This window comes from Patagioenas fasciata, chromosome 1 (assembly GCF_037038585.1).
Source record: "Patagioenas fasciata isolate bPatFas1 chromosome 1, bPatFas1.hap1, whole genome shotgun sequence".
Classification (NCBI taxonomy): Eukaryota; Metazoa; Chordata; class Aves; order Columbiformes; family Columbidae; genus Patagioenas; species Patagioenas fasciata.
In genome coordinates, this window is record NC_092520.1 from 181878999 (window position 1) to 182023177 (window position 144179).

The 144179-nt window shown below is 38.7% G+C and overlaps 1 protein-coding gene and 1 long non-coding RNA gene across 5 annotated transcripts; one reads left to right on the forward strand and one right to left on the reverse strand.

Moving 5' to 3' along the window:
• Positions 1-31919: 31919 nt before the first annotated feature.
• Positions 31920-74043, reverse strand: LOC139827083 (uncharacterized). Of its 3 annotated transcripts, none has more exons than XR_011737274.1 (4): positions 73915-74043; positions 40828-40918; positions 36534-36613; positions 31920-34282 (listed from the first exon to the last, which is right to left on the reverse strand). It is a non-coding gene; the product is annotated as an uncharacterized lncRNA (long non-coding RNA). The 3 variants fall into 3 exon arrangements; XR_011737275.1 differs by lacking the exon at positions 31920-34282 and adding an exon at positions 35919-36098; XR_011737273.1 differs by lacking the exon at positions 40828-40918.
• Positions 74044-93564: 19521 nt separating this feature from the next.
• AMIGO2 (adhesion molecule with Ig like domain 2) lies at positions 93565-102352 on the forward strand. 2 transcript variants are annotated; one of them, XM_065850652.2, is made up of 2 exons: positions 93565-93836; positions 100607-102352. In XM_065850652.2, exon 2 carries the CDS (start codon positions 100680-100682, stop codon positions 102243-102245), a length of 1566 nt encoding a protein of 521 aa, XP_065706724.1. In that variant the 5' UTR covers positions 93565-93836; positions 100607-100679; the 3' UTR covers positions 102246-102352. The 2 variants fall into 2 exon arrangements, with proteins under 2 accessions (XP_065706724.1, XP_071658897.1); XM_071802796.1 differs by lacking the exon at positions 93565-93836 and adding an exon at positions 94042-94145.
• The last annotated feature ends 41827 nt before the right edge of the window (positions 102353-144179 follow it).

A 144179-nucleotide genomic window follows, 5' to 3' on the forward strand; every position in this document is an offset into this window, starting at 1 on the left:
GATTAATTGCAGAAAGGAGAAGACTCTGGAGAACAACACGTTTCTTAAGGAAAATTTTAACATTTTTAGGGCTCCATCTTGGAGACAGAAATAAGAAATAAAAGACAGAATGTAACTTTTCTCTTTTGGTCTTGCTGCAGGAGAGACCTGGCTATGATACTAGGCAGCAGATCAGTACAATAATCTGTAAAGATTGCCACCAGGGGTACCTCGTTTGTGAATTCATTTACTAAATAGCTCTTCCTACTCAGCCATATGGATATCCTACTGTGTTTATGTAATTTAGGCACAAATACACAATCTTAGTGTGAGTCACCACAATCTCCCCCGTGTGTTATGAAATTAATTCGACTCTAGTCCCCAGCTTTAAAAAACAAACAAACAAACAAACAAGAAAAAAACACTAATGCTTTGCTCTTAGATACTCACTTCACTGTCCTTGATTTCCACACGAGCTCACTATGAGGTATATTGGAGCTTTCAGCATGGCCCCTCCAGCACAGGGACTTCAGATATCATTTAGCTTGAAACACTCCCAAAACGTTATTCCCCTTCCCAAGAGAATGTAGTTTGTGGTGGGCTGTGTAGGATGCAATGGCAAAGCATCAGCTTAAATTAGCAAAACCCTTGTCCTTTGCAACAGGATTGTAATTGTTTTCCTCTTCCCTCTTTGCAGTTTCCCAGAGCAGTGAACTGAAGCACTACCACTCTAAAATGCAGTTGCTGATCAGATAGTCTTCACAATAACCTGATACTCACAGCTAGGTCTCAATAACCTCTGCAGAGTTTATTGTAAGCAGGCAGGGATTCTGCCTTGGGGCTCTGAGTGCCCTCAGTTTTTTGCATAATTTTCTGGAGGGCAAAAAATTGCTGCTGAATTTCCTGAGCCAAATTTGGACTAAGAGTATTTTAACTGCTTTGGGGTTAGCACAAAAACCTAAGTAAATCATATTGGAAAAAGTAGCATATAGTGTCACCACCAGTGACACTGCATCCCAACTCTCATACCACAAAAATTAGGGACGATGTTGTAGTCAGGTATCTTCAGACAACCAGCCTGTGTCTCCACACCACACTCAGTACATGTTGCAAACAGTTTTCCTCATCCTAGCTGACACCCTAGCTGTCAGCGTTGACTGTGCTCATACTCCGAAGGTTAAGATAACCCTTTTTGTTAACTTCATACACTTTTACATAAATTAGAAGGAGATCTTTCATCTTTGATAATGATGTGCAGCTGAGACTAATGACCTGATTTTCAAAAGTACTTGTCAGTAACTGAGTTTTCTGTATTTACAACAATGCGCAAGCTTCCTGAACACACAGAGAGGCTGGCTGGGAGAAAATGCCTCTTAAAAGCACTGATTATCCTCAGTTTCCCCTCTGATCAGTATTCACTCAATATGGGCATATGTTCATGCACCGAATGAGTCATCGGTGTTGCTGTTTTATTTATGCCTTTTCTAAAACGTAATTATATATGCAAAATATGACAATTTCTTCTTCTCAATAGCTTGGGCACTAAATGAGTGGTTTAATCATTCATTTTTATTGTTACTGCTTTGGTACATTCTTCAAGTTTCTTCTTATAGGAAAAATGTTTTGTAGAGAAGTCTGATGTTTTTAACCATAAATGCTATCTGTTTTGTTGGTTGTTTTTTTTCTTTGTTTGATTGTTTTTGTTATTAATTTGTTCTGTGGGTTATTTTGTTTTGTTTTGTTGTTGGTTGGTTGGTTTATGGGTTTGTTTGTTTGTTTGTTTGTTTTTAAAAGCGAAGGTTAGTTTCGCTCTGCTACAGAATCCAGTGAGGGTAGCAGTGATACTTGGAGGGTTATTTCAATATGATTATAAAGATGAAGACTACATTTCTTTGTTCTTAACGTCTCTTTTCAGATCCATTTTGAATATTCCTGAAAAAATGAAAAGTACTGTGGTGTCACAAAAATTGACATTATTAAATATCAGTTTGCTACCTGCCGCTGCTCCCATGTTGCTACAGTAATTACCTTAGTGACATTGCAAGTGCCAGTTCAGGATTGGAGCACAACAAAAAATGAAGACTTGAAAAATAAAGATTTAGGATCCAACACTGATACCTTTTCTATTTCTTGACTAAATATATTTCCTTTACACAATTTGATATAGATCATCATTATACTTAGAGGAAATTGTTGAATATCTTCTACAGATGAGTTCTGAGCCATCATATGGATAAGAAAGCATTACTGAAGCTCCAAGACAAGTACCCAGGACTCTATGACAGTCCAATCAGCAAATAAAATCTGTGACATTTCTCCTGCTACTTAATTTACAAGTAAATTAATTGTATAACATTTTCTGGTTGGCTTAGGCTTTTTTTAAGGGAATGCACTGCACTCTCTATTGTTGAAAGTGGGTAACTGAAGTGTGCATGTTGTCAAGGAGTATATAAAGTAGGGTATATATTTTTGTGATCCCAAAGAAGCCATGTGGAAACTTCAAGAGCAACAAATGATTGAACAAATGTGTTGCCAGAAAGTTCATGACAGAAAGATGCCAGAATGATCATGAAGTGATCAACAATTAACATTTTAACAGACCTCAAAGTGCTGAAGGTACTTGGTTATGTGATATCCCGCTGATGTAAAGACAGCAGTTTAATTTCCTAAGGATGACTGTTTCAAAATGATAGCAGCACTGCAGTGTTATGGTAATGCTGTAGAACCCTGAAGGACTAGCAGCATAATTATTTTAAATATAGTAATTAAATTTAGAAAGCTACTTAATGATACCAGGTCAATTTTTTGGCAAAGTCTGCTAAGGGAGCAGGGACTTCTCTCTCAGTCAGCGTATCACAATATCACAGTATGTTTGGGATTGGAAGGGACCTCAGAAGATCATCTAGTCCAATCCCCCTGTTGGAGCAGGAACGCCTAGATGAGGTCACACAGGAACACGTTCAGGCGGGTTTGAATGTCTCCAGGGAAGGAGACTCCACAACCTCCCTGGGCAGCCTGTTCCAGTGCTCTGTCACCCTCACTGAGAAGAAGTTTCTTCACAAATTTAAGTGGAACCTCTTGTGTTCCAGCTTGATCCCTTTACCCCTTGTCCTATCATTGTTTGCCACCGAGAAGAGCCTGGCTCCATCCTCGTGGCACTCACCCTTTATATATTTATAAACATTAATAAGGTCCCCCCTTAGTCTCCTCTTCTCCAAAATAAAGAGACGCAGCTCCCTCAGCCTTTCTTCATAACAGAGATGCTCCACTCCCTTAATCATCTTTGTTGCCCTACGCTGGACTCTCTCCAGCAGTTCCCTGTCCTTCTTGAACTGAGAGGCCCAGAACTGGACACAATACTCCAGATGTGGTCTCGCCAGGGTGGAGTAGAGGGGAAGGAGAACCTCTCTCAATCTACTAACCACCGCCATTCTAATACACCCCAGGATGCCATTGGCCTTCCTGGCCACAAGGGCACAATGCTGGCTCATGGTCATCCTGTTGTCCACCAGGACCCCCAGGTCCCTTTCCCTTATGCTGCTTTCTAATAGGTCATTCCCCAGCCTATACTGGAACCTGGGGTTGTTCCTGCCCAGATGCATGACTCTACACTTTCTCTTGTTAAATTTCATCAGGTTATTCCCCACCCAACTCTCCAGCCTGTCCAGATCCCGCTGGATGGCAGTCCTTACCCAGATACTGGTTTTTCAACTAAACTTAAAGGATCTTCAATGTCCTAATCCTTTTTTCAAGCCAGACTGCAAACATTTCATTCAGAAACTATTAGGGGAAGGATTGGCAGACAATGGATGACTAGACACACAAATAGACCCTACTTTAGTCTAATTTTCTTAGGAAACCAGGCTACAGATACAATCCAGTTACACACAAACCTTTGAGTTCTTTTCATGTCAATATTTGTTCAATGGGTGCAACAGCTGTCTGCAACCAGGGTGAAGCTTAGTTATTCATTTACCTACCCAAGTGCTCATCTAGTCACTTCTACCACATAAAACTTTAGTAGTTTTTATAAAATCCCAAAATTTTAGTGATAAGACAGATAAAAAATAGACATACCATTTTTAGATTATTCCTCTCTGACCTTTTTGAGCAGAAGTCAAGAACTTCCACCAAATCACTCAGCACCACTTTCATTCATCTCTTTGACATCATTTTACAGCTCTATGGAGTACATGGAGCAGTTGGCAGGAGCATTTTGCACAGCATCTGCCGTTGTCTATACAGCAGGTCATTTGGGAAGGCTCTGAGAACACTGTATTGTAATAATGAAAGAGAGATGTCATAAAACTGTGAAAGCAGATCCTTTCCTGGCTGCTAACCCATGTAAATACAAATATAAGCTCATCTTTTTAGTAGAAAAAAATGGTCTTGTAAAATCAGGGCTTGAAAATGTACTATAACAAAGCAAAAGAAGAAAGAATCGGAAGTTGAATGTCTGGCTGTTAGCATCAGAAAAACATAGTAAAATGTAGTTTGTGATAGAAGGAGAAAGGTCCTTTAAGGACTGCAGGCAGTGGTGGTGGTCGGGGTCTCAGCACAGGATACATGGCACAGGGGCGAGCAGGATTTCATTGTTTTCACAGCTGATAAACAGCCAGTGTGTTCGAGTTGTGAGTAAATTCTCTAGTAATGATCGATAAACTGGAGAATGGGAAATCCAAGTAATGGCCAAGCACAAAGCCTTTAGGCACTCCATCTGGTAGGCAAAGTAGAGATTGATGAGCTTCATTAAATGACCAATTTTAGCTTAGTCTGAAGGGAAAAGGTACACTGTAGCAAGGGCCTGCAGAGAGATGCACAAGCAGGGGTGCAAAGGTGAGGAGCCAAATTAAAACAGTTCTGAGATGAACAGTAACAAAAAAAATTCCCTGGAGAAGTCTGGCTGTTAATCAGATGTGTTTCTCACAATGGGGCATAACTGGGCAGAATGCCATTTCATTTCCTGGGTACTTTCTACATCAGAACAAAATTCAGATATTTTCCAGTGCTTTCATGAAATGTCCATCTTTGGATTGAGAAGGTGATGTCTTATTATTATTCTCCTTCTCTCTCCCAGCCTCTGCCTCTCTCTCCCACTCTCAAATAAAAATTGATAACAGAATACTGCTCTGATAATCTTCACACACGCAAAAAAAGCTGAATTTATTGTGTTGTGATGAAAAGCTTTAGCCAAGCAGCGTGTTCCAGCAAAAATACTTTTCTCTACAAATGTTCCAATCAGCTCGATTTTTCTTCATCTGGTCCAAACACAAGAAAAGAGCTGCTTTGGCTGCTGATTCTACTCCTAGAAGGCAGCAGCAAAGGAGGAGTTTCTTTGCGAAGCCACCTTGATGCTGAGGGGAGGCAGGACTCATCCAGCCAGAAGTGGCAGTGTGAAAGTTTAGGACCTTCTCTGAGATAAGAGATCTGAAAGTCTCCACAGAAGTCTGAGTGAAGACCCAGCTCCAAGATAGGTTAGAGAAAACTGTCTACTTATTAGCATAGTTATGTCTTTAAATATTGTGGTACAAGCTAAAAATAAAAGCAAGGCAAAGAAGCTGGAACTGTCACTATTACATGTATTTGTGTCACACTGTGTTTTCGCATATGCGTGATTCTAACTCAGCTAAGGCACGTGTTTGACTGTGAGGATTTTTTCAGGAAAGTCATGAGGGATTAAATTTTTGAATGATAGTTCACACTCGTTTTTTTCAATGGCCAAAACAAGAATGTATTTTTAGAAGACTACACTAGGGGCCTGATGCTGCAATAACTTTAGTTATTTTAATTATAGACTTCGATTTTAATGAAAGTTGAAATTATCCTTGAGTGAATGATTAAAATTAAATGGTAAGCTAACAGTAGTTACAGACTGTATTATCACTGAAGCCGTAGGAACATGAATTCACAAGATTTGATGGCTGCAGACCCATCATTCAAAAATCACAAAAAAAAAGCAAAAAAGCATCATTAAGATTTCTGGATGAAAGAATTCTGGTGTATTTGCAGAATGAAAAAGAATAATTTTTCATGATTGTCCTACACAGACAAAACTATTCAATCATTTAAGCTGGTAAGACTACAGCCACTTCAGCAGTACATTTGCCAAACTGACTTTTTTTCTTGCAATTACCTCTCAGAATGCAGTCCTTGGAAGAGATTTTGTGGGAGGCATTTCCAGACTTTCCTGTGTTCCTATGCGATGTTCATTCCACATCATCTGGTGTTGTTCTTGTTTTACAATTAAAAAACAAAACAAAACAAAGCAAAAACCACAACCAAACAAACAAAAAACCTAACGGGGAAAAAAAAAAAAAAAAAAAAAAAACCAAAACCAACCAAAAAAACTAAAAAAAATCTTCCCAGAGCTCAAGTAGATTCTCACCTTCCACTTTTAGAAGAAAGGCTAAAAGCAATCCCTTTGTACTACTGGTGCTGGCAAACCTGGGACAAAGCTACATTTTTGTGCCTGAGAGGATGGGGTTGAGGCAATAAGGTGAAACAGAGAAGACTGTGATCTCAACAGATATGTTCTGACATCCCTAGAAATGGTGTTTCTTGAAGGTACAATCTTTTGTGCTTAAGATGACATGGTTATATCAGCTGCATGTACTTGTTCCCTTTCAGTGGGCTCCAGGATGCTGTGAACATCCTCATTCTCCACTGAGGGCTTGGCACAAGTATGAAAACACTGAGGTACAAAAACACTGCTGTGGGTTTAAGTCCGTGGGAGAAGAGGATGACAAGGCATAGAACACATGCCTCCTCACGTGCATGAAGGTACACATTCAGGCCATAAGATGTTACTTTCATAGATTTTAGAAGTCTAAGGCCAGAATACAGCAGTAGTACAGGCAATATGAAGGCAAAGTAATTCCTTAGATCCCAGAAGATACATAGAAAAATCCTGATAGCATTAACAGAGTGAATATTTTGCCCTTGCGTTCTTCATTCCAAATGTCTTCCTATTGCAAACCAGGTTGCCACTCACATAGCCATAGGTGGTATAGGCAGTTAGAAATTATCCAGCTTGGGGATGGGCAAGAGCATTCTGGCTTTCCTGAGGGCACAACAAGGCCAGTGGAGCTGGGGCTTCAATGTAGATGTCTAGGGAGCTAAAGCTTCGGTGCTATTGTACCCAAATTGTTCCAGACATCTTCAGTGGTTGCAGCTGAGTCTGGATAGATGTGGAGATGCCTGCTGAAATGAGAATCTCGTAGAAGTGGAGTAGAGTTAAATTACTTTTTACATCATTTTATCCAAGAAAAAGAAATACATTTTTAAAATAAATAAAGCAAACTTTCACAGCTTGAGATTTATGTTTTTATCTTTCAGTGTCCTCTAATGTTGGAGGAAAAAAGCTTTTAAGTGGATGTCAAGAAGGGCCAAACCTGGCACAATGAAGGACCTGGTTCTCAAGGAGCAGCACAGCTGCTGTGAAAGTGGTGACTGATCCCTCCACACTGACATAAGAGTGGCTTGAAGTTCCTAGGAATTTATGTTGTATGTTCAGAAATTCTCAGTACTGAGTTGTTGATGTCAGGTACCTGCACAGGAGTAGCTACGTGTAGTCTGACGACACTTAAGATGTCTAACTAGGTTGATTATCTGGAACCTCACCAAATTCTCACAAGAAGAAGTTTCTTGAAAGCTTTTAAGGCTCACAGGAAGACCTGGACTTTGGGGAACTGTCCATTTGTCCCAAAATTCCCAGAAGGACATTTAACTGCTCTTTCTCCTGAGGTTTTACTTCTTCCGATAGCCAGTAATTCATATTTAAAGACATTGCCCATTATCCTTCAGCTGAGTGCAAATATAATTTCCTAATAATTACTTTTCTTTTACTCTTTTCCTAAAAGCTGATAATGTCCAACACTGTATCAAGTGCAATTCAGTTTTGAACTATAGCTGAATTTCCTAGGTATTACTGCAGTAAAAAATGGTATGCTTAATAACAGATCACAGAATCACAGAATCACAGAATTGGCTAGGTTGGAAAAGACCTCAGAGATCATCAAGTCCAACCCTTGGTCCAACTTCCAACTTCAGCCCATTTACTAGATCATGGCACTAAGAGCCATGTCCAATCTCAGTTTAAAAACCTCCAGGGACGGTGAGTCCACCACCTCCCTAGGCAGGCCATTCCAATGCCTGATCACTCTTTCCGTAAAGAACTTCTTCCTAATATCCAGCCTAAACTTCCCCTGGCAGAGTTTAAGCCCATGTCCCCTTGTCCTATTGCTAACTGCCTGGGAGAAGAGACCAGTTCCCACCTGACTATAACTTCCCTTCAGGTAGTTATAGAGAGTGATGAGGTCACCTCTAAGCCTCCTCTTCTCCAGGCTGAACAACCCCAGCTCCCTCAGCCTCTCACCATAGGTCATGTGCTCCTTCTGTCCTATGAAACTATCTTTGTCTCAGTCTACTGAGTTTTACTTTTCTTTTTTTTTTTTCCCCCATTCTCTCGCCATCCCACATGGGGGTGGAGAGTAAGGAAATGGCTGTGTGGTGTTTAGCTGCCTGCTTGGTTAAACCACAGCATTCAGGTAAAGTAAGAATCCCAAAACAAACAATACTGAATTGGTCCACTGGTCTTTAATTTTCAACACAGAATTTCTGAGTGAACCCTGATTTTTATAAGCATTTCAGGAGAGTTTCAGAGGTATAATCAATAAAATATGGGGTCTAAAATGTTTGTATTTACACATTTAATGTAATCAATCTTGTTTGTCATAAAAATTTTGAGTTTTAGAGAGTCAAGCACACATGTCTAGTGAGAGGCTGGTAGAATCAGTATGAATCTGAATTTACTTTGCTAAGTAATATATGTTCACAAAAATGAAGTTTTAAATCATAATTTAATTTGTATTACAGTGAGTGTAGGCAAATTGTGGTGCATGGTAGTCAGCCAAAATGACCGCCATTTGGTACAATCAAGGTTTTCTTGATTTATTACAAATTGAGACCATCTATGAATAATGCCATACTTCATTGTGCTTGCTTTCAAGACAAAAAGCAATTTTTCTTTGGTAACATTAATTCTGGGCCCCAGTGGCAGAGGACGTAGCAATGCTGTTGGCTGGTGAATGGGTTAGAACATACCCTTTATGAAGGAGTGATTCAAAATGTCCACATGGTTTCCAAATAAATCAGTTCTTTGGTTATATCTGGGGCACAAATTGTCAGTCTTTACAAAAATGGATGTCTTTTCTGGATGTGACTGTGTGCTCCATTTTTCTGCATCAGCCTCCAGGTTAGAGTACTTCTGAAAAAGCTCCTTTCTCCACTGAGAGAACTCAAACGCCTCTCTCATCTCTCTGGAGAGTGATCTACCCTGACTGGAGACATCCTTATTCCTCTTGGAGTTGGGTCACAGTGCAGAAAACAAGTGTAGATGGTGGGTTAAGTCAGGGTGTCTTCTGAGGCATCTGGAGTTTAGGAAGAAAAAAATATTTTGTCAGAACATTATTCCCAGTGAGTTCACATTTCAGATCGTTCAAATAAAATCAACACCCTTTTGCCACCTATTTTGTGTAATGTCTTAGAAAGGAGTTCACACTGGTACAGAAGGTTTGCCTGAGGAAAAGGCTGGTAAATAATCCATAAGTGGATGAACAAGGCTCTCAGATAGCGTGATCCAAGGTCTCTGAATCCAAGCCAGACATGGATCTGGTATGGGTTGCTCAGTATAATTCCTTATTGAAAGACAACTTTGTTATGGTGCAGTCTGAGTCTCTTTACATATTTTCTTCAATGGAACAAACAGAAAAGGCCTGGGTTGCCTGTTTTACACTGCAGACATCATGCACTGTAAGAGCAGCGGGTGTGAGTGGAGTCTGTGTATGTTTGCAAGTGGAGATGTCTGTGACAGCTCTGCCAAAATGCAGCTTCCTTTGAAGGTGAGATCTCATGAAGTGTTTCCCAATGTGCCCAAACAGAAGGAATGGTTGTGATCAGCTGCTGATGAGGGTGGATTATAAGACATTCGAGCCTGTGGATCCCCATGTCTGTCACCATTGCGCAGTGTACCCTGCGGCACCATGTGCACCCTTGGCCTGGGAGTGTCAGCTGGCAGCTCCTATGCGAGCCACCACGCTCAGACTATTATCAAAGCAGAGGCCCAGGGGGGAAACAGATGGCAGTTCAAATCAATGTAACACCTGATCATGCACACAGGGGTATGCTCATCTGTTAGCATTCGCAAGCCCTGCCTTTCTATTTTCATTCCTCTTCCTGCTTTCCCAACAATACCATACATTTATTCCCCCTTTTGTCAGTATGTCTCCTGTAAACTTGGTAAGTACCTCTGATCATCACCTGGATGGATCACAGCCAGGTATCTGCTCCTCCTGTAGCAAGAAACATAGAGTGAAGATACCCTTTGTTCACAGCCCAGTGACACAAGCACTTTCAAGTAACAAAGGAAATCAAGGACAAGGTTCGGCATCTGCAGTGGCAGGAGACAGGCTGGAAGAGTGAACTCCACAGCTATATTTGATGGTAGTCCTGTTGTGAGCTTCAAAGTTTGAGACTGAGGAAGCTCTTTTCCTTTCCCTGTACTACTGAATACAAGGTGCAGGTATCTTCCACTGTTGGATCTTTTTTTCAATGAAATTCCTAGTTGAAACTGTTGATGAAACACTTGTTTTGACCCTTGTTTGTCAGAGCACTTTTACACCATTTTACAAGAAAATGCACAGTCTCCACAAGAAGTGAGATGTCTGTTGTCACACATAGGTTATCAGGACACCCAGTATCCTTCCTAACTCACAGCATTGCTCCAGCTCATTCCCTGATTTCTTTTCTATGCCATTTCCTACTCTTCCACTGTTCCTTTCTTCCAGTTTTCTTGACTCCTCCCATAGTCTTCCAATTGCTTAAAATACACTTTCAAGATAAATGCCAGTTGCTTTCTCTCCATTCAGTTCCTATCAACCAGACAGTTTTAATACACTTACAATAGAAATACTGCACAACTTGAATTTCAAAGAAAGGCAAAAGCCATTACTCCTTGGTTCAGCTCTCATCCAGGTGGAGAGCTGCCTGTTGCTCTTAGTCCTGCCCATTGCTGAAAACAGTGGGAAGGAGCCTGCCCTTCTTGTTCATGATGTCAGCACAAAATAACATCTGGTAACACTGCAGATTTTATTTTAGTTTATTTTACTACAGGAGAAAGCACAGTTTGTTACATATTTGTTTTGCAAATTCCATTCCCATTTTAATTAGAAGGCAAGTTCCTGCAATTTCCATCATAATTACCATAATCTACTTACAGTCAGAATGATGAGTACAGCCAGGAGAAGCAACTGGGCTACGTTTGGTTTATCCTGGCTGAAAATCTTTAAAGAGATAAGTATTGGAAATAGTTCTACAATCACTCTTTTTGAGATAATATGCATGTGCTGGAGTTACTTGATGGATTGTGTATGGTAGGATCCATGTAGCAGGGAAGAAACAATTTAAAATATGTCTCTGGCTGCATAACAGTGGTCATAAGCAGAACTCATTTTTCTGATTTTGTTGTTTATGGAGGAGATCATACTGAGGATAAGTACATTTTCCTGGGAAATTACTTATATGGGTAGGCACATATTATGGATTTATTCAGTATTGAATTTTATGCCTCTGTAACTCAATTGAGTCCAAAGTTAGAGCAATACAGCAGTAAATCAAACTCTATTATTCTTAGTTATTTATATGGAGTCCCAAGATAAATTCACTGTGATATAACCAGGAATATGTGTGTGGGAGGGTACTTTCAAGGGGCTCTCCAGTAAGAGGCACCAATCTTTCTGATTGCACTCACCTCTGCTCCACAGCACACTCTGCGATGAAAGCTTCAGCGAGTGCCATTTAGGACATCTTCATCTCCTCACTGAAGAGAAACTGCTGGAGAAAAAGTGGGATCATTCAGTGCTCTCTCTTGCCTTGTGCTGGCTTCACTCTTCATCAACATCGTACAGCTTAGCTGATCTGGAGGAATTTTGTGTAACAAAGCTCAAGGACAAGGCTGGGGAAGTGACAGGTGATTTTACTTCATAAAATCTCTAGGTAGGTTAATTTTACCCACTCAAGCTCATTTTCTCACAGCCTCTCCTCACTCATGCCCTCATGTCCATGCACTTACAAGCTCCCAAACGTGTGAGCCCAAGTGGTCTGACCACTATCGGTTGTGTGCAACAGAGAGGACAAAAGGCTCTGTCATTTCAGTTCCCCTTGACTGGTGGTGACAAACCAGTTTTCTTTTACACTCTTTAGGAGTTACAGCTGTTACAGGGTGGCCCTTTTCTTCAGAATCACACGTACGTCAGACTCCACAAATCTTAGGCAGGGCTGCTGCTTGTTGTCTGCCTGACATTGTTTGAAATGTGTTTTTGAAATATACACATCTTTATGGTTATTCTCTGTTTTCTCACTGGGCTGACACAGAAAGGAGAGGCATATGTGATGTACTGTAACCTTGCTGCCCCCATCATCCAGTCAGAAAGAAGGATCTTCCCCTAACAAGGCATCTGCTGAGCTCTCGGCAGAGTGCAAGACTTCAGGGAGGGTATAAATACCACGTTCCTCAACTTGATTGATGGGGAACAGTTACTACCAACACAGATCAGTCTTTAATGCTTAGTATTTTTTAAAGTCTCTTCAAGTATAACTTCCTTTAAAAAAAAAACCCAACAAACAAAATAACAACAACAACAAAATAACACAAAACCACTACCAGACTGAAGGGAAATCTTCCCAATAATTCTCAATAGTGAATAGGTTTGGGTTCTTGATTGATAGTGGACTTGATATTTTTTTAATTGATTTTTCACTAATGCTCCAAATGTATACAACCAGAAGCAAAAAGCATGTCAGATGATTTATTATTATTATTGATAGATTTTAACAAGACTTGAGCTAAAATTTAATACTGAAGGCAAACTAAATCTGAAGTGCTACTTTTGCCTCTTTAATACATGTTCCAATAGTCACTTCCACTGCCTGTATTTCTGTCCCTGTATTACTCCATTAATGTCTTCTAGTTCTTTGATGTTGTGTCATGTTAAGTACTAAAAAAGCTAATATTTAGGAATTTGTTTATTAATTAAATGACATTATGATTGTCACAACCTCTTATTTAAAGATTAAGAAAATATGTTAAATTGATTATCATTTACGTAAGGTTTTCACTGCACTCATGGTTTGCAGAATCATGATTTGTTGGAAACCTCTTTGTGTGGATGTATCGAAGCAGCTAATCTGAAGTTAACCACATAGAAATTTATTGTTTAATTGAATAAAACATGCAAGATTTCAATCAGGATCTATCACTGGAGAAACATGAAATGTCCTAAGCATTGTTGATCAGTGAACTGGCTAAATTAAAACAACCAGGTTTACTTACTACTTAAACTGAAGCCACGGTCTCACAGTCATTGATACGGGATTTATCTGCTACCAATACACGTAGAAAGACAAATGTGATTTGGGTTATATGGTGGCAAAGAACCACATTTTTCTTAGTTAGAAACCATGTACATACTATTTCAAGCTGAATATTGTCTTCTGTCCCATAGCTCTCATAAAGGCATAAAGCTGGTATTAACTGCTGGAGCCAAACTAACAAGTTCCACGTCCGTGAGAAACATCCTCAGCCACACCGGAAAGACAGTTTTGATCATTTAATGTCATAAATCTGATTCTGTCCCTGCATTTCAAGAGTATATGTAGGTATTATGTGTCCTAAGCCCAGCAATAAATTAAATGGATGATGAGATCTATCTTGTGCACTACCTATGACTTTGTGGTGGATAGGGAGTGAGATAGGCTCTACCATCAGGAAAACTAAGATATGAAGAATATTGTCACATGAATGTTCCTATATATGGGGGAGGAAATAAACATAATATATGTTCCTTTAAGAAATGCAGAGAAATAAAAAACCACGGATACTCTGCAAATATTTGTCTGCTGCCATAACACAGTGGAACATCCAAAATAAGCATCACTCTGCTTCTGGCTGCATCCAGAGAAGAGGTCAAGCATGTTCTTGGGTATGTGCCTCAGCTAAGAAGCACTCTTGGCTCCTGAGCTTCTGCAGCTCTAAGAACAGAAAGGCTTGACTTTGCCCCAAGCTATGATATTCTTGAAAAACAATGTGGGTGCATTCCATAAAAAAGAGACAAAGGAATACCTTCCAAGTATTCAGTGTGCTGCTCCCTCCACATGATTTATGATTTATTCTCCTTACAGCTCAAACTTCAGGCAGTTTGCTACTAAGTCCCTGACTTGGCTAGAAACTGGAAAACACTAGCTGTACCATCTGGGTCTGACATAAACAAAGCAAAAGGCAGCATTTTCAAAATGCCAGAGTCCCAGACTTCCAAGTATTCAATCACTTGTACCTTTTCCAGTCTCACTTTGCTGGATTAGACTTTTTTTCACCCATAAAACAACCTATTTTCCACAGATTGATGATATTCCACCACTGAATGCTTTTCTCACATGCATGCAACCTGGGGTATCATGTGAATCTCAGGCAAAGGTGGATAATAAGCACAAGCCTGTGGGACCCCACAGATCTGGTGGAGAGTTTCCTGGCTACTTCTGAGGTGCATCAAAAAGCCTAATTTGTTGAAAACAATGTTTCTCAAAAACTGTCACTGAACTACACACAGAGTTTGGCTAGAAATGTGTCACTGCTGCTGCCAGCACGTTATCCAACAGATGCTGACTGGCCTGGCTTTGCCTGATTCCAGGGCAGTCTCACCATGTGCCATGTCCTCATGTTGGAAATCACAAACTTTCACTGTTTTCATGCCAAAACCTCATCTGCCACAGGGCTTTGAAGCCCTGATACTAGAAGAGCTGTGTAGCAAGGTGTCAGGTAAACCCACAAACCACAGACAAAGGTGACTTCCCCTCCAATCTGGAGGAAGTAGCAGAGGGCTGGACACCTTCGGGATTAAGCTGATGGGCTGCAAAGTTCCTCAGTCATTTGTTGCTGTTACGGCTTCAGGACTCCCAGCAGCATGGTTAAGGTGCACTAAGTGGTCTTGAAACTCTACACAGCGAGCTCAAAGATATCATTTCATATTTAGAGATTTGAATATTACCATTAATCAAAAAACAAACAAACAAACAAAAAAAAACAACAAAACCCAAAAATCAAAATATACTTTTTTCAAAAAAATGTAGGAAATATTAAAAACTGTAGAATTTCCTCAAGAACATGATTTTCTGATTTCTGAATAATGCTGAACCAAATGAATGACAGCTCATCACTATTCATTCTACCAGCAACATGTAGAGAAGTGTTGGGAACACCGTCCCTCCCAGAGACCGGGGTTAAGCAAACAGATATCCTGGCCCTTCAATAGCCTCCATCATAAAAACACATTAAAGGGAAAGAGAAGAAGAAAGAGAACAATCCTCATGGGTAAAAAAGTTTTTTACTTGAGTAGAAGGGTCAGTGTCTGAAACTTGAGTGAAGCTCATTGCCTTTCAGTAAGAAAACCCTAAACATTTCCAAAGTCAAACTTACTTTTTTCTTTTTTAAACAAGTATGAATGTCATGGATGTCATGATGCAAAGTTCTGCTGTGCTCTAAATAAGCTCTTGTGGCACAGCCTTGTTGGTTTTTTTTCACTAAAGGTTGAATCTCTGGCAAGTGTTTTCTTTCACTCTTCCTAAGGCCATATTTGCAGCAAGATGAGAATTAACTTGCAAGGTGGCAGCTGACAAACTTTGCAGATAGTGATCTTTAAATAGGTTTCTGATGAATTCACAGAGGATTGGAATGAAACACCTCCAAATATTTACCTTGAAAAGCTCCAGTTTCTTAAATCGGTTTCCCCAGAGTACCGCTACAGTAACTGTCACCAAAAATAGTTCATTGCTGATGAGCCTCAGATGAGTACTTCAAGTCCATGAGACAGAAGGTGTATAAGCAATCACATTAATGCTATCTCTTCAAGCTAAATAGCATAAGACAATTTTAATTTGTATGCTAACAAGAGATGAATTGCAGGGTTCACCTGTAGCAAAGATAAATCAGATGGTGATCATTGCTTTTGCTTTTCTTAAATTAGCATCTGCCGAGTACACCACAAAAAATTCTGGTCACCTGAACAAAAACATATACCGAAGATAAATGTCATCATTAGCCCAAATTACTGTGACTTATGATACAGAAAGCAATATTTGGTAGCCTCTAGCAAAACAGTGGTCTTTTCACAGTCTCTGCAAGAAATAGAAATAGTGTTGATAGAATATGATATATTTTTGTAATGTCACAGGCTTTCAAATACTTGATACTTGATAACAGATGGAATGTTTTTTGACGTTAAAATATGCATTTTTTTACACGTGGCAGTGAATGAGAAAAGTGTTAGTTTAATAAATAGTGGTGAGTACCATGTAGTTTCAGTTTGCTTCTTTTCTGTCCAATATTCTGGATCTTATTTTTTTACCCTGAAATTTCAGCTTTGCATAGAGAGGCTGCATCTCCAGCCTCACTCCAGTTAGCAAATCATCAGAGAAAATACTGTTAAAGCTCTACTAGCTGCTACTGATTTCCATATAGCCTTTTTCCTTTTACACTTTTTGACTTGTTCTTAGTTTAATCTCAATATCATCCCCTTTGTATTCCTTGGCTGAGCCTTACAAATACCCCGAAACCTCATTTTTCGTTGATGCTGGTGCTGCAGCCACAGTCTTTTCAGGCAATATTGGACTACAGAGTGTCTAGAGAGAAAAATCAGGTATTATATAAGAACATTTTCAATGTCATTTTCCCAATTTGTATAAACTCTTTTCTGGACCCATTAAAGGCAAGCATTAGTGTGAGTTAATTAAAATAATTCCATGCATTTGAAGCAATTGTGCTATTACATGATTTCATGTTGCATAATCAAAGAGCTTTTGTACTGAAATCACCCACTTGATTTTAGTGTGATGAGCCCCATGGCAAAACAGAAACTGAAATGCAACCTCCCACTTCCCTTCGCCTTCCAAAAGAAAATTAAAGAGAATTAGAAGTCTCTAACCAATAATTCTGATCTAGAAAGCAGAGAGAGACTGTATCTCAATTTACAATTCAATCCTTTTTATTGCACAATGGTTAATCTGACAGTTAATTTGCAAACTGATATTGGGTGTTGTGCATTGCAGAATTTGGGTGCAGCAGAGAGAGAAAACCTACCATGACAAACCTTACATTGATGTAATCTTGAAATGATATAGAGGAAACAGAGGCATTCAGAAAAACAACAACAATAACAACAACAACAAACACCACCACAAGGCTAATCTGGTATTTCGGCATTTCATAAAGTTTATATAGGTGCAAGACAGGAGAGAATCAAGATGGTAAGCACTGAGTGTTCTAGCTAGAACTGTAACATTTGTCCTAAAATTGTTAGTTCATGGAATGTACTTGTTGGAATTAATTCCAATTTACCCTAAATCTGCACATATGTATCCCTAACCCGCCCTTCAGCTCTTTCAAATACATATAGACACTGTAAATGCCTAACCTGGGTAAGTTGTTCTAGGAATCTGAATCCAAATGAATACTAACAGAGGCAGGAAAGATTCAGTCTGTCTCTGGAAGGATTATAAGCGCTGCTCAAGATGCCCAATAAAGAAGTATATTCAAATTTTTCTATGGCAGACTCGCAATATGTGAGCAGATACTAAGCAGATACTAGGTTAATGAAGGTTCATGGAGTAAAATAAAATGTATGCATTGAGAACTTGCTTTAATCAGATATTAGAAGTTATGGTTTCATTTATTTTCCCTTTCTGCAGCAGTGAGACAGAAAGAGCAAGCAATTATTACCATACCCTTTTCTAACTGTTTCATATAGCCACAGCTGAGCCCTCACATTAAGCCCCTTTAGAAAACAACAGCAACAAAAAAAAAAGACTAATTAAGGAAAGTAAGTGCTTACCAGGAAAAAAAAAGTTGCTTCTGTGTAAAGATAGCTCTTGTAACTACCACAAAATGCCATTCCATTGCAGAAAGTTATATACAATAATGAATTGAAATATGAACTGATGAATGTTATCTCTTTCCAAGCAGATCAGGCAGGTTAATCCATTGTGGGTTTTAACTCTTACTTTAAATAAGGTTATTAGCAACAAAAATGGTATGAAACTGCTGGATAATCTCAGCTAAATGACGGAAAAATAAAGAAAATAAAAACATTAACTGAGATTAAAAGAAATTGTTACAGATCTATTTTACTCCACACCTGGATATTATAAGGTTCAAATTCTAAAATTTTGAGACACTCAAGAGAATAAAAAGAGACACATATTTTTCTGCATACCAGTTGCATACCACTTATGGTATAAATCAGATCTCAGAAATATTCAGTCAACTGCTAGAATTTTCACTTATAATGAGATCTGTTAACTAATCAGGACTCTGGAGGTTTTGTGACTTCTCTCAGGTAACACTGAGTCAGTCCTACCCTGTCATTGTGTATTAATATATATGATTTTACATTCATACATATGAATATACATATAACTGCTAGACATATATAAATATATTAACAGATGTATATAATATGAAAAGACAGTATATAAATAAGTGAATACATATTCATATATATATATATCCATTGATAGGGTAAGATCTGCAGGTATAAACCCATTTAAATTTATTTCAGAGCCTATCTAAATCGGTTATCCCCATATCTACCATGTTGTCTCTGTGATAAAAGCTATACTCAAAGGCAAATGGGAGAGAGTAATTTTTGCCCGTTCATCAAGTAACCCTCATAGAATTAAGCTTCTGGAAATGTAAGGATAGCACCACTACCATGGTGTCTTGTAAATCAACCGTACGTGCACTGCAATTTATCACTGTCATTCAATGCATGACAATCCCTTCTTTCACAGTGAGAAATCTGAACATCAAATCTGGGATCCAGCTGCAGCGTGTGTTTACCAGAGATCATTCACCTCTAATCAGTCTGCTATCTGTCTTTAAAGAGACAGCTGAATACCTATACAAGTGAAAGATGGAAAATTGCACCCAATTGGCTTTTGATCAGGTGTAATATAGAATTTTGTGTAAGGAATTATTACTTATCCTAGAGAAGATGAGGAAAAATGTGAGGTCAGTAAAGAACTGGATCAAAATTAGATTAAAAGAGGTAGTGATGATGGGCAGCTCTTAGGCCGATTGAAATATTTAGCTGAGTTTCTAAAAAAAAAAATGTTGTGCGCATCAGGACTCTCTGGACAGCACTCTGTGTCACACTGGTAGAGCCAAAATCAGAGTCATTTTCATCCTGATTTCAGAAACACAGAATATTTGACAGAAATAACTGTTTAAGTCCAATGTTTAGGATAGTATTAAGTACATATTTGTGCAGATCTGCAAAACTTTAGCTAAAGTTTCATCCATTCTGCTGGAAATTACAGAAGATTGAGACCTAAATGTAGGAGCTGGTTGTGAAATAACACTGAACCACCCACATCATGAGGCAATTCAATCCTACTGTACATCCAGTTTGGTATTTCTACCAGAGACAAACAGCTGCTATTAATGTTATGCAAAAAATTAGATACAGAAAACTGCATATGTTTCTTATTGCCGATTGTCAAAATTAAAAAAAAAAAAAAAAAAAGCCTAGAGCAAAAGCAGAGCCGGATTACGAGACTATGAGAATACCAAAAGAGTTTGGCTTGTTTTGTTTCACAGAAAAAAAAAAAAAATCAGAATAAAATATGATGGTTGCTTATAAATACACTAAGACATAAAACAGGAGAAAAGAGCTATATGATTTAAAGGTCAGGATGGTTTTAAAAAGTATTAAAATAAAGATTATAAATCCTCAGTGTCTGTCTTTAAAATAGTTTCTAACCATCTGAGCAGTGAGTTCAAGATTTACAACTTTCCAGCTGGAGCACTTGGAACAAACAGATTCACAATAATTTTAGGAATTATGTTGTCTAAGGTATCCATCCATTTGCATGATAAAAAAAAGAGGTCTACACAGGGCTACTCTGTAGCAAAAATGAGATTAATGGCCATCTACATACAGCCACTTGGATTTTATTAAGTGTTCATCTGTCCAGCCTGTTGGATGAAGGAGATATGCTCAAGTGATCAGCTTAACCAAGTGCCAGGAACACAAAAGGATCAGTTCTGGCCCCCACCCACCTTCTTTTTTGGGCTCAAAAGCTGAGGCTGCTCAGGTTTGAAATTAAATATTTCCTTTCTTAGAATGTATCACTGAAACTACATTGCAAACTTTGCCTATCCTTTCTTGCAGTTAATGCTCTGTCTCTTAGACAGAACTGGGTCATACTCTGTATTTCATAGGACTGATTTCAGTATTTCCAATATCCTGAATATAAGATGCTGGCACCTGTCTGGAAGTGGAGCGTCCCAATTTCCTCACATTCCAATATGAGGATGTTCCATGGAAACAGTGTACAGAAATTTAAAGTCAGTTAGAGGAAAGGAGATCAGTGATCTCAATGTAAGTATCTAAAAGCTGCTTAGAGTATTCTGATGTGATATATTCTAGACATTAGATGAGTAAGATGAGACACAAAATGGATGTCAGTTTTGGACCATGACCAGAAAAAAAATAGAGAAAAAAAACTATTCCAAGTGTGAATCCTGAACGAAAAGAATCCGACCAGTAGAGCTGCTAAAATCAAACAGACAAAATCTACCAAAGCATTCAAAAACAATCACAAGTACCCAATGACAGGTAAATGTGGTCAACAAGACAATACTGGAAGAAGCCTTGCTGACAAAATAAGTATAGAGACAGAAGCTTATTGTTTGTAATGAGTAAAATCATGATAGAAATAATAACCATCAGAATAAAGGCAGTTTTAAAGGAAACAGTAGTGAAGGAAAATGTGCCCCCAGAACATACCTAAGTTACCCAATCTAAAGTTTGCAAGCTGACAGCTGATAGGGTAAAAACAAGAATAGAAACAAACAATATCTTGGTTTTCATTGATTTTTTGAAGCCAATTGGTTCAAGTAGTCCTATGGAAAACTGAAGAATTATATGGAGTTTAGAACAAGTTAATTGCAAAAGTAAACACACTACAAATTCCCTGCAGTGTTTTAAGAATTAATGGAAAAACAAGTACATGGCTCAAACCAAGGACAAACTGTCACCTTTCATCCTATTCTTAAAGCAGACATGATGAATGTTGTGTGCAATGAAGACCATGACAATGATGATCTCAATGTAAGTGGCTCAGTCTAGGCAGATGACAGTACATGACCAGCATGAATTCATATGGATTCATATTATCAATTCATAATCCTTTGCTATCTTGATATTTGCAGTTGATTTAGATTTAATGTCAATGTCAGGAGGATGAAAGATAGCATTTCAGAAATGAAGGTGATAGGATATCTGTGACAGTGTATGTTCTATGCCTGGAATCATTTGGCTTTCCTGTAAGATTCATAGAATCATGGAAAGATTTTGGTCACAAGGGATCTTTAAAGATCATCTAGTCCAACTTTCACTTGACCAGGTTACTCAAAGTCCCATCCAACCTGATCTTGAACACTTCATGACGAGGCACACAGGCATTTAGCCTGGTCTTGCAGAAGCCTAAAAACTATTTTTATCATAAACTATTGTGAATAAAGTAGAAAATATTTTTTATTACCTGTAATGATGTGTTACCATTTTCTAAGAGTTTTTGAGTTAAACCCAAATAAACTGGAGCAAAGCATGAAGCAAGAAGAAACAAACCTCATTGATTCCAATGATCACGGTGACTCTCATACAACCACAGATTTCCCCCTTGGCAAGGGAAGTCTTCTCCCACAAGATATATAATGTGTTACCCCCGAGGGCTGCTCTGAGATCTTTTTACATCTTTACCATTGCAGCTGTCTTAGAGAAAGAGAGACTGGTTGTTATACAGGGAGCAGATCAGCTGCCTTACTCAGCTCCAGCATCACTCCTGATGTTGCAGGTCTTTCCAATCTGCAGAGCCGTGAAGTGGTTCTGCAAGGGCACCTCAGGCTTCAAGGGCAGTCTTCCCTCCCACTGGTCCATGCCATTGCAAGCTTCAATTCTTCTGCAATGCTTGTCTCCCCCACTTCTCTGTGTGCCAATGAGGGACACTTTGGCTGTGAGTCCAGTGCAGATTGCACTTGGAAACAGCTATTTAATTAATTCTCAGCCTCCCTGATATTGCACTGCATTCTCACCGAGGACGTCCTTCACCTGAGCACACTTTTTGCAGGCAGGTTTGCCATCCGTGCCTGCTACAGGAGAAAGGGGCACTTCCAGCAAACTGAAGTCTGCGCTGCAGTGTCTTCCTTCAGCAGCTCCATCTGCATGGAAGCACTGACCACTGCTTGGGCAGATGGTGCAGATCCCTCAGCCAGAGCTGCAGCCTTTGCTTTCAGATAAGTACCCACCATTCTGCCTTTGGGGTTAGGTAGGATGAATTCCCTTGACCTGTGCAGCTGGCCACAGAACAGTGCCCAGCTCCTGGGTTACATGTACTTGCACGGTGGAATGTCCCTCCTTTGAAGAGATGGCCTGCCTTCACATCCTCCTGCACAAATGGCAGTGAGAACTGCTGTGCCACACCCTGGCTGATACACCACACCGTTTGCACATCCTGTTTGCAGCACTCCCCAGGAACTCCTCTTGTGGAAGGTGGGCATGGCCACTCTTGCTTCTGGCCTCACCTACACCCTATCAGCCCCTCTGTGAGAGGTGTGGGATCCTGGTAGGTCCCTGCACTCCCCTGGGGTTTCCCTGATTCAGGAAACCTCCCTGTACAACACAATTCCGCCCTCTGATGTGGAATGCACCTGCACCAGAGCTGTTCAACTTGGTGAGATCACCTGGAGAAATTAATTTTAGTTCTGGCATGGACCACAGGCAGTGTCGAGGTGCACCTGTGCTCCCTGAATGCTGTCTCCTACTGTCACAGCTGGAGGCATACACAGCACTGGGCTAGGCAGATCACTAGTCTGACTCAGTAAGGTATTATGTTCTTACAACTGTTTAAATTTTCATTACTGACTGCAACATGAAGTTTGGAAAGGTGCTAATGAAACCTGCCAGTAAAACAAGACACCTACCAACGTAGAGTAAGAATGGACTAACAAACAAGAAAGATCTGGGTAATCTGAAGGTTGGGAGCAACAGAAGCATCATCAAACTTATTAACACAAGAATAAAAACTCATTAATATTTTGCTAAGGATTTTTGCTCAAAGCAATAGCTTGATATTGGGAAATGGCAAAGTCTCAAAAGGATGTGGCCATGAAAACACAGGTGTTATTATAGCAGAAGCATTTTTAATGGAAGTGGGAACGTATTAATACCACCTTTGCCATACTTCTCAGGAATATTTTTTGACATTTCAGACACTACATGCAAGAAAAATTCACCCAGGTTGTACTGGTTTCAAGGAAGTGCTATTAGAATGTTTAGAGGAACAGCACGCTGATCTTAGGAGGTCAAATTTACCTCTAAACTGCAGTCACAGAAGATGGTAGAGTGCTGTGTAGAAATACAAGCTTTAACCTAGCAAGCTCAGATACTGTCAACAGTGCAATTGCAACAATAAATAGTTCAATGCAGGCTAAATTACTGTCAAGATTGCAAGGCACACTCAAGCTATCTAATTAAAAGCTGCTCAGATATCTCTGCTCTTCACCCTGGTCACAACAGCAGTAACAAGGACAGATGTCAAGTTTTCCATAAGGATATCATTTATAGTGACAACCTAAAGCAGCCTTAGCTTCGTATAAAAAATAAAAAATAATAAAAATAAATAACAATAAATAAAATTGTAATGAGATAAGATTGCTTTCAAGAAATATAAAGCAAGCATCAGGAGGAGTGCTTGCCATTAGTAGCTACTTAACCTACTAGACTATCCCAAAAAAACAAATAGGTGTTAACCGTCCATGAATATATTTACCCTGGAAATCAGAAAAGGCTTCTCATTAAGCAAACTGTTAGATGTTAGAAGAGACTTTGATTCAGAACTGTGGATCTAAAACCTGGTTTTAATATAGAGCTTGATTAGATTAAGAGTAGGATTTAATGTTGAGATTGCTTCTAATGACCATAATGAAGAAAACTTCAGATACTGCTATGACTGAAGATGTGTATAGATTGTAGTACTGACTATGTCTTTCTTTAAATGATAAACCATTTCTCACTCTTTTACATCAAGGGTGAAATGGACCCAATGCCTAGTCTGTTCTTTCATGAGCTCAAACTGATGAATCCTTGTGATCAAGATTTTGGGTGCCTGTACAATAATCTATTTTCTCTTTAGAACTTTGTAACTTACATGATACAAGTGAAAATATCCAACAACTATAACTTCATTTCTCATACAAATTCAAAAGACTAAAGAGTGCAAGTTTGTATTAATTCCCTTCCAGTCTGACAATAAACATTTTGTTTACAAAATATTCTGCTCTTCTAAAGAGAAGAAAACAGAATAATTTTTTCTTATTTATTGCAAATTCTGATATCTCGTTTGGATCCCTGCTCAGCAGCTCTCTAGATACCATTGACTTTACGGTAGTGTAAGTACCATTGATCAAGAAACAGAAAACTGTCAAGTCTCTCTTAATGTAGGAAAACAGCTGCAAAACATAGTGGTACAGAGACCTTATGTGCAAACTGCACTTTATTTTTCTTTTATATAACAATGTTCATACTTCCAGAGGAAAAACAAATTTCTTGTTCCTTACTACAATTGAACTGCAGAGAAAAATTCTAGAAAAAAAAAAATTGTTTACTTTTTCACGCAAAGACTCACCATCTGTCATCTAATATAGTTCTAATCTAATCTAGTTCTTTTCTGCTACAGTGTCCGCAAGATGAAGGACTTCAAGCACTTTAAAATGAGCAAGTGACTGCTGCTCTCAACAGTGGAACGGTGGAGGGCACCATGCAATTCTTGGAGCATATCACCCAGAGGAGATTGATACAAGCAAAAAGCAAATCTACTAAAACTGAAATAAATTTCGAAGTGCCATCTTTAAGGTAAAACAATCATCTATGTATATGCATGAGTATAGATGTGACATTTCCCTCTTGCATATTTTTAGTGACTCAATCGCTGCCTAGCAGAAGATCAGTGTATCTTCCCCCCAAAAAAACAACAAACCAAACTCACTGACTACATAAAAAAGGAAACTTAAGTGTTTTTCAGGAGAAAGAAATACGGTAGAGTACAGCACACAGTTTCTGCTTTTAAACTAATAGAGCCACAATGACTGTGACCTCTTTCTGAGAGGAAACTAGATTTTCTTTGAAAAATCTGCCATCTGTACTATTTTGCATTTCCTTATATGGATTATCTTTGTGAGATAAAGTCATCTGCATCATAACAGAGGATCATGTTCTCATTTACAAGTAAGCTCCTTTACACTGTTCAAAGAACCTTCCCCATTTGCTTTAAGATCTTTCTGTGTTGCTACAGATGTGTAAACTAATCTCACTGAAACTGGGTGAGCACCATGCTCAGTGTACACATAGGGAACCAAGCTATATCAGGAAAACTCAGACATGTGGATCGAAGGAAAGATAAATAGGAAAGAATAAGAGAGTTAAGCCCAAAGACGTGAACTATGTGACTGATGAATGAAGAACCTCAGGATAACTGGATTTTTTTTGTTTGTTTGTTTCGTTTTTATTTTATTTTATTGGAAAATAAATACACAGAGCTGTAATACTTGTTTGTTCTTCTGGTCTCTGTGGAATGCGGGGAAAAAAAAAAAAAAAAGTAGATTGCTGGATTTTCTAGGTCCTAAAAACAAACTGCAAGAAAAAGTAATTAATCAAGCCAGGTGAGAAGAATAATAGACTGGGCGAGTGACATTTGGGACTCATTAGTCTCTAATTCTGTATCAAACATCTAGGGAACAGGATAGTATCTTTGAATAACATTTCACAAACTAATCTGGTTGTTGAGTTGTGCATTTCATCCAGCTGAGCAAATATTATTTGCAGCCAACCAAGTAAGCTGTTACATTAACTATAGTGAAACTGCTGATTTTGAGCACTTAGAGTGGAGAAGGTCAATAGCAACCAGAAGAATTAATAGGGAAGTGGTTTTTATAAAGTTGCACAAAGTTTAGCCTCCCCTTATTTGTCAATAATACTTGGGTGGAAGACAGAATCTGCAAAGCCAAGGTAATTCTTGCCTTGGGTTGCTGTGACAACCTTGGCTTCTGTGAACAACCTGAAATTGCATCTAAGAACACAATACAGCTGCAATTCACAGACAGGGAAGAAAAGGGAGAATTAAAGGAGAGGGTGATTTTTATGGGCTTTATTCTCTTTGCTAAGAGAATCTAGCAGATTTTTGAACAGCATAATAGAGAACTTAACTTTGGGTTGGTTTGGTTTATTGATTTTTCTTGGTATTACAGCCTCAAGGTCTTCATTATCCTGGACAGTTAGGTCTACAGATAACCATTAGTATGTTGAACCAGTAAACTCCACAGTCTGTCCTGAAGTCCCAGATTAGCTTAACTGCAGCACAACTTGGCTACATTTAATGCAAAATAGTAGTTTTTGCTTCATGAGGAAATAAAAGCTTATCATCTTATCAAGGAACAGGAGTGGGGAAGGGAGGGAGGGAGGGAGGGAGGGAGGGAGGGAGGAAGGAAGGAAGGAAGGAAGGAAGGAAGGAAGGAAGGAAGGAAGGAAGGAAGGAAGGAAGGAAGGAAGGAAGGAAGGAAGGAAGGAAGGAAGGAAGGAAGGATCCAAATTTAACTGTGATATTTGTGCAGATGAAGAGATGATAAATATTCCCAAGGCATCCCTATTGCACAGTTTAGACCTAGTCAGTTTTGACTTGAGAAGGGAAATTACAAGAAGTCATAGAATTAAAATTACTCCCCTGTAGTCACATAGTTTCCACATAAAATTCAAGAAAATACAGGATGTATCTGTTCACCATTACAATTACTATTTCAATTCCAAAGCCACACAAATCAGAAGAAAGGACACATCTAATATATTTTCAGTTGTTGTTTTTATTGATGGATTAATACAGCTAAACCTCTTAGAATCCTCCAGTATGTCAGACAAAATCATAATAGAAAAACTTCTTAGTAGTAATATTAACAATTCTGGAAGAAATTATACAAAGAGAAGCAACAGAGTCAAACTGTGTATCATGAAAAAGAAAAAGCAGGCAAAGATTTTCTTCATAAATATTCACAAAATAGATGTCTTCATAAATCACCTTTCAGAACAACTTTGTTATTTCAGAAGTCTATTCTTCAGAGAAACTAAACATGCAACTTCACTTTGAGAGGATGAGGGCCTCAGGAATTGATACTTTGAATGTATTTGCCTTTTTTTTGGTTTTTCATTGACACTGTTTGTTTCCATTAAAGCTGAATTAAAACCAGGAGGACAAATATTGCAAGAATCCTCTCAAAGGTCCTAAATGGATCTGTTTCCCATATTTTCGTGGGTCTGCCTTCCATCTCACAGCCTCTTCATGCACAGCACACACACACAAATGCACTTCTGACTAAAAGGGCTAAACAGTGAGACCAGCATCAAAAGAACTGATTTAAATGAACATTGCTGAAGAAAAACTAATATTGTGCATTTGCAACAGAAACCAAAGCCTAAAATTACACTCCCCTGACTGGGGAACAAGAAATGTACCGTTCATCTTGTGTCTAATGAAAGTCAGATAATCGTCAACCAGATTCCTTATCCTTCTTCATATTGGCTTATTTTATTTCATATGGATTCAATGAATATGAAGACAGAATCATAAAAATGCACAAGCTCAGATACACTCACATATTGCAGTTGCACAATAATGTGGGATTTGTGATGTACTCCTGGATAAATAAGGTATATTAAAAGGACTAAATGAATTAGCAGGATTAGCTTTGTTTATAAGAAACACTGTCACATATTTAATACAAAAAGTGCACAGATACTACTAGATTCATTTTGCAAGCCTATGAACTCCAGAAATCTGTAGCGAATCCTTTCAGTTTCCTGATGGCAATTTCCTATAATAATAGGGACTACAGATTTGCAGAAGCATTGTCATGACAATAAGCTCTATTTCAATGAGCAGCAGTTTTGCTCAGATTAAAAAAAAAAAAAAAAAATAATAAAAAAAAAAATTTAAGAAGTATTCTCGAATTTTAAAAAGGCACTCTAAAAAAAATACTTCCAATTTCCAATGTCATTGACAGCTGAAGGCAAAAAATTTTAAGGGGATTATTAAAAGCACTTTATAAGCAGTTTTGTATTAAATAGATTTTAATAAAAATAAAATGCATTATTTCTTTATAAAAGCTAAATATCAAAGTTCAGAATTTTTGTGGAAGATGTAAAAAGTCTATCCTGAGAGGACAATTAAAGTTACTCGGTTTCATATGATCCTGAGATGTTCCATCAGAGAGTTGTTAATGATCTCACCAGGGACAGTGTGTAATTCTCTTTGTCCATCATATTTAGAAGACTAAGTATTAAACACTCTATTCTTGAATTTTTCTTCAAAGCTTCAGTGCTGGCTGCAGATATGTGAGACAGGAATCAGAAAGGAAGGAGATGGCAGAAAAGCTAGTCCTGTTTCTGGCTCATTATGATATGAATAATGTCCAGGGGCTGGTGCTCTGATAATGCTGGAAGCAAAACAAGTTTCCTTCATCTCCTCCACTGTGGAAATAATGCTTTTATCTCAATAAGTTGCAGATGGACTGTTAATATTGAGGGATTATTACCTTATAGGAGAAACCTGTCTTCAAAGAGCAGGTGTACTCAGGTCCCTGGTTCAGCAAGTTGCCTAGTCATGCTCTCAGCTTAAATGAATGGGTGACCTAATCATTGACTGCTATCAGTCAGTGGCAGCAGTAAACAGCAGCTCATACAGTACCTGACCAAGAGCTGAGGTGAGGCTCTGATAACCTCAAGATTATAAATGTCTAGATTACAAATGCCAAACTGTGACCACCTGCCCTGCTTCCAGCATGAGAACATTGAAAAACAAAGACAATCCAGCAAACTGATAGCTTGAGGGAAGGTGGCTTGCTCCAAGTGCCTACTTATTCAGCCTATGTTCGGTCTGGTTAATGTGTCACATGTAGTCTTGATCAAAAGCCAGCAATGTACCATTTGCTTAGGAGAACTGTTGCCCAACACGTGCTTTTTTTTGTGATTTGTGGTGTGTGAAATGTAAAGTGAAGATTTTACTCTTTATATGATGTGATCTGAAGTGAGAGGAATTAGCTAAAGTTGAAATGTAAAGGACCTCCTACCAATAAGGTGAGTCTGAGGAAGAAGTGAATACTCCAGAAAATGTTATGAATGCAAGAAACAAAATGCTGTCTTTTCATCCCATTTTCAAGGTAAGCAAGACAAAAGATGAGAAAATCTGAAGTCTGCATTCAGAAAATTGGGGCTGCTGTTTGGGTTAACTTTTACTGATAGTAATAAGACAAGCACTGAGGACCTCAGCTAAGTTATTCTGCGTATTAGAAAGGTACTTACTGTTAAATGTTGGTGGTAGACACATTCAGATGCTGTTCTTCTTAAATTACTGTTTGCAATCTAACAACTGAAACCTAACCAAATATCTTGCTGAAAGAGAACTTCCCTTTGTTTAGCTTTTTCTGGAGTTATAAATTACTTCACATGAAACACAAAAAGCTGCCTTCATCCTTTTGTAACAGTACATCCAGGTAAAGTTGTATGAGCACCAGCAAACTCCATCCAAAGACACAGGGATCTCTCACCTGCTGGATACATGGCAAAGTTGGAGCATGCTGAGCTTCCCAGGGGGCTGAAATGTGGCTAAGGCTTTCCTTGGGAGAAAATACTTGCTGGGTGAAAGAGGAAAACATGTAACGTAAGGTTATAGGGTTTACTATTCTTTATTACCATTTAATTTTTTCTACATATTTTTCCTTTATTTTCTTCCTGATGCTACCCTCCTAGTATGTTTATTTGTAAAAGCCAGTAAGTAAATAGGTAATATGTAAAATAATTCAATTAGCAATAAATTACAGCTGCTGTGTTAAAAATAGTCAGTACAGATTCCAAAGGTGGTTTCAGAACAGAAAGCCTATAGCAATATCATATCACCCATGCAGACAGCCCCTATTGTTTCACATGAAATGATGCTTCCTAGTTCCTCTATCAGCTGGTTACCAAGGCTTTTTAATTGTATCTGCTACTTGATACAAGGGAGTACAATGTTTGAACGAGATGAAAAGCAGATTAAAAAATTAGATCCTCTAACGGTTTTAGACTGTTATCATTCATTTATCTTTAACAAAAGAGTTCCCTTCTAAACTATGCACATATGTAAGATATAGATAAATGTATTTATCTTTTTTTTTTTTTTCCTTATTGCAAGAACTGCAACCATTATAAATAATGAAAAATTTTAAGCCAATGAGTGTCCCCACTGACCACACTCAGGCTATTCTGATGCAACCAGGCACAAGTACATGACAGGCTTGCAGAGCTGGGGGCTAAGCATGTAATTGGGTGAGAGAAATGGAAGACTGCTGAAGCCTGATCAAGAACTTTTCAATAAAATATTAAGTCAAAAAATGCTTATACATCATATGTGAAATTTATTCTCTTAATGTGAAAAGATGTCTCAACCTCAGGCAAAGGAAGACTTCCATGTGGAGAGAAGAATGCCACTGAAGAGTTCTTCACTCCTGAACAATAAGTCTACTTACCTAAGCCACAAGTGATTAATGTTTAGGTATCTTTTTTCTGCTTGACTTAAACTAAGAGGTGTTAGCTGGATCCCTAGATAAGGACCTGCTCTCTCTAGTTGAACTTGCTAGAGATTTCATATACTCACAAACTTACCTCACTTATTCCTGTCCACCACAAACACCATAATGTATTATGGGCTACATGTGATTACTAGTGATTGTTTATATCATTGTGTCCAGGATAAAGTATCATAGGTCGAGGTCACTTTTTTTAGCCAGGAAAGGTAAGGGCACAGTGCAAATTATAGCTTAATCATTTGATATACCTTACTTGTCTTATTTCTGAAATAAATACCATTTTGATTATGTGGCCAGCTGGTGGCCCTTCTTTCCTCCCTTGCTCATAATGCGTTTTTATATGCTATAATTTCCTGAGACTTACACATACTCTCTGAGAAAATAATAAATGATGTCCCACTTTTCAATTAGCACAGTTGCTTCTGTCCTCTCTACTGAGGAACGTTTATGGCAGGATGCAGTCTTGCATCACATCTTCTTCAGCAATAAAGCCAATTGAAGTGATCCTGCCTATGTCTTCTGGAGTGTGACAACTCTTTCCTGAGCTTATTCTGTTTTTGAGGCCATGCTGTAGAACAGACCTGTGAAGCCTTAAAACAAATCCTTGCCCAAGAAAGGATCTCCCACACTGAGACTATGAGGCTATCATACTCCTTAGACCTACTAATTTGAGCATTGGCCAATGCCTGAATCTTGATTTTTTTTTTTTTTTAACAGAATGATGGCTTAGTCCCACAGGTGTTGGAAAGGAACCAAAGCAATACTGTTACAGAAAAACTAAATGCTATGTTAGCTAGTCTATTAAATGGAAAACGTGGTGTTACCTGTGACAGTTCCTGCTGGTCCTGTACTTTCTTACGGACAGAATTAAAGGAGTTTGTAACCTCATTATTAGTTGCTAAGTCACAACACCTTGTACTTTGATTAATTTTTAGATTTTCACTATACTATTTTGGAACTTGTTAATTTTTAAAATTGGACAAGTGTGGAAATACACCAGTAGTTAGTGCACTTCACATGAAAGCAGCAGTTATGTTTTCTTACCTTGAGCAATATTTTTTTTTTCCTTTTTGCCTAGTACATGAAGATAACAAGTTACATTAGTAATTTTCTAGTATATTCAATATGAACAAAAAAAAAAAAACAAAACAGGTAAACAAATTTGGGTGTTCAACTTCATAGAAATAGAAGACTTCAGCAAGATTCAAATTTTCAACCATAACATTATAAATGCAGTTATCCTTTCAAAGGAAACACATAAATATGCCTTGTTTCAAGTCAGCATGCAATTTTCTTATTGTGTTAGTCCACTGTTAATATTTTCTGACAGCAACAGTCACAATTACAACTTGCTTTGAACATTTAGTAGAATATACTGAGAAAGATAAATTGTTTGGAGTTGTTTGGACAAAAAGCTTGTTCCATTCTCTCATAAATAATTTACTACACAATAAGTCACAAAATTTAGTAATTTTTAGAGATATATGCCTTACTTAGCAGAATAGGGAAAATGATACATTTAATCAGGTTTCCATTCTTAGGAAGTAAATAAAGACACCATATTAATGAAAGTTTTAGGTTCCATCGAATACATTCTTAAATATTGCCCTTTTGGTTTTACATTCACTTTTTTTTTTTTTTTTAATATGGAAGAGAGATTAAATAACCATTTTGCTTTGCTCAATGTTAGTAAGACAGGACCAGAAAAGTGACAAATTTTGGACACCATATGTGAAAATATGAATGAACAAGAGGGTCCAGAGAAGTGCAAAAATAGAAATCAAAGTCTAGAAAAGTAGGAAACAATAAGAGAGCTGCAGTTATTTATTACAGAAATAAAAATCTGACTGGCTTCAAATGCATAAATACTTCCAAAAAACTTAAAATACATGAAAGGCTACTCCAAAGAAGAACAGAGCAATTTGTTCTCCATATTTGTCTTGCATAGGAGAGGTAATGGTCTGAAATTTCAATAGAGCACACTTGTATAAACATCAGAGAAAATGTAGGGGAGATGAAGCAGATCAATGAAGGTGGTCATTTGACTTCCTAAAGGTGTCTTCAGGATGCAACAAACATCTGACAATAACAATGCTGAAGTCAACAAGCCTGCTGTGAGAAAAAGTCTGATGAGCTATACCATATTTCAAGATCTTTCCAAATTCTAATATTTTCATTTCTTCATGTTTTCTACACAGTAAAATTTGGTCAACTTGGATTTACCAATAATAGTAAAGGCATGGTGGACGGACTTCAGGAAAGCTTTACTTACCAAAGGTTTTGACTATACAACACATTCTATATGACTTATCTAGTCCTTTTTCCAGCTAGTAGCACATCTTGCTTCTGTGTCTTCAGTTTTCATCACAGTTACTGGTTTGAAGCCGTACAGGTTACAATTGCCTCTCACTTTCTGTGAAGCCCAACCCAAACTCTACTACTCTTATCAATTATTTTTAAATTATTTTTTTTATTTTTTAGTCTTACACTGTCACAGTTTCAGAACTACAAGTTGCAACATTCGAGTATGAGTATATCTGGTAGTATTTCCATCCTTAGAAAAATATCTGGTACAGTTTTCAATGATAATTCTCAAGAAATCACCTTTCACAGACAGGAACTGACATAAAGTCAGTATTTCTTGCCCATTCACCTTACCCATTTCCTTACACTTCCTAAAGCAGAAAAAACCCACAACCAACAACAGAATTACATTCAGAAAAATTTATTTTGATCCTCAGAGTCTCAGCTATGCTTGCTTTAAAAACTTTGCCCTCTTCTCGTTGCCATTAGGAACATCCTTTCAGCTCAGCCTGCCCTATTCCATGGCTTCTGAGTTCCCCACTAAGCAGGGGTGATAGCACCCAGCTGTTAACTAGCTTAAAGATAGCTTAATATTTGGTAGGCATGCATTTAATATATATTTTTAGACTAAATTAGGTGAAAACAATCTCCTTTTGGAACAGCCTCATCTCTTTGCTCTTGTATTAGCTTTCCAGTCTTTCTGTTGAAGCTTTGGGCTGGCAGAGCAGAGAATACAGGTTTCATGATGTCAGGGGAGAGCTAAATGAACAGAATCAATTTTTTGCTTCTGCTCAGATTAACCCAAATGAAATTTATCTTCAAGACCCTGAATGAAAGTACATTAGGTAAAAGTCTAAGATGAAATTCAAACTAAAAAATGTAGTCTCTTTTTTTCCTCAGGATAATATATATATTTTGCAATCAATAAACTACAGAATCATAAAATGTCCTGACTTGGCAATATCAGCAGCCAAGACTAAACCTGAGGATATACTTCTCCCATCTGGCTCTTCTAATTATTGAATTCTTCAATTTGCTCTTCAAGATTCACAATTTTTTTCTGTATAGGAGCACAAATTGAACATTCAGGGAGTGGGAAAGGGAAACAAGATGAGAGGAGGAAAAGTGTACTCAGGTCAAACGAGACTACATCTGGTAATGAGATAATTCTCTGGTAGGTATAGACTAAGGCTAGCAGGTCACTGTCTTCAGTTTCCTGGGTAAGAGCTGTAAGCAGAAGAAAGGCAATATAAGAGATAGGAAATGTACTATCTCCATCATTTCTTAAAATTAAAAATTAACTTAAATTCACTTCTTCCAGCTGTAGCATCTCTTTGAAAGACAAAGATCTTTCATGGTAAAAGTGATTAAAGGGTGTGGTGGTTTGACTGAAAATGAGTTAATTTTCTTCATGCAGTTAGAAACCTTTCTTTTTCATAGCTAGCATGGCCATTGTTTGGACTTAGTTTGAGAACAAGAGATAACACAGAGTAATGTTTTTAGTTGCTCTGGTCTGAGATCCAAGGACATTCTGAGTGCTCTGCCCACAGGTGTGAGGCATCAAGGAAGTGTGGCATAGACAGGGCAGACCTTGACTGAGATCCTGACTGATCAATAAGAGTATTCCATCTTGTTACCATCATGCTTCATATTTAAGGAGGGTCGGGATCTTCTGCACTCTCTCGCTTCTTCACTCTTTTTGTTGCAACTGGGGGAGTTCTGTTTGGGATGCTTAGTTAGACCTTTTGTCGTTTTGCAGAGGGCTCTGGGCCTTACTGCATTCTTTCCTTTTTTCTCTCTTTGGGGTCAGCTGTTTGGGATCAGGGGCTGCTTCCTGGAACTGGCTGTTTGGTGTGAATGGAGTTCATGAGGAACTGCATTAAGCGTCCTTTATTTTATATTCTATTTCTATTATATACACATATATTTACTAGTAGCGCATTAGTATTTTGTTAGTTTATTAAATTGTGTTTATTTCAGTCCAAGTTTCTCCCTTCCCTTTTGATTCTCTTCCCTATTTGGGGCGTTGAGGATGGGGGCGAGTAAGTGGCTATTGTGGTTATATTGCTAGCTCAGATTAAACTACCACAAGGAGACAGGCTAACTCTAGTGCCTAAGCCTAAAGAAGAGGGAGAATTCACAACAACTTTTTGAGTTTTTTTGGTTTTGTTTTTGTTTTTTCCTTAAGGAAAACCTTGAAAAAGACATTCATTTGGCAAAATCTATAGTTTTCCAAATTCAAGAAGTTACAAGGACCATTTGTCTTTTCCATGACAGGTGATTTTTTTATATCTTATAAATATTGCAATACTTCCATGGATGAAAGTATTAAATAATGCAAAAGCAATGAAACTGCTTTGTCCTCTTGTCAAAAAAGGAAAATACAGAGAACGAAAGGGAACTACAATGGAAGACAGAGTTCTGGTATTTAAAACAGGAAAATTTTACTTCTCACTTTTAAGTCTGGATCAAGTTTCTGAAAGCACAAAATGAAGGGCTAGATCATGCAATATGTGGAGAACCTTCTAGGAAGTTCATATTTGTGGGGCTGGAGCTGGGCAGAAGGAGGGTGGAGAGATAGGTACAGGTAAGGCTCACATCTAACCTGCTCATGTGGCTATCTATCGTTTCATAAACTGCTTAGGAATATGGGGATTTTCACTGGATTAAATTGGACTAAATATGATAAAAATCTGACCCTTAGCAACGCAAGACTGATTTTGGAAATTATTTTGGAAAACATAACAAGAAGTAAATTTGCCTCAAGAAAACCCTAAAGTCTCCTGCAGCAATGTCAGGAGCTCTCACACACGAGATGACAGCAGCTGCTGGGTTTTAAATCACTACATCACACACAGACCAGCTTTACCCTGAGCAGAACAAGACATGACAGGGCTACAATTAGCCAATGGACTTTACACACGCCGGACTTGAACCCATGCAGTCAATGACAGGAGTTTTCATGGAAGTTTTCCAGTACAAACACAGCTTTCTGTTGCCATAGTAGACACAGAGGTTCTATCTTCTTAGCTGCAGACATAGGCTGGGAGAACAAATCATGCCCTTTTATAATATTTATACTCTGAGGTAAACATAAAAAAAATAACCTAATGTGTTTATACACACACACAGCTAGCCTGGCTTATCTAGGAGTTTTCCAGGAGGTTTTTTTTCATTTCCATTTATCAGTATCAGTTTTTTTCCACTGGCTTTCACTGCCTATGACAAGAGTTTATTAAACATACAGGGGCAAGTTCTCTTTTATATTCATAGACAGTTTTCATTTTGCAATAAACTGATGAGTTCTTGTAATTTAGCCAAATGTTTTGAGTTTTTTGAAAAGGTCTTCTATGCCTCATAACACATATCTCAGAACTACCCATAGGAAATAAGCTAGCCATGGGAAAGAATGGGGAAGTTTGCCATCCTTTCCTGACCCCAATACTTAAGTTTGGTGCAGCAAATGTGATAATTTTACCATTACTTCAGGCATGATGACTAGTGTCTCCAAGCCATTCATTTAAGTCGTCCTCCCACACTCACTGCTCCTTGCTCTGCCTGTATGATGCAGAAACAAAAGAATAGAATATATGAGAGATGATATGCACAGTATCTTACTGGAACAAAACCATTATTCATCCCTTCTGAAGAGCACAAGGACTCAGAGGAAGAAGACCATACCTTTCATCTCTGTTCAGGACTAGTTTAATCCTTTACCCATTGTCTGGGAGGGAAGAGACAAAATAGGTTTTATAAAGCTGACCACCAAGATATATTAGAAGCAAAACTTTTACTCCTCCTCTGGAGCTGCACTTTTGTGCAGTGTGCAGCTCTCTGTCCTATCACAGGATATTTTACAAAGACAGTATCTTAATCTATATCAGCACAAGGTACACAAAGTACTTCATCTCATGGTGAGGTTAAGTGGCGCTCACTGCCCCGAGGCAATCCCGCTGCTGGAGGCAGTAAAGAACAAAAGGCACGAGACTAAAGCCAAGTGATTTCTTCACTTATAGCACATACACTAAAGAACTGTTTTGATCATGTTGTAGCCATTTACAAGAGTGGATCAAATTCATGAAGTAGATTTAGCTCAAAAACTTTTTCAGACAGATCCAAAGATTGTCTCAATAGCCAACTAATTAGGGCACTTGTTCAGTGTTTACAGACTGTCTGTGCTTGAGGACCTGGGAACCACATCTCACATCTCTGAGGAGAGTGGTTTAAATTCTGGGTCTAGGTGCTCTCAAGTGTCTCCAAGACCGTGACCTGTTCCGTACTGTATATTGTTGTCTCCACCAACAGAGTAGTGATGTTCCCTTTCTGGCCTGGTGGGAGTGCAGGTAGGACACAGCACTTTAATCTTCAATACTGGGAGCTTTTGCATAGTTGAAAAATGCAGAGAGAGTAAATGAGCTGACAGACCTGACTTGAGACGAAGGGCTATGAAGGGTTGAGAGCCCTTCAGAGAGTGAGAGCCACCAAGCCCCTGAGTCATGGCTGAGAAGGATGCGGTCCCTATCCCTCAGTCCACTGCCCCCAGCCATGGGCACCCCAGCTGTGTGATGCAAGAGGAGGCAGCAGCCACTGATGTTTTCCTCCACGTGTCTCCAGGACAGCACACTGTTAAACAAAACTCCCCTTTTTCATTTCTTGACTCTCCCTCTGGACAGAAATCCTGAAGGAGTCCAAACATGTGATTTGAGCTAAATCTCTCCTCTTTCTCTTCACCTGCCTTTGTCTAGTTTGGCTGCCAAACTGAGAAAAACACAAATATTTACTCAGCTTTCATTTTAAGCCCTGCCATTCACTTCTGCCTGAGCAATGTTCACACAGCAGTATTCAATAACATCAAGCTATGTTATTCAGCCACTAAGGCTGAAATGCTTTCTGTTTGCCAAGATGAGTCCTAAAGTGATCCTAAAGCAGGAGCAGAAACTTCTTTCTTATTTCTCCCTCATTGAAGGCATCTTCAAAGGCTTTATAAGCACCCTGCTTAGTACATGAAGTTGGGAAATTTCTCTATCCATAACATTGTGATTTATGTCACCGGAAGAAAGCAGAGTCTGACAGCAGAAGGATGAAGAGGAAAAGTATTTTAGTCAAAGTATCTGCAGCTTTACTGCTTGTTTGTTTTCTTTCACTAAGTTCTCAAACAGTTGAAGAGAAGAACTAACTGATCAAGACCCAACACTTCCAACAAAACCCACCTCAGATTTTTCAGGAGCTCAAAGAGCAGAAGAAAATAATATTGTGGAAGTCCAGAGACAAAAAAAGGACAAGGTTTTGAGATGTTTACCTGCTTAAGTATACAAAAATATACCTGTAAGATCTATTAGCAAAGTAATGGAAAACAATACAGTCAAAAAGTTCTGAAAAGGTAATAGCATACACAGTAAATGGACCATATTCTGTACTGATTTTCAACTCAAAATGTCAATTTGTTAAGGTAGGATTTTACATAAATTCATTTTCCCTGAGAACACGAAGGTTATTTCAATATATTCAAATACATTTTTAAATGTTAGGTTCTAAAGTACATATATATATATATATATATATATATATATATATATATCATCACATATATTCTTTCAGCATCTTAATTTTTACAAATAGATTTGAAAAGTTATTCCAAAAAATCTTTACAATTTGACTCTTTTATCTTTGGTAGGATTGAAGGACAGCATAGAGACACCAATGAGGCTAACAAACCCTGATGGGCTAGCTGAGCTAGAGAGGATAGGCTTATCTAACCCAGGAAAGTTTTACAGATTTCAGACCTCTCTATTCTATCCCAAACTGGTATAAAATGGTCAAACCCAGCAGAAGTTTGGCTGAATCCTTCACCTCAAAATGTTACTTTTTGATGGTTGACTAGCTTAGATTTTACAAGGAAAAGTTCTTTCTGACATCAAAAAAATAGTTAATCTCAAAAGAGAATGTTTGACAGTTTTGCCTTTTTTCTCAATTCTGTTTTCAAAACATGGATTTTTTCAAGTATCTCTGACACTAACTTTCTCCTGGGATGAGGCTTTGGAAAATACTAAGGAGCTTTTCAACTCATGGAATTTACATTATTTTACACCTGGATGAGAGTCATCCTTTTTGGTATCTCACTGCTTACCTGATGACATAGATAATTTCTTTTGATGTTTTATCATTTCTCATCATGCATTTGCACAAGTGCACTGATAAGAAATCCAAATAATTTCATCATGCCAGAAGTGTGAATAAGGCATAACTAAAAGGTTCTCTGGGGCCACTTTATGAATTTGTTAAAGCAGCCTAATAAAAAAAAAAAAAATATATATATATATATATAAAGTGATTAAAATAAATATATGGAGAATATTAGATCTACCCATTACATTGGGAGAAAGCTGGATGAACAAAACACTGATTAATAGGATAAAGCTCTCAGAAGGAAAAATAATGTGACTCAAAACGATTTGCCAGTCTGGAGGAAACATTACTACTTTATGATAATTTTTATAAACACAGAGAGCTGGTGAATATATTTTCTTGAGAGCAGCATAGTTATGGATTTTGTCATTAAGCCTGTTGCCTGGATTCAAATGTTTCTGAACAATACAAATCAGTAATTCTTGAGATGGGTAAAGCGTAAGGATATAATGGGTAACTTTGAGAGGCATACATTCATCTATCTGGTAAACTCTGTTCTGACATTTCAGGATTTACACCCCTGGCAAAATAAAGTTTATGTGATATGACCATAACAGTTGAAACATACACCCATGGATTGTAGCAGTTGACACTTAGAGTTATTGGTTTCAAGGAAATTTTTATATTCTTTCATTCCAGTCGTGAGTGATTACCTGTTATTAAAAGCACATACAGAAGACTAGGTAAGGTCCAGTTACAAAAATTAGAAGCTGTATCAGCCGTGTGGGTTGGATAACTCAGAACTGCACACAGTTGGAAAACACTGTTCCCACCACAGAGGAAAGGATGGAGGTATTCCTCCTCCCTTCATTTTGATGTCTGGGGTGGAGACACAGGCAGTAGGACTACTGGGTGGACACAACCCTTTGCAACATCTCTCTTTCTGAATGCTCAGTAAAAAGGTAGACCTTAATGTTTGTAAAGCACCTTGAAGGTAAAAATCGACAAGGATGACCCTGTTAATTCTTTGAATCCTCCACTAGGATGTTTCATGTTACACTCTCCAGTTAATATTAATGAGTAGAGGCTGATTATTTTCAAAAGGGAAGCAAACATTCATGTTAAAAGTTTGCTTAAGCGAAGTGTAAACATTCTCACTCAGACCCCTCACTGTGTTGGTGATGTCCCCTAGTACCTCTTCAAAATGACTCAGCAAGTCCCAAAATCAAAGCCTAGTTTTTAAAGCACCTGGTTTTCAGCCCTCTATTCTGCTGCATGCAGTAGCAAAAAGGAGATTGGTACTCTCCTAGAATCTGGGAGCACCTGATTTCATTTTGTTCCTGGGGAATGTCCAAGTCTGCCTTTTTGCAGGAGAATTCCCAATTGTACAGGTTATTTTAGGGCCAGAAAACACAATCTCTCCACTCTGTGCTTCGAGTTCTTTTTTCCTTGTCAGGATTATTCAAAGGCTTTAGGCAGTTAATAAGAGCATGTGCATCTGTAACCTAATAACCACTAACACAAGCCCCATAACCTAGGTATTTATGGAGGGACAGTTCTTGGATATCTGTCTTACTAGCAACCTAACTTTACAGTCCCTAGACTTTCCAGGCAGTGTATTTCATTCAAATAAATTAGATTTTTACCTCCCAGATCATCTACATTCTGGTGATGCAGCACCTTCCTACGAAAACGGCTTTGACCAGTCCAGAGTATCACAACTGGGTCTCATCCTTCCTGCAGATGTGATCAGAGTACATATTTAGGAGGTAAACATCCCTACCACTATTGAAAAAGAACAATGACAGCTCTCACGTTTTGTGTGCGTCTTGATCCACAACAGAATTCCGAGAAAATTTTAAGCTATAAGCAGAGGGAGGGAAAAAAAACACAGAATTATGATTTTTTTCTGAACTCAATCAAATTTGCTCCAAAGATAGAAACTCTGTAACTCAACATTGCATAACTGTAGCATTGTTCAGCATGCACTGAAGAAGTGTCTGGGGAACAGCAGTGTCAAGAAGCTAAGCAACCCCACACTGCAAACATCTCTTGAATTATGTGGTACAGATAAAGGTCTGAATAGTGGCAACTAAACCATCTTTTCCAGACCCTGTCTATATTCCTGCTGTTCTTCATGGCAGTCTACCAAATGATAACTTACGCTTCCTGCAACTGCTATTTTTTTTCCTTGAACTTGGGGTTTTGCATGCAATTCAGAAATGGGAGAAGAAAGTCTGTAACCTGACATTAATACTGCTTGTTGGTGCTCAAAATAACATGCTGTGGGAGACAATATACAGTCTCCCTATCCTCAGTATAGATACTTCTTGCCTTGTCTACAAGAAGTTTCATTTTTCAAATTTGTTACACTTACTATGCTTCAGAAACATTCTAGATACTGAAAAAATATTAAATTGTTCTGAGGAGTAAGAGAAAGTTTTATTATAGAGAGCTAAGAATGGCAAAGTCACAGAGAAGATATTTTTGACATATCAGGATATGTTTTAGACATCCTTTCATACTCATAAGTATTATCATAAGCAGCTGAAAGATTTGTTTAGATGTCCATGCTTCTTAGCTTCTAATAACAACTTCGTAGGAAGAGGTTTCTCAATCACTGACTTGTGGGTTCATCATTTAGAACTGAAGCCAGCAGAAGACCTCATGAATCAGTGAGTGTAATATCCTCTAAAAGTGCCAGCATATAATCCCAATTTCAACAGTTCAATGAGTCTTTAATATTTTATGGCATTAATCAATTAGTTGATTAAGATTCAGAGCGATTACCCTTACCGATCCTCAGCTGTATAAAGTCAGATCTTTCATGTCTATTCCTCCAAGGGATTTATGAAGCAAGAGTTTCAAATTGCCAAAAAAGTCACTAATAACTTATGTGCTGTTTAATTGCAAAGAGGAAATATTGATAATTAGTTAAACAAGCTCCTTGCATCTTCCCCGTCAAATTTACAAGAGACAAGTATGAGCTTCATATCTGGCTAACCTCATCTCTTTAATCATAAATACTCTGAAACTTAGAATCATCAAATCACAGAATTTCCTGAGTTGGAAGGGATCCACGAGGATTGAGTCCAACTCCTGTTCTTGCATGTGACAACTCCACAGATCACACCATGTGTCTGAGGGCATTGTCCAGTCCGTTCTTGAACACTGACAGGCTTGGGGCCGTGACACCTCCCTGGGGAGCCTGTTCCAGTGTCCATAACCCTCTGGGTAAAGAACCTTTACCTAATGTCCAACCTAAACCTCCTCTGGCACATCTTGCTGACATTCCCTTGGGTTCTATCACTGGTCACCAGAGAAAAGAGATCAGTGCCTGCCCCTCCATCCCTTGTGAGGAAGTTGTAGACCATGATGAGGTCTCCCCTCAGTCTCCTGTTCTCCAGGTTGAACAAACCAAGTGACTTTAACTGCTCCTCATACAGCTTCCCCTCCAAAGACTTCACCAACTTCATAGCCCTCTTCTGGACACTCTCCAGTAGCTTTAAATCCTTTTTATACTGCAGCACCCAGAACTGCACACAGAGCTCCAGATGAGGCTGCACCAGTGCAGAGCAGAGCGGGACAATCGCCTCCCTCAAGTGGCTGGCAATGCTGTGATTGATGCAACCCAGGACACAGTTGACCTTTTGGTTGCCAGAGCACACTGTTGGCTCATGTTCAACTTGCCATCAACCAAAACCCCTAGAATTTCTGTTATTTAATTTCAAGAAGTAAAGAAGTAAATGGAAGTGAGTTCAGGACAGATTAATTATAACTACGACCACCAGTTCGGGGAAAAAATCAATCATTTAGACTGCATCTAACTGTAAGTCTCTCAGATTTGAATTCTTCAACAGTCAAATAGGAATAAAAAAATTCGATGTTATTTCCCATGAAACATAAAACAAACAAACAAACAAACATGCATACATACAAATGACTTTAATTTACAATATAATTGCAAAGAATGTTGTAGGAAAATCATTCTTAACAAGGTAACCTGAAACAATATATTGTATTTATAATCACTGTGTTCAAACTAGGTCTTATGTCCCAGGTTTAAGAGCATTTTTCATTCCTTTGTTTCATTATGACATAGTCTGTGAGTAACAGCTTCTTTATTTTGAGCACAGTGTCAACAAGAGTATAGGCATGGATGAAATTACACTAAAGAAGTAGTGATGTGTTCTGCTCAAGCTAGAAAAAGACCTCCTGCTTAACTAAAGCCATGCCTTTCTGATAAAATGGAAGACGAACAGAGGGGTTCCCACCACTTATTCAATGGCAGAATAATCCAGACTGGAAAACTGCAATCTGACAACTATGAAGTCCTACATAAGTCAATTGGCAGTGGGCAGTTGCTTGTCATAAAGCATTTGGCTAGTGTTTCCAGCACTTCTGAGTGTGGTTCAACAACCAGTAGTTTCTCCAGTTTCTCTATGGCATATGGAAGCCCACAGTTTGGGGTAAATTTCCTCCAAGACACTTTGATTTATACACTGAAGTTGCATTGCTACATCTAAAAGTGTTTACGCTTCCATAAATTAAGAAACAAAAATAAGCTTAAAGAAGCAATCATTTATTTTGCATTACTGGAAAACCATATAAGGATATTAAATAACCGAGACTAACAATCAAATTTAGTATGCTTTCCAAATAAAAACATTACAAAGTAGAAGAACGGAATATATTGAAATAACTCATGGATATAATCCCACTTGGTGTAAGCCCTGCTATTGTGCACAAGACTTAAAAGGGACTGCAGCTCAGAAACCTCTGACTGATGGCTACAGCCATTTCCTAAGGAGCTGCAAGGGGCTGATCACAACTATAGGGTCCCAAGTTTGCAGACAGACACAAGGGGGGGATGCAGCAGCATCTGCCTGGGGACAGGAGTGCCAGAGTTTACCAGTGGCAGCCGCTCCTTAGGTACAGGGTAATTTATTTCTTCGCTGAAGCAATAATGTCATGTTGGTCATTTGCCCCAGGAATACAGTGATGTCATGAAAATTACATATTTTATGTTTTCCCGCAAGAAGCTGGCTTGTTAGAGCTGCTCACAGCAGATCGTCGAGAAAACTTCTAAAAGGGGAAATCCTCTGATGGCATGGGATTTTTAAAGTGTGGAATTTTTTTTTTCTTTTTTTGCCAAAATTGCAACTTGTAAAAAACAAGTAGGAAGAGTGGAAGGAGGGGGAGGAGTATCATTACAGAGCAATGCACAGGCAGTGCTGTCAGTGGGATGCTTTTGCACAGAGCCCCAATAGCTATTAAATATTTCCAGTAAATTTCCTCTTTAAATGATTACTCGTTTTCTGAGAGGTTCAGTTCTGAAGAGAGTGATTTGAATACAGATATAAAAATAAAGTTACATATGTCAAAAAGCACAAGTCCTTAAAAACTTAGGCCAGCCACAAACCCTTTATTTTTTTGTGCATTTTTATATATTGTTTATTTAATTGACCAAGCAATATTCAAAAGATTTTATAGAATACAACAGGGAAAAAAAAAAAAAAGCCTGGAATTAGAAATGGAATAAAGTGATAAATACATTACTTTATATATTATAAATATTTCATGTAAATCTTGTTGGCAGCCACCTGAGATTTACACATACAAACTCAGTGGTTTTTCACAGCTCATCCTCACTTAGATTTGTATGACCTACAATGTTTTCTGTAGCTAAGATTTGCTTACTAGCCCAACAGAAAAAGTCTTTTGAGCTTGATGCAGGGACTATCACCACTTGGTCATCACAAATCTTAGAATACCATCTGCATCAGCCACAGCATGGCTGCAAAAGAGTTTGACAATAGACATTGCGCACACTTTTGTGTTGTAACTCAGAAACCTCACTGGTTAGTATAAAAATGTTCATTTGCATAAAGAATTTCCCTCATTATTGATGGGTACCTCATTATTTCTCCCCTCATTTTACTGTTAAGTCTGTTGTTAGGCTGCCATAGAACCATAGCCAGCAGACTATAAACCTTATCTCTGAATGCTGTTACCGTTTGACTGACTGGGATTTTTCCCAGATTCCTATTCCAATCCTGTCCTGATCACTTACTAGCAGTTGCTATTAGTTTTATTTCTGCCCAATAATAAAATCATGGGCACCAAAGTAGCTAAAATAACAAGCACGTATCATTGTTTCATGTATAAAACTGCCTTAAGGTTTAGAGAGGGAAAATGACTGACGAAAGAGGACATAAGCCACCAGCTCTGTGCCAAAGCAAGCAAGTGCTTCTATTTAAAGAGCACAACTACAGCTCTGTCTCTGCTGAGAGCACACACCACTGCGCAAGCGAAGAGCCTCATAAGAAAATGTCAAGCACCAGAGGGCTTCGGACAGGGTTAACAGACACCAAGGTCCAAGAAAATCATTATGATAATCCTGCCTGATCCCTGGAACTACAGGCCATATAATGAAAAAAAATTAACTGCACCTACTCCAAGGTTTTGGGCACAAGCAATCGAGTTGAGCTAAAGGATTTTAAACAACTTCCCACCTCTGAGGTGTTTTGGTACATGGATGCTGTACTTCCACATTGTCTCTAACTGCAGTGTAGGTGGGGGGGGGGCAGCTCATTAATTCCTACTTATGTAGTTTTAATGAAGACCTTCAAAAACCTAAGAAATGTTGGCACTTAGATCTCTCTGACTGTGAACGAGATAGGTAGGCTTTAGGCTCTTCAAAACTTTTCCCTGAGAAAAATAAAGGATTTTGAAATTTCTCCGGGTCTTTTAAAGTCATTTTTTTACTTGAATAAAAGTTCTGGATATTGCTTTAATATTCAAGTCAAGCTATTCTTTAAATTAGTCCTATTTAAAAAAATACACAATTAACTTGAAAGTCTGAATATTAATTGCCTCTTGTGAATCTATGTGCAATATCTCATGACTTTAAATCATGGTTATGACTGTCTTTTCCTGAGAGAAACGTATTATCTGCCCCATTATCCTTTTTCTATTGCTGCCCTGCAACAGCTGAACAGTTGGGGGGAATGAAGTGAGACTTCATGCAAAGCTGAATGTTGTAGAAGGGAAAAGTCAGTAAAATCAGAAGCCTTGATGATATTCTTCAAAATCTTTATGATAAAAAAGGCAATACTAATGGCAAATTTAATCAGAGTGTGTTTTATCTACCGCTTCAAATAGGGCACAGACCCAATAGACCAGTCTATGCTTATCTCCTCATGAAGGATTAGTTTTATTGGGGTTTTTTGTTTGTTTCTTTGTTGCCTCCTGGGTTCAGGAGCCTGGCTATTTACAGACTGGCACATGTGGAAGGGCCACATGACAATCACAGTGCCAGGCTTTTCCTTTGGAAGTTTTGTACTGTAATGCTGATTAAACCTGACAGTTGTCTTTGCAAAATCTGATGACACAAAAGCCTGGGGTAGATCTATATCTGCAATATATTAGACTTTTACAGGGCAGATAAAATACGTTAGAAACACAAAAGAGAAGTTTCTCCTATGGAAGTCCCTGCTGGTTTATTTCAACAGACCCATCTGAGTGAGCAGTTAAAAGCCTGTTTGTCTGCAAGGATAATTTAAAATTACCAAAGGCCTTTGCTTCTGCCAGTTACTGTTTTGCCCTCACTCAATATTGGCTTCAGTATTGCCATAAATGAAGCAAAAATTGCTCGTGGAGCAACAAAAAATGGAATGTGGGACTTTGGTAAAAAGGATGGGGAATTCAACTGGGAAGGCTCAGGGAAGACTGAAAGGGCTTGGGCAAAGGTAATATTGCAAGATCGGGAAAAGGACCTGGAGTACATGGAAGGACACTGCGTACGTGGTTGATGACAGGTGTGTCCAGGCTGGAAGGAAGCCTGAGACTGCAGATGCTGAGCAAGAAGGACAGAGATGAACACCTGCTCTCTCTGTGTTGCCTTGTAATGAGGACTCATGCCTGTAGGAGCTGAAGCATGTCTACGACTTCAGCCATACTCCTTCCACTTGCCTACCCCACTTGGTGCCAGGACCATGGCAGATGCAAGCAGCGGATGTGTTTGTTGTATTAATTTGGCAGGCTGAACACAGAACGGAGTTTGGGAACAGGCACTGCCTTCAGAAAGCAAAGCTTTCATGAGAGCTGTTTGTGGAAACACCATGTAGCCTTCCTCAGAGCCCTGTGCTAGAAAAGAGCTGCAATTTATCCTCTTCTTCCCAGCATCAGTACATATGGCCTATCAAGTCCAGACTTGCTTTATTTTAATTGCCTTTTTTTCTGTTTAATTAAGCTTCCTGGTAACTAAGAGGATAATAAAACAAACAAATAAACAAACATATTATTCCAATTCACACAACCATAAACCAGAACAATGCCAAATAACTTCTTAAGCAAAGCAATATTTGTCAGCACATTAACTCAGAAGTGAAAGCTAGACAAACATATTTTCCTTAAAATTTGCAGTGTCAAAGCTTTTGTGTAGACTGCCTCTGTCATCGCATAAATATGTTCAGATCACTGAAGAAAAAACAAATAAACAGAATTTTGTACATTGTTGTATGATGTTTGTTTCTGAAATAAGTTTACAAACTGCTTTTTCAACTCAAAAACCTATGTAAAAGAAAGAGTCAAACATGGATTACCCTTCTTGAACATGAACTAGCTTGAACTTCATGATTCAGTTCCACACAAATCTTAACTATCTTGATTTTTGCAGAGATTTCGAAAAAGATGCTATTGTTATTACCACACTCCTGCTGCTGTTGATTATTATTATTACTACTAAAACCAGGCATGAACAAGTGGTGTCCAAACTCCTTAAGTGTGAAACTGGATTAGTAGCCTGAGACTCTTTCCTATTGGGAAAAAAGAGCCCATCTCCTGTGGCTAAAGCAAGTTCCTTGCAGAGGGATGGTCCCCTGACAATGCTGGCAGTGCCATTGCCGCCCCTCCATCAGGGCTGGTGCGCTCCTGCAAGAGCTTTGAGCTCTTAGTTGAAATTGTTCCCTTCCTTCCAGCTCCTTCTTAACATTTGCTCTACTGCCTCTTTCCCTCTCTGCCTTTCTGATTGTTGTCTTCTGCTTTTCCTCCAGTACTTGTCCGCATTTAAAAAAAAAAAAATTAAAAAAATCTTATTTCTTCTAATTAAAACTTGTCTAAGTAAAATTCCTAATGTGAAAAAATAAACAAGTATTTTTGTTTGTTTGTTCATTTTTTAAAGAAAGACTACTTGGGCTCAACTAAAAGTGTTCTACTATTAGAAGGAGCGCTAAACTTAGCCTCGTTCTTCCGGACCAGTGATGTGAATTGTTCTACTCAGATGCCAGTACTTGAGAATTTCATATTGAGATAAAACAGAAATGAATATGCAATAAAGTATAAGAAATCAACAAATGGAAAACAAAAAAATCCCATTTGCAGCATACATGCAGTATGGACTATAATATATAATTAAGCACTAAGAAATAGCAAAAAATAACATTAAAATATTCTAAGAGAATACAATACTAATATATATGGCACCTACCCACAGAATGAGCCATTTATAGCATCAGTGAATAACAAATGAACTCTATAATGAAATAATTATCTCATTAAAATTTGTCTATTTAAAAAAGATCAAGACTTCCAAATTACAGACTTTTCTGGGGGGAGGAAACTCACTAATTGCTCACTCTGAGAGAAGTAAAGGTTTCAGAGTCAGCCAAGAAAAGAAGCCACCATCTCTCATGAGGGCTCAAGACTCAGGTAGTAGGAGCTAACTAAGCTTGGGAACACAAAGCAATGTAGTAAAAACAATCCCAAACAGCAAAACCATCTGCATTTAGCTGGAGTACTAACTAAAGTCCTTTAGACCGAGTGTGAAGGTAATCATTTATGAGATTCTTCATGAGTCCATTTAAAGCACATGCAGACCAGACAGGATCCTCCTTCACCTGACTTTATCTAGAAGTGCCTTATGATCGTTTTTCTGTGTTATATGGGTTCCTTCTGTGACTATGAGGAAACTCTTGAGGACGTTCAATCCCATCCAAAATGATCTCAGGAAATGGCTCTTTCTTTCTACTCACTACAGAGGGAAACTAGAAAATTCTTCTGAAGATAGATTAATTTAGACTAGATTTGCAGCAAGAAAAAAAAATCAGTTAAATGCTCAGTAAAAGACCCTTTACAATAAGGGTGATCACACATTGGAGTAAATGATCAGAAATATTGTGTCATCACCAACCATGAAGACATCAAAAAAACAGCTGAACAAACCCCTAAGCAACTTAATATAAGTTTGGAGTTTGCATTGCTTTTGGCAGAGTGGCTCCAAAGTTACCTTCCAAACTAAATTATTCTGTGACTGCATGAATCCTTTTTGCAGAACAGTTATATTATTTATCCACCCACAGCTCCAAATGCTTTCATGATTTTCCCTCCCTGGGCCATGCTGTGTCTTCCCCACACACATCAAACTCAGCTCAGAGAGGTCTGGACATGGAAGGAGACATAACAAGGTTCAGCTGCCCTCCCCACCACACACATTTTTTCAGCCATACATTTTCACAATATTATATCTGTGTTTGGATCGAAATAAGGGAATTGTATTGAATATTTTCAGCTATAGGTAGCACCATGTCTATCTAAACAGCAGCTATTGGGTATATAGTTCTGGAGTGGTTTTGACAAGCAAAAACATACTAGCTGAATGTTTACTGTGCAAAACAGCTGTAGCATTCAGAAACCACAACCAAACTATACATTTATGAATACATTAATTTAAAAAACCCAGTTATTATCAAACATATTTACTTGCTCACTTTAACAGGCAGATAGAAATAAGAAATCAGTGAATGCATTTCTGCCTGAGCTTTTTTGAATCATGTGTGATACTTAGAAACTCTCTAAATGATCTGTCTGCTTTCTGTATAGGCAGTCTTGCACCATTTCTACAAGCAAATAAATGCAATAAATTTTGAACAATGAAGCATTGCTTGGATAATACATCTGTTGTATTCCTGATCTTTCATGTTAATGAGGTTTAATTAGCTCCAGTTAAATTTCTATTATACAAAGTTTAAATATGCTTTTTCAAGGATATTGCTCAGCAAAAACCAGACTAAGAGAAGTGCAGTTTCAGAGTCAAACCAGCTTGAAACTGCTGTAAACTCTATCAGAGCAGGTGGCAAATTCTCTTGATGTGCCATGACCTCAAAGAGGTTCTGTTCCATGGAGAATTTGTTGCAGGACTCCTGAAAGGGCTTGTGTTAGTGTTAGTGTGAGCTGATTCAGTAGAGGTGGTTATTAAAAGAAGTGCTAATTCCCAAACCAATTGCTAAAAACTATTCTATCAAGCTCATCCTCAGCTGTTGTTCTCTGTAGAGCGGTTCCCAAAGCTTTATGCAGGGGCCGCCCCTCCACCTTGTCCCCATGTCCACACAACCACGTTTCTCCGGTGGCTTTGCTCCATGCCTCAGTATCAACATTTCCATCCTATATAGTAACAGACTGAACAGGGCCCTAGGTACAAATACTCTTAAACTTCGGAAGTATTAAAAGGATTGTAATGGTAACTCCTCTAAGATCAGTCAGTATGTGCAAGTTACATCCTTATAAACTATGTCCAAGCACAGCAACTAAAACTCAAAGTAAGCTTGAATTAGATAACAGTTATTAAATTAAAAATTGATTAAACATTAAAATATTACAGTTCAGGCACAGGAGCAGAGAAATATTTCACTCTGCTTACAGGTAACTGTAAAAAATTCTAATAAGCAATATTGAGCTTGCAAGATGATTTGATTATGTTTTTGATCTTAGTAAAATTAAACTCCATGCAATGTATTAAAAGGTGAGGTAGAATTCCGGTAAGCATAAAAATTAATGTGTATGTGTTTGGATTTGACCAGCTGAAGTGCAATATTATCTCAAAAATAAACTGTGTTTACTAACCATTACACTTATAGTCCTCAGCTATTGAATCTGGCATAGCAGTTCTAATCAAATCTGGTACAGATAGTGTAATAGTTTAGAAATAGCTTGATTATTTGAAATGACTTCATGTCACAAGTTCACAAATTACTTCTAGCAGAATGGATTGAGGTTCAGACTACAGAACTATCTTTACTATCATTTTTTCTGGTACTCCTTTTCCTGTCATGTGGACAAAGGAGTATCCACCAAATAAAAATGCCTCAGGCATTTCTTTTACATGATGGATCTGCAGTATATGTTTGGGGTCTCTGTGGAACACAGTGCCAGATAAATGTCCATCAGGTGATGAACAACATTTTGCTCATCACATCCATGGCTTCTGGGTATGTGAAAGTGCAAAGAAAGCTAGACTTCCATTGAGTGTTGCTGTAAATATCCATGTGGTGTCACCTCAGCAAAATTTTGAGGATCACTACTCATTATATTACAGTACATTACACAATAATACTGGACAAATATTTTTTTAAATCCACACTATCCTTGTTATTAAGGTAGTTTCAAAGGTTGGCATTAAATCTGAATAGAATATAGTCCCACCTAGTTAGGGGGCACAGATCATGATACACAAGGAACTAATTTAGACCTGTCCTGTAGTCTGTACTTGCTAAATACTCCACAGGGCACAGATATTTGAAGAATAGGATGGTTCCAAAGTTCACATGCAGCTGTTGTTCGGCAGAAAAGGCAGGGAAACACGAACAAGTACTTTAAAGTTGTGCTTGGTCTTTTTCTGGAGATAAATCTACCCAAAGTTCATAAATAGCCTCAATATCCAGAAAATGTACAGAACATTAAAATATATAGAAAATAAACAAAGAAATTAGAAGCAGTGTCTAAAGTGGTAAACCTCCAAAGTCAAAAGGATTTTCCCATTAGACAACCCTCACATCAAGAAAATCTGTAAAGAATAGACATATGTTCTGCAGCATGGCATGTGGTCACACCAGAAGGTTTGCCATCTGAAGTAACTTTAGGTCTTAAATCCCACTTTGGAAACACACAACCTTTTACTTCTCTTCAGTGAAACAGAGGGAACCCTGGGCAAAGTGATCGGGTACCGTAGCAATCAAAATGAACAGCATCATATTCTGTAACATGAAATCATTATAGGGAAGGATGTCAGATTCTTTAGACAGATAGTTTATTCATGAAAATTAATACTTTAGTCAATAAAAGTATGTGCAAGTTCATGTTTTACGTACAGAATAGCTTTCATCTTAAAACATGAAAAAATACACTGTAATAAAAAAAAAAATCACTCTCACTTTTTTAAAATTTCAAATTTTACTTTCCAGTTATTGTTTGGGGGGGGGTTAAAACTATACTTAGAAACATATCTTTCCAAAGTAAATAAACTGGTTTATGTTAGGTCAAGCAGAAATTTAAAAAAATACCGTTCTTCCAGCAAAATTAAAGTATTCTAGCTATTCACTTTGCTCTAAACTATAGATTAGTGTTTTCAAGCAGAAACAAATTGGAAAGCATCAAAATGAAGGAAAAGAGGTGCTCTTTGGAAGAGATAAATCAGCCTCACGCAAGTCGGTAGGATGATCGTGACTACAATGGGCAACAAATGCATGGCTTGGAAATATCTTCCAGACAGCCCCTGCCTGCAAGGGCCCAGCCGTTCCAGAGGCCAGGCTCTTATTGAAAACTGTTTCTCTTGGCAGAACCATAAAACACCACTCCAAGGATAGCGTCGATCCCAGCTGCATACCAAAATTGCTATTTGCAGTGGCCTATAGTAGCAGTGGCAAATCAGACACCAATTTGGGGTTTCTTCAATAAAACTGTTTCTTGTTTGCGTGTTGGTTTGTTTGTTTTTAATGAAAAGCAAGCTCTTCGTAGTTTATCAGACCTACAGCTTTAGGTTCGGGTTTTAATTCCTCCTTTCCCACTTACCTTATTTACATTTGCTTTTCAGAGCTGGAGTGGCCACAGAGATTCTGCAGAACAACAGGGAGGCAGGAGGTGAAGCTGTGTTAGTCCTCTTCTTCTTCACAACTATTCCCATCCCAATGGATAGAAAAGTGTAGCTGGTCTTGCTTTTCTTCAGCCAGTTTCTCTTTTGTTTTCTCACACACTGGATCAGCACATTTTTCATTCAAAAGAAGTGACCAATTTTCTATGGACTTTTCTATCAGCAGGAAATGAATCGACCCTATTAATCTAATCAAATGAACTTCAGACTAGCAATGATTTTATCACAATTACATCATTTTGTAGATAAAATTAGGAAGAGCTCTTGCATCATGAAACCAGACCACCTCAAACCAGGCTATAGAATTCCATTTTTATGCCCATACTGTCCCCAAACATCTGTATTGAAGACAAACCTTCTAAAAAGCAGCTTCATTTTAATGTTTATCATCATTTTAAAAATTCAAAACAAAACCTGTTTTTCTACAAAGCAAAAATACAAAGTCTCAGAGGTGTTTCTGTGGGTTGGAGTTTATAAATGCAAAGACGGTCTCTGCAAAACCAGCATTTTGCCTCAGAACACTGTTGTGCTGCTGAAAAATCAGTAAGTGAAAAACTGAAGGGCAAAAACCTTAAGGACAATAATTTTTTTTTTATTATTTTTGATAAAAATGTATTTAATTTCATATTCATATGGTATTTTTTACTGCATTTATTACAAATGATGATTTTTATGCCCTATATCTTACACATAGTATTTTTCAACATAGTAACAGTCAATTCACAGTTTTCAAGGACCGATGTTCCTTTGAAGTCAGGTTAATAATAAGTTCTACTGGTCAGTGTTGACCACGTGTTATTGCACCACTTTTTGGTAGTAAGTATAAGCAAATCACAGTTATAAATTTGTTTACACCAGGTAGTGTCTCCCCTTGTTGTCCTTCCGCAGTGGTTCTTCATTCTCTGGTCTACACCACTGACGCTGACCCAGGTGGCCCAGGAGCAAGAGGGCTCAATCAAAAGACTTCATGACCATTGGAAAGAAACGACATTCCCAAGCTGGGCTGTGGGCTGCACAACAGGCACTGCTGGCAAGACCCTGCAGAGCAATCGCTTCTCCCTGGCTCTGTGGAGAAGACACAGGACAAGGCTGGGAGCACCGCCAATGTCAGTGCTGCAGCAGGTGAAGGGTAGCCAGACCCTGTCCCCTTTCTCCTCCCACTCTCCACCCCCAAAATCCTGTGTCTTAAAAATGTAAGTTGAAGAACAGAGTGTGTAACTGCACTGTTAAAGATCACGTTGAGATGCGTACAAACACTCTTGGGGATGCCAGGTAAAAAACCAATAATCATTCAAGTCTGCACCTGCCTCAGAAAGTTTAGCCTGCATAATGAAAATTTGGAAAGCACCACCAATTGGAGATCTCTTCAGAGTGAACATCTCACAGCTCCAGTTTGCAAGGCCAGTCCCAGCACATATATAACAATATTTCCTTCTGCCTTTGTAAGTACCTCTTAATTATAAAAACTGAAAGCCTCTGGTTCTTGCATTATAGAAAAGTGTAATTAGGCATACTTGATGGTTCCTGGTATATTTTGCTATGCAATTAACCTTTTCATTGCAACTAAAGACCTAAGATCGAAGTAGCAAAGTCAGCTCTGATACTCCAAATGTTTTCCATACTCTTATCCACGGTCAGGCATCAAGACTGCGCTCTAACAGGCAGAGAGAGATTAGCCCTGCAATTAGTACTTTAATTATCCTGCTATTCTGTAGCATTGCACTGATTTGCAATAGCTGCAGTAATGGAAGAATCCTGAAAATATCTCACAGGTCTCTTACATAAGACAGTCATATTTTATAAGTGTATATAAAAATTTTAAATAGATAGTCTATATACAAGTAATATTAAAATGTTGTATGTGCATACACACATTTTTCTCCGTATAATTATCTAGTTATCATTTGGTTTCCCATCCAGGACCTCACTATATATAAGAATTCAGAAAGATGACTCCTAAAATGTTGGAAGACTGACCACAGGAAGACTGATCACAGAGACCACCATCTTCCCTGCTGAAGGCTGGAGGTATTAGAGCAATTTTTCTCTATCTTTCCCCCTCCCTCTCTTTCCCCACCCTCTATGTCTCTCTTGTATTCATATTCAACATATACTGAAATCATGAATCTCCCACTGCTTTAAGGCAGAGATCTGCAGAACCTGGCCCTACTGACCCAGGTGCATGCATGTGACAGGCTTGAGTCCTTTAGCACACAAAGGAAACCACAAACCCAGTGCAGGACTCAAAGCCAGGTGTCCATCATACAACCATTCAAATGAACCAGTCTCAGTCATGTCTAATTTTATACCACTGACACTGCGTCACAGTGCTCCAGGGAGGACAACATGTTCCTTGTATTTTGCTAGAACAGGGCTGACTGTAAATTACTTTGGGGCACATTTTCCCTTGGGTAAATACACTCTCCAGTAACATGCTCATATACTTGAGAATACACTTCTGCAGCTTGGCAAAATGAGCAGGAACACCAAATCATCCATTATTGTATGTAAAACAGTTTTGTATTTGCAATTACCAGAAGTGACAGGACAGTACCCAACTGGGAAAAGTGGAAGCTGCTGAGATTAATCAAGTGTTCCTATGGCAAGAACTATTTTGGAGTACATGCCAGGTTTGAAAAGAAAAACCCTTTGTGTTTTATTTGTTTGTTTGTTACCATACAGTATGTGGTTTCCCTCCCCTCTTTTTTTCTGATTTTGACAAGCACATACTTTGAAGAATGAAAGCTTAAAAGGCCTGCTTCCTCTAACACAAGTACATTCTGAACATTAGCACAACTGATTTAAAACTTCTGATTTGTGGCTTAATAGGGAAAAAAAATCAAATATAATAAATTTTAAACTGTACTTTAGAAAAACCTGGAATCCTTTAGGTAATGATTGAGGGGAAAAAAAAAATTACAAGGCTTCCAAAAGATCAGTGTTGGTCAAATGATTACTGCCATAATAACACAGCCACAATTTATATTTTAGACTGCTGCTCCTGTAAAATTACACATACTAATAACAGAGTTGAAAATGTTGCATTGTTCATGACTAGTTGAAACTGTGACCTTATATTAGAAAGATGTCTTTTCAAACAGTGTTAATACAGCAAAAAGGACTTACTGCAAACCCATAAATTCATTTGGAAATAGCTGTAAAAATAGAGTATTTAAGTTCCAGCTGGCTAAATAGTTGAAGCTGTGCCAAAAATTTACTTTGTTCACAAAATGTTTTGATTGAAATAGTGCCTACTGGTTGAGAGAGACTCACAATCCAAACATGGCAGATATCATACACAAGTTTTTTAATTCCTAATATATAAAATAATTACTAGTGTTTTTTCCTTTAAATTACCCAATATCACAAAGAGAAAAGGTTAACATACTGAAACACTGAGAGAATGGATACGCAGTGAATTGGTCTGATTTTTCACAACTGTATATAAAAGGTCTGGGTGGGTTTAGATCAGCAGAACTTCAGCACCATGTGCCTCTTGCCCTAAGTGTGGTCCTGCAGCCCCAAACTAAGTAGGAACACTTTTGAAGTGAGACTAAGGGAAGAGGGAAGGGAGCCAGAGTGTGGGGATATGACCCATATATCCCAACAGGAATGTCAGTATGACCTGAAGTGTCATACAAAGCTCTTCAAAACTGGATCAGCCAGTTCAGGCATCACAAGAACAAAGTCACTGAGATTGTGGCACATCAGTTCATACAGGCCTAATGTGTTATATTCCTTTTAGCCACTCCGCTCCATGCTGTAGCCCAGGGCAACGTAGTAGTCTCTTTGTGATCCTGAAGCCTCCTGTTTCCCCTGGCTCATTAAAAAAGGTGTTTGCTTTTCCGCCTTGAAAAATATGTGTTTGAGTCATTCTAAGCAAAGGATGATCTGCAGTCTCATCAGCAGGTTTTTTTGGGGTTAATTTCTGGCATAAGACAGAGGTTCATAAAAATCTCAAAAAGTTTCTTCAGAAATACGGGTTCATCTTCTTTAAGGAGGTGTAAAGGGAGTATAAAGCTCTTTGACAAGGGATATTCTCTCACACACCTATTCCAGATACTTGGAGCTGGAGTAATCAGTTATATTTGATTCCCAGACTATCATATGCAACTTAGTTTCCTGATTCATAAATTCTTTCTGCAGTTTAGTGCAGAGCAAAGAACACCAAAACTCTGATGAAAGCCTTTATTAAGTGACCATCTCATTATATTTATTAAAGGTCTGAGCTGAAGATTGCATATGACCAAAGACTTGCTGCATGTTTTCCTGCAGGGGACAGATTGTGTTAATTTTAAGAGTAATTAGCAGATTACTGGTAGCTCAGCGGGTGTACAAGAGACAACTGGAATTTATTTGCCAGAATCTTTAGAAGTGACTTATTCATTCTTGAATCAGATCCAAACACATTCTGCAAGAGGCATTTTATTGCAGATGTTTATAAATTGCAGTGCAACAGTACCTAGAAATTTCAGTCAAGGCCCAAGTTTTATACATACGTCACTGGAAGACAGTACTTGCCCTAGGGATCTACATTTCATTTCAAAAGCAAATGAATAAAATTATTCTGATGCACTTTCTAACAATTTTAAGAAATTAATCAATTCTTTAAGCAGTGAAAGATTAGCCATGCTTCTTATTGCTCTTTTACTTGAAAACACGTCTTCTAAGTGTCAGAAATCATTCATAGCATCTTATAACATAAATAAGGTCTTGCCTTTTTTGCGTTAAATTCAGTGGTAGTTTTTGCAGGCAAGCAGGAATTTGTGAGCTTAAATTGTCCGTTGCCATCTAAAACAGACACTAAATAATTGTACTGCTTTTTCTGTGATTGAGTTAATTTTCTTCATACAATTAGAATCTTTTCTCTTTAGTAGCTAGCAGGGTCTTTCAGTTTGGATTTAAGATGAAAATAATGTGATAACACCCTGAACTTCACATGCTTGTCCCTGGGACAGAGTTAATTTTTTTCTTCCCATTAGCTAGCCTGTGTTTTGGAGTTGATATAAAAAGAATGTGAGGATGATGTTTGACTGCTGTCAAGGAGAAAAAGGACTTTTACAGTTTTTTAGCTGCAGGTGCACATAGAAGCTGGGAGGGAGAATAACAGGACAGCATCTAGATTGACATCCAGGCTGGCCAGTGAGAGACACTCTCTACCATTAGTGTCATGCTTTCATATGTAGCTGGAGCCAGCTTTTCCAGCTCTGCTCTTTTGCTCTCTTTCATTACAGGATCAGCTGTTTGAGACCTGTAAGGTATCTCTCTCCCAGGACTGGCTGTTCAGCATGATTGTGTTCGAGCACGAACTACTGTCCGGGTATCCACTCTTCCAGGATTGGCTGTACTGGATCAGTGTTCATGAGCAATTGCATTGTGCATAATTTATGTTGTATATTGTTATTATTATTATTATTATTATTATTATTATTATTATTATTATTATTATTACATCTTCCTTTGCTGCCCTATTAAACTGTTCTTATCTCACCCCTCAAGTTTCTCTCTTCCCATCTCACCTGGGAGGGGGAGGTTGTGAGCAAATAGCTGTATGGTCCCAGTTGCTAGCTGGGGTTAAACCGCAACATTGATATAGATACCTACAGTGTCATTTAACAATATTTGTGTTTAATGGAGCACTAAAAGGCTAGATGTTTTCTGCTGCTAGTCATTGCAGTACTTGCAGTTGTACCTTTGGTAAAATACTAGACCCTATTTTGTGAAGTATTATATTTTGCTGAAGATTGCCAGTTGTTTTCTACTCATCCACAGAATAATTTGGAGTATTTATGTGACATATTGCTGTGGAGTAGAGGCCTTGTACACTCATCTGTTTTAGTAGGAACTAATTTGTAGGAAGACCTCATCATGTATGCAGGTGTACTTTGTGTCACTTCTGAGTCAGGTTGCTTCTTCAAAACGATTACACGATTGGCTCTCTTTGTTTTGTGGGTTGATATTTCTTAGCAAAATCTGTAAGTATGTGACAAGTAAGAACTCTTTTCAGAGGCTGCTGAGGTTTAAACTGACTGATGGTTCTTAAACTCACTTTTGCAACAGTATGGAATTGTATTGATATAAAACTAATTTCAAAGAAAATTATCTTATTTTGATATAACACTGATATGTTTTGAGACTCTGTCTTTCCTTGTATTTCTATATAGTGAGTGCATTATTGTAGTTAGAAGGAAGAGATTTATTCGACTAGTAGTAAGAAATAAAAACTATAACTGGATACATGGCCTTTAGACAATAGCAATAAAAAAAAACACATAGCAATTCTTAATGTATTTTTACAGACTATCTAGTACAAAGGCAGAAACAAAGCCAGTAAAACAAACAACAAAAAAGAATTCCAGCCTTTCTCAAAATTATTTTTTCCCTCTAAATTTGTGAAAAGTGGTGACTTTCATCAGTTTTTTAAAAATTAAAATACGTTGTCTTTTGTTGTTGTTGTTATTTTATAAAACTGTAGTTTGAGTCGACCAAAAGTGTTTAGGGAAGAAGAAATCATACTTCACAAAATGATGATATTTTTCATTACATCTCTTTTTTGTCACACTCTTCCAAACATAACACAGGTTTTCGGCCATGTCATTATGCTCCTCAGAGTCCAATAGCCTGGTGCTGAGCTTCCCCTTCCAGTGCTCTGACCACATCTATGTGGCACTAAGCCCAGAGGATCATTTCCCAACTCTTATCATATCTATGTCAGCCTGAGCTCAGTGACTCTCACCAAGTTATATGGTCTTCCTCTCAAAGAGGTCATAAACCTCCTGATGAGTGTCAGATTGTAAGTATCAGGGGCAGCACTAATGGTTGTGATAACCAACAAGAGTTATACCTTTCTGATCTTCAATTATAGTGTTTTGTTGTATCTTGCTCTATAGACCCTTACCCCTGTGAAAAATCCCCTCACGCTGCTCTGGCTTCTTGATGTGTCCTCAGCTCTGCCTGATTGCCAAATTAACCTACTTTTTTCTGTCACATGACTCTTAAGAAATTGCCCAAGGAGAGGAAAAGATATGAAACAATATGATGATCAGCAGCACAATATTAGGTACCATCATTTTTTCCATTTCTATTACCTTTAATGACAGGTTAGTCATCACTTTGTTGAGCTGCGACTTGTTGAGATATGATGATGCCTAAGCTAAAGAGTACATTATCACAGGAAAACAATGACATTTTATTTCTGTCATTTATACCATTCAGGTTGCATAATACTACACTTCTGGCCAGTTTTTCTTCTACTTGCAGCTCATAGCTTTGTCCTGCTGCTAGCAAACAAGTCCATTCACATGCAAATCTTATGGTGTTTACAAAATACCAAAACAGCTTTCAAACTACATCATTTTTGTCAGTTTATAACGTAAAGCTTTCCAGTTAGATTTTAATTCTTCATTTCTGGTGAACCCTGAACTCATGCAAAGGCTTTCTTGCTTTGCCAAGCATCTTCTCATCACACTGCCACCAGGCGCAAGATCTGCTGAGACACTTTAATGTAATTGAATTGCCAGTTATTCCTACTCCAGGTAGTCTTATTATTATCTTTCAAAGAAGTATGGAGTGATTTGGGAAACCATTTGTTAAGCTGCTAGAAGGCTGACTGACTATAAACATCCAGAGGGTCTCAGCTGGCTCTCATATTTTAGGCTAAATTTCCAGGCAGCCCCAAGAAACTAGCAGCTGAGTAAGCTGCCTCACTGATTCCTTCACTTTCCTCTAGCATGTTCTTCTTACATAAACACCCTTGTTGAAGCCACCCCCACTGCGGTGGGACATTTAGAGTGTTCCTGGAGTGCACGCAGCCAGTGACCTGAGCTTAGCTGGTGCACAGTTCCCCTCTCAGCCAAGGAGACCCACGTGCCTGTGCTGATGCCAGGAGCAAGCTCTGTTTGAACTTCCCACAAAGCAGTAGACATGTCAGAAACATCTGGCAGAAGCTACCACACAACAAGTGCTGGTGCACTCAACCTAACTGCTACAGAACAGGTCTTCACCTTAAAAAAGAATATTCCACAGTCACAGTGAAAGACCTAACCTCCTGAACAAACAAAAAAAATACCTTTACATGGCAAGACTGAGACAATATTATTTTCCTCCTAGGTACTCCATTAACAGACTTTGGTCTTTCAGCAGATGAAGCAGCTCCAACAGTCCTTACCCTAAATTTAAGTTTGGAAGACAGAAAGTTTCATAAGACAAAATTGTTAACAGTTTCTGTTTTGTTTTTTTTATTTGTTTTTGTTTTTGTTTTTTTCTGGCTGTCATAGTTCCTGAACGTGACCACAGATTAACCAGCTGACAACATCATTCTGACTTTAGAAGGACATCAGTTATTTCTTCCTTCTAAATTTATTGTATTTCTAAGTCATTTCAAGAATTATTATTCTGTTTAAATATACTCCTATCTGTTATAAACTCACATAAATATTTAGGTTAAACAAACATCTTCAAAATGTTTCCCTACAATCAGTAAAAGACCCTTCCCAGAGAAATACAGCTGGATGTTTTGAAATCCAGCATGATGAACTGTGAAAATACAAACAAAAAATTGTTAACTGCACATTCCAACTAAGCTGCATTTTTGAGGCAGTATTTCCATCCTCTGAAATGTAGCTGTTTATACTGCAACGGCTCTGGCAAAATGTGCAGTCCTTGGTGGATGGCTGATTGCTGACCAATGAGGATTGTAAGAGATTTTAGTATTTAGCCTGCTAGAACTGAAGATCTCTAAAAAGAGAAGGGGTAAAGGATGAAAGGTAAGGCTAATTGTGCTTTATTTTAGCTGACTACAATTTATGTCTTCATCAGAGCTAGTGCTCATCTGTTGTGTTCATGGAGAGTTCAATCAGTGGAGCCCAGGGAACGATTCGTACTGTCCATAAGCAGTTGTCTGTGTTGATCAGATGGATTTCATCTTGAAAGCCACTTAACTATGTGTGGTCAGTGATATGTAATTTTTTTCAAGGTGTAGGAAAAGTAATTATTGCTATGAAAATTTACTTAATTGCTTCTTAGATAGCAGCATGCTTAAAGAGGCATTAAATAGATAAAATCTAAGTATGATTATTATCTAAGCAAGATTATTATCTGAGTAAGATTATTCTAGATTCACTGCATCAATACTAGGAATCATTACTTCTAAGCAATAAATGGGATACACCAAACATGAAGATTTCTTTTTCTATGTTAAACAACTGTCAGAAAGGATGATTTCTCATTTTTGGTCTTTTTTTAAGTTCACAGAATGAATTTACTTGGAAAGAATGGTTGGATATAAATTTTTACCTCAGCAAATTTTATAGGATTTCTCTGATCATTGCAGAGAACAATGATGCAATTAAAAATGTCATGATTAAGCATAATGACCTAGGACAAGTTACATAACAGATGTTTTAGCTAGAGTAGCATATGTATTATACATCTGACAAGCTTCTGTCTCTACAAATCAGTACTTGTTTGCAAAGCCACTGAGAAATAATGTCTCAGTATGCAAACAGATATACAAGACAAAAAAAAAAAAAAAAAAAAAAAAAATCTCCAGGAAAAATAAGTTTACTACATAGTTTCAGCTGTTAAAGCACAACTACAATTTAAAAATGTAACAGATTTAAAGTATTTTTACCCTTTTGGTGCTATTCGTATCATCTGTGAGTAAATAATAGAAGTACATTTCAAGTCATTGCATTGAAATTTCTGTTTGTCAACAACAAAGCACTGCCTCGGGACCATTACAGAGCATTCCTCCTAAGCAGGCCATGCTGCGGTACATGCCTGACCTCTCACTGGGCAGCAGCTAAGGCAATGCTGGAATGGCTCCGTCAGCCACCAGTTGATTTTTAAGAGTTACATGACTACACCTGCACTATTGCAAGTTCTTTCACAAGATCCAAGATAAGAAATCATCACAAATATAATACCAGCAGAGCTACCAAGATAAGTGTGGATGGTAGAAAGTCATGAACTCTGTATGTCTACACTAGTTGCTACGGATTAGCTCAGTTTACTTCTGTGAGGTATATTGTCTTTACCACCACAGATTATTGCTTTTAAAATATTAAGTGGTACTTCATGAGGTCTAAATCTTCTGCATCCTCTGCAGTCTTTCTTTATATCTGTTCCTGTCTGTAACCAACAAGGACAGAACAAGTTTTTAATTTTTTTTTTTTTTTTTTTTTTTTGTGTAGAGACACACAGAACAAGAACTGTAGTATTATGGAGCAGTCAGAGAAGTGATACTCAAAGTGTGCACACATCGGATGTGTGGTCTAACACAGTAGGTAATAAAGACCTCTTTTTTTGTCCAATGGAATTCCTTTTACCTGCTTCCAAAGCAAAATGTGCAGGTATCTGGATAGAGTTCATCACTGAGGACGGTTTAGCTACAAGTACCTGATAGGTATTTTCTATCCTGTAAGCACAGATCTCTTGCTCATTAGCTGATTGCAACATTAGCAAAATTCTCCAAATCAAAGAACATCAGTTATGGAGCCAGGCAGGGGTAAGGAGTAGTTAGGGTAAGAAAAAGAAATCATAAATGCTTTTAGTCAGACCTCATTAGTAAGAAGTGTTAATTCTTCTTGTCCTTTGCATATCCGGGGCATTCACGTTACTGCTAATTTTCTGCTATGTGCTATTTAAATCCAATCAAAACAGAACTTTGCATAGGACTTGCCCTTTCCTGCTGATGGTGGGTTTTCAGTGGTCTAAGAGAGGCATCATAGATCTAAAGTTTAAGCTTTAAATTCAAGAGACAAGAAGTTACAGGTGGATCAAAGGCTTCTGACTAGGGCTCAGCACCAAATGAGAATGAATCCAGAATGGACAGTACCTATATCATTTCTCCTGAGCAAACACAAGACTGGTCCTCACACAAGTTAGGGCTGCCATTGACCTGCTTTGATTTGTGTCTGTCATGACCACAGGAGGCTGCTCCCACCAATGCGTTCCCACTGATACACTCCCACCTCATTTCCCTCAGGAACGCCTCCCATGCAGATGGCAGGAGTAGGAGATCTACATTGTTTGCTTTCCAGAAATGTCAATCACAAACACAGGAGCCATACATATCATCACAGTATATCTCAGTGTTAAGCCAGTTCTCCAGCTCTTTTGTGACCAAAAAAAAGGGATGACCAGTCACGCCATAGCTACATCAAAGATCAAAGCAGAAAAATGCCTTGAATTTCTCTGTTTATCAAGCTGCTACTAAGCTCCTTACCAAAGAATTCAGTGAATCATGGCTGGAGCTCTGAGCAAACTGTAAAATTTGGAACTAGAAGATGGAAATAGTGAATATTTATGCTTATTATACTGTGAAGGAGTAAAAGTTACCCTGCTCAACTAGAATATGCCAGATAATAGAACCATGGCATGCCTACTTAAGTAACAGATATTTTAATAATAAATGTTGATATTAAAAACACATCTGAAATAATGAATTTATACAAAGTTGCTACTGCCCACTATTAGATGTTGCTAAAGTGAATGGAGTAAATGGAAGCAGATGACTGTCTGCATATGTCCAATATTAATACCCAGGATTTAATACCTACATCTAGTTTATTCAGAGATAAATCTTCATTTCAAATAATTACAAGCTCTTTTACTGTCTGGTTTTAGCTTTCCTGAATTGCAATCAGAACAAGATCTGAGTGTGTATCTGGTTTTCAGTTTCCTTTTTCTTTCAATGTTATTATTTAGTAATTCAGCTGAGATGGCTTGAAATTAAATTTAACAAAAATTATATTAAAGTGGAACAACAATCACTAGACCATAATAAAAAAAAAAAAATAAAAAGAGTTATGCTTGTTGATTTGGTGGAATAAAACAATTAAAGCAGCCCATTGAGATTAAGAGCAACTAAACAGATCTCTGCCATAAAAGTTGTCTCTACTTACTTTAAATGGGGGCCATTAATTTATTCTGTTAGTATGTGCTATAGGATGGTGCAACAGGGAGCGAAACAGGGAATCATAAGCTTTGTAACACAGGAGACATCAGAAGAAAAACGTTGTCTGTGGACACCCATCTCTGCAGATCATGGCAACCAGAGTCATCAGCTCTTTTAACAGAAAATGAATTCCATGCATTCATGGCTATATTATATGTTTACAAGGAAATCAAACTTAGAAAACTTCATTTAAAGCAAGTCACACCATTCCCCTATTCTTAATAATTTCAACAGGAAAAAGGCATGCTCTCCTTGGTCCTCAGCCATATTGGAGTGTGTGCTTACAGAAGGCTGATCTAGATTTAGCTCCTGTTTTCCTTCTCTTTATCATGCACACCATATTTAGCCTCTAAATATACATTTTTTCTCTTTTAATTTCCTCATTGTTTTCTTTTAAAACCATCTTTTAAATATTGAGCAGTGTGAAGTAATAGCCATAAAAGCACAACATATTACTGGGTAGTTGAAATCTGATGTTTCTTCACTGTTTCAGTGCAGCAAATCGCCAAACCAGCTCTGTCAGGATGAACAATTCTCGATGACTCCCTGGGATTTGTTACAGTGAAGCTAGACTGCACTGGGAAAGTACTGACAGATTTTTTACTGCTTTTTCATGCAATTAAAAGAATGGAAACAAAGTGAATGAACACCACACAATCCCCTGCTCTCTTCAGAGAGCGTCCCACAGAACTGTCTGCAGATGACTGGTGGCCCACCGAGCTCAACTGAGGAGCAGCTGTAAGAGAGGTGGTTTTGCAATAAGCCAGTGTTGCTTGCAAGTTAAATATGCATTTCAAAATGCATTTTTCTCCCACATAATTTACATTCCACACAAAACTCACATAGACTTTTCTTTTATTAAATTTTCTGCATTTAAGAGTCCTTATAAAATCATGATAATCCATGTGTTTTCACATTCTACCAACCCACAGAATCATTTCGCAGCGTTTTAGGAGTAATGCCCAGGTCACCTAAAGAAGCAGCATGTTGATATTTCTTAAATTAGGACACTAAACAGAAAAAGTACAATAGGCCTTTTTGGCATTAATATTGATCTAAATATTATAAGACATAATGGTATTCAAACTGGGTTTTATTTTTTTTCCTTTCTTATTTATGAACTATTTTTTAGACTATACAATTTCATAATCTGATTTACTCATTTATAGCAACATCGGTTACATTGCTGTTTAATACAGATTAAAGCGTTTTTGCACTCACAGTCAATGAAGGGACGGTTATGTTATGCACTTTCTGATTATGGATATAAACAGGCTGAAAATTATGTGGCTTATTATGCAGATGACATAAAAAAAAGAAAAAAAGAAAAAAGAAGTAGTTAGAAAGTAAAGGCAGGAACTTCCTGTGTCCTAGATACAGAGATACCTCTCCTCTCTGAATAGGCTTCACAGTATACATTTGTTTCAATGCTAGTTTTCCAACAACAGCCTATTTGAGAAACCACACTAATATTCAAAACATTTTCGGATTTTTCTATTTTCTTGTCCTTTTTGGATTTTTTTTTTTTAAATAAAATCTGTTTTCCTCAAAGTGGTTTTAACCACTGCAGTGATCCATAATCAAGCAATCAAGATGCTGCAGCTCTAAACGTGAACTGGCTGCACCAACACTGAGAAATCTGATGCTTTATGAGAACTGTTTTTTGCTTTCAGAATATTTCAGTTGTTTTTATTCTTTAAATTTTTAATTTTATTAAAATTTTTAATTTTATTTTATTGCTTGAAGTGTCCGTCTTTCTTCAATATTTATCATCACAAGCATTTATATCCATGCCTAATGCAGGATCAAGTTGTGAAAATCAAATGGATTTGACACAAGTACACAATGCAAATCTTACTAAAGGAAATGCACAGATCACAGTGAACCTTGAATCAGATTCACAATGAATGACCTGATGCACACTAAGGCCACTGAACTCCATTTTGGACTTAAAAATAGTATGCAGAGCATTTGTCATGGTTTAACCTGAGCTGACCATCACAACCACAACAGCCACTGGCTCACTCCCTCACCCCACCCCCAAATACATGAGAGAAGCAAAAGGGAAGGGAGAAACTCATGGATTGAAATAAACATAGTTTAATAAACTAACAAAATAATACTAATATACCACTCCTAATAATAAGATATGTAAAACAGAAGATAAAATATAAAATAAAAGCTACTCAATGCAATTCCTCACAAACTCTGTCTTCACCAAGCAGCCTGTCCTGGGAAGCAGCACCCTGGTCCTGAACAGCTGATCCTGGAGGAGGAAGAAAAAAGGCAGAAAGGCCCAGAGGCCCCTGCAAAATGGCAGGATGGTAAAAAACCAGACATGAGGAAACTCCCAAATGGAACTCCACCAAAGCAGAGCAGAACTGGAACCGATCTCTGCCTCTCTAGCTGAAAAATCTGACTCTCCTTAAATATGAAGCATGATCCTAATGGCATGGAATATTCCTATTGATCAGTCTGGATGTTAGCCAAGCTCTGTCCCATCTGTGTCCCCCTTCCCAGCTGCCTCACACCTGGAGGCACAGAGCTCAGAAAGACCTTGGCTCCTAGACAACAACTAAGAGAACAATAAGGTCTTCAATTCTTTTTGTTCCAATGCAAAGATACTGGAAAGTTACTTGACAAAAAACATTAACTCTGTCCTGGGATGTTATCTTCTGTTCTCAAACTAAATCCAACCACCCACAATGCTAGCTGTGAAAAGTAAGTTTCTAACTGCATGAAAAAAATTAACTTGCTTTCAGTAAAACCAGTGTAGCATTGTATATTTATGTATGTATATATATGACTTTAAGTCTGCCAAAATACATCTAAATTGTTATAGCCTTATCATGATTATTTTTAGCAACATATGTTGCTAAATATGGCATGAAATCAAATTAGTCAAACTATTCAAGCAAATGTAATGAAACCATCTACCTTTAGGAAGAACTACTTTCTAATTAAAAAGTAGAAATGTCATTAAAATCAGCAACACTGAAACATTTGCTTTTAACCACAGAAAACTTAAAATTATTTACTTTCCTTCAGAGTTGTTTTCCCAGCTGTGCTTAACTGTAATTATGTCGTGTTTATTCTAGTAGAAAGATAATTTTTTTTAGACATTAGTACAATAAACAGTTTAGACTTCAAAGACCTTCCCAGAGCTTCTGTTTAAAAAAGACAGAGTTATAACTACAGGCCCTATGGGCATTCCAAAATGGTCTGAGGGTGGTACCCCTGTTGTAAGGATTGTAACCTATAAAATTAGTAAGCTTATGAAACATCAGATACATATATGTGTGAGAGAAAATTGTCTGTTGAATAAAAAAACCCTTTAACAGATGAGATCTGATCAGATCTGAAAGCTGATGTAAGCTACATTCAATTTTTAAAGGCATTCTTAATAGTTATAGTAATTTATTAATGAAACAAAATAATTATAATATGGTTGAGGGTTTTGCATTCTTTTATTTCAAGGTGATAAGATTAAGTAAGGTACGATTTTAAAAGAAAAACACACCCATCGTGACTTGTTTTTTAATATCTATTTTTTTAATATTTGTTTTTAGGATGACCAAAAAAAAGTATCCCTCAACTAATTACACCTGCTTATAAGCCAGAAGTCCGGTCTAGTCTGATTTCTTGGGCTCCCTTTATAGTCAGGATCACCTTCAGAAGGAGATGCATCTTTCCTCTTCTGAAGAAATCATTGTTACTTTCAAACAAAGCCACTGTGTAGTCCTGGGCTGCAACATCGATAACAGAAGTTTTCCAATCTATATCACCCCCTGCACAAAAAATGAAGTAGTTTACATCTGCCCAAACCAAGTTTCTGTTTCCTAGGCATTCAGCCATTTTCTTCTTACTCATCCACTTAGACTGCGGTTTCCCCTCAGATCTTAAGCACCAACTCCCTCTAGAAGTTCAATAACATGAAAATGACCACAAAGACGAGTGGCAGCATGGGGACATCGGCCATTGCATAGGCTCGGTGATACCAATGGACCTCATGCTGTGAGTAGTGTTTTGGTGGTTTGGGGGATGTCCACCACACAGTATAAACTATTTCATATTTTTAAAACACAAGCTTCCTGATCTTGCTCTTCCAGTTCAGAATAATACAACTGAACAAGGCAGCAAGATTTGCCACAATGTTATAAACTGCAGCATGCATTTCATAATGCTGTAATTGTCTCTTTTTTCTTTTAATTTGCTTCTTTGAGGTTTAACCTAGTTGTCATATCTTGAGTACTAATAAGAGTGCCAAGAATCTTCATATTATTCAGTCAAAGAAAATTAATGAAGTCTTCAAGAAAAATAGCCTATGGTTTAACCATGCTATAATAACCAAAGTAAATAAAATGCCTGGCACTTTCCAATACATGGTTTTCACAGATAACTTTATTTGACCAATTCAGCTTTTTATTCATGAAGTCTTTAGGATCAAATATTGTTCCAGGAAGGTTTGTGACCAACAGTAGAGAGGCCAAAAGGTAAAGGTTTTTGTAGTGTCACAATGAACCCACTGATTAGCATGAGCAAGAATATATGTAAAAGAGAAAAGCAATGAGCTGCAGAACACAGCATAAGGCAGCTTTTCAAATGCTTTACTATCTCTAAAGGGACAGTTTAGCACAGTAAAATAGATGTTTACTGAATGACAAAAATACAATACCTTCAAAGTAATAAGACATAAAAATTGTATCTTTGCTGTCGTTTAAAACAGAAAAGAAGAAATTAAGTGGGTAAAAATTGTGCCAAAGACTGTATCAAAATAATTCATCCAGCAAGTTTTTCCTCAGGGGTGCAGAAGAGATGAAATTATTGATTGACAGTTAATCTATGTTAAGTTTGCATATTGCTATATGGAAGTGGGAGAAAATATGACATTGATTAGAAAACTAGAGTGTTTTCTAATCAATGATTAACAGAGATTAGGATATGCCACTATATGCGGATATTTCAATAGATATTCTAAACGTCTTCCATGGACAGTTTTATTCTTTAGAAATTCCTGTTTCTAAATGGGAATCATCTGGAGCTCTTCCGCTTTGGGAAGCCAAGGCAGGGTAGTAGTTAGGTATGAATCCACACCTCAGCCAGGTACACTCCAAAGAGTTGAAAATCTAGAAATATCCAGTTCCACTCCATTTCCATCCTAAATCCAATGTAAGCGAAGTCAAACTTTTAGAGAAAAGAGCTACCTTCTACAAAAACCCTTCTACATAGGAAACTGATGTGATGTAATTCTTACACTGCAAGTTGATACTCCTAGCATATGGTCATATACTATTTTCCCCATGTTGAAAAGTTCTCACAGTAAACATCATCTTCCCTGATGGGAATTAGACAGTAAAACCATACAAAGGCATGGTTGTCTCTTAAAAAAATGAGGATGGTTTGCAAATTTAGTAAGAATGGATAGGTTCATACTACTTCATGAAAAATGTTCTTCATTTATACATAGATTTCTCAAGAATATTAAGAGATTTCTTAAGAATATTGTTCAAGGTTGTTTGTTTATTTGTTCAATTATAAATCAGACCATAAGTATTTACAGGCAGAGGCACTGAAAACAACAAGCTTCTGGCAGACAAGATGTGACTGAACATACTGCATGAGGACTGGTAATATTAATCTTCACTGTTTAATACAGCAACCCAAAGAGGCCATCTGTCTGTCATTTGCAAGCGTTTCATAAAACCTACTGAAGCATAGATTTGAATGGTTTGTTGGAACTGGGATAAGAACCAGGAAAAAAGTCATTGTATTAATTATACTCATCCCTAATTGCTCATCCTTTAGGAAATAAACAATACAGTTTCTACTGAACATGAAATAAAAATGTTTAAAAATGCAGATGGGTGTGTGGGCACAATCAGTCACTTACAGAATGCTTGAAGAAATTCATGCCTGACATGTGAATCCCTTATCCAATTATTTGTTCTGCCTGCTCTTGATTTATGGTAATTAAAACCAAAGTTGTTACTTTATATGAATACTTCATTATTAATAAGAGACAAAATAGGCAGAAAGGTTTACAAAAAATGGTGTTTTATTAAGCAAGGGCAACCTGACTCTTGCAGCCTGAAATGATTTGAGCATCGTGAGGAGCAGCAGTGCTCAGCACACGATACTGGTTCACTGGGATCACTAATGAAAAGGAAGTACTGAGAGAGAAAAACAAAATCAAGGCAACAGGAAGGTCAGTGTACATGACTCACATTAGCTCTTTGCTCCCTGCAATTGTCTGCTGAACAAATTTCAGGTCTGCATAAACACATGGAGAAACCATATAAAGATACTTTTGCTCCTAATCCCGAATGTATTATTTTTCCTCTTGATCTTGGAGTCTTTGTCATTTCTATTATGTTCCACTTATTCTGTTTTACAGGCAACTAGCTCCCTTTCAGTGAGCAAGGAGCGGTAATTAGCGGTACTGTCAAATTTATGTCTACCAGGGGCTTTAATTACTGTGGAAGAGGCCTATTTAGCAGGCAACCAGATCTGGGACACACTGTTGTGATCCAAATCTTATAGTACTTCATTATCAGGTTCATATTATAGAAAAGAAAATGCTCCTAAACTTGATATCTCAACTGATATTTGTTGCATTGATATCTATTTCTTTTTTTACAGTATCACAGTCCCTCCTGAGATGAATGAAAGGAGTGAAAACATTCCATAACCTTTTTACCTGTTCTCTGAAAGGATGAGTTTCCATTAGGTAGCTGCTTTCAGAGCCAGACAAATCCTCAGACAACTCATTGCGATCAGATCATTAGAAGACGTACCAGAGACTAGGATGATTATAGCTTCCCCTTTCTCTCCTGCTAGCATTACTCAGCACCACTTGTGCCTGACAACCCCATTCACAGCACGTCTGGCTCAATCCCTAAATCAGACATTTTTTCCTAATTAATTGATGACTGTTCACAATATGTTTTCTACTATTCTAGTCTCGTCTCTCATTAGCAGAAGGGATTTTGATTGGCTTTTGATCCAGAGAAGCATATTTTACTTTAGTCTGTTAGATTTGCAAATAGGACCCATTGTTAGAAATAGACTTGCAGAATATTAGATGTGTGGAAGATTGTCTTGCACAGCGGTGGCCAAAAACTCAGATGCTGCCCGGCAATTACAGTTCTGCAGGACGCTTAGATGGAAGTAGAATCATAGAATAGTTTGGATTGGAAGGGATCTTCAAAGGTCATCTATCTCAACCCCCAAATAGAAAGTTATTTTAAAGGTGATTAAGAGTATGTGTACATGACCACATTAAGACACTCAATGTGCTCCTACAAATATACCAAAACAAAGCAATAGCCCACTCCTATGTTACTACCCACAGCATGTCAGCTAGTGCCTTCCCAGTTTAATCAAAGATTCTCAACCTCTACGCTCATCACAAACACTAGATATTATAAGGAAAGTATTTTGGACCATTCCCAGAAACAGATTAAAAGAGATTGCACAATCTAGGGTGGTTCCACACCATTGAAGTACAGCATACAGGGGTTTTCAGACTGCAGGTCTTCAGGACTGGACTACATCTTTGTCACAATTCTGGAGAACAAGAATGTAAAAGCTCCTATAAGCATACAGAATTTGATGGCTCCTGCTCTCCTGTTAATGGTGGTCTTCCTTTCTGACAACTTTAAAGCCTTCTAGTGAGATAAATGTTTCTGAAAAATTTTCTGTGAGATGAAATTATAATCAATTTTTCTACCTGATTCACATCCCATGGCATTTTCCTGGGCAAACAGAAATGTAAGGTATTTTAGAGACCTTCAGGACATAGGATGATAAATTGCATGAAATTTCAAGGAAAAAAAATATCCTTTTGATCAAAACCAACATTCACAGTACCTATATCAGAAGCTGAGAGACTGTACATGAAATGCAAGTAGTCCAAAGCATTGCAAGATGAACAGTGTTGAAATATATGCTATTTTTACTTCCAGCTCATTGAAGTCCTCCATTGCTATTAACAAACTGAACAAAATATTTCTAATTTATTGCTATTACCAGTAGACAATACAGCCTAAATATTTATTACATATATAGCAATGTATGTAATACCTGACAGACATTCCCTAACAACTTCCAAATTCTAAAACAAATAAGTGAGATTCTACACTAGCACGTATTCAGAGTCTACATCAATGGACATGGATGGTATATCTACCATCAATTAAGACAAGATTGTGGTTCTAAAGATTAAACTTCAGCATTCCTGCTCTTAACTGTGGCTCTGTTAAGCAGTAAAAATAGAAAGGTATCAGATGACAAGTCTTGACTAATTTTCCCAGGAAAGATTATAAAATGAAGAAAGCTATTTTTCTTAAGGGAGTGGATTTCTGTTTTAGCTAACTATTCCACTCAATTTCAACAGCTCTTCTGAAACTTTTAACTTACTTTTCTTTCCACTCCTAATAGCATTTTCTCTTGCAAATGTGATAGAATTCTGTCAGTATTCTCCTCCTGTTTTCCTAAAGATTAGAGCATTGAACTGTTTTGAGAGGCCAATTGTTTTCCCCTAAAAAGGAAAAAAATAGTTTCTCCTGATACAAAGACACTCTCAACACAAGGACTACCTTACCTATGATCGATAATATGTTAGAATATTTTACTGAGAAGTTGTTCAGCAGACTGTCCACTCCATTTTAGTGTTACAAAGACAGAGGAAGCAAGCTTTCAGCTTGCACGTGGATAAGAGTTCAGTTTTCAGTTCCTACTTTCCCATAGTAGAGGTCTAGCTAGAAAAGCTTTCGTTTTCTGCTCAGCTCTTTATTTCCCTTAAAATTGGCTTTACAACCCTGCTTTTAATAATTATAAAGCAATAGTTACCTGCTTTCTCATAGTGTATCTCTCTTCCTATGCCTTCACTTCTTCCTCATTCCCTCATTCTTCATTCCCAGGCTCACAGCTTGGACTCCAGCCCAAATCATTTCGTTCCAGGCCAGAATTATCCATCCACAGTGTGTACAAAGGGCAGAGAGATTGGGGCAGAATAAATCCTGCAGCATTGTCTGTATGCTGCAGAGTCTTGCTCAGCTTGTCATACAGCACACACATACGGAAAAGCCTAACTCATTGAGGGGCTACTTTCAGCTTCTGGTTGAAGGAACCCTTGTAGGTAGCTCTGCAGAAGCTTCTTTCTGTGGATCTCCACATCTCTGTCACATGTAGTGTTTCCAGGAGGAAAAAGATAGAAGCTGTGAGAAACTCAGAGAGAAAGACATAAAAATTTCAAAATCCCATGTACTACAGAGTTCAGGTCCCAGCACAGAAATGCTCCATGGCAAGAATATTACAGACGTTCAAGCATTTTGGTTTTGGTTTAATGGTCAATCTGAAATATTTGTTGATCAAAATGTTTTATTTGAAAGTTACAATGTCTAAAATTGCAAACAAATAGAAACATTTCTTCAGAAACAGCTAACAGAATCTTCTTAATACTTTCATTCTCTTCATATAGAGCTACTGCAACTCATGCTGCAGCCAGCATATACCTTTAGCCAGCCAAAAACTGCTTGCTTTTTTTAATATGTAATCTATTATTGCCCCGTTGCAAATAGCACTTTAATCACACATTCAGTGGAATTGTGAATGTAGTGCTGATGTTTCTCCATGACAAACCTGTTGAACTGTACCATCTTCCTGCTTTATGTTCAGTCAAGTCCCTCTAATGCAGCAACAAACTCATTCTCTCCAGTGGTTCATGAACTCCACATTGAATAATAAATAACAGAAAAGAATGCCAAGGTTTCTACTCAGGAAATTATTTACAGAGATGCTGCTGATGCAGGGGGGGCAAGAAGTCAAGCTGTGTATATCTACCATCAAATTTTCTTGTACTGCCTTTGAAGTACTGCTTTGTGCAATCTCACTTTCGAATTCCCTGACAATAATATCCTTGCATTGTCTGTATTTTTTTCCATACAGCTGAACATGTGCTAACTCAAAAAGAAAGCTGCCATGAAGTGTTTCTCCTGATGCAGCTAAGTCCAGCCTGAATCAACACAACCTGTCTGTCTGCAAGCCTTAGTGCTGTAGGTATCTTGGTCTGAATTCCCTTTCCCCAATATACACATGTACAAAGAGACACCTGGCCACAACACCCCAAAGACTGGTTCCTGTCTTCTAACATATTTCAGCTTTAATATTTCCAGTCCACCACCAGCCTATTTCTGGGCTATGACTGGCTGTATAAGCTAGAAAGGAAAGAAGGACTGAGAACAAGTAATAAATATCATCTGCCATGCAAACACAGGTTTTTCTCTGTAACTATTAATAACTTGGAAGGAAGTGCTGATGAGGCACTTGTCCACACTCTAGAGCACATGTCCCTTGCTGCAGGTTCCACTTCAGGGCTCAAAGAATAGAGTTTTATGATATTCAAACCAATCTCACAGCCTGCTTTTACTCTGTACCTCTCCATCTTATTTTCCTGGTGTACTGGCACTTGTCTGACTCCCCAGTAATTCAATTCAACTCACTGAAACAGCAGCCTTTGGAAACAGTGGAGGGTTTTTTTCCCCCTGGTTTAGTCTTCTGATGGTTTGGGAAGCTAACTCAGCTTTCAGAGGGCTGGAGGGAAGCAGCAGGGATGTACAGTCAAATAGGTAATGGAAGGACACCACTGTTTCTGTAAAACCACCTAATAGGTGAGTGGGTGATAAGATGCCATACATTAAGGGGCTCCTCATTCTCTTCTTGCAATTTTCACCTCTTTTGGAAGTAAGGTAGAGTTTATAATAAAGGCTCCTTCCCCAGAATACTTTATCTTCATAGAAAAGCGACATAAGAACAAAGTTTGTTGTTTTGGTTTTGGTTCTTGTTTGTTTCTTCATTTTTCAGAAGAGATTACTCACCTTGTTCTCTCCATGTATTACAATACTTTGTGCATACCAAATATACCTTTGGGAGAAAAAAATCACCTTTATATGTCCTCTGCATACAAGAATTTAAGCAGAAATCAGTGTTTCTAGTCAAATAAATATATGTAGCATTTTAGCAGTGACTGAATTCAATCCATAATTCAATCTACAAAATCCATACCCCTATTTTTAGACTAAAATTATAAATTAATAATGGTCCCTCACAGACCACATACAAAGAGATAAACTTTTAAGAGCCCTCATGCATCTTACCAAATGCCTCAGTCTTGCATTACCTAGAATGAAAACTACACTGCCTGGCCCAAGTTTCTTGTCCATTATTTTGTTAGATTCCTAACATTAACTTTGTCAGCGTTACCAATGAACTGTAATGTTCCTCTGCTTTTATTTAAATATGTTTTAGGTTAATTATAGTTTCTATTTCAAAAATATGTTTTAAAATAATTTAAAATAATGATGAGCCTTATTAAGATGCAATGAAAACTAAAATTCATGATTTACTAAATAGTCATGTTTATAGCATCAAAGAGCCAATCCCCATTTCCTGGTTGGAGGGTGCTTTTTAAACTTGGTACAGAATCAGTGGCAAAATATTTTTAATCTTTTATGTCATCTCTAGCTTCATCAAGATGATATGTTTCCATGTAAATGATTAAGAAGCTGAATCACAGGACCGGACAAAACCCTAATATTTCTCATTTTTCCAACCAGCATCAATTTCCTTTTCTCTGTTTAACAAGTTCATATTTGGTTTCATTTCTGGTTTTTGTTTGTCATAGTCTTTTGTCATTATTCAAAGGGAATTTCTATAACTCTGAAAAATGTCCAAAAAAGATCCCATACAAAGAATTTTCAAGAAGCTCTAGTGTAATTCGTGTTAAAAAAAAAAAAATAATGAAATGTGCATTCCATTCCATGGCAAATGCAAATGTTAAAAAATATGCAAGAAAACTGAACTTATATTAGAATTATTCTGTTGAAAGCAATTATTAGGAAACAGTGATGGCATAGGTGAGTGAATTGAACTCACTGTTAATTCTTTGTTCTAAAGCACATTCACAGATTTCCTCTCAGCTCTTGTCATAAAACATAGCCCTAATTGAAACTTAATAATTGTCATGAATTTAACTTTGTGTTGTTAATATGTATATTGGAGAGACTATTAATTGCACGTGTTCCTTGGAAGATAATAGCTAGCTATTCTATATTGATGCTCTCATATTTTACAAGCTATCAAAAATACTTTAGTTGATGGCTGGATTCATTCTACTGAGAACACTGCTGAGCTGTTGAATGACCTCCAAAAAATTGCATTGAATTATTTTTATATAGCAGTTTGTGAAGAGGTAGATCAAGAAAGTGTTTGACACTATGTCAAATACAAAGTACTGAATTAAATACCTAAAAACACATGAGGAAAACACTGCTGTATCACTAGTTTCCATGCATCAGTCAAAGTCATTGAAGTAGTACAAGTTTGCAGGAATTTTAAAGAAAGTTGAAAATGATAAAATATATTGGCTAATGGTCTAGAATGGGAAGTGACTAAAAATTAAATCATTTTAAGGGCATTGTCTTTTTCCCTGTGAATCAGATTATTTGGCTGAAAAACCAAAAGTCAAGAAAGTGATAAATCTTGTATTCTTCTTCTAGTTTAGAAATAAAAATGAGATGGAGAGGATCTATTAATTCTACATCTTCAAAAGACTTGGTCATCTCCTGATTCAGTTAGAGCTTTAAGCACAGTCAGTATTTCTTCCATATGACAGGGCAATTAAGGCACCTGATATTTTTATTGCTTTTATTAAAGAAGTGAAGAAGGATTTCTAATTCAATAGAAAGGAAATCTGGTTTGTGTATAAGTGGATTCTAATTTTCAGTCAAATGCAGCTTGCCACAACTTCCAAGATATATATTAGTTATTCAGTAATCAAGAAATATATAATTTACATTTTTTGATGTTGAAATCACTTAAAAACATTTATAAATACATGTAACACTGTAAATGTTGTTCAACTTCAAGAGATTTTATCTTTTGTATGTCAAGGTGAATCTTCAAGTTTAAAGATTACATTTAACTGAAAGTAAGATTCAAATTAGGTATATTTGGAATGTTATCATCCAGAACCTTAATTTAAATGTAAATGTGAAAAAAAAAGGTTAAAAACAAATACTTAAGTTTTCCTGATCATTGATTTAAATCATTTTTTATGATCAGTGAATTAAATCACTTAAATTTGATTTACAGGTATAGGGCACACAAAGGCTGAAGTGTGTATTTTGATAACAGAAAAATTATCACTAGACCATATTTGGAAGTGAAACAAGTAGAATTTTCTCTGAGAATCCAAATGTTGAACTGTTAATGTGGAAATATTAGACACAACCCTCACAATAAATAAAAATATCCTTTTCTTCACCTTTCAATAAATATATTGACTTTCCAAACAAGTAATCAAATAAATTAAATAACTAAGAAACTGTGTTTTCATTTCCAGTTGTAATGTTGTGATAGCACTGTATAAAGAGAATTTAATTATTCTTTTGGTTGTGGATCATTTAAAATGCTCCCTACAATCTTCTGGACTTCAAAGTCAGTAGGTTGTCAAATGCTCCAGTTTGTTAGAGATTAAACCAATGACATCAACCATAGCCTTTTTCTAATTACACAAATAATGTAAGCAGTAAAGCCCTGGATTACATTTCTTCCTAAAAGTAAGCAATCTGCTGTTCTAATTCTGGCTTGCACGAAGCTTGAATCAAATTATATGCATGTTAGACATATCCAGGATAAGCACGCAATTTCAGAATCAAAATAATTTCTTGCAATTGCGTGTTCCACTCTTTTTCAGAAAGACTCTGTTTCACGAATGTTTATTAGTCCTAAGCAAAGCTAGATCAATTTTTAATTAAGCATAAAAGAGAAATAGCTTTTTTACTTATTACATGCAGAAAGGCTTTTTTTTTTCCTGCTCAAACATATTCAATCTTGAATATAAATCCCTAAGCAGAGATGACTTACTGAGTCATGTGTTGGCTTGATGCAGCAGAAAAGCATAATAATGGATTTTGACATGGTTTTTCGTCAGGGTCGTCCTGAATTCTTAGCATCTTGGAAGAGCATCCTCTTCCACGCCTCTCTGTAAAATGCATGCATCAAAGACATAACTGGAGCCAGTGGCTCAAAAAGGAACCGTACCAAATCAAGGTGAAAAAACCCAGCGGTTACTATGGGCAGGATGTGTAAATATTGAAGCAAACTATCATGGGAAGTGGTGGACATTATTTCTTACTCCTGATAATTCATGCCTGAATACATTGCTGGAAAACACATCTTACAAGTAACTGCTGTTGCGGGGGCACCCATGTGAATCTCTGCCTGTTTGCACAGACAACACAAGAAGGCACCACAGTCCTGTCTTACGTTGAAGCATATGTAGTAAAGAAATAGTTAAAAGTTGAGTGTCACAGAAATTATCCTACCACTGGGTTCTGCCCCTTTTAAGTCAAATGATTTTCATTTATGCCACAATATTTAATAGGGCTTTATGTGTACGTCTGTGTTCTTGGAAATTCAGTACTCATTGATTAATGTTTTGATGATGGTAAATCTTAGTTTCAAATTTGGGAAATTAATATTTGATTAGTAGATATTTAAAAGGAAATTAAGTCTTTCTAAAAAAAAGTGTTCACCTTGCATTAAAGAGGACACCTGTGTTTTTATTTCTGTGCAAAGCTTAAGACATTTAGTTAAATACTCATTTCACTCACAAACAGAGACACCAAAAAAACCCTTAGGAAGTAAATAGTAGGAGTTTTTGTACTGTATTCAATTTCCGGTTTCCAGAGTTTTCTGCTCTTAATACATGTACAATTAGTTAGATCATTTTATTAACCTTTAAGGAAAGAATCATCACTGCAACATAATATACATGGTTCAAAAATTCCTTTAGAAGTTACACTTCTCACCTCAAAGCAGAAGAAACTACTACATAAATCTAGGAGGAAAATGGTGAGAAAAAGCCAATAAATGTGCATAATTCTTGTTTTCCTATTTACCTAAGGTCATTATTTGTCTCTGTTCTTCATATTTTTCATCTGCGAAAAGATTAGTCATAAGATCCATCTTCATTAAGCTCTTGCAAATCCATGTACACACTGATGAATAAGAGTTAAGCAGTATCACTATTATACTGCTCTTCAAATAACTCTTGGAAGGAACAAATGCTAAGCTCTGCAAATCAAACAGCATTTAAGAAAAATTAAACAATTGATTCTTTCCTCATTCTTTCATCCTGAAAAGTTCTAACATTACACTGTGGTCCCAAGGTGCCTGGCACAAAACACTACTTGCAAAGCACTTTGCCCTCTCTAACTGTCCATGACAAAGTAACCCAGGTTTGTCCCAAAAGTTATTCCTTTATGACTTGACTGTGAAGAGTAGAGGGCATTTCCCCAGGCAAGGGTTTTCAAGTTTGTTCACTTCAGCTTTCTCTGGGTTGTTTCCTGGTAGTTGGCCCTAAAAGTGTCATTACCTGAAAGTGGAACCTTTGCCTGAGAGGAAGGTAGATCCTCCTGCTTTTCTTGAACCTTGCATGGCTCCAGAGGGACTTTCCTGGCATCATATAACTTTTGAAAGTTGGTTGGAGAACTCTCTAAGGCAGAAGATAAGGACTTCACAGATGAAGCAAGCCAACCTAATGCCACAACAACAATTTCACTACCAGAAATGACCTACCAGTCATACCTGAATTTTTTTGTGACAATAGAGGAAAAGGTTTTCTTAGGTTTTAAAAGCTTACAAATATGCATAAATGTCATTGTGAATTAAGTGTTTCAAAGCAACAATTTACTACCATACAGTATACTAAACAGTTTGGAATGAGTGTACTTTCCCAGGCCAAACACAAACTCCTTAAAAGTAGAACTGTGTGTTCACACAAAGTCCAGCAGAGCTTCAGATCAGAGTTCAGAGTTCAGCACAGCAAGGAGTCTGCTAGAACTGTATTTAACCATAGTGGGTGGCTCACTATAAAACACCACCATGGCTTAAACTTGATATATCACTTTTAAATTACAAACAAAGTATCTTTCAACAGAGGAATTCATGAGGCTTAGTTTATTGTGGATCTTGCAATGCTGGATTTCTCCCTGTCATAGTAGCTCCAGTTTTTATTCCTGTAATGAGCCCCTTTCACCTGCCACAGTGCTACCCATCTCCCCACACAAACCCTCACTATCTGTGTCCTTCAAGCCCAGCACAGGGGCTGGTTCCCAGCTTAGCTGTGCTGAATTTCTTGGCAGCATTCATTTGGTGACTGGCCAGCAACAGGCCAAACAGAGCCGGCAACTCGCATTTTTTCTCCTAGGGAGAAATATGCACTAGCCGTAATATGCACTAAATTTTAATAACTCCATAAAAAAAGGTCTGTTCGTCTGAGAAATGTGATTAAGAGTGGACAGTAGAGTAACACTTTGTTCTCATGGAACAGAGATATACAGACACACAGGCAGAAGGATAGCATAGCCCTTATTGACTTAGAAAACCTGCGTGAAGATTCTGTGTTAATGAAACTCACACAAAGAAATTTGTATTCATCACCTTACACTTTCAAACACAAGCTTAGCAAGAGGGTTTTTTTTCCTGATTTTTTTTTTCCATTTAAAATCTATATAGGTGCATGGGAAAATAAGAAAAAAATCTGAAATACAAAAGAGGGCCACTGTTTTGTAGAATATCTGACAAACGACTTTGTGATGCTGATCCCACACACCAGATGGTATACTCCCATAACCAAAACTGATGTTGACATAAATATTGTCCATACTTGAAAATTTTAATTATTTTTGGATGCAAAACACATACACATTCTTTTTTATCTATGAGGCTTTTCCACACAACTTTGAAAAATGCAAATACTGCTATATCAAAATATTGCTTTTCATTTGCAAACATTCTTGATTAGTTAGTATAACTGGGATAGGGACAAGACTAGATTTTCTTTTTTTTTTTTTTGCAATGTGGGTGATTTCTACTTTCAAAAAATCTATGAAAATTTGCTGTGTTTTGTGAAATGCTTGAGTAGATGTACAGATAAGTTGTAAAGCTGATTTCCCTTAGAACCTCGAGTTCTTCTAAGTTAAATCCTCAGGCCCAGTGGGGTAGCTATTAGGAGCCACTCATGGCTCATTCACATGGTGGTGACATGCAGAGTCGGGCTTAGCTGAACAAAAGCTTAGTTTCCAGTAAGATTTCCTTCCCATTAGATTAGAAACATGTAAACTGGGGAAAGGAGGAAGGCAGAGGAAAAAGTACATTTCTGGCTGCAGAAAAAAATGTGGGGAAAACAGAAGAGACCTCTGTAACTCCAGGCAGATGCTGCAGGCTACCTGTATACTTTTTTTTATACAAGTGACTGTCTCACAGAAAATTGCTGTCAGAGTGCTCGCAAAAAGCTGCCATCCACTTCCAATATCTACACCAAAATTCACAATTTTACAGAATGTTACTAGGCAGCATTGAGTGATTCAGAGGTTTTCCACTCAGGAGAAAATTTGTCAATCATATCTGCCTGTGAAAGGGGATCTAAGTTTTCTCAACTTGGACAAACTGAGGTTGGACATGGGAATGGGTTGCTCCAGGAGACTGGAAGTAGTCAAGACCCTGATAAACCCAATCTGACTTCAAAGTTGGCTCTGCACTGAGCAGGGATGTTGGACCGTATGACCTCTAGCCCTTCCTTCCTATCTAAAGTATTCTGTGATTACCTGACTTTTTAATAAGTCCCATGTTTCACCAGAGTTTCTGATTTACAGTACATGAGACACAACGTCAACCAGAAATACGCTTACCTTTGTTTAGTTTAGTTCATAGCCCTTCTCTGTGCATTTTACAACAGTCACCAGTTACACTGTTGCCCGCTATATCTTCCATTATCATTTTCCTCTCACACCCACTTCTAAGCACATCTCTTTACTGTCACAGAAGGATCTCTCATTTCCCAGCTGCTCAGACCCGAGGAGAAGAGATGGACTCCCAGTTCAGATGTCAGGTTCAAGACCCAGCATAACCCTCAGCAGCAGGTTTTTTCTCCTCGCTCTTTCCTAGACTAGGGCTTTCCCAGTGCAGGCAGAATCTTTAGGGTATTTGTTTGGTAAAAAGCAAGCAGTCTGTTTGTCATTGTGCAAAATGTAATTATTCAAAGGTTTATAAACTGGCTACTTCCTCACAAATTCCTGCAAAATAAGGAGGTGTTAGAGCATTTCCAAGAAAAACTCATTAGAAATGTTAATACAGGCAATACCGGTTGACCATTTTTCCTTTTTTTCCTAGACAACATTTCAGAAATGTCTGACACTTCCTAATCAAACATCAGATAGGGCAGATAAACTCCATGGGATATTTTTGCTCCAACTGTCAAATTTTCACAAGGTTATAAGCAACCAAAACCAGGGACTTACAAGTGGAAGTACTCAGTGACCAAAATATGGTGTGACAAGCCCTTCCAAAATTAATCCCTTGGTTGCTGTTTAAGAATTGATATGACAAACTAACAATCTGGAGCATAAATTTACATGAGAACATACTTGCTCTCTATCAAGTACCCACCAGCCATGCACTGTCAGTCCAAACCAAACTGAAAATCAAGTCTGTATAAAATCAAATTTTGATATATGTTCATCTAAATAAAAGCTCTAAATAGGAATGCATGTCTCACAAGCACTGGGTCAGCTGAGGTGATATTAGGTGTTGCAGGAGCTTTGCCAAACATACCATACATATTTTTGTCTAATATACCAAACTATATTTCCTTCAAAAACAACTGAACTATTCCTCTACAGGGTTCAGAAGAATGCAAGAGAAGTACATGACTGCTGGAAACTCATGATCAGAGATGAATAGACAAGTTTTGGAAACAGAGTGATTACTGACTGCATCTTCCCATTTTCCTACCCGAAAGATATGTAGAAATGCAAAGCTGAAATCATCCTGCAGCTACTGACGGCACTAACTGAACTAAGGAATAAAGAGGATAGATGACCTGATAGACTCAGTCAAACTATTCGTACATACTACCTGAGAACATGTTTTGATGTTTGGCTGGGTGCAAGCCATAGGTCACATCACAAAACTCCTAAGAAACAAGAGCATAAAAGAAAACGTGCTGGTACTGACTGTTCAAGATGAAAAAAGTAGCAATGGTCAAAGATGAAAAAGACAAAGATGTTCCAATAGAAAAAAACAAAAACAAATTACTCTCAAAATTTACTTCTACGGGTCAGGAAAATTCCCCTTTGCATTCCAATTGCCAAAAAGTGGACTACTACTAAAACCAGACTCAGATTCTTACTTGGATATTAATCTTACCATTGTCTTCACTCACAATGATCTCCGTGACATGCTACTGAATACAAATGTGAAGACAGAAATCAGCACTAGCAAATCCAGAGAGAGATTAATGGATTAATGTGAGGCCAAGAATAACCAGAAAATATGTCTGAATTGTCACCTCCTTACAGCATCTCCCAATTTGTATGATCATAATTATCGTAGCGATGCCATAAAAACAGGGAGCTATATTTAAGCTCCAAAAAAGGTATTTGGAGTTCAAAATGATAATCATATCTATGTAGAAAGGAAACCTTGTAATAACATAAATATTCATTTTATTGGCTTATTTGTGTTCATTAAAAGCAGATGCTCTGCAGCCAAAAGAACAGGAGCTTACTGCAAGAGAAAAGCAGACTTGGCTGGTTAAAGCACAGCAGTTATTTTACCTCACCATGTGTTGTTTTTTAAGCTTCTAGCAGTCACATGTCTGCCGGAAAAACATGGTCATCTGTGAGGGCACAGGGAACTGATCAAATAATACAGGATTTTTCTGATAAAAACTGATCTGGTTCTAGGCACAAAAGAGCAAAATTCCTTCTACAGGTTAAAATGGCATTTTATTTCCACTGTTTGTAATCTAGGCTTCCTATTTTAAGTATTTTATTTACTAATACAATTAAAACTTTGCGCTGATTATTTTTTCTGTTTCCTTGGACACTGTAGTTCATATAATAAACTTATAAAAAATCAGTTGAAGGCAGATATGACATTCTTCTGACATCAAAATTTGCTGCTTTATAAATCTCTTCCCTCTGGTTACTTGCTGACACGAATGACAGAGATGTGTGTGTCCTAGGTAAAAAGAATGGTAACTTAGCTACAACTATGATCTTAGGTAGACTTAGATTTTGCATTTTAAATTATAGACAAAAATACAGTGCAAGAAAGGAAAAAATAAGATCGGTTCAGGCAACAGTGATAATGGTGGGATGAGTTTACCTGAATGAATAATGGATAGAGGGCTGTCCATTCTGCCCTGCATTTTTAAAGCCTTTTGAAATTAACAGGTCAGAAGACTCTGAAGTGTCATTTACCAGAATTATCCAATTCCTTTTTAATTTCAGTAATACCTAGCAATGTAGCTCTCTGTTCAGTCTCTTATCAATTAGCTCAGCCATAAATGAAGCTATACTAGTTCCTAAGTGAAAGTACCTGCTGAAATCAATTATACCATATGTACATAACCATTAACACAGCTGATTACAGTCCTGCATGCTTAAAGGCACAAATGGCAGAGACAATGTACAGGATCTCCCACTTTTCCTTCTCCAGGGACTGGACACTGTAATCTTATGCTCAGCTGTTCTGTTTCTAACATGATGCCTCAAGTAAATGAGGCTTATGTAGACAGGCTGTCTGTCTCTGTATCTGTCTGTCTGCACAGTGACTTCAAGTTTCAGCAAAACTTACAGAGGCGTAGAAATCTCAAACATAATGGTAGACCTACAAGCTCCATAAAAATAATCACCTGAGCAAAAGGAGAAGCAACAATCAAATGCTCTGTCTATGAGAAGAACTGAGCAAGAGATTTTTAACTTTGCTAGAGACTCCATCTGGTCAGGACAGCTAGCAGATGCTACAGTCACACAAAAATCTTCAATTGGAGCTCGTAATCAGAATGCAAACCACAAAGATTAAAAAAAAAAAAAAAGAAAAAAGTTTTCTTGTTTCATGATTTAATAAATCTAATTCTTCTTTCAGGACATTGACATGATAATAGAAACCAACCAGGAGGCAGAGAGGCTCATTTTCTAACATATGCTCTTTCATGCTCCCAGACATTTCTGCTTTACTTGATGTTACCGCATGTGGTAGCTACAGCAATGACTTCTGTAAGCTTCCAGTTGCAGCTTTTTTTTTTTTTTGGCACAAGGTCAAAAGACACTTCTCTACTTTATTTGCCAGGTAATAATTTTTTGAAATATTCTTTCCTCCACTTTAAAATGGGTCTCAAGTTCTAGCGTTGTCAAGTTTTTTACAGCTACTTTTGAAGTTCAAAGGACAAGCTGCTTCAAAATATTTTGTGATTTTTCTGAATATGTTAATTTTTTTCTCAGGGAAAACTTTTTCATGGAAAGGGTTGTCAGGCACTGGAACAGGCTGCCCAGGGAAGTGGTTGAGTCACCATCCCTGGAGGTTTTTAAAGATTCATTGATAAGTTTCCTAGGGACATGGTTTAGAGGTAGACTTGCCAATGCTAGGTTAATGGTTGGACTCAATGATCTTAAAGGCCTTTTCCAACCCAAACATTTCCATGATTCTATGATTTTACAGAAACCAAGCACTCAGACAACATCAGCAATCCTGATAACACAGTTGTATTGGAAACAAATCCTTACTAGCGGAGACCGCAACTGTGTACATTGATAAGGGTATATATTACATTTATGAAATTTAGTCTTAATAAAAATGCATTCATTTCCATCCAGGCATTAACCACTATATGGAACAGGGATACTGTCAAGACCACAATTTGGTCTTAGAACTCTTGTCAGATCATGTGCCTCAAAACTTAGTCAAATTAATACAAGAAAAAAAAAAAGTTATTTCAATGACTCCAGCCCTTTATACCAATAATAGGGCTTAAAGGGGACTTTCAGGCATCCCTTACTATGAGACTGAGCCCACAACAGATGCTGATTCTGTCTTTTACCTTGGCACAAGACACAAGCCAGACCGAAAGAACAGGGCAGGGAATTCCAGTTTCTGAAAACACTGAAAAACTCAAGAGCAAACTGTGTTGAACAACATTGTGATCATTTCAGTCCTGAAATCTAAGGATCAGGAATAAGAAGAAAAAGGTTCTCTGCAAAATCTGAAGTGGGTTGGAGTCCTGCTCAGTGTGAGAGGCCAACCCAGCCCTCCCACAGGCACTGCAGATGGAAGAGCAACACACAGGCATTATGGAAACATGTTGCTGCTCTGGACTGTGCTGGTTTATGGCCATAACAGAAAGAATGACCAGCATGCTGAACACGACTCTGCATGTGAACAAAATTCTACCCTTATGCTAACCCTTGCTGATTTCAAGATACATGTTTATAAATAATGGGCAACGTGCCCTTTTATTTCTAGCTCATATATTGCCAAAAGAAATAAGCAGGGAAGCTGCATTCAGTGACAGCTCCTGGCAGATTTTTTTGCCTATATCCCTTTTTTTTTCAAAAGTGACTAAAGATAATGTATAGGTGTGCTCATCCCTGTTATTAGTTGAAGAAAAGTCAGGGCAGTTTCAGCCTGGATTAATATGGATCATAAAAGACTTTGCAAAGCAAGTGTTCACCAAAGTAATACACGATTTTCTTTCTTTCCTATGTAGTTTTTCTATGTTATTTTGCAACTGCTTGCTAAATATTAGTAGTAAAATATTCGGTTTAAAAAGGACACTAGCTGGGGGCGGGGGCATCATAGTAATTGTTAGGAGCTTCAGTTTGTTGTTTTACAAAATGTAAAAATATAGCATTAGTTTGCATCTCTCAAATGGTATTTCTGGTGCCTTTCAGCCATAACACATTATTATGAGTGGTTATAGATCTGTAACCACCTTTTGCGGGAAATCGTGTGCAGAAAATTGTCTGTCCTTGACAGCTGCATAATTACACCCCCCCCAGAGCGAACTCATAGCACTGCTGTACTAGACCTAGTGTCTTCATATCAGTTTGCAGGATCCTGTGGCACAATGCTCTGGGTTTCCATGCATTGGTCACAGAATGGGGACACATCTGATACCCTGAATTATATGAGAAGAAAGAAACGCAGAGGAAGGCTGCAGGTGGAGATTGATCTTCTGCACAGGTTTTTTTTTAATTAGTTTTTTTTTTTTTCTTCTTTGTTTTTAATATGCAGTGCATCACCTCCTGTGCTCTTTCCCACTCTGTGAGTCCAAGCATCAGGTACACTTATCTGATATATCATGTTTAAGAACGGATCATTCATGGTCTGCCATATAGAACATGTGGGGTCTTGGAGTGAGAGAGAAAATGTGCTGAAACTCCATGAAAAGTATGAGGGGGAGCAGGAGGCAGGAACCAACTAAATGAGTCACACACCCAATATGAGACACCCCACAGAACCTCTTCAGTTTTCTACCAGTGCTTCATATTGACAAAATGGATTTGCACTATATCTTCTGAGAAGTATAGCCACTCTAATGCAGAGAAGCCTATTGCTGTATCCATGAACAATTAAAGTCAAGAGGGTGAGGTGTCCTATCTTTCTTTTCCTTATGACTGGTATTGCAAATCTAGGGATTATTCACAAATACTTTATGTATTGCCGTGGAGTAGCATTCAAGTTTTAATAAAAAAAAAAATCCACTTGCATATTCTCTCTTTAGAACTTATTTTAGAGTTACTGTAGTAACTCGCTACAGCCCATTATACCACAAAATCAATCTGGTGTTCTAAAAAGCTTTCCCACTTTTATTTTGGCTATATGAGAGACATATGGTGTCTCAAGACATAAGTAATGCCTGACTGCCTTCAAAATCACTTAAGACCATCAGCAAGGTTTATTTGCATGAAGAACTGTATTTTAAAGGTTAGGTTATCTACCTGTTATTATAGAAATGCTATTGTACTGCTTTAAAAGAGATTGCTCGAGGCTATGACAAATTACTTTCCCAAATGTTCTTACTATCACAGGCTAAATTCACTGAACCAATAACTTTCTGTTAATTTGTAACATTTTCTCAAGTGCTGCCTTTGGAATAGAAAATGAAAATAAATTATCCTCCAGTGCTTAACAATGCCTTCCTTGCATATAAATGTGCTCCGAAGACTTGAAGACTGCTGAACAATATCTCTGGGTGTATTTGAGGTTTGCAAACTTTAAGACTTAAGGACTCTAAAAGCCCATGAGGAAATCCAAGCCACTAAGATTTACTTCTGTTGTTTCTGAACTTTTAGATTTCAATGGCCAATCTAGTCCAAAATAAAATGTTCACTTACTTTTCATAACACATATTAAAACACATCCGTGGATTGTGAATACCTCCGTTCAACCTCCTTCAGTGTTTTATAAATCAACCAGGGCATAAACTGCATCTTCTGTTATACACAAGCTTCATGACACCAGCACACAGCAAGGAGACCCTTAAAGTAAATCAGTTTGATTAACAGAGGCACTTCAGATGTAGTTGCTGATCTTTTTCCCATCTTTGGTCTTATGAAAGCCTTGAGATAGCAAAGACCTCAGAGAGGACTGCAAGTGACAGCGAATCTACCAAACCAAGGAACTGATGTTTTGGGTACTGAAGAAGCATTTGAATGAAGAAAGGACAAGAAGTCAGGGCCAAATCAATAAATACAAGTAGTAAAAAGCTTTTATCCTGAAATGTACTCACCCCTAATGAGAACTTCAACTTAATGGTAGCCACTCTGACTTCCTGTTCAATAGCACTTACCAGCTAGTGCCAGTTCTGAGGACAGAATGGGAAAGATGACAGTGGCAGGCAGGTGATACTCCACAGCTCTTTCAACATCCCCTACAGACCTGCAGGTCTATAAAACTGAATATAAGGAGCAACACAATAGGTTTGAGTAAAAAAAAGGGAAACAAAAGACATTTGTGAATGTCTAAGGATGAGAAGCAAGGAACTGCTTGCCCAGGTAGGGATTGAGTACAATCCTCCCACATCCCACACATCAGGCTAAAGAATTGCTCTCTTATTTTCTTTATCCTTAATGTAATGAACAGTATTCATTCCCATGTGGGAGTCAAAAATGAGCTTTTCAACAGAAAAGAGGAAAAAAAAGAAGAAAAGAGGCTGAGCCCTTGGAGATGGAGTAGCCTGGTGAGCAGTGTCCTGATGGAATGACAGATTTGAACCTTGAGTTCCCCAGAGCAGACAGCAGTTGTGTTCTGCTTCAGGGCATGCTGAAATCATTGGAGCCTTGACAGGACTGAGCATCTGTACTTATACCTCACACTGAAGTTCAGAAAGGATCTGGTGTTCTCCAACAAGGGGCTTGGTCCACTAGAAGTTGTCAAGCTGTTTGGTATGGACTTTATACAAAACACAGCATCAGCTACCACTTCCTTCTGAAACATGACTGGGGAAAGAGGAGATCCTCTTCCCCTTAGGTATTCACAGATTGGTGTTTCAAGTCCTTATGCAGCTTGCTTCCCTGCCTTCCTCTGGAGTTTCAGAGTTTGTGCATGCAAGACTGCAGCCCATGTCTTCCAGCTCCCTGAAGTACCCTAAATCCCAGGCTAGACTTGCTCTGAAACAGAATTAATTCAGGATCAAGAGATGGAAATCACAAAAAGGAAGATGGGTCTCTAACTCTTTCTACTGCATGCTCTGTAATGGCTATAATGTATATAACCAGGCCTTAAACTGGAGACTGGAAATCCTTCCTACAGGAGCACTATGGCAGAAAACCCATGTCCCTGCCAGAAGCAGAGTGTAATAGAAGAGGTGGTGGTTATTCCTTTCTTTCAGTACCTCTCTCCTAGTTAGTCCTTAGCCTAATAGTTATACTGCTTGCCCATGAAGGGTCTGTAAACTCCCTGTAGCCAAGGTGATCCTGCTTTTGAAAAAAATTCCTTTAGTGATCAATTTAACAACCGTAATACAATTGTTGTTCTACTAAAAAGAGTTATTTTAGATACTACAGGCATTTCTGTATTTGCAGGGTTTTTCGAGAGCACAGGAAAAATATTATTAAAAGGCCTTCTCAAGCCAAATCAGCCTGTCTGGTACTGCACATGACATGAAAATAAGAGCTGAAAAGCTTTCACTCTAATAGATAGTTTGGTATAGGGGCAGGGAAACACAGGCAGGATCCTGATGTTTTTGGAAGAAGGAGACAGCTATCAGCAATTCTCTGCAATAAAAATCTCTACTGGTGATGCCAGAAAACTTACATTTATACAGATTATCAAGATAAGGGTTTCATGTCCTAATTAATGTACTGTCAGCTTCACGCAGCTTGTGCCCATGTATGATCAACAAAGATTTTGGATAGGTTCTGTTTGCACATCAGTACTATTTGGTAGAAGAAAGCTAATTACTGGTTGTTCTCATACAAATTAGATTTTTAAAAACAACAGTCCTTGTAATTTAGTATGTAACGAGTGTCAAAAGTACCTTTATGCTGTGAAATAGCACAATGAATTACATTGCATCATGCCATGAGCGAACTTGTCAACATTCGGTGGAAATGAAGAATTGCTGGGCTTACAAGCAGTAGTTTTCAGACTTACAAGAATCCTGATTTTCTAAACTCCTTTCAGACTATTCAATACGTCCCTCGACCATGATTTCTCTGCAAAGTCTGCTTATTGGCAGATGGCCTCTATCTGCAAGCTGAGCAGTTCATGTAGGGATCATCACAACTCCCATCAATTTCTTTAGGATCTGGGCCTTGAAAGCCCCAACATAGAAAGCAAATCCCAGTCAGCGTGAATAAGAAATATAAAACTGGAAAACAAAATTCTCCTTGTCTTAAGTCTTAGACACTTCACTATGATTTGGGTCCTACTTTCCCCAAAGTAATTATCACTATGTTCAGGTCTCATGGCTGAAATCTAAATAATTTGACTACAAGCAGTTGCTTTGCACCTACCAGTGCTCCACTCTTACTGAGGTCTGAACAGACTGCAGTTAAAATTGGTAGTATTTAAAAATCAGTTTCAACAAAGCATGTAAAATATTCACAAATGGACAGCTACTCCATATGTTGCTACAGACAGAAATTTCATTCTATAAGTACGTCTTTGAGGAGAATGCAGGCTCAACACTTTCAGTTTGATAGCAGGGGAAGGAGACTTACAAAGTTATTATCATCTTCCTCAGACTGTATTGGCGATGTGATCAACTTAAATTTCACTCAATATTTTGATACATCAAGGCAACTAGAAAAGTTTAATGGCTTAGTCTAAATGAAAACAACTAAATTCTTTAAACAAATGAATATTCCATTGGAGGGTCTGAAACCAATCAACGTCAAATTAATAACATGGAGTTTAAAATTACTTCACCCATGCATCATCCAAATGCACAGAAATGCAGAAATTCAACACAAAGTCAGAATGATTAATAAAAAGCGGGATTTTTATGACAAGGTAGTGTTCCAAAACTGAAATCAATAGCAGCATCACCCACGGCTCACTGGGATTCCATCTGTATTGAATTACATTTTTAATAGATACCTTGTACCATACTAAAGTATTTTAGTTTGTCTGTAGCACGAATTTTAGGACAAGAATGATCCCTTGAGCATTAGATGTAGCCATGAACCCTCATTAAAACCCACTTTGCTATGTGTCTTTGGAAGGAAAGCATAATTTACAGCAGCTTTAATACACAAGCCTGTTTGCTGAGAATTACTCTATAAACTGTGTGTCTGGATGACAATAAATCCACAATCTCTGTTATTTGCTAAACTAGCTTCTGTTCAGTTTCAGTCTCTAAATGTAGAGTACTCTAAATTACGGTGGAAATGTAGTGAAAAACTTCGCTGGGAAGGTTAAAATCAGCATGTAACAAAGAGAGGGATGTTCTTAGGTTTTCAGCTGCAGCTTTTCCTCTTTTGGACCTGGTCGCACCTCCCCACTTAGAGCAGCTCTCCCACAGATCCCATGCTCAAGACAACCGGGTACATGGCAATTAATTTTAGATAACCCCTTGTATCATTTGATAGACTCTTTTGCTCTCATCAAAGCCTAGTTTACTACGGAGACGCCATGGGTTTTGATCATTTAATTAGCTGGAGGATTGTTTTCCAGAGTTAGCACAATACCTTTTAAATATACCTGCCCCTTATGAACACCCTGAGTTTCCTTGTCCGCGCACTGAGAGTTTCGATGCATTTAGCGGGGATCGCATGGCCTGCGCCCACCCGAAAACGCTGCCTTCGGGCGCTGAGGAGCTGCCGGGCGGGCTCGGGGTTGGTTTGCACCGGAGGGGCTGAGCCCATCGTGCGAGGCAGTTTTGCCCTGGCTTGGCGGGGACAGCGGCGCAGTGAGGAGCAGAGCCGAAGCGGAGCGGGGCGGAGCAGCGGACACTCCCCCGCGTGGGGCCGCGGACCCCAGGGGAGGCGAGGGGCGGAGCGGGGGCAGGCTGTGCGCTCCTCCCGCGGGGCACCGACGGCTCCGTCCCAATGCCGCAGAAGCCCCCGGGAGCGCGTTGCGGGGAAGCGGCGTAAGGTCCGGCGCTGTGCGGCGGGGGCGACCGGGAGGGCGGAGGCAGGAGGGGATAAAAACCCCGGCGCCGCTGTGATCGGTAGTCTCTTGCCTTCCCTTCTCAAGCCCTGCCGGTACCAGGTTCCGGGCTTCCGCTCCATCACTGGGGCCGGCGGGCCACCACTGCCTGCGCCCGCGGGGGAGCGCAGCGGAGCTGCTGCCGCGCTCTCGGCGGCACCCAACTTCACCCGGCGGCAGCCGAGCGGAGCATGCAGGGCCGGGGCTGGCGGCGGCGGCGGGGCCGGCATCGCTCTTCCCGGACATGAAGCGGCCGCCGGGAGCTCCAGGTAACGCTGCCCGGAGGAGTGGCGAAGCAAACATCCCTCGCGGTGGCCGGGGTGTGGCGGGCGGGCAGGGTCCGGAGGGGCAAGAGCCGGGGCTGAAAGGGGCCGCCGGCTTCGGGCGCTTCTCTTGGGCGGGCTCGGGGCGAACTTAGTCCGCCCCGAGCCCGCCCAAGCGAAGCCCCCGAAGCCGACGGCGAGTGCAGCCGACAACGGGCGGCGGAGACACAGTCCCCACCTCCGCTGCCGAGTGAAGCAGATGTGGCCGAGCCTGCCTGGGGAAGGCGGTCGCGGATCCCCCGGTGGGGTGGGTGGGTAAGTGGGTGCTCCCGAACCGATGCTGGTTTAGCCCACCCGGCCGCCGGGCTTTCCGAAACTTCGCCCTCCGACGATCCGTGGTAAGGATCTACGGGCTGCAGCGGGCAGTTCCCATCGGGAGACTGGCAGGAGCCTCCGCCATCGTAGGCAAGGGGGTTTCTCTGAAGTTAAGCCCGTCAGAGAAGCTTTTGGAGGCGGTGAGGATCCTACGCTGGGCAACTAAACTTTCATAAGATCTAGCATTGCTTGGAGACTGGTTACTGATACTGTAACAGGCGCTGCCATTTATCATTCCATTTTTTTTCTTAATTATTTGCTAATCTCCTTAGCAACTGAAGTAATTTGCAAGGTTTAAGCTAGGGTGCAGCTTGATTTACAAATTAACATGGCAAATAGGATGCTTTTGTTGTTTCACTGATGCATATTTCCCTCGTTCTCTCCCAAGAGGGATAAGAGTTACAGTGTTGACTTCATTTAGTGGATACTGCCATAGACAGACTGATGATGATGCTTAGTCCAACTCAGACTCTGTGGTACATCACCCAGTTGCTCATCTGTGTCTCAATTTTCTTTAAGCAAAGTGAGTTATCATGGGTGCAACAAAAATAAATAAATCTGTCTTCAGAGAAATTCAGTCTTTAGTGAGGGATAAATGGGAGAAGACAGTTTTAGCTGGCTAAGGTTACTAGGACAAATTCATTTCTAATTCAGCACTACCGAGGCCTGGCCAGGTGCTCGCCAGAGAGACCACTCCATTTGCCAGGCTGACCTCAGGATCAGCTTGCTGCAAAGGTGATGTAAGGCTGTTTTTTTTTTCATCACTGCTAGGTCCTGCATCAAGCACAGCTTAGCCCAGTTCAGGGATTTAGTGCAGTGTATCAAAACATCACCCAGATGTAGCTCACTAACAGTCTCTGCGGTCCAATCCATCATGTCACTAAATCTCATGGATTATGATGGTTGGGTAATCCAGATCTGCTCAGTCAGAAATGCTGAGTACAGCTGTCATGCAGATTTGATGCAGAGAGTGCCTTTCTCGCTCAGAACTGATAAAAACACTCCTGGAGACCAGAGTGGGGTGGCCACTACGAGGATATTTCCTCTGACAGTATTCTCCCCCTCAGCACTCCCCTTCCTCCCCCCAAGGAATGGAAGTTTATTAAGATCTTCTTTTTAAGCTAACATTTTAAAAGATTAATTATGTAGGATGCCACTAGTATGTTTGTAATTAATGGGTATGTCATGTACTTTAACAAGGTCCATAAAGTTAGGATTAAAAGCATTAAAAATTACATTTGTATAATATTGTTGTTATAAACTAATAAAAGCCAGTTCTAACAGTCACTTTTTTTCTTCTGTGTTTATGAAGAAAGCTTTGTCAAATGCTACGCCAAAAAAAAAGGGGGGGAGCGAGGGTCTGTGAGGAAAAATGAACACCTGAGCCATCACAGTTTCATTTCATGTATAATTATATTTATCTAATACAACCCTGATTCGTCTGATATGTAGACTGGCAAGAAAGGGAAGGTGCAAAGATGCACAAGTGACTTGTTGGCTGGTGATACGTAGAGGACAGAGAAGTCAGAGGAGACATGGCACAAGGAAAAGAGCTAGAAGATGTAGAAATAGTGTGTGGAAGGTAGATGGAGATCTTTAATATTTTCTAGTGTTTGAGCTCTCCAGAGGCTCAACAGTATTCCTGCAATAGTACAGTGGGGTTGTGTGCGAATATTTGCGTTTTCACTGTGCAGAAACTGTCAGACAGATGTAGGACTTTTTGTATCACCAACATACAGGAAGATGTTATCCTTACTACAAGACTAACGGTAGCATTTGCAAAAGCATTCAGGTGACTGAATGCTGAAAGCATTCAGATCTCCAGTCCAATTCACTGCTTGAATTAAGATATATCCTACGTAAGGATATTTTAGCAAAATCTCAAATTAACTGGAAGAGATAGTGTGGTGTGCAGATTTCCCTTGAAGAAACAGCAACAAGCCTGAAGGTACATACAGTAGAAGACAAAGCTGGTATAGAGATCATTAATGTAGCATTAATGGGAGAGAAAGCCCAGAGAAAGTGGAAATGAGTGTTTAGGCCATTAGCTGATCTTGCAGTGATAACTGATGATGAAGATGTTGATGGTTACCCAGCATTGCTCTTTTCCGTAAGCAGCTCCAGGTGCTCATTACTAAAAATAAAATAAAATAGAATAAACCCCACACACACTGAAAAGATCAAAAACAACACCCAAATCCTCAACTTCTCTAGGAGCTGATACGTTGTAGTCAATTTCTCCTCACAACAGATTATATTCCCTATGATGTGAGGATATGTCCTATGTTTCTTCTGTGTTTCTTCTCAAACAGTAAAGAAGCATGTGCACCATTACTGCACAGTTGATTCACCTCAGAGTACTGTGTTTTTGGCAGTGAACTTGAAATGTCACACTTTAACACCACAGAGAAATTATTTCTTTGAAAGGAATTCAAGTACAAAATCCTCAACCATGCCCTTCACTTTACTATAAATCAAAAAAGCTATTTACCCATCTCATTCAGAAATAATGGTGAAGTACTTTGCCAGAGTCTGTTGGCATGTGTTAGCTGATAGTATTTAACAGCAATATCTCTCTTGAGAAAATACCTAATATTGAAATTCGTAAAACAGTACTCTTCTAAGACCTGAAGTAAAGTTGTTGAGATAAAATGTCACTTTTTAATATAAGGCTGATTATAGACTTTGTTCTTCCTTGACACTTAACACATACACGTTACCAACCCAGAAATGTTCATGCAGTTGTTTTGAATAAGTTCAAATGAGTTTATAGGTTATAATGAGGATATGAGGTTATAGGTTATAAATATTTTTGTTGAGCATGCTTGGATTTGCAGACCATCTTGTGTGATTTAAGCAGAAGTTTTGGGGAAGACAGGTTGAGGAGCAAGTTGTAACTCAACAGTCTTGCTCTCCAAAAAGGCAAACACCCTTTTGGGAATGTAGACACTACACTGTGAGCTGGGCATGGCAAGGAAGGTTTCTGCTTGTCAGCGCGCTCTCAAAATAGCCTTGTGTGGCTTGTGGTATGTTTATGATGTCTGTAATTTGGATTCACCTCACCAGGCAAGGCAAGTTATCTGAAACAGTTCTCACATGGCAACTTCAACAAGCTTTGCAAATGAGCAACCCAATTTTCAGACCCTGCAGAGATTTTTTGCTCCTTAGAACTCAAAGACATTATGCTGATTTACACTAGCCGCTGATCTGCCCTTGGGATTTGGGTGCAGACTAGCTTAGAGTTTCTGATGAGATGATTGTAGATATGGACAGAAACAAACATGTAAGCCTATTTGGTGTATTAAATTTGGTAACCGTTCCAAAACTGAGCATGGATCTAGTATGTCACATTTGGAGTATCTCCAGGATCGCAGTTATATTCAACATGGGAGCTGATTTTTGAAAGTGCCATTCATCTTTTTGCAAGTGTGGGTACATTAAAAATTAGACTGCCTAGGTTGCAAATTCAGGCTTTCAAACATGAATGGGAAAAACAATCTCTGCAACAGCAATTTGTCTCCCATTTTGTGAATGCTTTATAATTCAGTTGTTGCACACGTGGTCTTCTGGTATGCAGTTTTCAGATACCTTGCTTCATGCAATATACTAACTGAGCTGGTATTACATATTTTTTTTTTTATCTCTCGGTGTGTTTCCATTATGCCTTATGTACTGCATGCCATGCAAATCCATGCTGGGGTGCAGAATTATTTCTTGATGGTCATTTCTGTAACGCTTTGATAGGACTCACCCTTTAGAAGAATTTGTATCTTTTAATTGTTGCCATAAAAGACGAGCTAACCAGAAAAACCAACTAAATTAATTGCTTAGAACTGGTTAAAAAAATAATTTGTCTGAGTTACTAACTTCCCACTGAAAACCCCATACAGTTAGATACTTCAGTAGAATCTAAAAGCCTAGAAAACATTATGAATCTTGATACTATGCTTTTATTCTAATATATTTTTACAATATTCCTGTAGCTAAGATCATGTTACTATATCCCTTTTATAGACAGGGAAGCAAGGAGAAGTTCTTACTGTCAGAAATGCCAGCTGGGGTCATAGCATTTTGACTTTCAGCACTTCTTCAGACCAGTCCTTTCCAAATTTAATACACAGACGTTCCTTATTTTTAAGTCTCAAGCCAATGATTGTAATATGTTCCTTATTTTCTAACAGTCACTAGTTCACATAATTTGCCTGATCTCACAGGAATTCTGTGGCAGAAGCTAGGATATGCTCCAATTCTCAGGTGTAGGCATTTACAGAGCTCTTGATGTAATCATCCATTCTTTCCCCTGTTCTTCCCCATTACCTGTGCACAGTGTGAGGAGAGGTTTCAGGGAAAAAAAAAAAATGATTGTATTACTGAGGACTGTATAAAAAAATATAAAGTGGCACAGAAAATCTAAATTCTGACACTTTAATTTTTAGGCACTTGACTTGGCAGTCTTGCCATTGTCTTAATACAGTTTTGGGGAATGCAGACATTTAAAGCCAACGTATATATAAATTCTTGTGAAACGTGAATCCTGCTACCTTCATAATTCTTCTTTTAATGGGTCATTAAAAGGTTCAGCTCTTTAGATTCTTAGCACATCCTCTACCACTTGACTTTAGAGTAGAAGATTTGTCAAGAGAAGACAGCAGCCTGCCAGACTTGCAGAGGGTTAGAGAGGAGGGGAATGAGGACCTGGGAGAGAGTGGAAATCAGTGCATTTCACATATATTAATTAATTGCATAGATAATTTTAGGTTCATTAGTAGCAGATGCAAATTCTTCAGAGAAGTGTGTTCTAAGGTTCACCTCCTGAAACTCTTACCTCTCTTCTATTTAACATTCTTCTTGTCCTTCACATCCTCCCCATCTGCTTTTCTACTCTCATATTCCTTAACTTCTGCATCATCCGACTACCTCATCTTCAGTTGATTTATTAGTACCAATGATGATGCTCCGTTAGCAGCCTTCTCCCCTGGTTTTGCCCTTCCTTCCCTATGCATCTCCTATCCTCTTTCTCTCTCTCTCTCTCCTTCTTTGGCTGCTTCTCTGCCCTGCTGTCCCTCCCCCTCTAGGTCTTGATTTTAATGTTTTTGTGCTCAAGACTCATTTTTTCTTCATCCATCTTGCATCATCAGAGAATACAACTTCTCCTTTTATTCTGCTTCTTTCCATCTGAGGTTGCTTCTTTCTCCTCCTCCCCACAGCCCACAAGTGGTGTCCCAGCCCTTGGCCGTAGCCGTTATCAGCAGTGCAGAGCAGACGTTGCAGGGTTTGTCCTGCTCAGATACTGTACCAACAGCTGTGTGAGACTGGAGAAATGAGTATGAGGTTAATATGTGGGAGCTAAATACCACCTTTGAGCTGTGGGGATAATAGTGCATACAGATTCACTCAGGAATTTACTGACAAACTCTTAACAGATATCCAGGGAGAGCAACAGTGAACGGAAATGTTCATTATGCTGCTAAGTTTGTGCACATTTTCCTTAGGAGATGGCGAAAAGCATATCCCTTGGATTCCCTAGGGAATCACTACCCTGCTAAATGTTACATCCCTGCTTCAAGCCCTAGTGTCACTAAAATATTCTCAGAAGAGACTACGGCTGGTTTTGGTCTTACTATTTAAGGATGAGCAACTTTTTATTTCCTTTACCAAGTTTTGAGAAATTACTGACTCATTCTTACTGCAAGTTCCCAAAACTTGCTCCTGAGGCAGGCACCAGGCATTGAAAATTTCCTCCTCAACAGTTATTTTGGCAAATGTAGAAGTAGCAAATACAAAATATTCCAATTGGACATCTTGGATAACTTTAAAAATAGGTGGTTGCTACCTGAACTATCAGTTATTGGATTAAAAAAAAAAATCGTATGACATTTAAAGCTGAGTAGTCTGAGAAAATTCTTTGGTTGAAAATGTGTGACATTTTCTAATTGGGAAGCAACACATGTTGTAACCGCTCCCCACTAGACAAGAAAATAGCATTTTTGGATGAGGCTTTTTCTTTCCTGTACCAGCAGTTTTCCATCTGGGTTGGTTTGGAGACAGGTAGAAGATGCTGTTGCTCAGTCATGTTTTAAAAAGGAACATTTCTGATTTTTTTTTTAATGAACTGTTGGAAATTGCATTCCTTGGTCTAAAACTGAAAAACAGTTGCATTGTTTTTGAAGAGAAAAAATATCATATCTGTAGTGTGAATATTTACACAAGTGCAGAATTTCATGTTTACATAAAACCGATGTTAAGCTTACATCACCTAAGAATAACTAGATTTTATAATTAACCATATGAAACATTAAGGATGAATTCCCTGTATTTTTCAAAAGCCATGCATAAGAAATCAGGCAGGGTATGAATCGTAAATGTTAACATGCTGTACTTCTGTGTCCCTCTTTTGACAGTGATTAGTGCAAAGCTAACTGCACATATAATCTGTAGCGAGGAGCGCTGGGAGACAGCTAGGAGACAGTAACAATGTCTTTAAACTGGCGGACAATTTCTACTCAACTTGGAGTTTTTAGAGTGAACTGCAAAGGACTGGCATGCCTCTTGGTCTTCACAGTGAGCGTTTGTGGCAGCAGCCTGGGGATGTGTCCAACAGCCTGCATCTGTGCCAGTGATATCGTAAGTTGCACCAGTAAGAACCTCTCTCGAGTGCCAGGAAATCTTTATAAATGTATGAGAAGGCTGGATCTGAGTTATAACAGAATTGGGTTTTTGGAGCCTGAATGGGTACCAGTACTGTTTGAGAAACTGAACACTTTAATAATCAATCATAATAGTATTAGCAGCATTATCACTGGAAGCTTTTCTACAACCCCAAATCTGAAGTACCTGGACTTGTCATCCAACAGCCTGAAGACACTGAGCAGCCCTGTGTTTCAGGAGCTAAGGGCACTGGAGGTTCTCCTGCTGTACAACAATCAGATAACACAGATAGAGTCTTCAGCCTTCGGAGGATTGTACAAATTGCAGAAACTCTACTTAAGCTATAACTTGCTCTCTCATTTCCCATTGGACTTGTACACTGGAAAACATAAACTGACAGAGCTTGTGTTGCTGGACGTTTCTTTTAATCACATCCAGTCGATGCCTATTCAGCGCCTGAGTTCAGTGCCGGCCAGACATCTTAGTGGAATTTATCTTCACGGCAACCCATTTTATTGTGACTGTATGCTGTACTCCATGCTGATCTTCTGGTATCAACGGCACTTCAATTCAGTGGTGGACTTCAAAAACGAGTACACCTGTTTGTTGCGATCAGACCCAAGAGGTTACAATAAACTGCCTTTACTGCACGACAACTTTCTGAATTGCTCTGAAAGCACCGTCAACAGCTCTTTCCAAGCCTTTGGGTTTATTCACGATGCCCAAGTTGGTGACAGGCTGATTGTACACTGTGACAGCAGGATCAGCGATGCAGGCACGCGGTTTGTTTGGGTCAGTCCGGACAATAGGTTGCTGGAGCCAGACAGGGAGACTGACAACTTTAAGGTGTTTCGTAATGGCAGCCTGGAGATAACAGATGCCCAAATAGAGGACTCGGGGCTGTATTCCTGCATTGCAATAAATAAGAAAAGGCTATTAAATGAAACCATAGAGGTTAGAATAAATGTTAGCAACTTCACGGTGAACAGGTCCCACGCTCATGAAGCGTTTAATACAGCTTTTACCACCCTTGCTGCCTGTGTAGCCAGTATTGTCCTAGTACTGCTGTATCTCTACCTGACGCCCTGTCCATGCCAATGTAAGGCGAAAAGGAGGAAGAGAAAGCTGAACCAAAGCAGTGCCCACTCATCCATACTGAATTCCACACCGCCACAAGACCTGCCAGCCGATGAGAAGAAGACCAGCACAGGCAAACGGGTGGTTTTCCTGGAACCTGTGCACGAACCAAAGCACAGTCAGAATGGGAAAGTAAAACTGTTCCCTAATGACAATATAATTGCTGAGAGTATCTTAAAAACTACTCGGATAAAATCTGACTCCGATTCTGTCAATTCTGTGTTCTCAGATACACCTTTCATGCCATCAACTTAGTTTGCTGCCTGTGTTTGTTATCGTGCAGTTATATTTCTGAATACCTCCTTTGCTTGTAGCAGCCATCAGGAAAAACAAATAAAAAGAGAGAAAATGTTTTAAAAAAAGTATCTGTTGTTAGTCTTTGAATTGTGTCTCCTCTCTCTGTTAGTGCAGGGCCATGTGACAGTGATATCTTGTTCAAGAAAAGCAAACAGCATGGCATTAATGTGAATGTCTTCGATGCGAGCTTAGCCTTGGCTTTTACTCTGGTCCGTACATAGCTATTTCTCATGCATGTTTAGAGGCACTTGCAGTGCATACAGCTGACTCTTCAGAGGCAGAGACTGATCCCTATAAAATGCTCTCCATCATGCTGATAGCTCAGCTCCTCTGCAGTGAGCAGAGAAGCAAACTCACATAGCTACTGAGAAAAATGTCCAGGCTTACTGCAATTCCTTTCACAGGCTCATAAAATCTTTACAGTAAAATCACTAGGGGAAAAAAATCATGAGTTTTCTTGGACTGATCAGAACAAAAAGATTAGAATTGTCACCATGATGCCTAGCAGCTCTAGATAAACGTTTATGGTTTTCAACTTATGTGTTTGCCAATAATTGCTTGAAAACTTTAAATAGCGGACTTTGTACTCACTTTATTTAGTCATGGAGCTACCCACGAGAAGTGGTTGTATTTTTTCATAAACATCGTCATGTCATGAAAACAAGTTAACACATTACCTTTGCAATTTCCTTAGTTGAGTAATGAAAGCTGTCAGTCATGAGGACTCAAGCTAATCAGCAGTAACTCATTATAACTGTATCAATTGTAATCAGCTGTCTTAACCTCCACTGCTTAGTGTACCCTTGGCATCACATGTGGTGAACAAGCCTGCCACCACCTCTGGGGCTCCTGCTTCACCTTAGAAGTGGGTGGCTTCTCTTCAGAGGTAACTTCACAAAAATGAGAGAAATATTTCAATTAACCCTTTCAGTGGAACATGGTTCAAGCAGTCTTATAAAATTTGCTTCCTAAATATTTGGACAAACTCATGAAAAATGTAGAAGACACTATGCACTGTGAATTCAGAAAGCACATCTTCTTTCTGGACTTGGCCCTTGTCTTGTAGGTACTGCTGCCTTTCTTGCCCAAATGTATCATTGTCAAAGTTTGTGAAGCTGGTGAGACTGATATGGACTGGTCATGCAACAATGGTTGACTGAAGTGTTATGTTATTCTAATGAGTATACTGTTCTATTTGCAGCTTCTTTTTCTGTTATATTTGCCTTCTTTTATTATTTTTTTTAAGCTTACCTACATTGGGACTGGGCTAGACTTTACCAGTTGTCCTGGTATTGATTACTACCAACTTCAAAGGAGTTTTGCAAGGAACTACAGCTTACTGAAGAAGAGTAATTGGAGCATGTCTGTCTCATTCTATATTTGGGGAATATATTGAAAGGGTAAAAGAAACAAAATCAGAATCAAAGGGCTACATGGTATGGCAACTGTAAATTTTTTTTTTTTTTTTTTTTGGAGAAACTTACTATAACAGCCACTTGCCATATTTTGTGATTTCTTTTGAGAGGCATGTCATCATGATAAAGTTTACATCTGGCTGAGCCAAAGCTATCAACAATTTGCTATGGATAAATCCTGATGTAGCTAATTGTTTGTAAGCAAGCTACTTGGAAAATAGATTACATCAGGAAATAGCGTTGCATGTAGGAGATGGAAATTCTTTTTCTAGGCAGGGAATAATAAATATTTAAGAGAGAAAGATGACCAGGGGTTTGGGTCTTTTAGTGGTATGTTTATCTGTGTAAATTTAAAAATGGCATCTGCTATCAAGCAGGTTAGAGTCCTTTCATAAACTCTTTAATTCTTTTGCCTGTATACATTCATTAAACTAAAATTCATATATACACATATGAGACATGATGGAAAAACAATTACTTTCTTTGCTTAAATAGGTGATATAGCTGGGACATCCATCAATGGAGCAAAGACTTGACACTGTCTCCTTCTCAAAGATTTTCTTTATTGAAAAGGTTCAGCTAGGCTGCATGATCTGCTGCTGTGCCATGCACATGGTGGGTGGGTGTCCTCCGTGTTTTGCAAGGAAATGATCAGTGACCTGGGGCCAAAGGGCTGAAAGAGTGGTGACGCAGACTGGGAAATGGAGAGGCAAATACTCCTGCAGAAAGATGTACAGATCAGTTACAGCTCTGGGCAGATATTATGCTCTATTGTCATACATGAGGTTAATTGACCCAGATTTTGGTGTTTACACAGGAATGCTGATGGTCAGTTCCAAATTGGGCTGAAAAAGAAAAGAGGCTATTGTTGTGAGCTGAGAGGCAGCTGTACACATCTCTTTAGCAGCTAAGGCTGAACAGGTACACTTGCTGCTGTTCACAGTGCAAGGTGGCGACAACAAGTATCAAACTCACCGTGCATTTTAGATCTCTGTGATAGTCCTAAATAAAAAGGTAGAGACCCTGCAGCTTTCCACAGAGCTGCTGTCCTGTAGTAAGAGTGTTCGTATTTGTGGGATCAGAGTAATCCTGCCAGATGTCTAGAGAAGCTGAGCATTGATCTAAACAGCAGATATTTACTGTGACTGTTAACTGGCTGTATTCTACTGACTGCTTCAAAATGCTCACAGTTCTGTGATTATGAACAAGGTGGTAAAACCAATGCTTTTGAGAGAGCTGTTGGCTTGTTTACAGCTTCTTTACATTATCATAGCCTCATGAGCTCCGTAGGTGCAGCTTTAAGAAAGACTTTTAAAGTTTTTACAGAATATTTATCATATAGCACCAACATCATAAATCCACAGTCTCAGTCCTCACCTTGGAAAGCTGTGAAAAGCCAATGCAGCTCAGCTGTTCCTGCCTTCCCCCGCCACAACGCTGGCACCCCAAGGGCTGCAAGCAGGGAGCCAGCACTGCCATCCAGCTCCACAGCCACACAGCACACTGGGTGGTTGCATGGACAGGAGAGGCTGCCCACATGCCACAGCAGCAGCTCCGGTGCCGTCCACCCTCCTAGCGAGTCTTCATCGGAGGGACTGTCCTACTGCTGTGTTGTCCGTGTGAGCCTATCTCCCGGATTTCCTGTAGATGTTTCAAGCAACTCCCAAAGAGCTGGATGGTATTTTTAATGCAGATCGAGCTCAGTTCTGCTGTGGTGCTCTGGCCAGCCATGATCTTTAAGATGGGTTTGCAGTAAGGCAGAGGTACCAGCCCACTGGCAAGAAGTCTCTGGTTGGGCATGGGGTTCCTCACCGTCTCTGCAAGATTCTTGGAGTGAGATATTCCTCATGTGACTCAGATAATCCCAGGTGACTTTTACTCTCCTGTGTCTTCTGTCTAGTGCCTGAGACCCTGACACACAAGGTCATAAGCGGGGCTCTAAGCTATAGCTGAATATTGGGTCTTTTTGCGTGGAACCTTTGAACCTAAGTCCTCCATCATTGTAATGGTGGTAAGCAGCTTTTCTCTTACTCTATTGCATCAGTTCCAGCAGTCTTGCAGATCAAAAATAAGGGTAATGGCTGTAGACAGCTCTTGGAGGTCATGTCCTTGCCTCTGTGCATTTCCAGTACTGCACATGCCTGCAAGAAATAAGCTTTTGTGGAGTGTGTTCGAGACCGGTCATGTGAGGCCAACATGAAACCTCTCTGGCCAGTCCTGAGTGTATCAACAGCAACTACACAACCACACAACTGCACTGTCCCCATATTACCCACCTGTAGTGGCAGGTGAAAGGAAAGGCTGCCAGTCATCTCTCCTGACTTCTATTAGGTTAAGTATCTGTGACCACCTCAGTAATGATGAACACATGCAATGCCTGACTGCCTCTCATAGAATCATGGAATGTCCTGAGTTGGAAGGGACATGGAAGGATCATCGAGTCCAACTCGTGTTCCTGCGTATGACAACCCCAATATTCACATCATGTTTCTGAGGGCATTGTCCAATTGCTTCTTGAATGCTGTCAGACTTGAGGCCTGTTCTAGTGCTCCACTGCCTTCTGGGTGAAGAATCTTTTCCTAATGTCTGACCTAAACTTCACCTGGCACATCTTCCTGCCATTCCATTGAGTTCTGTCATTGGTCACCAGAGAAATCAGCACCTACCCTTTATCTTCCCCTTGCGATGAAACTGTAGCCCACAGTGAGGTCTCCCCTTAGCCTCCTCTAGGGTGAACAAACCAAGTGACTTTAGCCACTCCTCGTACAGCTTCCCCTCTAAACCCTTCACCAACCTTTGTAGCCCTCTGGACACTCTCCAGTAGTTTTATATCTTTTTTATATTGTAGTGCCCAGAACTGCACACAGTGCTCCAGGTGAGTCTGCACCAGCGCTGAGCAGCTGCCAGCCAACCTGGAAGCTGAGGGTGAGCAGGAGTGCTTTCCCACTACTGACAATGGTTATGATAGTCAGTACCATGTCCTTTTAGCCCAGGCATTTACACTCTGCCTGTTAGGCAAATAATGCTCTGAGTTAATAATATATCTATCTCGTTAGCATTGCTTCTTCAAGAAGTCAGATTTCTGAGGACTGCTAGTGACAGTGTCAAAGGACTAACGGATTATGTAGCTTATTCTTCCAAAAAAGCAAAACCCTGGGGTCAAGTTGTGATTAAACCATAAACTTTCATTTAGGATATCACAAGATTATTTCTTCCTACTAGAGTAAATCAACCTCTCTCAGAGTGTTTTATATCTTGACTGCAGCATATTCCTAATAACCTCTTATGTCTCTGAACTGGATGAGAATAAACCAGCCTTTATGGGCCGGAGCATTCTATTGTGGTCATCTCTGAAGTAATGCAGAAGTGACAGTCTCCTGCGGACTACAGCCTCTGGCCATCCCACCCAGCACACACTTCTGCTCCCTTCTTTGAGGCTGAGCCATCAACCGTTTGGCTGTGGCAGGTGCAGGGACCATTTCCAGCCTCTTCCTTCATAGGTCTCCATGTCAAGACTGGCTTCCTAAAGATGGTTTCTGGATGTACTGCAAAGTTGCTGGAAGGGATCATTTTAATTGATTAATTAAAACAGCTACTTCCAAATAGCTTCTAAATGATGAGAACTGGCATTGGTAAGTAGTACCTTTTGAGAAGACAGGACACATGCTTCATTTACAGATTGAGCAATTAAGAATTTACTGACTTGCTCTTTGCTCTTTCTGGTAAACGTTATTTGAATCATTATATATAGAGAGAGTGCATATTTAATGAATTTTTCCGTGTTTCTTTTATGTCTTTCTGTTCGTTCAGCAAGGAGCAGGTATGAATAAGAGTAGAAATTAAAGCTTGTAGGGAATAAGGGAAAGAAATAATTTTGGCCCAAGTTCACTTGTTATTTTTCAAAAGGCTAATACCTTAGCTCTTGCTTAAAGTAGGTACCTGAGAAAAAACTAAAAATTACACACTTCATGCATTTACCTAAATATGGAATTAATGAATATTTTTGAAGGTATGGGTGTTAACGTATTTCCGACAGTAATACAGGTATGAAAGCGATCCATACAAAATCAGAGTGTAAGATTATTACTGTTTGGTTTTGAGGAAGAGATATCCCAAAATTGCTGAAGAGGTCATGTAATAGGTAATAGGATTATGGCTCTGATTTTGGTATTAAATAACTGAGCAGATAAAATGAAGAAAATATTTTTCTTGCAAGTTATTGGTTTATGCTCTCATTATGCTAGGTGGATTTTTTTTCTGTATATAAATCTATTTTCTTATCCTTTGCAGAACAACCTAATTAACTGGAATAATATCTTCTCATTTAGTTCTCCTAATGAAGTCTACGTTTGGTATGGGAGGAGAGGAGGGTCTGGAATGATACAATAAGTTTGATGACACCTAGATATCGGGAGAAGTTAGTTGTAGATTCAAGTGTTTTCTTTGACCCAAAATAGAATAATAAAATAATTTAGGTTGGAAAAGACCTTTAAGATCATTGAGTCTAACCAAACCAAAATTGAGTCTATCCAAGCAAATCCAACAAGAGATAATGCAGGCATAGCCCTGTATATTATTTTAGTTTAACTGAAATTTTTGTCTCATTTGACTAATTTCAAATGGCATATTTTAAGCCATTTGTTTTTTAAGGGAGAAAGACTATTCATGCAATTCTGGCATCAACTTAACTAAGTTGATTTAGAAACCACCAGTAATGTAAAACAAGTCTTAGCATAAAGCAACTCTGATATAAAGAGAGTCTATCCAGTCTATACGAATATTTCTGATGACAATCCCAGATCAACTATAAGAATCTCCTAGGCATGCTAGAGCCAAACTACATCACACAAACTTTTCCTAGACAAGATGTTTTCTTCAGTCAGATTAGCTCAATCAACAAACTCAATCAAAAACCTCATTTAGCTGTTACCACAGTTTACCTTTTGAATTCCGCGACTTTATTTGCAGTTTTGAACTACACATGGAGCATCACAGACTGCTACAGCATATGTCCCTGACACGGATGTTATGAGAAGGGAAGTGCAGTGGGGAGAGAGCAAATGTGTTTGGTTGAGAGCTGCCCAGTACAGTAGACTGCCAATTTCTCTCCTCAAGGGTTAATGGTCCTAACACCAAAATGCTCACCAGGACCAGGCAAACCTTAGACACCCTCTCCAGAAGGGGGTGGAGGCTCCGATATCTGGTCCTGCAGAGCACAGAGCCTCACCAAGTGCAAACACTGCCCTTTGCATAAGACAAAATGTCCTTTCACAGAAACGAAAGCATTTCTAGCACTTTCCCTGGTAGCTGAGGTGCTGTCGGCAATAATATGCCACAAAATAAATTAGCTCAGATAAGCACTGCTGTTGCCTGGAGCAGCTCAATTAGCCTTTTGCACTTTGAGCAGAGGGTTTTAGAACACTAGATAGAGCCTCAGACCAGGCTACATCTGACTTTTGTCCTCTTTGCTGTTTTAACCTGACACCAGAATCACTGAAAACCATGACTTTTGTTACATTTTTTAGCTGAGTATTTAGAAGAAACAAAATCTCGAGTCTTTCCCCAGGCAGTCTACTGTTGCCTAAATGTTAATGGAAAGGAAACCAAGCTTTTCTCCTCAGTTTTAGTGCCAGAACTGAGATTCTTTCTGATTTAAGCCAGGGAGGGAACAGTGTCAGTATGGTGCCAGTCAAGGCTGAATGCGGCTGAAGGAGATGTTTTGCAAAAGAGCAGAGAGGGTATTTGCTTCTCTGACCTTGTTTTTAAAGCAGAAATTAGTATACTTGGTCTATTGCCTGAAATATTTAAAACCCTATTTTTTAAACTAAGATTCATGAGGGCAAGTGAATGACATTTGTAATCGCAGTCCAATCAGTAATTTTGTAATTTGGGGATGAGAGAACTTTCCATTCATTTTATCTCCTCTCCTTCCCTTTTTAACCATATACTAAAAAGAGAGTGGATCTATTTTCAATGCATGTTCCTCCCCTCCCGTTTGTTTTCAAGCATAGAAAATCACTGCATACAATTTAAGCAAAATGATCATTTTCAGTGTATGGTCTCTATGATCCATATGTTCTGTAGAGATAGGCCAATTTGTTGAGTATGCTGTCCTGTGTATCATTTCATATTTTAAAAATATATTTAGACATGCTGCTATTATCGTTGCTAAATCTGTGGTATATAATTTTCTTAGAATTTCCTCCCCATTACAGAAAAATATACAGTAAAATGTCAGAAATCATCACATTTACTAAAAGCAGTCATTTTTGTCCTTCAGCGCTGCAATGTTTTTGTCTTTTAGCAGTCCCACCTATTAATTCACAGTTAATGCAGTCAGTCTAGCTTTCAACAGCACCTGCTTCATATCAGTTATGACAACAGGCTTCTTCCCTTCATCTAGCAAGGAAGATGCTTTTTTATGAATAAAAATACTTTACCCAACATCCATAAAGTTTATCATAAAATTTGATTTGAGGTGGAGTCTATGTCTGGCTTAAGAAATGTTACAGATACGTAGAAGCTATATTCTCATCATTTATTCCCCAATAATTTTATTGTAGGATTAGCATTGTGGCTGTTTGTATTATCACTTTGTATTAGAGAAAATGAATTTTCATTGGTGCCCCATCTGCAAAATTGCCATTGCAAAGTGCTGTTTGCTGTATTCAGACTGCTTGTGATGAATTCTCAATTCAATCATGTGCCTGTCACCTTGTGTAAGTGCCTGAGAGCGATAAGAATGCCCATGGCCAACTCTCCAGCATGGCCAGACCCCACTCCTTTTATACTCAACAGGGAGAAATTGTGGGAAAGCACACCAGAAGAATCAACATGGTCTTTACTTGACACATTCATGGTGATTTAAAATTGCTTCATAATAAAGAAATACAATAGGAAGTTTTAAAGTTCTCATCATCACAATGCATAAAAAGGTTGTAAAGATCCTTGTCATTACTGTGTCATTTTAATATTCTTTAAAAATATAAGTAAATCTCCTCCTCTCCAGTATATACAATAGTATCAAATTAGGCCTATAGAAAATACCACACTCCCTGGGAATTACTCAGAGTTACAGGCATATTTCATGTAGCTCTCCTACAGGTCTTGCTCAGTAAGGCGTAACTTAAAAAATTTATGTTCATCTACTACAGAGAAACATGGACTACGCTAGTTTTATTATCAGTGTAGATATGTCCCCTGCTATATTATGCAAGGTGCATTGCACAATGATGTATGTGGGGAGGTCTTTTTCTTACCCAAAGGCAGAGGAAGGTCTGGGGCTCAGAGATGCTGCTGTTTTCTTGCTATCCGGAAGTGATGAGCTTCTCTTGTGGAGAGCACAGCCTGCAATTTGTTAGAAATAGAAATGTTGCAGAGGGAAATTTTTGCCAGGAGAAAAATACCACCCTTTGAGCTAAAGATGAGAAAATAACACACAGGAGTCAAATGTCAAAACTGAAAGCCAAAAGCGGTACCTGAACCTTGGTAAGGGCTCAGGCTTTTTTTATGATTTTCTCCTCTGTAAAGAATTGCTGTCTCAATAACACAAGTACAGATTATTCATCCCAGAAATTAAAAGACTTTACCACAGACAGAAAAGAAGTACTTTCTGATTAACTTTAAGTGTCATGATGTCTTGAGTTCAGACCACTTTGCTCACAGTGGGTAAACAATGGTAATATTAATCCATTTTCTCCCTAAGAGGCAGTGGATAACTGGACTGATTTGTAAGGGTGACACAGGACTAGTGACCTGGGTATTTCCTTAAGGTTTTGTGCTTTTGAGTAGATCTCTTACTATCTCCAAGCCATCACTTGTGAAAATAAATAACTTTCGTGAGAGATGCTGAAATCTTGCCACTGAAGTAGGTGTGTTTAAGATTTTTATTTTTTCTTCTACAGAAAACCAAGTAGCTAACTTAATTGTGCCCTAAAGCAAAATGTGAAATTTCCTTCTTTAAAGTTGAATTCACTAAAGGGTGTGACATTGCAACCAGGTATGTGTGCTGTTGTCAGCTTTGCCAATTAACATTGGACCCTTGTAGTGGAAAGAGAAGAACTGACACAGTATTAGGGGGAAATGCATCTCTGGAAACTAAATATAAAAGATGAGGAGGGCTTTATTCAGTTCCCTGAAGCACCAGTGTGAGAATTAATGTTCTCATGCAGGCCAGAAGAAACTCAGCTCTTCTGGCTGCTGACTGCACCCAAACAGACCAACTGCTGCTGTCACCAGAACAGGCAGATGTCACAAATTTCAGGTATTCCAATACACTTATATTTCCGATAAGGAATGTTTCTCTTTCCCAAAGCTTGTGAGAGGAGTTGGACCAGACTTACAGGACTTGAAAAAGAAGCTTCATGTGTATGTAGGAAGCTGTAAACTATGATTTATGACTATTGATAACAACTGGGGAAATACTGTGTAATTGTATTTTGGTAATGCCTACTTTAAAATCTGATTCTAAGTATCTTTGTGGAGCTTGATTCATCAACAGCTGCAAAATATTTTGATTCCTTGGGACAGGAAGCATTATAGTAGCTCATATTATATTAAGACCTTTCCACACTATGGATGCTTTTTGAATGTCTTTCTGCAGCACAGTAAGTGTGCATTGTACTTCAAGGAGAAAATACTTCCATGGGTAGGTACTTATCAGTGTACAATGTCTGTGTTGTCAAATATATGATGACATTACTTGCTATGACCATAAGATTTTCACAGAAGTACTCCCAGACTGTAGCCTGCTGCCACCTATTTAGATTGAAGAGAAATATTTTCCTCCAGAGGATGGTTTAGAGCTTCTCTCTGCACTGACCGCTCAGGAAAACTAGGGAGACTAATGTCATTGAGCGTACATTAGCCTGTGGGAATGCTGCCATAATAGACCATTTGAGTCTGACTCTCTGAATTCTCTCTAAAGGCCATGCTCCCAGTAGTGGCAAGTACTTTTCTATAACATCCACACTGAAAGACTCTCCAAAAACTGACATACAAAGCCAATCCTTGAAGTCTAGCTGGATGCTGTAGTAGCCAGAAAGGAGCCTCACTGATCAGTGAAAATTGGATGCCAGCTGACCTTTCCAGGCTGCCAGAAGTGCTGATTTTGGCTGTAAGGATTCAAAGCCTCTCATTACTGAGAAAGAGTTGTCATCACTGACTGCTCCATGGAGTAGCACTGGCATATTACTGACATTAATCTGCTGACAAAATTCAACTTCAGGCTTTGCTTTCTGCCAACTCTACTTCCTTCTGTGAATTATAGCAGAATCTGGAAGCTGTTTGTTTTTTACATCTTGTTTTCATTTAGTTTCTACATGAATTCATGAATATAGGCCACACTTAACTGCACTGCCCCTGTACAACCTCTATTTCCTTTATCTCCTCTGTATCTCATGGGCATTGCTCATGGCCAGGCTGAGATTGTGATGTGCACCTGGAAAAGGCCCAAGGAGGATCCAAGAGGTCCAAGGAGGCCTTTTTATCCCTGAGGAGTCCCTGCACATCTGAACAGTTTGGAAATCTCCAGGTAAGGTCTGACAATATAGGACATGTCATTCTGGATCTATTCCAAAGTCTGAAATTGTCTCTTGGTATTCAAAGCAGGGTTTCTTAAATGTTTCAAAAATCCTCTGAGACTGACAGTGATCTTTACATGAACAATATCTATAAATATACAGTGTCTGTGAGCAATTTTAATTTTGGCAGCTGAAGCACAAAGCTACTGCACTTTTCTATAATTGTTTCCAATTTAAGAATATAAGTTAAAAAACCCTCCAATTTAGTCACCCACAAACCAGCAATCACAACATCAGAGAGGCTCTTAAATCTAGAAGAGACATGAGCTAAATTTGAGAAGGGACAATGAAAGAAGCCTAGAAAGCAGTAAAAAGAAGAGTGATGTGAGTCTCTGAAGTAGGTAGTCTTAGGCATAGAGCATATCAGAAAAGGCAGGAGTTGGTGACAGAAGCTACATCAAATGCAGAATGATAAACCTACAGGACATAACATAAAAAATTGGGAGCAAAGTGCATTACAAGTGCACCAAGACTTTCTTAAGAAACTAAAATCAAAAGGAGTCATATAAAAAGTAGAAATGAGGAATATAATTACATATGAGTTTAAAAGGAATTGAGAAAGTTCAGATAGTTAAGGTGTTAACATCATTTTGGAAAATAAAGGCAGCAAAATACGCAAGGTAAATAAGTACATGAGAAGCACAAGAAGGGCAAAGTAAATGTTCATTGCTTAACAGGCAATGCACACAGTGCTAAAGTGCTCACTGTCTTCACACAAAAAGATTAATTTCTGCTCAGATGCTTAACCACACTAAATTTAATGTGAAAATAGGAGCATTGCCAGAATAGGGAGAAATTAAGTTAAAAAATGTCTGGATAAGCTAAGTGTAATTGAAGCCATCAGGGCCTGATGACATTCACCTACACTTGTTTAAAGGAATAGGAAGAAATCTCTGAAATATTCACTGTTATCTTTGAAAACTCATAGAGCATGAGCAGGTCCCAGATACTGCAAGAAAAGCAAATACAGTACCTACCTTTTGAAAAACAAACAAGGGATCATAGATTATTCAGTGAAACACCAATTCCTGGAATTATTCTGGAACAAGTGGTTAGATAACCAATTTATAAGTGCTGGGAGCATACTAGGATGGTAAAAACAGCTGACAGATTTGACAAGAACAAACTGTATTGACCCTGTTCACTGCTAACAAGTTAGCTGGCCTTGGTTGGATAATAGGAACAGCTTTTTGGCCACCTGGACAGTGAAACAATGGGAGACTATTGACTGATACTGCTGCATTTTTTTTTTGTTTTGTTATAGGATTTTTTAAAAAAATTAGACAGACACCTTCCTCAGTGTAGAGTCTTGGACTAGAGGAGCTACAAGATCTTTTCCAGCCCTTTAGTATTATGCTTGCAATGTTTGTTTATGTCCTTCTTGCCCCATGACTTGCATCTAATTTTTCCTGCCCTGGGTGCAGGTTACTGAAGATTGTCTGAGATTACATACAAACCCTTTTATTCAAAACGACCTGAAATTGAAATGGTTCATGTGTGCTTCATTTTCCTTTTGAAATTTTAGCAGAAAGCAAGCAGTCTTCTTCCTCAGAAGTTTGTGGGTTTTTTGGTTTTTGGTTTGTTTGTTGTTGGTTTTGTTTTGGTTTTCTTTGTTGTTTGTTTTGGTTTGTTTGTTTGGGGTTTTTTTGTTTTGCTCCTTAGGTTCACATAAATGGTACTTCTGAAATCTGCTTTATCCCAACGGTACCTCTCAAATACATGTCATACACAGGATGACAAATTTATTAGTTGGGGGACAAACTGTGGTCAATCTACTGTAGAACTGAGTGTAATTCTGTCCTAAAACCATCTTACACTGAACACTAGCATGTTGTGAAAATCTTGTGTCATGCTGTTACTTGTGAAGCAGCTCCACAAACAGTGTAATTTAGGTTCAATTTTCAAATATTTCCAAGTCACCGGACCAAGACATTGCCTTAGCTGTGAATGCTAATCATTCAAGACAAATCTTCCTCTGCTTCATAGTTTCTATCAGTGCAGGCAGGTTTAACTTGGCCTTGGGGTACAGTGCTGGGAAAACTTCTCAAACACTCTTGGGACCTACGGTAAAGCTCAAGTTTGCTTTGCAGTAAGCACAGCCCAGCATGGAAGAGTGTGAGGCATGGTCAGTGTGATTGCTGGCATGATTTAACGTTACTCAGTAGGAGGAAATTGCACAGTCTGCACTGGACTTCTGAAAATGAGAGAGGTCTGTTTCTCCACTGAAAACGTGGGCCTGTCACCACAGACTGCCCCCAAGTGGAACTTAATTATTCTTCACACCCTGCCCCCCCACCATGTCCCTTAAATTTACATGATGTAATAACTTTTCAAAGGCAATGTTGTCTTTGAAAGGCAGGGTTCCTGTCACTGTGCATAATACATCTCATTTGACTGTCTACTATTTGTCAGTGTGACTGGTTGGTATTTTTTCAGGTACTAAAATACTTCATCCACAAATAGTAGGCAATCCTTTTACATTTCCAATAGCACTTCCACTGAAAGGGGCATTAATCTGCTGGGTGAGCAAGACAGAGCCACCTCACTACAGTTATCTCCTTACTACTTTTTCTACCTGGCCTGTTTTGGGATTCAGCCTCTTTAGGAAAAATGTAAGATACTACAATGTGCTTAATAAGGGCATTTATAAGCATTCAGACCTATTGAAATTATGTTTTGCTGGTTATCACTTAACAAAAATAGAATTAGAATCTGAACAAGCTTGTGATGATAAAACATATCTTAAAACTCAATCTGTCTGTAGTTTTTTTATTAAAATAATGAGACCTTATTAAAAGCTAATTGCCACATTCCATTTTAAAGTCGGAGCTCTTAAAGAACGCAAGATATATTTTAGCCTCATGCAGATTTCGGGCTTGATTGTTCTCTTTCAGATGGTTGCATCAGAAGAAACTCTCAAACATAATAAAATCACAATAAACTAGATTGAGAGCAGAATTAGGGCCCGCAGTGCAATCAGTACCCTTTTGAAATCCTGACAGCAAAGCAACAATGAGATGGAGCTTTGCAAAACTAGTAACATACTTCTTTATTTTTACCCCAAGTATGAGCTCTGGCTGAGAAATGTTGGATTTTCTGCATTATCTATATTCAGTTCTGCTGAAGTGTTCAGGACACATTCAATCATCAAAAAGCATGAGACTGGGCTTCTAAATAGTTTGGGTTTTGTACTTGATGGAATAATAATAGTAATAAGACAGAGAGTTATCAGCATTCAGTTGAACAATGTCTTTTCATGTAACATGATATTTTCCATCCTTTACATTACAGACACTTTGCATTTGTCATGCTCTGACATACCTTTGCAGAAAGCTGTACAGGAGACTGGTAGATGATAATGTCAGTTCTGGAGAGTATAAAACATTGCCAACTAAATGAACTGTATTTTAGTCTAGGTTTCTCTTTTCTTGCATTGTAGAGTTGCAATGGTATTTTAAGCAAGGAATGAGCCTTTATCCTGAGACTATCTGTATCTTGAGATTATCTGTGTGTCATCAGGGAAAGTTACTGAGTTCATCTGTGCCTTGATTTCTCACAGAGAATGTAAACGAGCTGATTCACAGTGGCACCATGGGTATAAAAAATTACTCAGGACTGTCAGAAGCCTGGGAACTGTGGCTAGTCTGGGATCACAAGCTTTGAAAGGATACCCTTGCCCTCAGCTTGATCCATTGTGATTCATCCAGGACCGAAGTGGGACCCAGCCTCAGTTTTTTCTGAGGGCCCCTGGAAGTGTGTACCCCCTGCTGAATGTCTTCCTAATCCAGGTGCAAAAACAGAGATCCAGAAGCGCTGCTTCCTGGTGTCAGGTAGATGGCTGGAAATTTTTGCTGTGGACAATTTTTGGTTTTTCTGTACCTTTTGTAAAGAAATAAAATTATTTTTTAAATATTCAGTTTTACCAATTTCACTTGAAATTATGACACTGTTTCAGAAAAAGGCAACAGTTTCCTCAGCTTCAGTACAATGTCAGACTCAAATCCTATTTTTATCAGTAAAGTCAAATAAATTCATTTCATGGCACGCAGGTGTAACTGAGATAAAACTCCAGCCTTTTGTAAGTAATTCATGTTCCTGCGGCTGAAAGTCACCTACCTTTATGCACACTGGATGCATCTCTCAGGCAGAGAACTCATCCTGTGAGAGACATTTCGCTTCACTGAGCAGCATTTCACAAAATATTACAACTGCTGCTTTTATTTTGCAGATGCAATTTCCAGTCTATTATCTTTTCTCCTACACATTATTCTAAAAAGAGTTACACAAGGAGAAAAATCTTATCAGTAGCCTGCCATAATGAAAAACTATTTGCTATCAGTGTAATGTGTGCATTGATTAAGTTCCCTGTGGAGTTCTCAACTCCATGTCATCTTTCTGCACACTAGAGTTTGCCTTTGCATCTCTGATGTAGCCATGATGTGTAAAAATTAATGTAAGCTGACAACTTCTTATTAGTTACACATCTGAAGAGTGTCAAGTGCATAAGCTGTTCCTCCCCAACTCATTTGTGACTCAGGCTTGCTACTTGACTCAAATCTGCCTGATTTAGGTACCAATGTATTAATAACCAAGGGCAAATGGTAGCTAGATCTAGGGCTTTTAAGTCATACCATGCCAAAACAATTTTCATTAAAGCCACCTGCTATTATTGTATTTCTTCAAGCCCAAGTCCTAATATAATAAAAAAATGTTTCAGAGCCAGTCCAAATACATTTAACATTGGAGCATTTGAGGGCTCCTTAAAAAAATATGGGTTTGAAATATTGAAATCTCTTCCTCTCACCACGGTCTTCTTATTCTTATACCCCTTTCCAGGTAATAAAAATACTTGGTAAGGCCTGTTATTTCAAGCACCAGACACAGTAATGGACAAGTGGCTTCTGGCCTGGAGCTGAAGAAGAAGGTTACATCTGTCTACCTCCAGGTACAAGGGCATTCCCCAGCAATACCCCTGCACCTTTAGTAAGACTATCTGGAATAAAGCAGGACAAATTAGTCTCTGTATCCTTTCTTTATAAGCACTTTGTATTTTTCTAAGATTCTGAGAACACCCCTGAAATGGAGAAACTTTCTGGTGTTTCCTTTGTACTACTTTCTCTCTCACAAAAAAGCTTCCATTAAACAATACACGCAGTTCATGAAGATGCAGGCTGAGTGAGTTTCAGGACAGTCTAAATTACAAGTGTGTAAACCTAGACTAACAGCTGCACAACCAGTGGTGTTTCTTTAGAATCAGGCTGGTTCAGCTGAGATCAGATTCCAGACAAATCAGTGTCTATGTTCACAGAAAATACAGGTCTTCTTCCAAAGAGCTGCCATTTCACATATGAGGAATGTGTGAACATGAGGTTGATTCTGCAGGATTCCTCTGTGGCACAGAGTGTCAGGCATTTAAACAGTTAATTCATGACTGTTTTCTGTGGCTGCAGTGTGACTCTTTGAAAATCCAGAGGAAGAAAAAGGCATGTGAGAGATTGGAGAAGATTATATGATTTGCAAAATACTGTTTCCTCTCTACACCACATCCCTATGATTTCAGCTAAGGTCAAATTTTACAGATGAAGTATTACCCATCTGAAAATGGTCTGCCTTATGTGTCTTGATATCTGGAATTTAACAAGAAATCGGTTTAGCTTTGTCCCTTATGAGATTTATCTTTTCAAAGAATGTAGGCCATGTGTACACAATGGACAACCGTGCTCTGGGATGTGGTCATTCAAAAACGATTTGAGGGTCGTGGGAGAAAATTACTCATGCTGAGGTCCCAAAGCAATGTGCTAATGCGATCCCTGCATTTTCAAATGGAAATCCCGAGTAGGAGCAGGAGAGTATGTTACTTTGATAGTGAACTAGTGTTCACTTCTGGTGTCCTCTCTTTGAAAGGAGTGTTAAGAACCTCAGGGGAATTCAATGAAGAATAACATAACAGACCAGGGAAAAGGAGGAAGGAAAGGGAAAAAAACTCTAAACTTACTCCAGCAGCTTAGTATGTCTAATTTAATGAAGCAAAGGTCAGGAATGCCATGAGCGCATCTCAGAGAAGAATTTATTCCACCTGATCTTAGCTGATCTAATGTCATCTAGCGTAAGCCACCTCTTTCAGGCCACCTCTGTAACAGATGGAAAGTATCAATATCCCAGGATGCTTTTCCTCCAGCATGAAATAGATTTTCCAAACAGCTTGGATAGTTATCTGTCTACATGGGCTATTGGAGGAAACTAAGTGATTCATTCAGACTAGACACCTGATTCTGAGACAAGTGAATTAAGAAGAGATAAATCCTCACATGCACCGCATGGGAACAAAAGTGTGCAATAGCTCATTGAAACAGGCCAGGGTTTAACAAGATCTATCAGCTAAAAGTTGAAGCTAGACTAATTCAGGCTATAAATAAAGAACTTTAAAAACAATATAAACATAATTAACAGCTAGACTGATTTACTAGAAAAAGTAGTAGATGCTTCATGACTGACCATTTTAAAACCAAGATTTGTTGTTTTTTCATAAAACACTTTAGCTCAACAAAATAATTTCAGAGAAGGCCTACATCTGACATTAGTTAAGTAATAGGATTCAACTGCCCTAAGTTAGGGATCTAAAAATGTATCGTTTGGAACCTCAGGCTGAGGTGCTTTCCTTACAAAAAATAAGCACCTCCAGAGGGTGATACATTTAATCCTAAAAAGAGGGTAGAGAAATTGTTTACTGGAGGCACTTGTTTCTTTCTGTTGTTTCTAAAGGATGCACTGTGTAATTCACATTGACATTTGACATGTAACTTCTACCCAAGTGAGATGATTCTCACAGTAGATGGTGTCTCCTGGCCTGACAGATCGCGAAGCTCTGGCCAAACTGATGGGCAATGCTTTCACATCCAGTTAAAGTTTGTACATATTTCTTTTCACTAATGTAGGTCTTAACGCAAAATGCCAAATAATTCCATCAGTTTTTCCCTAAGCATATCACCGTCTCTTGGTGCTTTTGTATTTATATGCTGACTATTAAAATACAATCCTGTTCAGTTACACGACCATGAGGGAACAGTAATGTTTTATTCATTGATTTGGTTACACTGACCATTGTAAGCAGCATTAACTTATTTCCACTTATTTTTATGGAAACTAGAAAAGCTAAGCTATTACCTGTCTTCTACTCTGGAAAGTCCAGTAAAGCAGCATAAGCAGAACATTTTTATTAATGTATTCTCAGCTGTGGGAGTTCATTTGAAGAATCATTAAGGCTTGGTTATAATAGCATGGGGACAAAATAATGGTTATATATTCCCAACCCACCATTAGCAAAGCATTTGTTCCACTTTTACCCTGAATAATTTGAGAAGACACTTAGAGACAATGCTATCCCTATCCTAGGCCTTGTCATCTATCGTGCAGCCCTTTGTTCAGAGGGAATCTGAAATGCCATTGCTCAGTTATATCTCATGTTAATGCAATCAGACAAAATTTCCCTTTTCGCTCTCCTTACATTTAAAGATATGTTTCACAGACAGGGTTTTAGAGACATGAAACAATCTCAAAATGCTGCCTTATACCAAAAAGATATTGACAGCACGTGTTTCTTCCAATTCTTGACCAATAAAAATATGACTCTTTCTGAAGTCTCCAAATAGCCCTTCATCTTCATTAAATGCAAAAGTGGTTTCAGAGTTCTTCTCACAGGCCTTGGGCTTCTGCAATGAATCAGTCCCAAAGGTGAATGTGAAAAGCTGCAAATTCCCCCTCCACCATCAGCACTACTCTGTCTTTCCTAAAAGAGATCCTCAGAGAGAAGGATGGTGTTTTGCAGAAAGAAGCAGCACAGTCTATGCAGCAGAACCACATTTATCCCTCTGCCAAAGTGTTTTATGCATCTGCAGAGCTAGGGCCAGATTTGCCTCTTCATGCCAATTTTTCAAAAGAAAAGCTTCAGCTTTCCAGATTAGTGGTGGAAAGCAAATCAGCCAGACAAGCAGATCAGATACACTTCCATCTGCACTGGGTCTAGACATAAACCTTAAAAAAAATCCCACTTCACAAAAGCTTTGGTGACCAATTATAACATCTCTACACAATGAGACAAGAAACCCTAAATACAGAGAGAATTGTATAGTTGCTGTTCCATTATGAGTATTGCCAAAGTGCTACCGACACGCACAACTCTTTACAGAGAAACATTCACTGTAAGTACATAGTCAAATGTACCCTGAGCAAATCATCAGAGGAGTCAGTCTGTGAGCAAATCAACACAAGAGCCAAGGACACCATGTCTTCAGGGCCATCTTGTGCTCTATGGGACAACAGACAGCAATAAGGACATGGAAAAGTGACCCTTCTAGCCCCAGTCCCTGATGGGGACAAGTGGAGGGCTCCCACAGAAGTCAAGCAACACAGAAGCAAGGAAGCCCACCCACAGTGAGATTCAGCAGATAACTATACCCTCTCTTTCACTGATGTTACACCTGAGCTGGTTACCTAGATTTCCTTTATAGCAACTGAACAGATGCACTTGTCCAACACAGGTTATACGTTACATGCCTTAGACGGCTCTGCTGATTACAAAGTGCATCTCTATGACTAGCTCAGATGTAGATATCTGTACTACAGAGATTTACTCTTCACTGAAACCTATCCCAGAGAAAATCTCTGACAGGACAAAGACACCAGGAGACAAAACTACCTATATGAGAAGCATCTGGTCCTTCTCCTGTCCTCTGTGCAGCATTATGGTTAAAACAGGCTGTGTAGCCTCTTCACAGATTAAAGAGAAGGTTTAATTGTGCTACAACAGATATAGCTCCTTTATTTAAGGCTTGTCTACAGGATCAGACTTTGACACTGAACTTTTGTGGGGTACATTCACTCGTAATTGCATAACATTAAAGAGTGTTGTTCACACTAAAAAACACAGACGTTCATCACAAAATACAGTTTTACTAGTCACAACATATTCAGAAACGCACAAGGTCATCAGATTGCAGAGAAGCCTCGGTATCTCAGAGCTGCTGAAGGGCAGTTCTCATGGTGGAGGATATTCCAAATTGTAGAGCCCTGGAAGCCTCAGTTGTTGACTAGACTTGATATTTCTGCTACTTTTTTTCTCAAAGCAGGCAGCTGACAAAAATGTCAGTTCCTTTCAGTTGCTGCCATAGTCTGGGGAAATACATGCTGTGTGGAAATGTTTTCCTGCTTTCTAAATTATGACAATAACAATTATCTTTCTTTTTTTTTAAATTTGTGAAAAAAAAATAAGGGGAAAATCTGTTTTATTCCACATCCATCAAGAGCAGAATTTGAAAGACTAAACTTCCCAGGAACAAAAAATCCCAGGTCTAGGTAATCTCCAAGGCAAATATATCTGAAACTATCCTCTGGAAGAACAGAATCAAATGAGAAGTAATAAGGGTTTACTGCCACAAGAAGTCAATTCAATGAGCAATATGTAACTTGTTCTTAAAGAAGTATGAAATGTGTGGTGTCTTTCAAGGAAACCAATATCCAGAAACACATTTCATCCTTTAAATGAAATTCACATGTTAGGCAATCCTTTTCAAATTTGTGGGACAAGAATCTTGAATTTAATTTGACTTTCATTCCTTATTCTAGCTTCAAATAATAAAAGACTCCTCAGTTTTCCACTGTAAAGTGTTGATATTGGTTATTTTAACATAACAAGTACAAAAGCTCTGGCTAGCCTTTGTGTAAAATGTCATACATGCATTTTCTCTCAACACCGGATTTGGCAGAGAAGCAGAATAAGCAAAGGATAAAGTGAGCAGGTACTGGAAGTTTGCCACTCTGTCGCTATTCCTAAGTCCCATTCACTTGCATTGGTGACCCTCTTGGGTGTCAGTCTATTTTTAGATGTACATAGTTAAAAAAGAAAATGCTCCTTGGAAACAGAAAAGTTAAAAAACTTGACCATGGATTTCTATAGGCAGAGATAAACAGACGTGGAAAGGTGGAAAATGCAGCAGGTATCTTCATTAACTGCAAGACCCTGCCCGCAGAAGACCATAACAAATGCATATGGAGGGCCCAGCACACCCATTGAAGAAAGTCAGTGTACTTTCCTTTCTGAGATAGCACAGATCACTCTGATTTCCAGAGAAACCCTCCTAATTGGTAGAGGGAGATAGTCAGCCCTTCTTTCCTCATCTGCTGCTTTGGAGGAAAAAGCAGTAGTATCTCCAGCACCCTCAAGGACGGGCAGAGGAGCAGCTGGGAGCACAGCCCATGGCATGCTTGTCTAATCAGCAGCCTCCTCATGTGCTCTCCTGGTGATTCTCTTACCAATGGTTGAGGTTGCCATCTAGATGGACCATAAATAGGTATTTAAAAATGGCCACAGGTTAGCACTTGGGAGGAAACACTGACTTCTGTTCTGTGTTTCTTCTGGGGATACGATTATTTTCTTTTCTAGTTATTTCTGTATCTTGCACATCTCATGGCCTCTCTAGGAAAGTTTCCTAGCTATGGGATATCATCAGTCAGCAGGGTTACCCCACTCATTACACTTGCTTTATCGGTTAGTTCTAGCACGGATGGAAAGTCAGCAATGTCACAGGATTTGCATATGGCTTGATCTTCAAGCTTAACCTCTAATAGAATAACAAAATGACTGACATACAAGAACTGATTAGAGGGAACATGAAAATATAGCCAGCAAATGCACAGGCATGCATTGCAATTTGGTAGAAGCCAAAAGTCATGGTGCGGTGCAGTGCTGGGTTCATGTGATTCACATCTAATTCAATGACATCTCTTACACATAGGCAAGTTAGAATTGTGCCACAAAAATTTCCTGCCATTTATTTCTTTTCTCCTCAATAATTTCCAAGGTCTGTTCAATATTCCAGCTATATTGGGGACCATATTTTTAAATAGCTTTTAAATAACCTCCCCATTCTCACAGAAAAGATTTTCAACCTTCCCATGCCATTAACTGGAGTCACAGAAATGTCATCTTTCTCATAGTCTCAGCATCTCCTGCTTCTCCAGCTACAAAAACAGGAAGGAATACCATGGGCTCATTAATTTTCTTTCCAACTCTCAACTGAAAAAAACAGTCACTAAGCAAAAGTAACCAGCAACATATCTTCTTGATGTACACAGCGTGTTGCTAATATAGGGCTGGTGAAATGTTGTTTCTTAGGAGGTGAGCAACCCCATTGTCACACCAGAATTTTTAAGTGTCACTTTTTAATAGCTCTTGAATGACTCATCACAAATATTCACGCAATCAAGCTATTAGATTCTGAAACCAGAAAATTAGTATTTTACTGACGTAGTACTCGATTTCATATTGAGAGAAGGTTTTTAAACAAACATTTCTAACTTCACTACAGGTAGAAACGTCTGCCCTTGTGGCATCTCCAGTAATATGCTTCAACTACCATGCCTCATTTGCAGCAACCTAATATTCAGTTTTGAAATAAAAAACAGGAAAAGAACAAATATCTGAAAGCCTTCCACATCAGCATTTTCATGTATCGTCCAATCACTGCTAATTGACCATTTCTCAGTTCTCAAGAAAAGCCCACATCTTTTCACTTACATTGATCCCCCTTTGTCACATTTTCAGGTATAACTCTGTCGATTTAGACACCACAGCCAGATTCAAATAACCTAATTTCCATGCATCTCAGCTCTGTGTCTACTGCATCCTACTGGCCAGCCAAAAAGAGCAAAGAACAATATCTGTGCAGAGGGACGGAAGAGATGTTCAGGCTTTGTGAATGTGAACCCCAGTGTACATATAGATGCAGGATGAGAGACTGTAAACAAGTAATGACACACAAGGTTGATTCCATCATTAGTTAATATTATTGTTATCTCAGTGATTCAAATGTCATTCCTGCTAGAAATGACTGTTACTAACTTGCCAGTTGTTTTACCTCATGATCTTCTTCGCTGCAGAACTGAGACAAAGATTTGCCACGTCTATTTTAAACGTTCATCATCCAGTCTAAGCTACTCAGGAAGACTTTTCCATAACTAATGAAGTATATCTAAAATATGTATCCAAGTATCTTTGAAAAACTTGCTCTGTGAAGGTGCCTATTTCTCTCTCCTTATATGAAAGAAGTTAAATGACCATCTTTGTTAGTCTAGTTCCCCTGTGTGTTCCTAATTTAGCTTTGACAGCTAGAGTTAGGCAAGACAGATTCCATAGTAAAACATTAAATTGCCTTTTAGTCTTATATTCAGTGACCTATTAAAATTAGTACATGTAATATAAGCTTTTCCCAATTTTCTTCTAAAACTAATTATTCTAAGCCATGAGTTGCTTGGGTAATTCATACCTTGGCATTGGGCTTTCAGAGTGTAACAGGCAGTGGCTCAGCATACGGTTTGAGCATGTGTTGAAGACAGTGGTCCTTAGCACACAGCATAAGTGCGGAAGGCTGAGATATTGTGATTTATTTGTCTCAAAGCTTGCTTGATAAAATAATATGCTTCAGGCCTATTCGTTAGAGGAAAATGCTTGCTCGCGCTGCTTGCTTAATTGGGCCTGCTGTAAAGGCCTAAATACAGTGAGTTAAAGTGCAAAATGCAATATCACTGTGAATTGCTAAAACTCAAAGAATGCTTGAAGCTTATGTAAGCTCAAGTGAAGCTCCAGTGATATCAACCGCCAACATCTGCCACCAGGCCTGCAGTGTGCTCAGGCAATGCCTGCCACCGACTGCCATAAAATGATGAGGTTACGACTTGCAAGTGTGGCCATCCACCACCAGGACCAAAACCTGTCACCTGGGACCGGTGGACCTGAGACCTGAGCTCTGCCAGCACTACTGGAACCAGGACTCTGCTACCAGAACCTGGACTCTGATACCGGCATGACCCGAGACCTGCAAACTGCCAGGTGCTACGGAGACCTGAAACCTGAGAGCTGCCCAACAGGAGATGACATTTGGATCCCTGGTGGTGACTATCTCATGCTTATCTCTTGCTTATCTTCTTGCATGTTTGCTTAACTTTCCTCCTGATTTCTCCCCCCCTTTTTTCTCTGTTGCTCTAGCTTTAGGTGTGAAAATGAAATAGATTGTCTTTACTCTGTTTTTAAGCATAAAAATAAAATAAGATCGTTTTGTGGCATCTGACTTCATTTGTGTCTTAATCTCACTCTTGGAATCATTTTTGAACCTTCCAGAGTCCAAAATTGGACCAGGACCCCACACAGAGCTGTGCCACTTTGATGAAGCAATGTAAATGAAGAATTGTGTCAGATTCAGAAGTATATTCTGTGATTCTAAGACAGAGGCAGCAAAAATACATATTAACCAACTTTTCACAGAAAGGCCATGTGAAAACACAGAGCAAACAGCTGTTCAGAAAATTGGCTCCGAAAAGTAACACCATAATCAGTCTAATTAGCCACATTCTTCCTCATTCGGCTCTTCTCACCAATAACATTCATTCAGACTACAATTATGTAAGAAAAGGTTTCATAGTATATTTATTTCCAGAGTCCCTTTTTTACACAGTATCTTTTCTCTTGGCTAGGGTTCCCAGTTTCACCACTGAGGAGGACATGGGGTATTTGTAGCTATGTGGGCAGCAAGGATCCCTGCTATAATCCTCTTGTTCTAACTCTTCAATATAAAAGGGATGAAGAGGACACCAAAACAGTTCCTGGCCAAAGCTCAGTTCACTTTTCCAGCCCCAGTCTTCACCCTAGACAGCTAAGGGGAGACTTGAGTCATCAAGTAACATGCACAGGTCACCAGTGAACACAGTATATCTAGCCAAAAAATTGCCACACACTGGGCTCCTAAAAATCATAACAATATTGTGGCACAAGAGGAAAACGAGAGATGAAGGTCATCACTGCTTCCTGTAACAGCAGAAAATGTGCTATGCCTTATGCCCGGAGGGCTTACATGTCAGGAGGGTCTGGACAGTGTTGGGAACAGCTGGGATAGAGATGGAGGTACACTCAATAATGCAAGGACAGAGCCTACCAGGAAGGGCTCCCTGAGACACTACAGCATCATTGTTGTACTCAACCAACACTTCCCCCAAGTAATTAACAAGCATTAATTAGTAATATGTATGACATGATATTTCCATTATAATAATAAATTGTATTAATAGTTAAACTTTATTGGCATTCCTATTTAATGGAACTAGTACAAGAAAGATCACTCAGTTGAGGTTTTTGAATGCCTGGATAGTTCTATCTAGGACAAGTTTGCAACTATCTTGTCTCTAACTGGGCACTAATGCAACTGTTTTTTAAAAATAATCATTGCATTACTTTAAGAGACGTAACTGTAAAAAAAGATTAAGGTGACAATCCTAGTTCTAGAAGACATGGGGCAACCTAGCCCTCTGGTCTTTGTGCAAGACCTTACTCTGCATTATAAATACACAACTCTTGTTGCAAATAGTGGGGTTAAACATGTTCTTTGCAAACTCTGCAGCAGCTGGACCATGGAAAGGGCAAGCATGTGTACAGTAGGTCTTTCTGAAAGGTCACAAAAGATGCAAATATGAATCACCTTTAGCATAGTTTGCACCATTTCACCCTCTGGAAAACGTACACAAATTCTCTCTGGCTAAACCTCTCCTACTGGTCCCTGAGTGCAGAGACATCAGGGTGAGCAGTCAGTGTTCTTCCTTGGTGGCTTTCCCCAGAAAGCAGCAATCCAAGGGACAACTCCTGCCAGGACAGGCTGTGAGGAGGGTAGCACAGTGCCACCAGCTCACATTGGGCCCACAAATACCTTACAGGAGTAGACAGTGTATCTTCCTTAATTCTTTTCTGGTTTTGTTTAGGTATTTCTTCTCTTTATTTTTTCATTCAAAATGTGCACGCTACCTACATTCCCTGAGGTTCTGAAAGGCAAATACATTCATACACATTAGTATGGAATGATGATGAACCCTCCCCTCTCAAAATCTAATAAATGGGCTAAGAGTAGAAATAATAAACACACATGTAAGAAGCCCAAGATGGAGACCCAACTCATTGCTATCGACTGTTCATATTTTTTCAAACATGCAGGAACGCCCCCAAGCAGCACACATCAGTGTATAAATAATAAAATGATAAAATAAAAATAAATTTTAAAAAATATTTTTCGAAATATGATTTCATGTTAGAGTTCAGTACCATACATTTTACAACTGTTTATTGTTTTAACAACTTAGAGCTTTAGGATGGGACCTGTATGATTCACTGGCCAACAGGCTACTGAAGTCAGACCTTTCACTCTAGTTAAGCAAAAGTACCTGGAATTAATGAAAAATTATTTGGGGGCCACCAAACCAAACATTTCATATGATATAAACACCCTCTCAACCAGAGCTGAGCCTAGGTGTCTGTATGGTGGATTGACCCAGTTGGGCCCTGGGCATGGCCAGAGGCATCGTCGCAGCATGACTATGGCTCAGGGCTGACCTCCCCAAGACCCTCTCCCAGCAAAGCCATGCTGACCCTACAGTCAGGCATCGCTTTCTATCTCCTGTTCTGCCTGCTGAAAAAAACACTCACAGCACCAAATTTATTACCCCTCCTGCCTGGCAATCACTATCTCTCCAGCTCTGGCAGGACAGTTCATGTGAAGCACTTTGTATTCCAGGCACTTTTTAATCAATTTCTTTGCTCCAGGAGAGTTCTGTCAGGCCAGGTCGAACCACCTTATAGAAATGCAGTGAAGCAGAGCAGGGAACACGCATGCAAACTGCATCACTGGTGGGAATGAGCAGGTCAGGCAACTGCATCATCAAAGAACACAGCTCTGTGCTGATGGGAGAGCACATCACATGCCCAGACGGGGAAAGGGTCACATGTAAGAAGGTCTTCCGTTACTGAGAGCACTCTTGGCAAAGCATCATTCATGTTTGTTTTACTGGAAATATGTTGTGAGAGTGCCTTTTCAAATGCCTTTGAAAGCAGCTGATACTTTCTGTTCTGTTTAATCCTGCTCAATGCTCTGTAAGTACCCTTTCTATTGAGCCAGCTGTTTATGTGCCTATTGGAAGACTGAGCTCTATATGAATAATTGTGAATCAAATCAATTCATGATTTTTAAGGTAGACAGAATTAAATAAAATATCTAGGTATATATTACACAATAGTATATATAAAATCAACTAGAATTGTTGCATTAAATCACAGGTAGTTATAGAAATAGACAGCTCCACTCTGTTAATTAAGACCATCACCAATAAATCAAGAAGGCAAAAAACCCACATTTTTATAAAATTTGTTTAAATCTCAACAAGTAACAGCGTACAGTAGACAAATTTAGCATATTTTCAAAGAGACTATTTTCCAGACTGGCTGTTTATCTGTTCCCTAAGGCAGGGTGCTTGGGAAACTGGAAGGAAAAAGCTTTTCTCTGAGGAGGTAGTTGAACATTTCTGGCCACCTTCAAGTCCAGAGGCTGGGCAGGAGGCGGCTGAACTGGAGGTGATCCTTCACCCTTCCCTCCCAGCAATGTCACAGTGCCTCCATTAAGCTGTTCCTGCCCTGGCACCTTCAGCTGCATACACAGGAGTGAGTGGTGGTGAGCACCAGGGGTGGACCTCAGCCATGGCGCTGTGCTTCAGTCTTGTCCCATTGCCCACCGATGGCAGAAAAGCCATTTATCTTCATGGTCCACACTCAGCCAACAAACACAGAACTACCACACATGGCTCACAAGTCAGCTGGACACAGAGTGTAAGTTCATTATGCTGTATGGAAATCCAAGATATTTTCATGAGCTCTTTTCAGCAGCAGAGACAGTTCCCTCACATGCAATCACAGCTAGACAATTTTTTTTATTGAATGAAGCCCTCAAAGATAAACAACTTTGCTTTTAGTGCAGTGCAATGAAAATAAAATCGATGGCAGATGGTTGCCAATGTATCTTGTTCAGACACTTCAGATAAACACAGGGAATGGCAGAGACATAGCAAGTATAAAACAAAAATTGGTAGAAATGAATAATGTTGTGGATTTGCCACTCTCTTACAGACTCCTTTAACCGTGGGAAAGCCAAGGTAGTTGGAGATTTATCACTTTCTGTTTCCTCTACTCTAAAAATTTTGCATAAATGTATACTACAAACTTTACAAAATAGAAGCCTTGAATAAAGTAAAAAAATGAATATAGAAGTCTAGAAACATGAAATAGAAGTATAACATAGAATGCCTCCTGCACAGAAAAGGAACAAATAAAGTCTGTTGTTATTGTAAGAGTTTATTCTTGTCATCTGAAACACTAGAGATGTGTTTTTGAGTCATGTTGTCCAATTGTTTGGACATATATTTTAAGCAACGGGCCTGAAATTAGATCAGAATGGAAAAATAACTATTTTTGCAAGCATCTCACACAAAGACTAGCTGCATTGAAGGGCAATATCTTTTATGGATTTATTTTATATTTCACTGAAAGCAAAATCCACTTACCTTTGTTAATAAGGAGAACCTAAGAGACAAGAATGTATGATATGTGCCTACACACATTTAAGTGTTTATTCTATTTCAGGGTTTTATCATCGGTTGCCTCAGTTTTCCAGTAAGTTATGGTCAGCCAAGGCAAAAGTTGCCTGTGATAGGAATTGTGAGGAGTTCTAAGCTAACAGCATGTTTTCTTTCATCAGTTTTAAAATGGCTTTTTTTTCAATTTCACAGTAAGTTGCCTTGTTCTTCTACAACAGAGTTGAATATAAGTGCTATTCTTGTACCATGCGTTACATAATTTTGTCAAATCTCTTCTTTAAATTAGATCAGTCCTACTCTTTTCAGAATCTACTACCTTCATTTTCAGCTTTGATTGCATCTGTCAAACAAGTTTCTAGATACCAATCAATGATCTCTTTGAGCAGCTTTTCTTCCTGCAACTCCAGCTTCCAGCACTGAGGAGAGGAAAAGTATGAGAGGAGACCAAGGTGTACTGCTCCTTCATTTCCCTCTTCATCACCTCTTCTAGCCTTGTGAGGAGAAATTCCCTCAAAACATCCTAGTTACCTTTCTGCCCTATGTTTTTATGAGAAAATAACAAGACTTAGAGGGACGATCCTTGCACCGCTGCTGTCTGACATCTGTGCAGTGCCATCCACAGAGGTGCCAACCCATGGGGGTGCTATCAGCCCTAGGCTGTGTCAGAGAAAGTCACAACCGAATTCTAGCTTCAGACCCCTCCCCAGCATGGAAAAGGATGTGGCAGGATGAGGATTTATTGTCAATAGATGAGCCCGAAATTTGTGACAAGTAGTACGTTTGATCGTATGTCAATGATAAAATATCAATGATAATGATAAAACAATGAAGGAATGAGAATGCAAGGCAGACAGTTAGGTGTATGAAAAAGACAAAACCCATAAGGTGAAAAGAAAAAAAAAATATTACAGAGAAGTGCTCATTTCTCACAAAGGGCTGTGCTTTCATACCATCACTGTTTCATTACAATCTATTCAGATGATATAGACCCTCAGAACATTGGCAAACTATGCACTGTGCATTGCAACTGCCAGTTGTCTCAAGGACTCAACTTGGGGGACATCAGATCAGGGTCAATGTCACAATTTACTGAAACAGGGTCTCTACTCGTTGAGTTTCTACTCTAAAGTTAAATAAAGGGCAGGAATGCCTGCAAGTCCCTACTGCACTAAGAGGTACTAGTGCAATTCCCCAAACCCAAATGATGCTCAAGATGGGGGAAAACTAGCATCTTTCCGGAAGGGTTTCCATAAAATTGGGGTTTTTCCATAATTGTTTTGTTTTGTTTTGTTTTCCCTCCCAGTTTTACCTCAGTTCCTGCAAAATCTGAAAAAGATGACTCACTCTGTCCTTCTTCTCGCAGTGATGCTTTCCTTCTTTCAGGGGATTTTTATTTTATTTATTTTTTTTTTTTTTTTTTTTTTACCACCACTAAAACTAGTGAATCAAATTAAGCCAAAACTCCAAGATAAAATTACTCACAGCCTTATTAAGGAAAGTTAACAACTACTGGTAAAAACTTGCCTTTTATTTTTCCTTCAAAGAAGACAGGACTTCTTGTGTCACAGCTTTATCAGTGAATCATTACTACTTCTCCTTTATTTATGTTACCTTCAAAGTCACTGTGACTGTTTATTCCCACCACACACTTGATTTACTTGAAATACTTGATTTACTTGAAATACTTGATTTACACTGAAATCCTCTGTGTTTTTTCCTCTTCCCAATTATTAGTCTGAGCGTGGCCAGTTTTATTCTTCATGATGATATGAAGTGCTACCACAGACCAACAGCAGCTAAGAAAGCAGCATATATTACTTTTTTTAATTCATTAGCATCTACAAAACATAGTACTTTCTGGCCAGATTATAAATTAAAACTTTGGAAAATGTTACAGAATCAAGGGGTTGAATCATTTCTAGCTGAACAGGATTTTCCTTTTTATATAGAAACATCATAAATCAATGTGCTTTCAGTGTTGTCCATTTACAACAATGTAGTGATTTTGATGAAATCAAAGGAGAGAAAAATCATTTTGGTTTGGAACATGAAGCACTTTACTTTGAAAATTGTTTAAATGAACCATTGTGACAATTGATTTTTATTATTGTTTCAACTCTACCACATAAAAGAAACTCACAAAATATCTTAATATATTTTTAGTTTAACTTTTTTCCCAAGCCATTTTTCTACATTTTTGACTCAAAATATTCCCTGCAACTCTGTTTCTTTATTCTTATCCATACAAACACTCATTTTTCCAAATCTACTCTTTGTTGATATCTTTTTGCTCCTGGCTGTGGAGAGAGAAGCAGAGAGTAGATACGGATGCCAAATAAAAAGCATGAGCTCAATAACCTTATCAAAAAAACTAATTAAAATTGTTTTCTAACCTTCAGCCAGTACTGTTTTTGTAAGACTAATAAAATAAATCAAAACTAAGCTGATGCTATCCCCAAATATGTTTTTATGCTAGAGCAATGATATCATCAGTTCCTTCAAGTGAGATGACTGTGGTTTGAAACGCCCATGGTCTGCAACAGAAGCTTTTTGTTTTTCTTTATACTAGGAGCAACATTTTTCCCCGAAGTCTCATTTTTCAAACTACTGAAAAATTGTATTATGTTCTTTTTCTCAAGTTATAAATGTATTACAATTGACATTCTGCCAGAGAGAACTTTAAACCACATACATCTTACATATAGATCAAACCCTTCATCTTTCTCAAATAATTTTCACTCCGTTGTACTATCAAGCCTATGTGTCTTTTTCTTTCCCAGGTGTTGTCAGGTCTTGTAACGAGGGATCAGAGCAGACACTAAGAAGTTCTACTTGAAACTTAGACTTTCTGCCATGAACCCTGTCCTGCTGTTGCACCCACAAACTTCTATAGGAGCAGCCTAGCTCTGTGCTGTCCCAAGAAATTCAAGCTTTGCAAACTGCCATAGGAACCCATTTCAAGAAATGCCCAGAAACAGCATTTTCAAAGGAACCTGGGAATAACCTTGTAGGCTTTACAGGGCAGGCTTGGAAGGTGATTTCAAAGATCACAGTAAAGTATAATCAAAGACATTTGAAAAAGATCTATAAAAGCAAATGGATGCATTACAACAGTTCTTTTTTTCTAATTCTGCACCTGGTTACAACAGTGATATTGTATTAAAATCAGTGGAATTTAACAAAATAATTGAACTACAGCATTTTGAATAAAATAGTGCATACTTCAGCAATATGTGAGATTGAAAGCATCAGTATATTTCCATACATATAAAGGTGCGCTCTACCTTTAACAGACTACACTTTGCATTTAAATTATTTTATCCACTTCAGTACTTCGGGCCTGATTCCTCTTTTGTCTGTTTTTGTTCAATGAGATCACTTGAATAAAAATACAGATTCAGTGACACTGAAAGGTATTGTGAATTTCTATTCATTTTGTAGAATTCTGATGTGGGAACATACCTTAGCTTATTTCTCAAGGTATTTTCAAAGTGAAAACACTAAGAAAAAAACCTTGCTAAGAGTTTAATAAGAGCAGACTCTTGTTCCTTGTTACTCCCTATAGCACCAACTTTTTTGTGATTGCAAATTCTTGCCAGTTTTCTTGGTTTATTGTCTATAACCCTATTATCCTTAGAGAAGCTACAGATTTCATTAACTCAGCATACAAGACTTATCTCTTCTTATTCTTTTAAGTTGTCTGTGTGTAAATATTACTGTCCCTGGGGGAGAGTAGAATTGCTTGTGTTGAATTTAGTGCATCCATAACTCCTTCAGCTTTGTATTGGAACAAACACAGAAGTAAAATTCATCTTTCAAGGCCTTTACTGTTTGACCAGGCTGGGAGGAGAAGGCATAGGGTCGGGAAGATCCTCCTCAGATAATTTTTCTGCTGTTCTCCCCTCTTTTGTTCTTGTATTTATCCATTTGCTTTCTCTTGCTTGCTTCAGGCAAAAAAATGCCTCAAGGGCCTGGCTAGCACAGTTTCTTCTCCCATCAAAGCTGGGAAGAACATGACTTTGGTGACTTTGAGGCTTTACAGTGCTTTGTGGCCATGGTTCACCTCATCGCATCCTCTGGGCCAGCGCATTACATCTGTGCCACAGGGGCCAATGCTGTCCCAGGGAAGGAATCACAGAATGTTAGGGATTGGAAGGGACCTCGAAAGATCATTTAGTCCAATCCCCCTGCCAGAGCAGGAACACCAGAACGAGGTTACACAGGAAGGCATCCAGGCAGGTTTTGAATGTCTTCAGATTAGGAGACTCCACAACCTCCCTGGGCAGCCTGTTCCACTGTTCTGTCACCCTTAGTGAGAAGAAGTTTCTTCTCAAATTTAAGTGGAACCTTTTGTGTTCCAGTTTGAACCCATTACCCCTTGTCCTATCATTGGTTGTCACCGAGAAGAGCCTGGATCCATCCTCATGACACTCACCCTTTATGTATCTGTAAACATTAATGAGGTCACCACTCAGTCTCCTCCAAGCTGAAGAGACCCAGCTCCCTCAGCCCTTCCTCATAAGAGAGATGGTCCACTCCATCATCTTTGTTGCCCCCTGAGCTCTGGGAACCTGGGTAAGTGCTGGAGCAGGAGGCAACTCTCCCCATGCTCCCAGGGTAACTAAGGGAGGGAGACAGGCTCCTTCACACATTAAGGTGTCAAAGCATCTCAGTTGAGAACCTGCAGTGAATTGGCATCCTAAGGCTCAGGTACCACCTGATGAGTTGGGGAGCCCAGGTTCACCATGAGCTGGACGCCCACCACTGATCTTCCCTTGAAGGGAATGCTGTTTCATTTGAGCATGTACATTTTGACCTAACCACTGCTTTAACCTAGATGTAGCATTGCAAAAGCCTCCAAGTGAGTTTGCCAACTCATTTACTTCAGAGCGTGCCACACATAATGTCAGGGGCTGTTTTTAAGGGTCAGTTTGGGAGCATTGGGTAGTTTATTTGGTAGGACTTAGACTAGGCAGATAACCTAAAGGCATGTTGCACTCTTTGGATGCAAAGTCCCCAGTTATTTTTTTCTGTGTCTTTAGTGAGAAAAGGTTGAAGGAATTGGAGGATTTGTTCAGCCTGAAGAAGATAGGAGTGAGGAGGGAATGAGAGCAATCTTGCGAAGTGTGCAAGACCCTTGAGAGGGAAAGTGAATAAACTCTGCTCAGTGACCATTGTGGCGAGAAGACACATTAATGGGATTCTAGGGACAACTGTCACTGAAGTATCACATAGATATCAAGAAACTCTTTCTAATAGTAAGGATCATTGACCACTGGAAACTTTGTCAGGAATGATTTAGGTACAGTTAACTCCATCTAGGGACAAAGAGACAGACTACACAACCTCTGAAAGATGCTATTTTACTATTAATTCATTTGGACTAGGCATTATGGCTTTTAATGGGCAGGGGGCCAGACTAGATGTCTATTCTGTCTGTTCTGGTCTTTGACTCTCTTTAACTGTGGAAATGAAGACATCTGTTTCTCAGCCTGTAAGCAGACATAAAACCTGTTTCAAACCCTCATATTTGCACATAAACTACAGCAGCACCAAGGCTGCTCAGCCAGAGCCTGTCCTGGCTCTTGTCAAATTGCAGAAACAGTGGGAGACGCACAGAAGGACAGAGGGTGGAGGTGATATAGTGCAACCCTCCTGCTCGAGCAAGGTCACCTAGAGCAGGCTGCCCAGGACTGTGTCCAGATGGCTTTTGAATATCTCCAAGGATAAAGACTCCACAAATGACCTGGGCAACCTGTGCCACAGTTTGACCACCCTCCCTGTAGAAGTGTCTTTTATTGTGTTCAGAGGGAACCTCCTGTGTTTCAGTTTGTGGGCATTCCCTCTGGTGCTGTCACTGGGTGCCTCTGGTCCTGTCACTGGGCACCTCTGAGATTAGTCTGGCTCTTTCTTCTTTACTCTCACCCATCACATCTTTATACACACTGATAAGATCCCCTGGAACCATCTTATCTTGAAGTTTAACAGTCCCAGCTCTCTCAGTTTCTCCTATGTCAGATGTTCCCATTCCTTCATGCTCCTTTGCTGAACTTGGCTCCAGGATGTCCCTGTCTCTCTTTTACTTGAGAGTCTAGCACTGGTTCCACTACTCCAGGTACGTCTCACCAGTGCTGGAGATAGTGGCAATGAGAGAAATCATCAAAAGAAATATAAAATGGACCTGATGTTCAAGGAGAGACTAATTTGTATGAGACTGCCACTAGTATTCTGCTTACTGCATGGCATCAATCAACAAGATTTAGCTGTGATGATATCATGTTTCTAAAGATACCTTTCTCCAGCTGAATATGTTACCATTCATTAGCCTGAAGGTGAATGAGATAAACTTCACTGCTGTTTCAGAAAACTTTCACTTTTCTGAAAATACTCTTTTTAAAAAAAAAAAAATGTTTTTTTTAATTAAATGACCTTCCTATGTTTTCTTAAAATTCTGAGGGGAATTATAAAAAAAAAAAAAAAAAAAAAAAACTTAGCAGACACCCATTACTTGAAATGAAATCTTGCTCCTCATCCAATATTGAATGAACTATACAATCGGCCACTAAATTGCAGTATCTTGCCTGGGGATATTTTATACTGTACATAATACCTTACTGCAAGAACAGCTTCCTCTTTGCCATCCCATTACCACAGTAGGTGTCCACAATGATTTTTTAGCAGTTTGTAAACTGCTTACAATTGAAATGACAAAATGAGTTCCTAAATGGTGAGAGCTGGTTGCAAGAAAATACAAAACTGTTCCTAAAGAACAGGAAGAGGATCCCAAAAGCATACAGAAAGCAAGTCCTTTAAACAATCCCTTTTTTAAATTAGACAGGAATGTTTAATTTTCTCAAAAGGATAAAACATTTTTCATGCTGTCAGCACAACATATAAGCTATAAAAATAATAGATATTATCTTATCCTATCTGGCTATGCCCCAAAACACAAGGGTTTTAAGAAGAAATTTACTTGGAAGTAAGTCACATATTTGGTATAAATATCACTTGAGACCCAAGATATGCTTTTGAAAAAAAAAAACACAGAAGGAATTAAAACACTATAAAGCATTTTATAATTCCATTTATGCCCACTCAAAAAAAAAAAAAAAAAAGAAAAAAGAAAAAAGGATGTTCTGAATTGCTGTTAATTCAAACCACTCCTTAACAGGAAAGCTTTGTTATTTTGAGAAAAGAACATTCACCCATAAAACAAATAAAATATCTGCTAATAGGAGACTAACCAAGAATGCAGACAGTGGATTAAGCCACTCCCTGAAGAGCAATTGCGTATTTTAAATGATTTACCAGAATCCTCTTTCTCCATCTTTCCACTCTCCTCCTGCATCACCCTCCTCGCATGCTCTGAGTCCCGACTCAGGCAGCTTGCAGAGCACACTTATCACTCCTGGAGCAGAGCTGCCAGATGTGATTCAGAATTGCCCCAACACGCAACCCGTGAAGGTGCTCAGGACATAGAAGTGTGTTTCCCTTGACCCAAAGCCCTCTAGACAGGCTTTCCTCAGGCAGCAGCTTGGCTACATCTGGCCACAATTCCTCTAGAGAACCCATAGTTGCAGAATGTGCTCCTGGATCTCCAAAGCTGGGAAAAGGACCTCCTTTGGAATAGCTACAGTTTCTCTCAAGCTCCATTCGCATTGGCAGCTGCCTGCTGTGGATGTTTTTCTCTCTCAAGTGCTGCAGCTACCAAATACACAGCACAGAGACTGTACCTGGGAATTTAGCAGAAACAAATGTGAGATTTGCATGACCAACCCAACAGGGCAGGTGGAATTCATCTTGCCAGAAGCTATATATTTATAATAACCACCCATGTAATCATCTGGACCTCCTTTGTAATTAACAGAGGGGAACGTATACTTCTCAGGTATAAGCTACATAATGTATTTTAGTCATCTACATTAAGATGAAGTAAATAATTTCTTAGAAGTGCCTTTTTTTGCCTTTACTTACCATAGAAGTAGTCCAGGTGACTAAGTCAGATGCTAAAAATTTATCCAAGATTAATCCCATCCATTCTATCTTGATGGAGAGTTAACAAGTCTTTGTATACAGTAAAAATGGTGGCTACTCACATATACATTACTATTTTCCATATCACTGCTAACAAAAAAACCTCATTCATCCAGCATCACTAATCACAATCACTAGCCCGGATGCGATATTTTTGTCTGAAACATTATTTCTTATGAAAACGTGTAATTCATTTCTGGAAAGGCAAAATTAACCCCGAGGGAAAATACATACCTGATGCCCCATTTGTATCCAGTGACAGCCCTCCAAAAGACAGGGCTGTGTAAGGCCAGTGTGTTATGTGGATAACAGCAGTCACTTGGAACAGCTACTCATTATTGCGGGAGGAAAGGGTCACTGGTATCATGCAGGTGGTTTCAAGCAAATGCCAGTAGGGCCCGTCTATAGTGCAGTATGTTTCCTTATATGTCACAGCAAAGTATTTTAGGAAGGTTTCTGGCAATTTTAGCACTTTATTATTGGAACCCAATTGGCCCTCTTTGGATTGTGGAATCAGCTGCTCTAGCTATCATCCATCAAATTATATAGGTTTCAGCAAAAGCCATAAAACTCATGGTGACATTTTTGTGTTTCAGTGTCCTACACTTCAGACTCTTCCAGGCTAGGAGTGAGTAAATGCTTGGTCGCAATGAAATACTCTCTCTTCATATGATCCAGCTTTCAGTTTCAGTCCTGCCAAAAATTTAACATCTTTTTGCATTTCTCTATCTAAATGTCTCAAACAGAGACTACAGCATGCAGAATGGTAGGGCTATTTAATAAAGGGGTTGTGAAAAAGCAAATGGGGAGAGGAAAAAAAAAAATGAAAACTTTCTGGAGTTATTTTTAAACTGTGTGGTTTTTTAACAGTTTGAAGGTTTGGGTGTTATTCTGGACTGCAAGGAGATAGAGCAGAAGGAAGTCCTCTTCTGGCAGGATGACCAAAGGCCCACAAGTCCTCTGTTCACACACATCCACTTTTTCTTTCCACAAATACAGAGCAGAACAGGGTGCCCACCCTCTGCATTTTACCATTCAAGGAGAAAGAAACACAGCTTCAAAGAAGCCTTTTCCTGTTTCTTAAAATATTCACCGTGCCCCTACCTCACACTCAACAGCAAGGGGAATTAAGCTACTTCACTCCTCCTCAACCAAAAGATAAGCTATGGAGGTCAAGCTTGAGGTAAGGCTTAACGTGAGGCAAATAGGGAGTGGTAGGAAATCACAAGACTCCTGTGTACACACAGGGAATATACCACTTATATGTCTGACTAGTAAAACAGAAAGGACACAGGTGAAACCTAGGTGCTTCTGAGAGGATACCAGCCCCACGAAACTCCAAAAAGCCATGCTCTTCCCTAGGGGGTGGAAATCACTTGGTGACTCCACCCTTTAAGGTGTCTTCTTCCCCACATCCTTATTTTATTGTGATTACATTCACCCTACACATTCCATTGATAAAAGCAAACCCCAGAAGTGCAAGAATTCTGGAAAGCACTTTCAATTTTGTTTACAGTCTTTTCAAAAATGCCAGCTTGCCAACACAAGTTTAGGTGGACTTCGGGGCCCTCTAGTGGCTTGAGAGAGGGGAAATGATGAACAACAAATCTTTCAAAAAGACAGCAACATTTCCTACCATATTTGAACCAAAACACAAAGCATAAGCAAAGTTCCTCCATCACTTCCAGTAGAATCGAAAGTCTGCATTAGCCTGTGTCCCTGCTTTGTTCTTTCACCCAGCTTTTCTTCTTTGAAATAGTACTGAACTGGACATTGCATATTGTCATGATTTTTCTAGTGCTAAAGGCTCATTGTGGTCCCAACATAAATCCTCTCATGAAGGGGAAAGGCACTCTCAGGTTGTAACATGTATGTTAAGTCTGTAAATTGTCAAAGCTTGTGAACCAAGAGTGGGGCACAAAGTAGTCTTCCACCTTACTCTGCTTAAATGCAGTGACTTTTTTTTGCAGGGTCCTCATTTACAGCACAACTTTTCTTGCTCCTGTCTTATTCTATAACTCCAATACTTGGGAGGCAGGTCAGTGGGCACTTTGAACCTCTTACTGCTGTTCATGAAAATGTCCCAGAATGTGAATGGAGCCATAAGGCTGTGCTACAGCCAGGGAAGCAGCTCGCTGTCACCTCAGCCCTGGAGGGAACCTGCAGCAGGCCAGCACCGTGTCCCCTCAAATGTCACACAGCCTGAGAACTGTCTCAGGCTTTGCAGAAGAGGCTGCAGTTGAACCCCAAAACCTTATTCAGCAGTAAAGTAAGAGGTTTCTCAAGTGTTTTCTCTTAAAAATGCCATGCTGTTTTGCAAGGAATTTGAATAGCTGACTGCTCATGCAAAATTTTTGGAAGTCAGATTAAAGATTTCTGAAGTATCTTTAAATATCTGGAACTGTTGTAAAACAGTAAAAAGGAGACTTAAAAATACTAAGTGAGCCTGAGGTAGTTCTCCTAGAGGTAATTTCAGTGTTGCTAAACCAGAATGTTTTGAATTCAGGGTGAATGTCTTCTACTGCATAATCACAGGATTTTTGCTAAAATCTTGACAGTTTAGGAAAGGCAGAATGGTTTTCTTTTTGCCTAACTTCTGGTCTTCAACTTTCTGTATAGCATTTTCTGTATAAAAACATCTTTAGATTCCAGCTAGAAACCTATTTTTATGTAAAATATGAGATTTCCACAGACCTATTAGAGCCCCAGTGAAAAGCAGCTTTTAGGCAGGCCTTGCAATAAAATCACAATTGGCAGCAGAGCAATTTACTGCTACTGTCTTCCTTATAAGAATCTAGTGCAGATAATCTCAGGTCCTTTTTTAATCAAGGAAAAATTCATACCATATTACTGCTCAGTTTCAGAAGAGATTTTAGAGCACATACAGGCTGAGAGATAAAAGAGGGGTTATATTCGTGCTGCAGCTTAGTTCATAGGCTGTACCTGGGCTGCTTTCAACAAGCATGCCAGGACCTGAGGGACAGGTACTTGAGGAGATCCCAAATTCCCTGTTGTGGTTGCTGCAAATGTGAAAGGTTTGTGCTGGTCCTCACACCTGAAATATGGATTAGCAGTTCAGGTCTCTCACTGGAATAAAACAACTGTTTCTTTAAATGTATCTCCTGTTCAGAGACTAGTTTCTGTTTTGTTTGGTTGGTTTTTAATTTTTTCTTTACTTCTCTTTGCTAATTTCACACCAAATATTGCCTTTACATAAACAATAAAATATAAGAGCTCGTCCAGACTTGAAAGCTAAAGCAGATTTTTGCTGCTTGAATTTGCACCACCAGAATAGCTTTTTCTAAATAATTTCCTCTATAGACAGGCCCAGTGCTATTATAGAGTGCAGAGAGAAATCCCCAAGTCTCTTTTGAGCATTACCTCAGATCACAATTGAACCAACACAGCCTATTGCCTGCAGACACTTGGGAGAGGAATCTCCAAGTGCCCCAGTCTTCTTTCTTGAATGAGACATGGCTGAGAAAAGGGGGCAGTGGCCAGACCACTGAAAATGCCTGAAATATTAGGTGAAGGTCTCAGGCCTGCAGTTCCCCAGCACCTCAATATCAGTGGTAGCATCTGTTCTCCCTCTCTCACCACACTCCACTCCTCGCCTGAGCAAAACCTGAACAAAGCAGAAGATGTAACCTTGCACATTTTATATTTGGCCTGCAATCTGAATGCACTTTTCCTCCCACATGCTGTCATACCAAATTAATTGTTCACCCGTAACTCCATTTTCCCTTTTACTCTGGTAGAACACTGTTTCTGAATGACCAAGATGGAATAAAATGTACCATGAAGAGCCCAAAATGATCAAATTATCAGAGAGTGGATTAAATATGCAACATTTTCCGCTTCTCTAACATTCATAGAGTTAGAAATGAATCTGTGGGATATTGGGAAATGTTGCACTAATTGACATTTCAACTTGCCGGTGACATTTTCTTTCGAAGTCATACATTAAATCACAACGTTCCTGGTCAGTACATGTAGCAATATGTTGTTATTGTCAGTGTTTCAAGTACTTCATGCAGAGTATGCTACAAGTAAAATTACTCCACCTGCTTACAGTCTTATTCTGTATTGTTTCATATTTTTTCTAAGACACTCATTTCTTTAGTTTCACAAAAAGGTGTTGTGGTAATTATTCTAATTGGAGACCTACAAATCTGTGGTTTTATTTTACAGTTCTCAAAGCTTATCATGGTATTTAAAACTAAAAATATTCAAGTGCTAAATCAAAATAAAGAGGATACTTTGTAAGTGGGAGAATTATTACTAGATTAATGGTATTTTTTTAATAATGTCCACCCTGTTTGAATTTCTGGTTCAGAGCCCATTGAAGTAATGGAAATTGTCCCTTTGACTTTCTGTTTCTTTTTCCTTGGCTTCAGGAGCCCTTGTCCAAAATATCTAGTAATATTCATCATCAGAGAGAACATATCTGGTCAATGGTCTGGTGTTTTTAAAGATTCCTTTGTTTCTAGAAGTAAAATGATTTGTATTCTTCTAAGCTCACTACGCAGCTTCTTCAGACCTAGTTTCCTGGTAGTTTCCAAGCTTCAGAACATCTGCAAGGCTCTGCTGGAAACCTTAGCCAAAGTGCAGTTGCAAGGGAAAACCAAGAATATTAAGGGAATAAAATGGAAAATAACTGAAAGATGTATCTATGTGCCACCATGCATGAGACCAGCGTATCTGTAACATTGGATGAATATCTGTCGGCCTCACCGCAGTAAGGAGTTACGGATGATACATGAAATGTGGAGAGAGACTATAAGAGGAATCAAAGATGAAAAAGAGCTCTGTGGGTGGTAAAATGAAGCAACTGTCAGAGAATTCTTTAGAAAGAATTGAGCATTAAATTGAACATTAAAAATAAACAAGAGTCAGATAAAAAGTGAACCAGACTTCCCTGTTTGCACTTCTTTATAATACAAATACTTGGGGAACTCCATTAAACTGCTACAGCTTACAATGAAGAAAGAGAAATATTTTTTATTATGTATGCATTCAGTACTAGTATACTTTGTCAAAGGACTATAGCTGCTTTAGCAGATTGAGGTGGTGAAAGGGTTAGCTAATGGTTCTGGTAATGAGAACCTTCCAAGATGCTTGTGAACGCTTGTTAATAAAGGGATAGGTCTTATGTCTCAGGACATAAAGCAACAGCTAATTTCTGTGGTAAGAACAGCTACATTAATGGGAAGTTTTTCTTCATTACCCAGTGTCATGCCCCCTCCTACAAAGGACGTGGCATGAACCAGCACCAGGGCCAGAATTCTGGTGGAGATGGCTGTGCTGACATCTTCTAATAAGGAATAATGATCTCTACACCTTCAGGGACTGAGGCACTCCCACAATTGAAAGGTAATCCTGAGTCTGTGTCTTCACATTGCTTCTGT

Bases quoted from the DNA above. Each gene is read 5' to 3' on its own strand.
- AMIGO2 (XM_065850652.2), top strand. From the start codon at position 100,680: ATGTCTTTAAACTGGCGGACAATTTCTACTCAACTTGGAGTTTTTAGA.